Here is a 144,179-nt window from a genome sequence, read left to right on the forward strand (position 1 = left end):
ATATATCATTCCATAGACTGTTATTTCTGGTGCGTGTATTTCAACCATGGATACTGTATTCTGGATTTTATATTGATTACAAGTCCCTATGTTGTTGATATACTGTTATAATAGTTGGGATGTCAGCATTGCTGATATTGTACTCTAGATTCTGTATATTGAATATGAGTGTACATTCTGTATATACACTGTTTAATAGCAGCCATTTTTGTGCTTATGGTACATTTTATATAAACAGATTTGCTTATATATCTTTCATGATTGTTGAGTATCCAACATGATGTCTAATTATGTACATGAGAATGTTTATGTTTTTTTCTTACATTCTGTACCTAGACCTGTTTAAAGGAAAATGCCTTTTCCCTTCTGTAGTTTTTTCTGATAATCTTTGAACTTGGCTTTTCTCTGGCCATTCTTTACCTTTCTTTTCATAAAATCGTGACATTTTACAGCTGTCCCTTGGCGTGCATCGAGCCGCCCAGCTGGATGCCTTGTTTTTGGGCACTATTAAGGTGGTGGTTGATTGCGCACTTTTTTAGTTTAAAATAGCGCTATTCTGCCCTTTACATTTATAGACAGATATCCCTGCCTGATTGTTAAAGTTATTACAAGAGGGCGCCACATTTTGCTTGTTGCATACTTTGTTATGCCATTGCTTTTACAATGCAGCCAGTTTTTAGTTAATGTACCTATCCCCCTCCAAGATGGTGTCTGAATACACCATTGACGGTTCCGGTTCCGGATCGTTTTTTATTTTTAGGATTGCTAAATGCGTCACACGCCAAGCACTCTTCCGTGGTGGGCCCGGATCTGTAGTGGTGTGCCTAGAAATTCCCACTGTAAGCACATTTATATATTGTGGTGATGTCCCATTTGCCCGACCACTTTAATTAAATTACAGGTCTAGTGAGAACTATCGAGTGTCTCTGACACTGCGTGATACAAGCTGCATGCGTTATGTTCTTTTTATCGTTAGGAGATGTTGTCTTTGTAGCGCCTGCTCTTAAGTTATCGGGTGCACGTTTCTGTGCTGACCTCGGTCCCTTGGACTGGCAGTGCGCTTTGTCGCATTTGAAATTGGCAATCACGCGGGGGTGACCATGCTTGGGCCAACTATTGGCTTGTGGGTATTGTCTAAATAAAAGTCGGTTGACATCGTAGACAAACCTTTTCTTGAGTAGGAGGTCGTTTTTCTAATGCCCTCCTGTGGAGGTGAAGAATTTGAGGACTAGGCAGGTAAGTTTAGGTTTCTTTATTTATATATATAACGGAGCGCCGGGAATAGCGACTGTTCGCTAGGAACGGTCGGCGCCAATGCCTGAAGATGGCCGCCTTCCGTTTCCGCTCTTCTCCTTCCTGTTCCGCCTAGCGGAACACTAGAGCGCTACTGCTAGCGCGTTACCACATATCTCCCCCCTTTGATCAACATTAATCAACAATAAGAGTTCTTACTTCCAGTCCATGTTAAAGTCCTTAAATCTTTCAGGCGCCTTCACCTCTCTCCCAACTCTGGTTCTCACTTTCGCCACTCTCTCATTGCTTTCCTGTTCTCTTCTAGCCGCCTGCTCTTCCACTCTTTCACTCTCTTTGTGTGTCACCTCCTCGTTCCTCTCTTCATTGCATCTAATTCTCTGCCCTTCTCTCTCGTTTGCTCCATCTTCATCCTCTTCTACCTCCGGCATGCCTTCTTCCACGTTCTCGTTCCTCCTTCTGCTACTTCCTTCTTCTCCATCTTCTACGACATTCTCTGATCCTTCTTCCACTTCACTTTCCCATTTAATGATCTTGCTGCATTTGGCCATTCTGTCCTGTGACCACACCTTCCCATGGCTCAGCAGGGCCGATCGGGCGTATGGCTCTAGGACTTGTAAAGGCGGTGAGAACTTGCTTTCACCTTTCCTCTTGAGGACCGCTAGTTTTACTCGCACCCAGTCCCCTTTCTCCAATTCTGCTCTCTTCACACTATAATTCCTGTTGAAGTGTGTCGTGTAGACCTCTTGTGCTCTCTCCAGGTTTCTCTTCACCACCGCTGGAGACCACTTGCTCTGTATCACCAGCTTCCTCCACGCCAGGTTATCCTTGGTGAATGCTTCTCTTCCTCTCAAAATCTTAAAGGGGCTATATCCAGTGCTTCCCGGTGTGATCCTGTATGCCCAGATCATCCTTTCCAGTTCCTTCTCCCAGTCCAAACCATCGTTGATGGCTGCTTGGATTGTTCCCATAATAACGCGGTTAAACCGCTCCACTTGACCATTTCCTGAGGGATGATAAATTGGTGTGTGCTTCACTTCAATTCCGTTTCTCTCTGTGAAAGCCATCCACTTTGCCGAGGTGAACTGAGGCCCATTGTCGCTGATGATGACTTTCGGGATTCCTTCTCTTATGAAAGTGGTCTGCAGGAAGTTCACTACAGCCTCCGTGTCCATGTCCTCTCTTATTTCTATTTCAGGCCATTTGGAGAATTTGTCTACAAGGGCTACTACATATTTCTGTGTACCTGCTTTATTTAGGACGGGACCCAGAATGTCCACTGACAGCATCTCCCAGGGTCCATCAGGTATTGGGAATTTTCCCAGAGGAGGTCTGATTAGGCTTTGCGATTTGTCTGCTTTGGCACAAGATTCGCACTGCCTCACATGTCTTTCGACCTGCACATCGATGGCCGGCCACCAGTAAGCTTGCCTGGCAAGGGCCTTGGTCTTGGTGATGCCCTGGTGCCCTTCGTGTAGTAAAACCATTAAGCGTCCCAGTATGCCCTGGGGTGGTACCACTTTATCCCCTCTCAACAGGAAGATGGGATCCTCGGCCAGCGATAGTTCCTCTCTCACTTCCCAGTATCTCCGGAGTTCCTCCTTTAGGTGTCTCTTCTCAGGCCATCCATGGATGACATATCCCTTGATGGCTTCCAGATCAACATCCTCCTTGTATGCTTCCTCCCACTCTTGCAGGCTTATCACTTTTTCAGCTTCTTGAATCGTGGCAACAACATACCCTTCCCACTTCTGTTCTTCTTGGCCACTCTTATCCTCCATAGCTGCCGCTCTGCTAAGAAAATCTGCCACCTTGTTTTGTGGTCCAGGGATGTGTTCCACATCGTACACAAAGTCCAACAGGCGCAGAGTCATTTTTGCAATCCTGGGTGTGGCATGCGCATGGCCACTCGATGTTAGCACTCGGACCAAGGGCTTGTGGTCCGTCTTTACTAGGAACCTTGCTCCCCACAAGTATTGGCGGAATCTCTCCATGGCCCACACAACTGCCAGCATCTCCTTCTCGATCACGCTAAACTTTTCTTCGTTGGGGGCTAGTGATCTGGATGCGAAGCTGACAGTCTGCATTTCGCCCATCTCTGACCTCTGCATTAGGACCGCCCCTAGACCCCGGTCACTGGCATCCGTCGTGAGTATCGACTCTGCGCTGGGGTCAAATCCTTTTAAGGGAATGGTGGCACTCATCTCTTTCTTCAGTGACTCGAACTCCGCTTGCTCCTCCTGGCCCCATAGGAATTTGTTCTTCTCCTTGAGCAACTGGCGTAGGTGATGCGTCTTGGAAGCAAAGTGGGGCACAAACTTGCTGTAGTATTCGGCCATTCCCAAGAATGACCGAACATCTTCCTTCTTGCTTGGGGTGGGGGCATCTTGAATGGCTTTCATGTTTGCAGTTTTGGGTTTGATCCCTTCTTCACTTACTTCGTGGCCCAGATACGTGACTGACTGTACTCCCAACTTGCACTTCGACCATTCTGCTGTCAACCCGTTGTCCTGCAAAATCTTGAGTACCTTGTGAAGTTTTTCATTGTGGTTGTGCATGGACTTTCCCATCACCAAGATGTCATCTTGAAAGAACTGGACGTCATCCACGCCTTTCAGCAACTTATGCATCATCTTCTTGAAAACCGCGGCTGCAGATGCTAGGCCAAACGGCATTCGTACGAATTCATAACAGCCGAACGGTGTGATGAACGACGTGAGGTGGGTGCATGAGGGGTGTAACTTTACTTGGTGATAGGCTGATGATAGGTCCACTGTTGAGAACCACTTGATGTTCTTTGTCTTGGACAACATTTCGTTTATGCGTGGTAGGGGAAACTTGTCAATGATTATATTTTTGTTTAACTCCCTCAGGTCCACGCACAACCGAACCTTGCCGTTCGGCTTCTGAGCCACCACCAGCCATAGAAAGCCACTCCGCACTTTCTATGGCTCTGATTACTCCTTCCTTTTCAAGTCTGTCCAGCTCCTGTTGTACCGCTTCTCTGCTCCTGAATGGAATGTTTCTCACCTTGTGCACCACCGGAGTCGCTCCTTCCTTCAACTTGATAAGGTGCTTGTATCTGGTCAGCTCCCCTATTTGGCCATTGAATACTCTTGGGTATGCCCGTTTCCATGAGTCGATGTCATCTCTCTTATCCATGTCCATAAGGAGGATCTTCTCGATCCCCCCCGGGTTGAGTTGGATCCCTAAGGCACCCTGGTCTTTCCAACTTAATACTGAGGGGCCTTTCTCCGCAATGTATAGTTTGCAATTTGCTTGGCGGCCTCTAAACTCAAATGATAGAGGGCAAAACCCCAACATTGGGATTTTCTGTCCAGTGTATGTGACTGGACGCAAGTCCATGGGGTGTAGGTTCTCTCCATGCATTGACATGAACTTGTCTTCCCACACCTTCCTTTGAATTATGGAGATGGGAGCACCGCTGTCCGCTATCATTTCCAATGGTATTCCTCCGATGTGCATGTCCAATCGGGGCTTGTCGGCTCCTGACCCTTCCATCTCCAGTACCTGGACGTCTATGTACAGGATTTCTTCCAATTCCTCCGTCTCTTCCGATTCGGTGGTGTCGCCCGGCTGTTCTTGGTCCACGTACTTGACCGCCGTACCTTTAGGTTTCCTGCGGCACACCTTTTCGTAATGACCAAATATTCCGCAATATGAACATTTCGCCCGGAACGCGGGGCACACTTTATCGTTCCCGAGATGCGTAGCACTCCCACACCTGTAGCAGCTTTGACGTCCTCCTTTGTTCGCCCTTTGATCTGCTGAATTGTTGGATTTGGGGCGCCTGCTGTCCTGATTTCTCTGCGGGTCTCTTTGCTTGGGACGTTCTCCTCTTGCTTTCGTCATTATCTTGCACACTGTCTGCGTACCTCCGGTTTCCTTTTTGGCGGCTTGCGCGCAGCGTTTGGATAGTTCGACCTTCTTTACCATCGCCCAAATTTCTTTGAGAGGTGCATCTCCATTCACCCATAGCTTCTCCTGGACATGGGTGCTCGAAGTGTGCATGATTATCTGGTCCCTGATTAGGTCATCGTGTAGTTGTCCAAACTTGCATGTGAGGGCCAGTTTTTGCAATGCCACCACGTATTCATCTACAGTCTCATTGCTCTTCTGTTTCCTTTGGAAGAAATTGTAGCGGTCAATGGCAACACATACAACAGGCCTGAAGTGTGCGTCTAGGTCGGCAATGGCGTGGCCGAATACATCATTGTCTGTGCCATCTCTTTCCGCTTTCACGATGGTGTCGTAGACTCTAATCCCTTCCGGGCCCAGATTATGTAGTAAGATCTTTTTCCATCTTGCGCTGGAGTATGGCGCTCCTGCCTCTTCCTCCAACGCGTCGAGGTAGTTGAGGAAATATCTCTTCCAGTCCTCCCATCGCCTCTCTGGTTCCCCTGGATTGGTTAGGAAAGGCACGAGCTGTGTGAGGGATGACGCTTGTACCACCATGTTGCCAGCTCTACGTCTGGTGGGCTGGATGGGGATAGCTCTCCCTGGGGGGCTGCCTGGTGCGTTCTGCCCGGCCGGGCCCCTTGACTCAAGGTCAGTATCACTGTCTTCCCCTTGTGATGTGATTCCAGGAGCAGGTAGTGTCAGTGTACCTTCCTCCCCTTCTGCCTGCGAGTCTGCTGCCTCTTCAGGGCGAGTGTTGGATGGCTCCCCTCTGCCCCCTCTTTGTTCCGCCAGCTTGCCTATCCAGGCTTCACCTCCAGGGCCGATGGTCCCTCCAGCCCCTGGCCTGCCCCCTTATTGCTCGGGCACTATCGCTATGCTCGCCTGTGTTTTGGCCAGTGAGCCGGTGACTGGGTTAATTGCTCCGTGGGACGCGGTGACTGGGGCGCCTGCAGGCCTACCTCCGCTCACTGAGCCTCCCTTGAGCTCTGCTGACTGAGGGGGCACGCAGTGTAGCGCTCGGCGATGTCCTCTGCCATGCTCCGTTTTGTCTCCCAACACCTCCGTCACTTATTAGTGTCCCAGAAAGCGCAGCCTCTGCTGACAGCGCTCAGTAGGCGCTGCACGCGTCTGGTGGGCCGGCGTCACGCCTGAACCCTCGTCGCCATTGTGGAGGTGAAGAATTTGAGGACTAGGCAGGTAAGTTTAGGTTTCTTTATTTATATATATAACGGAGCGCCGGGAATAGCGACTGTTCGCTAGGAACGGTCGGCGCCAATGCCTGAAGATGGCCGCCTTCCGTTTCCGCTCTTCTCCTTCCTGTTCCGCCTAGCGGAACACTAGAGCGCTACTGCTAGCGCGTTACCACACCTCCGTGTATGACATTTTCATTTTGATATAATGTGGGTGTGTTTAGATCTTGGTACCCACCTTTGATTCTTGGCTGGTGATTAAAAACACCAAATTTCTTTCTCTGTTTTCAGCCGATATGTTGGGGGTATTATTTGGTGGATTATGGACATCAATTATTGATTGAATTGCAATACTTGGACACGGTGTGCCCTTTTTGAATTTTGTCTTTTGCAGTAAGTTAATTGCCATTTCTTGCTTTCTAATCCAATTTCGCCTAATTGAGTTGAGACACCTGATTAATTTCAATCTTTGTTTCTATTTAGAGCTGAAACTATTTTGACAGCCATCTATTATTGTTTGGTTGGTCTACTATTTTTTTTTAAAAAAGGTGATTTTATAGATTACCTTTGTTGGTTGGTGGAATCACTATCGGTGTGGTGGTAGCCTTTTCTCCCCCCTCTCATGTTTCAAACTCTTTCCGTCCTCTCGGCACTTGGTGAAATTCTTTTTCTGTAATTTTTTTCTGCCTTTTCCTTTGAAGAAGCCTACATCAATTAATGTGACCTTTTAATTTGTATTGTACAGCTTGTCCTGATGATGACCGTACAGTCACACAGCGGTCAAAACGCCGTCGACGCTTTTTGTGGCCATAATTTTTGAAGGACACATTATTTCTGTTTGTGTTGTGTCTTTACACATGTAATGTTTTCTGTCAAGCCACTTGTTTGGTTTATGATATATTTTTTTTATACCAACATTCTGTCTTGAGCGTAACTGTTCTTTTTAACCTTTCGAAATATGTAATAAATTACAATGTCTTTTGAAATTTGAACACATTATTTTTGAATTTATTATCCTAGAGACTTCTCCCTCCTTATCCCTCTTTTTCCTGTTTTAATTGTACACGTTAAGTTGCACAATTTATGTGACTTTGCCTCCTGAACCTTTTGTTAGGTGTATTGATTATCTGTCCCTGGTAAATGCCCTTTGTGAATACCGAAAGTCATAAAGGTAGGCTTTCATCTAATTTTACCTTTACGAATCGGGCCCTTTGTACCTGGCAATGTGTCCTGATTGTCTCTGGTGCTTCACAGTCCACTAAGTTTACAATTTTCTGCCAACCTACATCTTTGCTGTTTTCGTCTGGCTTTCCTTCCTTGTCCCCTGTCTGCTTCAGCTTCAGTTGCTGGAGATGCTTGTGGTTGGGCACTCTCTAGTCTTTAGCATCTCCTGTCTGCGCTGGTTCTTGTCTTTCCTTCAATAAACGATTTCCCCAGCTGCAGGGTAAGAGTCCTGGTTCTCCCTGCTGGATTATCATCTATATTGTCACAATGGGAACCTGTAAGGTATTTTGTCTTTAACAGCATGCGCACTAGCGGTTTTCCCGCAAATTACCGCGTTACATGACGAGCTCAGCTCATCATCAGTGCACAACAGGTTACGCTCATGACGAGCTGAGCTCGTCATCAGCCCCGACGGGGTTAATGTAGATTATAACATGTCTGAAATCAGTGTTGTCTTATGAACATTGTTTTTTTACATTATAGAGCTTCTGTGGGGGTGTGAGTATACCTGCCTGTGATTATCTGAGTATATAAAGGAGCCATTACCCAATGCTTGGCCAGGCTTAAGGAGGGATTTGGCTGCTTTGCTCTGTTTCCTTCTCTCTTTCTTAACCCTCCCCTATTTTTCCCTATGTTCTGGACAGGAGATTGAAGAAGGTATGGCCTAATGTTGCCATCCAGAATGGTGAAACTAGCAGTTGATTATAGCCAAGCTTTCCTGATTTCAATTTCTATTTTTGGTACATTTTGGTGGGGTTTTTCAGTGTTATCCAGTGATTTTAATATTTTAAAAAACTGTGGTTATCAGTGGTTATACATTTTCACACTATTAAAAACAACAGAAACAATGTTTTCCAGTGTTTATGGAACGTTTCGCTTTTATTATTGCTTGCATTCTGCACTGATAGAGCATGGGATATAGACAGTGTACGTCCAGTGTATATGATGTCCAAATACATTTTTATTAATCATACTTATTGTAGTACACCATGCATACTTCAGTGAGTCTTTGGTCATGCGTGCTCGCTCTTTCCTTCCCATGTAAACCTTTTTCTGTGAAAATGCCCTCTCAACATTGGCACTTGAATCGGGCACTGCCAAAACAGCCAGTACACAATTTTCTAACTCAGGTCACTAGCATAACTTTTCATACAGCTCTGGTGCACATGAAGATTGCAGTTCTCCGGGACAGGTTCTGCAAAATATGCAATAAACTGGGTGCATATGCCCTCAGAGTTATTGAAGAGGTCAAAAAATTAAGCAGTACTTTAAGAGAACATTCCCCTTTTTGGAAGGAATCTAGAACTTGTGCAGAGTACCACAGTGAGGCTTCATTGACTTCAAATGCCATGGTTGGCGAGTGGACATTTCTATGCATCATTGCAAGCCATTTCTCACACATTGTAAAATAAAATTTCCTATATTGCTCCTCAACATTTCTTTGCTTACCAAGTGGCAAGCATTCTAACATGGAACATATCTACATATTTTTGATTATGTCCACTGCCTTTAAAAAAATCTTAGACTTCAGTAGAGAGTACTTTTTTTTACATCACTATCAATATACAAGCGAAGACCCTCACATTTCTTGCCTTTGGCATCATCACTAAGCAATCATTTTGTAAACGGGCGCCCAAGGATAGTATATCATTCATGTCCTAGGACTGAGAACCACCAGCTAAAAACACAGTTGGGATGACTCTTTCTTTGATGTCACAGTATCTGAAATGTCAGCCGTGGCAGCGGTCTTGTGGCGTTGTCACAGTACATATCATAATCGGGTGGTTGGACAGCAGAGGAGTCGGTGGTCAGACTGCCAAAAACTGGACAGCAGTCCCAAGAACAGCGTCATCGTGTCAGGCCCATAATGTCATACGCTAATTTGCTGAAATAATTTCATTTGATTAGTTCTTGACCAAGAATACAGTGTTACAGTTAATTTACATTTTTAAGTGCAGTTCATTATAAAAAAACTAGAAAAAAAGGTAGAATTGTTTTCTTTTGTCATCCATTTATTGCTCTTTGCTTCATGATGATATATTGAGAGGAGGTTTATGGCATGCTTTGTACAAGCATGGTAGAAGAACAGGGTACAAGATGGCACTCTACCTTTGGAGTTAAAACTTTTAAATTGTAGTACTGAGAGGATCTGTGGATTAAATCTTAACCACTGGTTACATTCTTCTTTCTGTCTGTAAAAATGTATAATCTCACAATATAACTCTCAAATGCAGGACACTATTTCTTTCAAGAAAGCCAAATTAAAGAAACAAAATAGTTACTTTCCTAGCTCTGCATTCTTATCACTGTCACAACTTAATTTTGATTTTTCTCAAACTCGCAGATCCACTATGTATGACAATTTAAGTTAACACTCTTCCAGATATTGAAATAGACTATGACGCCACTGCTTGCACCTTTTCACAGTTCATCTGTAAACCTTCAGCTGAAATAGTGTACCCCAGAACAGAGACTGTTGTCCTTAACTTTCCCCAGCTTACAATACAGATGGTATTGACATAGACAATATAGGGCTTCTTGGGCATGTTAATGATAACCAAGTGCCGTGGTACAGTAGGTAAGGATGCCATCTAAGTGCATAATTGTTTAATAGATCTAAAAAAATATTGTAGATCAAATGATGATGTGTTGCACAACCCAAATGGTATTATATACCTGAAGAGAGCATATTCATATTGAAAGCAGATTTCCATTTGCTGCTTCTTTAATTCAGATCAAATTGTAGGCCCCTCACAGGTCTGTGTAAGTAAACCATCCCAATATGCATAACTGATTCATAAAGTCTGAAATTATAGGTAATACATATCTGTGTCTGGATTTCATCAAGGGAAAGACAGGAAAGGAGGCATAAGTGCGAGACTGTTCGACTTTGTCTGAGAGATAAATGAAAAACAGGGGAAGAATGGAGTCTAAGGAGAGCAGGCTCTTGACTGCTGACCCACACGAAGACATCGTGTCATGAGCACACAGTTCCAGGCTAGGACCTGCAGAGGGAGCATTTGTTGTTTTGTTCCCTTCCCAGTTCGTGTTTACCCTGGTTCCTTGTTGCCTAACCTGGTTAGAGTCCTGCACTTGATGATCTTTGTCCAATTGGCTCGGTTCCTACAGCCGCTTTGTTTGATGGTCCTTAAGGTGCTTCTGGCCCTCCTTGCGTTTCGCTGGGCCTTTTAGGATCTTTTTATCTGAAGTACCCAGTGTGTCTAAATTGCAGTCTCTTCTTGTGTATTCCTTCATGTGTGTTGCCTATCTATGTCGATTGTCAATGTACCGCTTGTTATTATAGGGTCATCAGCCCTGACTCTGAGGTCGCTCATTACAAAAGCCATCCAGTCCAGGCATGCAGAAGCATTCTTTTGTGATGTGTACTTTCTGATGTAGTGTGTTTCTCACTCATATTCCTTCACCCCTCTTTCCTTGTTCTGGACTGATCCTGGAGTGTGGTATAACATCACATCTCACTGGAATCCCTTACGAGAAAATTAGTTGGTTATTATCTGAGCCCAGAGCCTGGCTTTCCCTCACATGAATGGATGCATTCCTGACAATCTGTTCTTGATGGTAATTGTGTTTAAATCATGGCATTTATTAAATTGTTGTATCTCTGTTGATCCATGAGACTTAGGACCAAAAACAATTGGAACATCTACTGGGCATGTAGAATGCCTGATAGACTTTCATATGAGTTTCCATAATATATTTTTCATCTCTGTTTTCTCTCTCTTTGTTAATGTCTAGATCCTGATGTGAGGTATCTTGGCTCTTGTTATCAGGTCAATCCCACACTCATACAGTCTTTTGGGTGGAAGCTGATCAGCTCCATTTTTCACAGAAGATATTGAAAAAGACGATAATCATATAGTCAGGATCAAGTCCTTGATGTATAATAGATTCCATAGTACTGTCCATAGTACTGTTGGATGTGCTTTGGGCTGAGAAGCAATGTTCTTGGCATCTCTTAGAAGAAAAGTCAAGAATATTTTTAATCCAGTCTATCAAAGGATATTGTTTCCTCAAGCATGGTTCCTAGTAGCAAGGGAAAGGCAGGAGCATCTATGACACTGAACTGCAATGTTTCTACATGATAGGTGACCGTGGCTCAACAAACTGTGTAGATTGTGTAACATTCCCTGAAGCCAATGAAGTTCCACCCAACTCTAATATCTTCTCTGGTTTTCTCTTTTGTAATCAATGGCATTCCATTGGTTTCTACAAATTGTGAACCTGCAGATATAGCTACAGAATCCGATAAAATATACATAAAAAAGATAAAACCTTAGGGATGTAGAAGTAAGGACAAATGACAGTGTGTTCTAACAGAGAAGAAGTTCTCTCATTCATACTGCTCGAGTGCAGTATTTCTGGACTTTTCCTCACATAGTAGCCAGTGGTTCCATAGTATAAGCACAGATTGCTCCTGCGCAGGTTGGCATTCATGTCTCCAACCTGCTCCCTGCCAATACCTGTAGCCATCATCTGGAAAACGACAAGTCCCAGGTACCACGCACTCGTGGTCCACAGATCCGCACTTCCGCAGCGGGCAGTTCCACAACCGGGTAGGCTATATTATATCCAAAAACACAGAGTGGTGCCCCATACGGAAAAGCCTCTCAGGTGGATTCAAAGTCCTGTAATGAAGGTGCAGCAAGCACATCAGCAACAGGATACCTTATAAATGACAGCCAGACGCTTTTCTGGCTTGCACCTTCTTGTTCACAGGCTAGGTACAGAGTCAACAGTGAGAACTGCAGTCACATGTTTATATTTTAAAGATGCCCCAGCCCCAATGGGCCTCCGAGCATTATGGTGTTTGTAGTCCTGCAAAATATAATAAAACTCCAGTGGCTCTCGATGTTGCTCGCAGTCTCATGCACAAAATATTACCACAGTGGGTTAGCATTCATGTCTCCAACCTGCTCCCTGCCAATACCTGTAGCCTTCATCAGGAAATCCACAAGTACCAGGTACCACGCACGTGTGGACCATAGACCCGTACTTCCGCGGTGGGCAGTTCCACGACCGGGCCGGCCGTATTATATCCAAAAACACAGCGTGGTGCCCCATTCGGAAAAGCCTCTCAGGTCAATTTAAATTCATTTAATGAATGTGCAGCAATTACAGCAGCAACAGGATACCTTATAAATGACAGCCAGAGGTTTTTCGGGCTTCCACGCCCTTGTTCCCAGGCTAGGCACAAAGTCAACAGCTAGGACTGCAGTCACCTGTTTATATTTCAAAGATGCCCCAGCCCCAATGGGCCTCCGAACATTATGGTGTTTGTAGTGCTGCAAAATATAATAAAACCCCAGCCGCTCTCGATGTTTCTCACAGTCTCATGCACACATTATTACCAAAGTGGGTTGGGATTCATGCCTCCAACCTGCTCCCTGCCAATGCCTGTAGCTTTTATCAGGAAAACCACAAGTTCCAGGTACCACGCACTCGTGGTCCACAGATCTGTGCTTCTGCGGCGGGCAGTTCCACGACCGGGCCGGCCGTATTATATCCAAAAACACAGCATGGTGCCCCATACGGAAAAGCCTCTCAGGTGAATTCAAATTCCTTTAATGAAGGTGCACTGAGCACAGCAGTGACAGGATACCTTATAAATACCAGCCAGATGTGATTCGGACTTCCACACCCTTGTTCACAGGCTAGGCACAGAGTCAACAGCGAGGACTGCAGCCATGTGTTTATATTTCAAAGGTGCCCCACCCCATCCGGCCTCCGAGCATTATGGTGTTTGTAGCGCTACAAAATAAAATAAAACCCCAGTGGGTCTCGATGTTGCTCGCAGTGTCATGCACAAATTATTACCACAGTGGGTTGGCATTTATGTCTCCAACCTGCTCCCTGCCAATACCTGTAGACTTCATCATGAAAACCACAAGTCCCTGTTACCAATTACTCGTGGTACACAGATCCGCACTACCGCGGTAGGCAGTTCAACGACTGGGCCGGACGTATTATATCCAAAAACACAGACGGGTGCCCCATACGGAAAAACCTCTCAGGTGGATTCAAATTCCTTTAATGAAGGTGTAGCGAGCACAGCAGCGACAGGATACATTATAAATGATAGCCAGATGCTTTTTTGGGCTTCCACGCCCTTGTTCACAGGCAAGGCACAGAGGCAACAGCAAGGACTGCAGTCACATGTTTATATTTCAAAGATGCCCGCCCCAAGTGGGTAAAGGGATTAGATGGTAAGGGTGTTGTTAGTGTTTTGGGGTTTGTAAGGGTGTAGGGTGATGGGTAGTTTTTAGACTTTGTGTGGCTAAGGCAATAGAATGGTAAGGTTACAAAATGGGGAGGTTTGGAGGGTCTCCACCAAATAAAAAAAAAAGTAATCTGTTTCTATCCGTACAAATGTACATATATCTATTTTCACTGAAAAAAACATAGGTTTCAGGCATGTTATAGTTAGAAATTAGCATTTAAAGAACCTTAGAAATTCACTGAAAAAAACACAGGTTTCAGGGACATTATAGTTAGTTGGACATTTCTCTCGTATAAAACCATAGAAATTCCCCCGCTATAGTTAGTTCACCTAACTATAACTCGTTCCCCCGCAATGCACTACTGAGTACGTCACATATTACATCATTCATGACATGGTCAGTGACATCACTGAAGACATCACTGATGACATCTCGAATGGACAAGTAATGCATAAGCGAGAAACCCCTAATTCTAGATCCCTACTATACTTCTAGGTTCTGTAACTCTTATACTGCTTCCATGTTATCGATTCCCTTCGGACATTTCTCGCGATTATGCAGGAATTATTCTTCCATTGGTGATTTTAACAAGCACTCACAAAATGAAAAAACAGAGGTTATCCAAGGAGATTAATAAACCAGTCCTATAAAAGAGTGAAATATTATGATCAGGAATATATGCTTGATCAAAGCAGGGTGAGAAAAGAGGACCAGAAGATGTAGAACATTATTTTTGTAAGCCAGTTCAGTGCAAGGAGTGATCAGATAAAGAATATCCTAAATAAAAATTGGAAAATTCTCAATGATGGGCAAAATCTGTAACTAGAAGAGCCACTCTTTGCCTACAGGAAGAATAAAAACATTAGAACTAGCTTAGTTAAAACGTATATGAACTGTAACAGAGAGGTGCAGGGCACATTACAGGGTACAAAGACGATTTGGTAACCACAAGTGTGGTACATGTTCAAATTGCGAGAACTGTATAGTCGCAAAAAATATCACATTCAATGGCCAGGAGATAAAGTGCAGTAGCTTGAGTAACTGCCGAAGTAAGAACATAGTCTACTTATTAATCTGCCCGTGCAGTTTCGGTTATGTAGGCGAAACAAGCAGAGAACTCAGGTTCAGGGTACAAGCACATAAACCAGCACTGAGAACAGGCAAAGAAAATGACCCCCTAACGGAGCACTTCTCGAATCTAGGCCACAGCTGCAATGATTTGCAGTGGTTTATCCTCGAAAAGATATCTGGGAACATGAGAGGTAGAGACCTGAACAAAAAAAGAAAACTTAGAGAACAATGGTTTATTTGGAAACTTAAAACTGTTGAAAATGGTCTAAATTGTCGGGAACACTCGATGTTGATAGTTTGTTGAGCATATCGCTAACATGGAATCAAGAGCAGTATAAGAGTTACCTAACCTAGAAGTATATTAGGGATCTAGAATAAGGGTTTCTCGCTTATGCATTACTTGTCCATTCAAATGTAATGATGGGAACACCAATATAAACATGCAGTATTTTTGTGAAGTATAGGACTAATATGGACGATGCATTGATAGGTTTATGTATCACCCTGAATTATCAGGATTGTAGTGGTAAGGAGATACTTCTTATAGTCTACTATAAATATATGAGGGTCTGAGAAATAGGGAGATAAGCGATATTAATTTAAGAAAAGATAAGCAGAGATCGAATCGTCATGTTGAACTATTGGAATATATACCACATTTACAAGTAGAATTGAAATTTGCCTAGCTATGTAATGGTAAGTTTCAATTCTATTAAGGACACAGGGGCGAGGATTATGCTGTATCTTTCTTCACTTTATTCTAACAATTTCTCCACAGCAGCGAAAAAAATCAACACACGATATTTCCTTTTTCATGGAACATATTCAAATGGAAACAGATCAAAAGTTCAAATACGCTTAACGGACTACAACTCCCATGAGTCCATCACGTAACACCAGTCCATAGTCCTTCTTTAGTGCCAATACATCCTAGAAAGGTCCTTCACCCTGGTTGTCCCTCCTCTTTCTTCGCGCGAACGCCTCGGAGTCACTGGTCCTGTTTGGCACCATCATGTCCTAAAACACAAGACACCGGTGTAAAGTTCCTGAGAGACAAAACCTCCATCAATCAATATTAGTCACGTAGGCAAGCATTCATGTACCCACTATACAGATGTAAAGGAAAAATGTTACTTACCGCCGTACGGGCGGGTTCGCACTACAGTGCCGTGGGAGGGATAATCCTCGCCTCCGTGTCCTTAATAGAATTGAAACTTATCGTTACATAGCTAGGCAAATTTTGATTCTATGTCAGGACCGAAGGCTCCGATTATGCTAGTTCAAAGCTTACTCACCACTAAATGTGCAACATCCATCCCTGGTTTGAAGTGGAACCGTTTAAAAGTGGACTCTGAGGACCAATCTGCTGCTCGCATAAGATCTCACGGGCGACCGCCTAGAGAAAACAAATTCGAGGCCATGGCACCCCTGGCAGAATGAGCTCCAAACTTTTTTGTGTCAATACCCACCTCCTGCATGACCCAGCGCACCCACTTTGCAATGGTGGGGGAAGAGACTGCCTTGTGCGGTTTCTTTAAAGCGATCAGGAGCTGCCGTTCGCCCGGAGGGCGGAGATCTAGGGTTAAGTCCTCGTAGGCTTTGAGACACTGCACCACACAGAGTTTGGGCATTTCCGCAAAGGTTGGATAGGAAACCGTCCCAGAAGCAGACTTTGTACACCGAACAATCGTAAAGGCCACTCCATCCAGGGAAAAAACACATGCCGAAACGTCGAGAGCCCGCACATCCAACACCCTGCGGCAGGAAACCAGACACAACAACATGGCCAGTTTAGCTGACAGCTCTTTCAAGGAGAGGTATCTGTTAGGCTGCCAGGAGTCGAATAAATTGAGGACAACATTCACATCCAACAGGACTGAGTACCTCGGTTCCGGGGGTAAGGACAAACAAATACCCCAAAAAAGCCGGCACACAAAAGGAGGTTCTCCAACCGGAGTTCAATCAATCGGTTCATGACCCGCCGAAATAGCGGAACGCAAAGTGTTGATAGTGCGGTACGCCCGACCGTCCGTTGCTAATTCAGCCAAGAAATTCAAGATGGGAACGATTCCTGCGACCACGGGATCCAAGTCCCATTGAAGACACCAACGTAGCCATTTCGTCCAGGCGGACTGATAACGCTTCGAGTGCTGGCTGCCCATGCTTTCGACAAAAGAGATTCAGCTGGTCCGAAAGGCCTGGGAGCAACCAACGTTGCCGGAAAGGCGCCATGCCATGAGAAGAAGAGAGTCCTGAGCAATCAGGTGATGCTGTTCTCCTTCCAGACTCCGAAGAAGAAGAGGAAATAGGGGGAGTAGGATTGAGGAATCTCAAGAAAGTTCCAGAAGAACTGTAAACCACACTTGGTACTTCCAAAGCGGCGTAACCAACACCACCTGTGCCTTCTGGCGATGGACCTGAGCCGCCAGGCGGATAATCCTGGAGAACGGTGGAAATGTTAAACCCTTCTCCTGACTCCACTCCTGCAGAAAGGCGTCCGTCGCTTGTGCCAGCGGATCCGGCCTCCAACTGTAGAACCTTAGGAGTTGGTGGTCCAAGCGCGACATGAAGAGATCCACTGAGAAAGGACCCCAAAGGTCAGACAGCCACTGAAAGACCTGAATATCCAGCTTCCATTGGCCGGAGTCTTTCAGATGCCAGGAGCGCCAGTCTGCTACCTGATTGGCTTAACCTGGCAAGTATTCTGCCTTCACCGACACGTGATTGGCTAAGCAAAACCCCCAGAATTCCTTTGCCAAGTTCACCAGGGTTTTTGACCGGGAGCCCCTTAGGTTGTTGATGTAACACACCGCGGAGATGTTGTTGTCCATCTTTAACAGGACGCACGAGCGAATCCTGTCCCTCGTCCAGCATCGGACCGTGAAAGAGCCTGCCAACAACTCCAGGCAATTGATGTGTAGCTGCTGCTCGTCCATGCGCCTCCGGTAGAGAAATCGCTGCAGCCTGACCTGCTGCCATCCGATTCTATGACGATGTCGGGGGCGCCCCAAAATGGCCCTGCCATTCCAGGTGTCCATGTGGGCAAGCCACCACAACATTTTCTCCTTGATCTCGGCAGACAGGGGGACCAACTGGTCATAAGACAATCCCCATTGGAGATGGTACGATTTTAAGCGTTGCAGCACAGGATAGTGCAGGGGCCCCGGGAAGATTGCCTGGATGGATGACGACAGCAGTCCTCCCACGCGGGCAATCTGGCGGAGGGAAATGTGAGTCCTGGACATGGTCTGACAAAGGAGATGCCGGATCTTGGTCATCTTGCGTGGGGGAAGACTTATGGATTCGTGGACCAAGTCCACCACAAAGCCCAGGAAGAAAATGGATCGCGTCGGGGAGAGGACTGATTTGTCCCCGTTGATAACAAATCCCAGGCTCTGCAAAAGAGAACCCGTCTGCCGCACCTGACCGTACAAAGTCCGAGGGGACTGGGCCATCAGAAGGATGTCGTCCAAATAAACGAGCATACGAATCCCCTGGCCCCGCCGGAACTCCACTGCCGGGTGGAGGACCTTTGCGAAGCACCAGGGTGCCGAGGACAGGCTGAACAGGAGGGCGGTCAACTCATAAATCTGCTGCCACCATTGGAACTGCAGAAAACGGCAATGAGGTGGATGGATTGGTATTACCAGATAAGGATCCTTGAGATCTAGTCGTGCCATCCAGTCACCCGGCAGGAGAACATCCCGGAGGAGATGAATCCCCTCCATTTTGAAATGTCGGTACACCAACCATCCGTTGAATTCCTTCAAGTTGATCACCGGACGCCACCCCCCGTCGGTCTTCTCCACGAGGAAGATATTGCTAAAAGAAACCTGGGATGCAGAACCGACCAACAGATGGCCCCTTTGCGCAGCGGAGACCTCCTCGTCAACCAGATGGGCGTCCACCTCTGAGAATGAGATAGGCCGAGGAAGACCCCGTTGGTAGGGCGAATCGTAAAACTCAATGTGAAACCCCCGGATTGTTTGCAAGACCCAGGCATCTCTTGTGAGAGCCCGCCATGCCTCCTGAAAGGACGCTAGCCGACCCCCAATACACGGGAGAATGAGGAATCACACTTACTGGCGTTTGCAGGTCCGCCTGCGTTGTTCCAGTATCCTCCACGGCCACGGAACTTCTGTCCCCTGGTCGGATAAAAGTTGGTATAGTTGGCAGAAGTACTGTACTGCCCCCGCCCGGAGCCTTGTCCCCTACCGGGATTGGATTGCTGCCCACGGCCGTTCGCGCAGCTCCTGCCAGGATCGGCCCCGGTGTAAAAACAGATCTAGAAGACCCTTTTGATGTTGGACTGGGCCTTGGCCAAACTCGTGAAGGTGGCTACGAACTTTCTCAGCTCTTTCACAAAGGGATCTCCGAAGAGGCCCCCTTGCGCAACCGCACCGGCCTCTGAAGAAGCCAGGTCGCCTAACTTGGGGCCCAGCTTAATGAGGAGTGAGCGCCTCCGTTCAGTCGAGAGGGCACAGTTGGCATTACCTAAGAAGATAATCGCCAGCTGTGCCCAATTCGAGAGGACGTCCGGGGATATGACGGAGCCTGACACCTTCGCCTCCTCCGCCAGATTCAATATTTTCGTCATGGGCCCCACTGCGTCAAGGAGCTTGTCCTGGCAGGATCGCCAGGACCGATCTATACCCTTGCGGGGATCCTTTATATACTTGGCCAGGAAGGTGGCCATCTTGGAGTCAAGCTCCGGTGTGCAGGCCACCTTCTCCTCCAAGGTGGGTTGAGGACACTCAGCCCGCAAACAACCCTTGCTTCCTTCTCCAAAGTCTTGCAGAGGCGACCCGCCACGAACTTGGCCACCTTGTCCCCAGGTACCCAAGCAGCAGACCTCGGGTGAACTATGTCATCCGGGTTAAGCATGCTTGAGGAGTCCTGGGGCAAGTCGGCCGCCGAACTGGACGGCCACCAATACCACGAAGACCCATCCTCGTCGTCCGAGTCTGCTTGGGAACCCCCATCCAGTGATGGTGAGGGTGGCACAATGGACTCTGTGGGAGTCGGGCCAGAGAAGGCACCAGGGGCAGACTGGACGACTTAGCAGTAAAGGCATCCCTGAGGAGGTCGAAAGCATCCAAATCCACCCCCTGGGACCCCCCGGGCCCTCCTCCACACGTCCCTTCCTAGGTAACGGGGGCCCCTCCCCTTGGGGTAAGGCAGGGACAGGACTAGGGGAGTCCAAGCGGGCCTGGGCCAACTTGGCGCATTCTGCAATGATGCGGTTTGTTAGACGCTCCTCCATGGGCGCCACCACATCATTTACACATTTAGATATGGACTCATCGACAGCCTGAAGAAACTGGTCATCCAAAGGAATGTACTGCTGTTTCTCCTCATAGTACTCCTCTGCACTCATACTGGCTAGTTGCTCCCTGCAGGAGAACACACCCCACAGCTCAAAATAAATTTGATTTAACACCCCTTTCCTCAGCTACAACCACTGAGGTCAGGCCCTTGCCTACACACCCAGGGCTCACTTCCCTAAAAAACACTGGAAATGGGGCACAAGTGGTTAAACCCTTATTACTGTTGGCAGACAGTAAGTCTGCAAAATGAAAGGGGCGGGGTGAAACCCCAACGTGTGGGTTGTCCAAGCCCCAAACGCGCGCGTTCTCAGGCAGAGCCTGACAGGACACCAGCCGCAACCCGGCGCGCTACAAACTCACTCAGGACACAAATACGTGCCCGAAAGCGATTCACGTAGCGCTGCCTCAATACGGACCCCCACCGGGGCGTTTCAATATAAATGCGGGAATTACGGACCCCCCCTGGGGCGTTACGGTTTGGCGGCAGGGGGACAAGGCTCCTCGGGCATGTGTCTCGCGACGCGTCTCTCTCGCCGCGGAGACCAACGAGACCCGGGAGCTCCCTCTAGTGGTCAGCAGAGAAGACCGCACTCACTGGCGATAGCTGCGAAAGGAGCGGAGCGCTCCCGCCGCCTGGGAATCTGTAGAAAAAACAGCTCAAAGTCAGCAGAATCCTCAACAAGGCGAGGCAGTGACCAGCCAAACACCACAGAAACAATTGTGAAGCACTCAAGCAACAATATGAGGATAAACACAGCCCAAAGCTAGCATAACAAAAAAAAGGTGACTTAGCTGTTGCTGTGGAGCAGCGAAGAAAGAGGAGGGACAACCAGGGTGAAGGACCTTTCTAGGATGTATTGGCACTAAGGAAGGACTATGGCCTGGTGTTATGTGATGAACTCATGGGAGTTGTAGTTCGTTATGCGCATTTGAACTTTTGATCTGTTGCCATTTGAATAAGTTCCATGAAAAAGGAAATAGTGTGTGTTGATTTTTTTCGCTGCTGTGGAGAAATTGTTAGAAGAAAGTGAAGAAAGATACAGCATTATCGGAGACTCCGGTCCTGACATAGAATCATCGTGAAAGGACATGCAGAGACACAATTGTCACGTTAGAGTATTGAGCTACATCCTCAGGTAGATGTAGAAATATCTGGAGGTGATTTATCATCACAGTGGTGGGTGTTTTAGACAAGTATAAGTCGAATTGGAAATAAGCGGGTTAGTAGCAGACATAATAGTAGATATTAAAGAAAGAGAAGAGCTAATGTGGCTAAATGAGCTCTCTTTCCTGTTATTTTTGCCAATAAAGTTTTACTTGTTGCCATATAACAACTTATTATGTTATGTTATGTTACTGGGGGTTTTGTAAAGCGCTCAGCTGCTCCGGAGAGCGTCCGGCGCTGTAGATCATTACACAAATACCAGCAACTAACAAGACAGCCAAAGCGGCACTAAAAATCCACAAGAACAACTTACAGGGCAAAAAGGTGAGTTTTAAGTCCCTTTCTAAAGGTAGACAAATTGGAGCACGTTCGCAACGCCAGGGGCAGAGTGTTCCAGAGACGGGGGGCCAGGTAACTAAAAGAGCGACCTCCACAACGAACACGTCTCACTGCCGGCACGATTGCATTGGCCTGGGCAGCCGACCTCAAGGGTCTAGATGGAAGATAGAAGTTGACCCTTCGCTGCAGATAGCCAGCGCCGAAATTGTGTAGCGCCTTAAAAGCTGTGGTTAAGGTCTTAAAGGAGATGCGCTTACGAATCGGCAGCCAATGCAGAGCAACAAGGAGGTTGCTCGCCCTGGCTCTTCTGGTAAGACCAAAGATTGCCCTGGCTGCCGAATTTTGGACTACCTGCAGGCGGGTCAACAGATATTCAGGAAGACCCAAATAAAGGATGTTGGCATAGTCTAGTCGTGAGCCTATCAAGGCCTGCACCGTTATCTTCTTGTGCTCCAAAGATAGGTACGGCAGAAACTTTCTCAACATCCTTAGGATGGCGAAGCACTTCCCCGTCAGGCCAGCTACCTGGGCCTTGAAGGAGAGGGTGTTATCAACCAGCATGCCCAGATTCTTAGCTGTAACAGAATCGCTGGCAGGGGGGAACATGGCCGAAGGCCACCAGTGCTTCCATCTCGGGTCGGCAGGACAACCAAAAAACAATATCTCGGATTTGTCTGAGTTGCATTTGAGGCCGCTTTTCCCGAACCAATCAAACACAAACTCCAGACACTTCCGGATGGCCGCTCCATCGAAGTCACAGCCCCTGTCACAAGTGAACAGGAGCTGTGTATCATCCGCATAGGAGACGATCTGAGCCCCTAGCTCCTCTACTCGCGCCGCTAAAGGTGTCATGAATATGTTAAAAAGAGAGGGGCTGAGTATGGAGCCCTGCGGGACCCCCACCTCAAGCTGCGGCATAGGGGCGGAGAAGGGGGAGCCCAGATCGTTTGTCTGCGGTCGGCCAAGAAAGATTGAAACCATTCGAATACCGTTCCCCTCAGGCCAATCTCCCAGAGTCTTGTCAGGAGAAGGTCGTGGGGAACAGTGTCGAAGGCCGCCGACAGATCAAGCATGATGAGCAAGGCCTTTCCACCCCTGTCCAAAGTTTCCTTCACAGCCTCGGTCACCTCGAGTAGAGCGGTTTCTGTACTCAGGTTAGATCTAAACCCGGACTGTGACTGATGTAACAAGGAATTGACCTCTAGAAAGTTGGCTAGGGTGGTGTGTACATGCTTTTCCGCTATTTTGGCCAAAGCGGGCAGCAACGAGATTGGCCTGTAGTTGGAATGCAATTTGGCATCTGCATTCGGCTTTTTAATAAGGGGAAGGACTAGGGCCTGCTTCCAAGATGAGGGGACTTTGCCCGAGCTCAGAGAAGAGTTAATAATAGGGTGGATGATAGAGTTAAGAGCAGGAGCCAAGGTCGCAAGACACTTGGCGGGGCAAGGGTCAAGTGGAGAGCCAGATTTCAAGTTGGACAAGAGGTCAAGCGAGGCATGAAGCTCTAAAACAGGAAAGCAGTCAAGAGTAGGATCCGAGGTATCCGTGTCCAATGCAGAAGAGTGTAACCAGGGATTAAGAGAGCCGTCGGCCACAGAGCCGGAATCCGAGATGTTATGAGCTCCTTGCAAGGCTGACTGGATGGTACGAATTTTATTAGTGAAAAATGCTGCCAGCTCCGTAATCCATGGTTCCGTGAAGACAGACGTGGGAGTACAGCAGGAGGGAGAGATAAACTCTTTAACAATCTTAAAGATCTCTTTGCAGGAGTTATCTGCTTCCACAATCCTTTTAGCTAAAAAGGATTTTTTTCTCTGCTGTGATCTCCCGATGATATTCCCTCACTGCTTCTCTATAAGACTGCTAAGCAGATGTATCATACTGCCTCCGCCAAATTCTCTCCAGCCTCTTGCAGTGCCTTCTCTTACCAGCCAAGGCAGCAGAAAACCACGGGGCCGACGCTCTTGCCAGTTCTGATCTAGCCAGGCGGGGTGGTGCCAAGGCTTCCAAACGTGCAGTGAGCCAGTTCTGAAAACACACTACATCGTCCTCCAACCTGCCTGTGAGAACACAAGGATAGGTTTCTAAGGCCCGAGTAAGCATGGCTGGGGTGACTTTGTGAAAGGCTCTAGGCATACGTGCTATTTGCCGCTGCACATTGCGAGCGGACGCTAAATGATGTACTATCACAAAGTCTGCTAGGAAATGGTCCGACCAGAGGACTAGGGCAAGGGAGGAGAGGGACACCGGAACGGTCGAGAAGATTTGATCTAAAATGTGCCCTTTCTCGTGTGTAGGTGCCTGCAAGTACATATGAAATCCCACCGAAGATGTCATATCCAGGAATTTTTGCACTTCAGGATCCTAAACCTTATCCATGTGGATGTTAAAATCCCCTAGGATTAGGCAGTGTTTTGCCCTAAACTGAGTGTGAGTGTGGAAATAATCGAGAACAAATCCTCGGTAAAAGAGCCGAGAGGGCCAGGAGGTCTATAAAGCAAGAGCCCAAAGCAGGATTGATGGGAGGAGAGGGACAAGGAGAAGGCTAGGGTCTCACAGCCTGGTAGGTCATCCACAGGCTGGATAGTACATGGAATGTGCCTCTTAATAATGAGCGCCACTCCGCCTGCCCTGCCCTTACTTCTGTCTCGACGGAAAACAGCATGCGTAGGAGGGATGGCGATGGCCAAATCAGGTTCCGATCCCTCACCGAGCCATGTCTCTGTGAGAAAGAGACAATCCGTTTCATCGTGTGTTAGAAGATTATGGATGTCAAGAGCATGTTGGGGAAGGGACCTGGTGTTTAATAATGCACACTTGCTGCCTAAAGGGGGGAGCTTGCACGGAGGGGTTTCGGTGAAACAAGGAATCCACCCGCACATGAAACATTTAGTAATAGCCCCTGCGGAATAGGGGATGACTCGCTGACATGGAGCAGTATGTGTATTATAGGACAAAAGTTCCTCTTTAGTGTACATCCTACTAAGTGCTAAATGAGACCCACCAGACTCGCACCCCGAGCGCCTCCAGGACGATGACGGGCGCAGACGGGCTGACTCAGGCGAGACTCCGGCGCAGGGACGGCGCTCCCGCAAACGCGACCGCTAGCGCGGGAGACAACGTTTCCTTTTATGTGGGACACTAGAGCGCTCACACCGCTCTAGCCCACACTCAAGATGGCCGCCGTGGGAGGAAATCCCTGACCCCGGTCTGAAGCCCTTACGGCAGCTAGAGCCGTGAAAAAGTGGCGATAATGCGTGCAAGTGGCCTAAGAGTATGCTGTATGCAATACAGAGTGGAAATAAACAGTTTCTAAAAGTACAATAAAAACGAGCAGAATTACTCGCACAGCTCATGAATAAAGGTAGCGTGCTCAGCGCTTCACAGGTAGCTTTTCTAGCTGATATCTGAGATAAGATTTCTCGAACGCTGTCCCTGGGCTCCTTTTATGTGGGACACTAGAGCGCTCACACCGCTCTAGCCCACACTCAAGATGGCCGCCGTGGGAGGAAATCCCTGACCCCGGTCTGAAGCCCTAACGGCAGCTAGAGCCGTGAAAAAGTGGCGATAATGCGTGCAAGTGGCCTAAGAGTATGCTGTATGAAATACAGAGTGGAAATAAACAGTTTTTAAAAGTACAATAAAAACGAGCAGAATTACTCGCACAGCTCATGAATAAAGGTAGCGTGCTCAGCGCTTCACAGGTAGCGTTTCTAGCTGATATCTGAGATAAGATCTCGCGAACGCTGTCCCTGGGCTCCTTTTATGTGGGACACTAGAGCGCTCACACCGCTCTAGCCCACACTCAAGATGGCCGCCGTGGGAGGAAATCCCTGACCCCGGTCTGAAGCCCTAACGGCAGCTAGAGCCGTGAAAAAGTGGCGATAATGCGTGCAAGTGGCCTAAGAGTATGCTGTATGCAATACAGAGTGGAAATAAACAGTTTTTAAAAGTACAATAAATACGAGCAGAATTACTCGCACAGCTCATGAATAAAGGTAGCGTGCTCAGCGCTTCACAGGTAGCGTTTCTAGCTGATATCTGAGATAAGATCTGAGATAAGAAGAGGGACAGAGGAAATGCAGGTGCATTGCTCTGGTAACATTGACATTCCATCACGTTGAGGTGAGAAGGGCACGTCACCCACGTGCTTGAACCACGCCAAAACAAACATTTAAACCTTGCATGACTGGCATTACCGACTCGCTGCTGGCTGTTCTGGATATTAGAAAGGTGAGAAGGCAAGAGCAAGAGAGATCCTTTTTGTTTAAAGCAGGGGGCCTTTACTAAGTGACATTTTGCCAGTTCGGCACCTGCGAGGTGGCGAGTCAGACTTAAAATTGTTAGTAGACCCTTGGTACATCCTTTGGGAAGTATAACTAATAGGAAGTGTTTATTTATGTAGACCTCTATTTTTCATTTCAGAGCCAGAGATATTTAAAGGCTCCTCGTCAGGAACGAAACGTATACAAAACGGTCTCTTATTGTGTGCCCGCAAAGAGTAAAGAATATTCATACAAGAGACCACGAGATATGTTTTTTTAAAATAAGGTATGCACGAATACATATGTAATAAATTAAACTCATCCACAATAAAGTTATAAGTATAATTAAAATTACAAATCTTATTCATGCAGCTAAATATCTGGATCGACGTGGCTGCAGGGATTACTGAATTAAGGCTAGTCCATTGCTACGAACTAGACGCCCACTTCCGTAAAGATTTGACAAAGTAAGTCGTAAGGAATAATCCCCAATATAGATCTATCACGATAAGAAGGGGTAGTGCAATAGAATATACCAAGTAGATAATGGAAATAGAATTTTTTTTCTTTCTGTGCGTTCCTAGTTCAGGAATCAAGAAACGGGGACGTCTTCATAAGAAGTATCTCAGGGATTTTGTCCGTATGAATCTGGGGCAGACTGGGTTTACATCGCTTAAAGTAAGTTACACTACAACTTTTTCGATAACCTGTGAATTGAATATATAGACATGTGAGTATTAAATAACAAGAATCAAGAAGTCTATGAAGGGGTACAGAGTATCTTATAAGCCCAGGAATAAATAAGGGTAAATAAAATATTTATGGAATGTGTATGAAACTGAAGACGTGATTGGAATGTGTTAGGGTTCACTATATTGGTATAAAATATTTATCCTGTACACATATATGTATATATGTACATGTGGTTTCTAGCGAATGAAATGTAGTATAGAGATGGTTGTTAATTAGATGAGGACATTGTGTCATATTTTAATGTATTCATTTGTGTTTATAGATTTTAAAATAACGGGAGTAACAATACTACCATCTTGAAAAAGAAGGTGTTATGTGAACATACCTTCGAAACTCGTCAACACTCTTATAGTAGCCACAAATCTATTTGTCTGAATATTACCTTAGATGCATATAACGTGTAAGGCAACAAGGTGTATATGTTAAAATTCAGATTTTCTCTGATTGTGGCAATTGATGACAAAGGTTATTGTCTGTTTTAAACTCTCGTGCAATATATATGCTTCTGTATATTTTTTATATTTTTTAACCAGGACCAAATAGGTTTTATATTGAATGTATTGCAATTGTCTTATTGTGATTTTCTTGATTAAATGGTTTTTATTACGTAATGTTCTGAAAAACATATTGCTTTAATACATTTCAATGCTTTGGATGTGGTAGGTATGATTGAATTTGTAAGTCTGTGATCTAGATCAGGAGTGTGAATTTAAAGTTTAGAGATACAAAAAACATTTCACCCAGAGGACGTTTTTGCTAGAAAGATCTTGTTTGAACCCTAGTGCTTTGGGTTACCAAGGGTCTCTCTCTTTTTTACATATAACAGTCAACTCCGCTGACCGCTGTCTCCGGTCTACACTGCGGTTCAGCAGGGCTCACAATTCAAATTCAGTCTTGATTCATTAATTTCAGAGTCCAATAGGCAACTAACTGTAACGTCCCTGAAACCTACATATTTCGATAATGTATTCCATACATATTTAATCTTTTGTTCCATACGCCTACACTGCGGTCAGCAGGGCTCCCAATTCTAATTCAGTCTTGATTTATTAATTGCAGAGTCCAGTAGGCAACAGAATTTGCATCCACTGCAGCCTGCCCGCACGACGCATCGTCGCTGGCTGCGCACACGCTGAGTGCTTCAGGTGTCACTAATGCTGTGCAGCTCAAGTCAAACCCACATGGCTGTGGGCCCTTGCTGACTGCTGCCTCCGGCCTACACCGTAGTCAGCAGGGCTCAAAATTCAGATTGAGTCGCGATTGCAGATGACGCAGTGCAGTAGGCAAAATACATTGCTCCCAGTGCGGCTAGCTCAGACCATGCATCATCGTTGGCTGCACGTATACTGAGTGCTTCAGGTGCCACTAACTTGGTGAACCACAAGATACCGTCATGTGGCCTTATTGAGGCAGAATTCATTAGGCAAGAGTACACCCCTTTCAGGCTATTGTTTGTATGGAGCCTAAAACAGGTAAGCTGCCTCCATCAGATTTACAAAGAGGCTTAAAAGGAAGAGTTGTGTATTTACCTTTGGATTTTGAAAAAACCTTGAAACTATTGCTGTAGAGAAATAGGAAACTGAACCTGTAGTTATTCTAGTTAATGGTGGTCCTACGAAGAGTCGAAAAATATGGCAAGAATTAGCAAAAGGCTAGGTTATATGGTTCAGAAAATAATGTTTCCTACAAAAATGTGTTTGTGGAAGAAGAAGAAATCAATTGAGTAGATGATAGCAACATTTTAAGTGACCAAATTGAAAAAGTGGACATCTCCAAAAGTGAAGAAAATTATGAACATTATAGTGTACATCCTTTACATTCAAAGGAAGTGATTGGAAATACTATTGAATCATTCAAAATGAAGAAAGCGAAGGAAACTCCCATGAGTGTTTGGGAAAAGAAGCTTGGAAGCTCGTTGCTTTCCACAGATCTTTCCATCTGGAAAAGGTGGACGATATGACAAACGACCAGTACAGATTCCAGCATCAGAATATCGTAAAACAGATTGTAATCAGAAGATCAAATATTTCGACAATGTATTCCATATTTATTTAATCTTAGTTCCATATGCCTACACTGCATTCAGCAGGGCTCACAATTCAAATTCAGTCTTGATTCATTAATTGCAGAGTCGCTGCCTGAGCACAAGCTGAGTGCTTCAGGTGCCACTAACTCTGTGTAGCTGAAGTCAATGCCATGTGGCTGTGTACCCGTGCGAACCAATGCCTCTCGCCCAGCCGCAGTCGGTAGTGGGAGTACCTGCAGAGTGGTGACGTGGGGAGGGGGAGGGGCAGGGGCAGGGCAGGGGGTAGTAATCTATAGATTACGGAGCTTTACAGGTAAGTAAACATATAAATAAATAAAACGAATTACGTTGTACGCACTGCATCGCATTTGGGGATGCAGTGCACACAACAAAATTTGTTTTATTTATTTATATGTTTACTTACCTGTAAAGCTCTGTAATCCATACATTACTGCCCCCCACCCTGCCCCTCCCCCTCCCCAAGTCACCGCCCTGCAGGTACTCCCACTACCGACCACGGCTGCTCCGGCCTACACTGCGGTCAGCAGGGCACAAACTTAAAATTGAGTCTTCATTTATTAATTGCAGAGTCCAGTAGGCAACAGACATTGCATCCAGTGCGGCCCGCCGGGACAACACATCATCACTGGCTGCGCACACGCTGAGCTTTTCAGGTGCCACTAACTCTGTGCATTACAACTCATGGACCCTTTATGATTGACTTTCGTGCTGTAGACACCGGATGCAACAATGTCACCTCAGTCAGCAGGAATATCCCGAAGGGACATTAAAAATGTCTTCACATGAGCACGCTCCTCTATGGTGCCCATACCTCAGTGCACCACAAGTCAAGGACCCTTTATGATTGAATCTCTGTGTGTGATCCAATGATCACTGTTGTAGTTGTTGCCAGCACCAACCATTCCCTGAGGGCTGTCTTACACTCACCGCACACACATCCAGCACATGTGTCACTGGACATGTGACCCTGGTAATAAAAAGGGGCCGGAGGCACGTGCCCATAGCCAGTTTCACTATCTATCTAACTGTGTCCGTGTGTTCTTTATGTATGCATGATGGCCCTGGTCCCTACCACATTACATTGTGCTGTTGACTGCGCATGCCACCATGTTACCTCTGGCAGTGGGGAAGACCTCGGTTATGTAATGTTGTCTGAGTCATTTTATGAGTACATGGATAGAGACTGGATGATTAAAGTACTGCAAGGAGAGTGTATGGTGAATTTTTAAGTGCTTGGCGATTGGCGGAGTGATTGGATAAGTACATATGTTGGCAGTGCCTAACCCGCGAGCACAAGCTTGGTTCTAATTGTCTGCCAACTAGTGGCAACCCCAGAGGAGCATCAGGATTGCAAACCAAGCCTCGGGAGAGCGGATACTATGCACGGAGTGTGAGTAGTCACAATGCCGGTTCCTGAAGCACCCACCTTCTTTGCTACGGGATCCCCACAGTCTTTGCTCTAGTACCCTGGGTTCCCGCCCACTAAAATCTGGGCCACTGGCTAGCGGGAATACCACATGGATGCCTGGAAAACTGAGTCCAGGAGCTTGGAATCCTCATTGTTGTCTACTGCATTCTCATTCAGTGGATACCTCCCAGGTCAATGATCTCTGGATCAAGGAATTCTGACTGTTGGATCCCCGGGGTCTCTTCCACTAGATCCCCTAAAGCAAGCTGCTGGGTCCGTGGAGCACCAGTAATAAAAGTCCCAAAATCCTGTCTGCAAAATATTCCTAGCCCCACAGCGGGATCATTGACATACCGCGGATGGAATCTACAGGATTCTGTAAGTGTAAGCGGAGTCGACAGAGCCGGCGTACGCCAGTCAGGGGCGCAACTAGAGCCAAATTTCGGGGGAGGCTGATAAAAATGTTGGGGGGTGGCTAATTCTTCCAGTCATAGGCAGAGTGGAGATGCAGGGGCTCTAACAAGGGGTGAAAACACAACAAAGCCTCATTCACAGTTAAAGGGTATTAAGTACTCGGGTGCCGCGCTGAGAGCCATGCACCTGGCACGTTCACACTAGGGGGCCGTGCTGAGAGCCACACACCCAGCATGTTCACACTAGAGGGTCGTGCTGAGAGCCGCGCACCCAGGGCATTCACACTAGGGGGCCGTGCTGAGTGCCACGTTAGGATCGCCACTCCAAATTTTTCTAAAAAAAAACGGTCCACTTCCATTAATTTATATTCGCCTCGAGGACCCTATGCCAAGGGCAAGCACAATTTATTTTATTAATCATTAGGAAGGGGGGGCCGCGTGGTCCCCCTTCCCTTGTCCAGTTCTGGCCCCGGGGCTTGGCCTCTTCGTTGGGGACCGTGGGGGTAACACCAATGACCCCACAGTCCCGCCCACGAAAAAAACAAAATTGCCGCCCGGGAAACAGCATTGCTTTAGGGCAAGGGGAGCTGCTAACATGCAGCTTCCCTTGCCCAAAAGCAATCCTGCTTTGCTTCATTGAAGCGAGATCAGGTTTTCCTGCTCTCGCTATAATGAAGCAAAGCAGGGTTTGCTTTGACAGGAAGGGAGATGTGCTCTCACCCTGTCATAGCAAACAACAATGTCCCGGGGTGGGCTCCCTGGGTCATTGCAGGAGCAGGAGCCGGTCCTGGGGGGTGGTGGTCCCCAGGGCCATCAAGGTCTCCAGGAGGGGGGCCGCACCCCCCCCCTCTATTTTCAAAGCCCCTGGGAGGTGGTTGTCCCTGGGGCTTGGAGGGGCCCATGAGGCCACCCCTACATATTTAATTAAAGCCCCAGGGGTGCCAATCCCCGGGGTTTGGGGGCCTCGGAGGCTGTTCCCAGGGCTGTGGAAGGGCAGTGTGCCCTCCCGCCCCTAATTTACATAGCCCCGGGGAGGTGGATGTCCCCGGGGCTGCGGAGGCCCCGCAGGCCCCTGCAATATAATTATATGATTGCCCTGGGAACCTGGCCCACACAGGGGCTCATGTAAATGGAGAGGGGGAGCCCCCGCTTCATTTTAAAAATTTGTTTTCAGCCGGATTCGTGCGCCCAGTGTGCATTCGGATGTTTTACAAAAAATATTTTTTGAGGGGGCCTGGGGGTCCTCGTGGGACCCCCTAAGCAGGACTAGGGGGTCAGTGTGTTTCTACCCTGCCCCCTTTTCTTGTTTTTTAATCTTTTTTTGACTTTTTTCTTGTGGCTCGGTTCTACCGAGTCACAAGATGGCTACCAACACTTCCTGGTTTGGAGTGTTGGCAGCCAATCACAGTGAAGCTCGTGGTCGTGGCAGGCAATCACAGTGAAGCTCGTGGTCGGGAGGGTGCGCGAACCTACTGCTGCCCCATATATCGAAACTTTTATTTTTTTTATTTTCTCACCAACTACTGAACGAATCTACACCATTTAAAAAAAAAGTCGCTTTCTGCATCAAGCACTACCTTTTTGCCAAATTTGGTGTAATTCCGTTCAGCAGTTCGGGCTGTAGCTGTGACTAAAGTTTCCTATGGGAAATTGATTATTTCACTTTTAATTTTTGAATTTCTCAACAACTACTAAACGGATTTACACCATTTTAAAAAAAAGGTCGCTTTCTGAACCAAGCCCTACCATTTTGCCAAATTTGGTGTAATTACGTTCAGCTGTTCGGGCTGTAGCCTTTAATACTATGGAAATTAACATGGAGAAAGCACTTTTGGTACCCCTTTTTTCTTAGCCTCTGCTTGACGAATCACCCCCAAACTTTCAGGATAGGAGCTGACCTGGACAGACCTTTTTTTGGGAGAATTTTGCGAACATTCGTCAAACTACGCCAAAGTTATTAGCAAATCAAAAAATGATTTTCCTGTGGAAACTAGGTTCTAATTATAACTACCTATTGGCAACCGCCAGTAGGATATATGCATGTATAAATGCACTCCATATATATATGTGTATATATATATATATATATATATATATATATATATATATTGACCACCAAACGCCCAAGAGTATGTTTTTAAGAAAGATGGAATGCCCGCAAGATCTACTAAAGATGTAATATTGTTCTTTTACAGACTACGAGCCCCAGCGTGCAACAAGAAAGGGAAATACATCGCACTGAGCAAGAGGCCCACCGAGGGCGGGACAATCAATTAATCTTGCAGTACTTAAGGCTAAACTGGAACTGCTTGTGAGATAGCCATTTGTCAAGAGACCTTTGAAAAAGAGACAGCAGTCTTGAAACGCGTTAGGTCTGAATAACAATTACCGAAAAGCAGTTGTGCAAGCTTACTCCCTTGGAACAGAAAAACTGGCTGGTTTAATTTACTGTGAGTGCGCCCCCAGAAGCTCTTGGGCGTTTGGTAGTCAATAAATATATATATATATTTATAAATATATGGATTTTAAAAAGTAGGGGTGTCACTTCCCTTAAATTGTAATACCTTGTGCTGTAAAAGCATACGTTGTAAAGGCAAATGCATGGTAAAGGCTGGTGTGGTAAAGGCAGTGCGTAGTGAACAAGGTGTGGTGGTAAAGGCATGCATTGTAAATGCATGTGTTATTATGTCGTACAACCATGTGAGAAATGCAAAGATGTTTTAGGGTGCCATAATGGCTGCTCCTGTCAAGGTTTGAAAGGTTTGCTGGACGCCCACCAAACTCTTACAAACTTTTTGTTTTTAAAAAAAAGAAACTCTCAAAATGTGCTATTTAAAAAGAAAACAATGACTCCTGCACCTAGGGAGTTTTTTCCTTGGTCTTGAAATCATTTTTTGTTTTTTTCTGTCCCTCAATGCCAGGTTTTACCTTGAGTGGACAGACAGGGAAAAAAAGGACATCACAGGCTATATCATGCCTGTTAGTCATGAGCATAATGATTGGATGGTCTAGGAGCCTGCACATTGTGGAGTGAAACCTGGCATTTCTTGAATACCTAACATATTTTAACCAAAATACAGGGGCTATGGTCTTTTAAATGTGCCATTTGAACCCCTTAAAGTGTCTAGTTTGGTCACTGATCAACGACTTAGACGCAGAAAGGACTACACATTTTAAAGTTCCCTGCCTGCCACATTAACATGTCACGCTACCAGCCAACCAATTTACTACACCACCAAAATGACACACTTAATAACATGCTGTTCTGATTAATGGTGTGATATGACATGCCGAGAAGTCTAATAAATGCAAAGGTGAATATTCAAAACCCATTTCCGCAAGGGGTAATAGTAGTAAACCTATAATGGCTTTGTGTTTATCGTTAATGCGTACTCCTTTGCATTTAGTCGAACTTGTTTTCCATTCCATTAGCTTTTTAAGGTTAAAAAAAACAAACTAAAAAGGAGTCCAAAATGAGTAAAGAAATAGATATATTAAACAAAACATTAATTATTTTTGTGTTTCTTAAATAGTACAGCCATATTGGGAAAGGAAACGGTGCACACAATCTAGACTATTCGACGGTTATAGAGATTGGGGTACCTACCTTCTGACTGCCCCTAATTTCCTTGGGGAATACTCTCATCACCCACATTCAGCAGCATAGCCTGCTGTGGCATCAGAGCGACCTGCCTGCGGGGAGTACATTATTACTGCCTTGGCGCCATTAGGACTTGACTACAATAGGCTGATATGGCACTTTTCATGCAAATCAAATGAACTGAGGCTTTATTTCAGCCTTGTGAAGCGACTGGAGCCAGGCAGCAATCAGTGCACACGAACATAACATACAGATAACACACACTCGTAATAGTTAACGACCATGTAGCTCGTTAGCGCGGATGAGCCCTGAGAGAACTATCATCATTTGCATGAGGCGGGCAGTTCATCGCATGAAATTACTTCATATGCTAATATGACTCTCTAATTAAATATGGGTTCGATTCTTGCCTGTAACACGCTACAAAACGAGATAATGTTTTTTAAAATATTTCTAATAGTTGCGCAAACTTACATGCAGAAATTAATGTCAAATTGTTTTAATGAACTGCACTTTTGTTCGTCTTTCATTTATAACATTTAGTTACATTTTCTATTGGTTTTCCGCTTTTTATATAGCACTAAACTTGTCTTGCGGATAGTTCAGTGTGCTTTGTTCTGCCAGACCAGTCGATTGAGGATTTATTTCAGTGTAGCAGTAAAGGGACTGAGGAGCATATTATCAAGGGGGTTTATCTCTCTTTTTTGGCTTTAAAAGTCAAGAAAGCGGAGATAAAATTATCTCCCTATTACCTAGCTGTCGCTAACACCAGTCAGCGACAGCTAGTAGGAGATAGCGACCATCTTGGGCCCCGCTTTGCATGTCAGTGATATTTATCACTAATGGCATGCAAAGTGGGCGTGCCAAGATGTTAGCGACTGGAAACAGTCGCTAACATCGCTATCTCCTATTACCAACTTATGGAGATATTCGCGCTAAGCGCAAATATCTCCAAAAGCTAACACCTGCCATGAGCAGTTCTTAGCCATGTTATCCAATGGGAGGTGGATAACATGGCTAAGAGCATTAGCTCGATAATGCATGAATATCGCTGACTTTTCAGCAATATTCATGCATTGCGGCCGATTTTTATCGCATTTGCGATAAACCTTGGTAATACCAAGGTTTATTTGCGATAAAAATCGCCGCAGCTCAGGGGTAAATTTTTGTCTCTAACCAAGCAATAGCGATAATTATGCCCCTGACTTCCTTAGAGAAATTGGCGTTTCAGCTTTACTGTGCCACGTTAGCAAGGTAGGCGAAGGCTATCGGTTCTTCGCTCTCATGGACATTCTAATAGAGAGTGCAGATCGCAAATCCATTAAATTACTAGAAGAAATTGCGATCCTTGAAAAAGAAATCACAGACCTCAATCTACCAGAACCCACGGTGAAAAACTACACCATCTTAGATGAGTTTCTAGCTAAACATCAGGATGAAATAAAAGAAAGAAAAGCCAGACAAATAAAGAGAGACGATGCAGACTACCGCAATGGTAGAATTTTCACCTATGATCGCAAATACGATGCAATGATTCGATCTACTAACCCCAAAAGATCGGGCGATAAGGCATCTGCCCCTAGCTCTGTCTCGTCCAGCAACACCTCCCTCAACACTGCCAGTACTAGTGAACCAGAACCAGAAACAGGTGACACCCTAGATGCTAACAGTATTCCTTTTTTAGTAGAAATGGAGCGCATTCGGAAAGGATACAGGGCGCTACCCCAAAGAGGAATACAAAATCAAAGACCCACAGAGGTAGCAGGGGCGGCAAACGAAGACTATCGCAAAAAACTAAGATCAGGAACAACAAAGAAACAATAGACGAAAATAATGAGGTCCAAGTAATAAACCTCTCCTCTTTTCCACTAACTCCTGATATGATTAATCTTCTCTCTAAAGGCCTCAATTTCAACCCTTACTCAACAGGTGACATCTGTCAAATGAAAATAGATCTCTTTAAATTTGTTCGGAGTCTTAAACTCAAAAAACATTTTGCAGGAAAAACACCTAGCGATAAGAATGTAAAAAATATTCCTGATGTCTTATCTAACGATGAACTGACAATAAAAGATGTTCAAGCAATTCATTTACTGTTGTCTATTACTGAACGGGAGGATAGTCCCATGGAAATGGGACAACTTCTAGAGGAAATGAATATTGACACAGACTTGGGTGTTGTAAGTGGTCTAAAAAACAAATCTACATGGACACCAACATTACCAGGTGGTAACAGTATAGACACATTTTATAGACAAGTTCTAGAAGACCTAAATAAAATCAACACAAAAAAACAGAATGACATCTTTACGTTTAAAGACAATTTAACAAAAGGAGAGCGTCAGGCCCTTAGCACACTCACGCTAACTCCCTCCATCATCATTCGCGAAGCAGACAAAGGAGGAAATATTGTGGTTATGAACACAGATGATTACAATAATGAAATATTGAATCAGCTAGCAGACCAGTCGTGTTATGAACGCATCACAAACAACCCTATGGGTGCTTTGACAATAACCATCAATGACCATCTACGCAAATGGAAAGAAGATGGTCTTCTAAATGACGATGAATATTTGTATCTCAAAGTACTCAAACCCACATACCCATGGCTTTACACCCTTCCGAAAATCCACAAAGATCTCCCCTTTCCTCCAGGCAGACCTATTGTCTCGGGAATCGGAGGTCCCACCGAGAGACTTGCAGAATACGTGGATATGTTCCTAAACCCACTTGTAAAAAACCTGCCTTCTTACATACAGGATTCGAAGCATATACTTAGCGTTTTAGGCGATTTAGAATGGCAACCTAACACTACCCTTGTCACAATGGACGTTGTCGCACTCTATACTAGCATCAATCCTACTCTAGGCATGAAAGCATTAACCCGTATTCTTTCCAACCGACCGGCTTCTCTCTGGGCACATACACAAATGCTAATCTCGATGATGAATTTAATTTTAACCAACAATTTTTTCATCTTCCACAAACAATGGTACCAACAGAAACGTGGCGTAGCCATGGGCTCAAAATTTTCACCGTCTTTCGCCAATCTTTTTATGGGTGCTTTTGAGGACGACCATATCTGGGGCAACAAAGGCAGTCTATATACTGACTCCATTTTATTCTGGGGTCGCTATATAGATGACTGCATTTTACTTTGGACAGGCTCAGATGAACTACTACAAAGCTTTTACGAGCATCTCAATCGCAATGATTGGGAACTAAACTTTACCATGAAATCTAGCAAAACACACATAGAATTCTTAGACCTTGAATTCTATGTGAAGGGTAACAAATTAGAAAGTGAATTGTACAGAAAGCCAACCTCTTGCAATGCTATCTTGAGAGCCGACAGTTTCCATCCCTTCCACCAAATCAAGTCAATACCCTTTGGAGAATTCCTCCGCGCCAGGCGGAATTGTAGTGAAGACAAGAATCTTGAAGAAACCATACAAGACATGGAAACGAGGTTTGAGAAACGGGGTTATCCTAAAGCCATCCTTTCTCAAGCAAAAAAGAAACTCTCCAAAATAAAGAGAAGTGATACGCTGAAACCCAAAGACTCACTTCTGGCGAAAGACTCAACAGTGAGAATGATCACTGAATACAATGCACTTCATCGATCACTCAAACACAGTATGACCAAACACTGGGGTCTGCTAAGAGAAGATTCAACACTGAAAGAAATAATACCCTTAACTCCACAAATCACTTTCAGCAAAGGGAAAACCTTGAGGAATAGACTCAGTCCTACAGTTCCACGAAGTGATATGACCCCCAACTGGCTAACACAACGCAGTAATGGATTTTTCAAATGTGGTTTTTGCACCATGTGTAAATGGGCAAAACACAAAACAAAACACTTCAGCGGACCAAACAAAGAGACATACGACAAAAGAGTGAACATTAACTGTGTCACAAAATATGTGGTATACATAATAGAATGCCGATGTGGCAAACAATACATCGGAAGTACTATCAGAGCACTGAAAGAAAGAATTTCCGAGCACATGAGAGCCATACAAAAGCAAGATCCGAAATACCCAGTGGCCTTACATGTGGCCACATGCCAAACTGATACAGAGGACTTCTCGGTATCTTTCTTCGGAATTGAGACTGTACCCATGCATGTAAGAGGTGGTAATAGAGAGTTGGCACTCAGACGTAAAGAAGCGACTTGGATTATGCGTCTTCAAAGTATTGAACATGGTTTAAATTATGACCCTGAGATGCAATTCTTTCTAGGAAACTAATCACGTTGTTAATCTTACTGCATTATGTTTTTCTCATGCAATGTGTTTTTTTGATCTAGTACTGTTGTTAGCCAGGTCTGACATATAATTTTTAATGAGATGAGACGTTTTGAGTAGAGTGATATTTACCAAATCAAATGAATTTTTCCTTCTCAAACCATGTCTCGAATTGTTTCGATATAGAATATATAATCATCTGTGTTCTATGGTCAGCAATACACTTACAGAGTAAAATCCCGAGATTTTAGATACTAAGTGAATATGAGGTAGTAATCTTAAAAAGTGGAATTACACAAATTGACCATAATATCTATGACCCCAGATTATTGGATCCTATCCGGATGTCTGACATTAGTAATTTACCTTATAATGAGATATACATAGGCTCGATACCTGACATACATGTCACATACGTGGACATTCCGGTACAGAATTAATCACAGACACTAATCTCCGAAAAAATAATTGTTCTTAAATATCGACTAATGATAGCTAATAATTTGATGTATACTAACCTTACAAACTAATTGCTCTTATATATCGGCTAAATAAACCGAATAATTTGACATATATCAATCTCATTAAATAAATGCTCATAATATCTTCTCTAGGAACCGAGTATCAACTACATATTGAATTTGAGGCGAACCGCTTCAAAAATATGAACTCCCGTTAAGAAACGAGGTCAAACGATAGAATTTCACATAACTTGTGATTTTCGACCAACACTTAACATACGGGTGTCTGGCCATAGTATCTCTTCTTATTCTGGCCGGTTAATCGACAGACTCCTTGTCTGTTGACGGTCTAGTCGTTTCCAGTAATGGAAGGACCTCACCGGTACATATTCCGGCTGAGTATCCGGTCACGTGACCGTCCTTGGAAAACGGCGCCGGGAAACACAAGAGGGAGTTCGACTAAGAGGAGGTAAGCTATTTCTGTGCTTGGTTTTTGTTTTAATAACAAACACCGGACGCTTATCACCACGTCCCAACAGATCCTCTCCAATATATTTTTCTGTTTCCTTCCTCATTACTTATCGTTTTAGGTGTACCCGCCTTGCCTCTTATGAAAACAGCGTTGCGACTACTGTGCAAACTGTTTTTTTCTCCTCCCGGTTGAAACAACACTTTATTAAAAACGAGGTAGGTTCTTCTCATAGTTTCGACGGTTCCTTTGGTCTACAAGTAGACCATCAAAATAATGAGACTCTTATATAAAATCTGAATTCATTTACATTCTTTGTAGACTCATCAGGTCTTATGAAGTTTCTTCATTACATATAGTGCTGAGAAAGTCAGGAAACATGACTACATAATACGGCTAAACCGATGTGTTTATGCCCCTCACCCATGAGGGTGAGTTCACTTATTTTTTCATTTTCATTTTCTTGGACTTTGTTTCTTTCCACCGTTTATTATTATTTTTATTTATATTATTAGTTTTCCATCCCCTAAGCCTGGATGTAAATGCCGATGCTACCTCTTTTCTGGAATTTTCTACCCTTAAGGACCTCTCTTGTGAATAGTAGTACTAATTTTCTCATAGAGTCTGTATATGCTTTAATTTTGAGACTCATCATAATGTAGACAAAATAGAAATTAGATCCATTGGTCAACAAAATTATAACAACTGTTAACACGATCTCGCCCTCTTTTGGAGGCCACACTACAAACGGGTGATAAACAACAAATATATGACTATCTTGTAAACTGTGTTAATGATAGCTATGCATAGAATAGTTTCGGTTTTATCCCCCAAGACAAGTCAACTATAAGAATATATATGCAAAAACACTGTCATACAGATACAAACCGTCTTAATTTTTCGCCGAATGTTTATGCTTAAATATCATCAAAAAATTGTTTCAGTATACACTATATTAGTCACTTGGGATTTCGAATTCTGTCTATACACTTCACTTTCTTTACACGTCACCAGTAGCATTTCTTACGGCCTTAATTTGTCCTTTGTCTACAGGTAGAAACAAAATAGTCAGACAGAACTTAAGTTCATGAATGTCACTAAACCAATGTTCTCGATGCACTTTGCCACATAGGCACATAATGGCATGCTTTTTCCACAATGGGTGACACCTTCAAGTCACCTTCTTATACAACTACATCACAAACATGATCACAAATGTAAGCCTTATGTTTTTATTCAGCCCTGAAGATTCGCAGTCTGTTTCCCTGCGATGAAACACGTGTTGGCCCATATGTAGGAACAATAAACCGAATTATCACACCAACAACGGAACGCATTGACACCTCAATTTTGTCCAACTTGTTCACTGAATGTTGAAAGTGTCTACTAATTTTGGTGGTGCTCTAATGTTTGTTTGACTGACAAAACTAAGAACCGTTTAATCATATATCCATTTGTTTAGTGCAGGGGCATTGTTGTTTTTTTCATGTTCCGTATGGGCCAATCTTGGTCCATCCCTGAACGGTTGTGAGGATTTACCGTTCGCCTCATTGCCTATACCCACTACTTTGAGAATTTACTCACTTACTCTACGGATACTCTGGCTGTGCGCCTGGCAATTCTGGATACTCTAAATAGCCTCATAGTTGCATATTATCTTCCACTCGGAGGTGACGATGCTACAAAAAAGGCGTTGGACCAGCTGCCCAGTTTATTGCCGTTGGCCAATCAACATTTCATCACTTTTAGAGGGGCCGTCTCTCTGGAAGACATCAATGTAAATCATGTAATGAAAAGCCCTGCCATCATCAATATCACATTTATTTATGTATTTAATAAGGGTTTTCTAGAGCGCTGCATGTCTCCTTTAAGTTACTTCTGAGGATTGATAAGTCTTGAAACGTATTTAATATTTGTTAACAGTTTTATATAACACAGAGAAGACCCTATGGGTTCAGAGCGCTTTACGTGAAGAGTATCATACTGCATACAAGCATCTAACATTCGAATAGTTTGAAGGAGTATCACAATAATAAGTAATAAACAATCAGATCCATTTGACACAGATTCACTATAACTCAAGTACGGTTCATTATTACGTGAGGCATCTTTCCTTACTAAAGATGGCTGCCACCGTTCCTACAAGGTAATTTCTTTGTAGCCCTCTCAGAGTGCGGACTAGACTTTTAATTAGAGGGACAAGTCATCATAGTGACTGGGTCCAGCACTTTCTGATTCATCGTCACCAGTACTCACTGCAGCACATAAACTGAGCCGCACTCTTTTCCTGAAAACTGCAGAGGTCTTGCTGCCAGCCTGTGTCAGGTTTGTTTCTTGGAGATGGTGGCGACAGTTGCCACTTTCGAGGCAGCTCCAGATTATGTAGGTTCGATTTTTATCTTTATTAAAACATCTCCCTAGCCAGGAATAGAGCTCATTTGATCTTGATGACACTCTCCTTTTGACCTGCACCCAGAGGCCTGTATGGTACCAGGGGTAAATGATGATGCCCTCCAACTGGGCCCCCCCCCACCCCCCCCCCGGCTTCAGAAGTACTGCAGTTCCAGCACTGGGTCTCACACCAGCCCACAGAATGTTATCAGGCCACCGCCGTCCATGCTGTGGAAGGCAGAGCAATGGCTAACAGTGGCGTTAAGAAACTTGAGGATGCCCCCCTGCAAAGTACATGGAAGTGTCCCCCCATTGTCTGAATCCAGTCAGGAGGTCTCAGTCCAGGGACCCACCACCCATGCACACTGTCGGAGCAGGCCACTTCGAGGTAGGGGCCCCCCTCACAGCAGGGGATGCGGGGACTATTGTTATTCCACTGCAGCCACACATAGCCGGAATGGGAATATGCAACCTGTCAGTGTCCCATTGTGCAGAAAAGCCTCATGGGCGTGTAAAGATATAAATTGAATTCAGGAAATAATTTTCAAATTGTCCAGATTATATGGTTGTGGGCCCAGTGGATAGAAATGATCAGAGCTTCCGCTGCAAAATCATCAACACTTTCCTTGCAAAGCAGTTGAGCTTCTAGTGCTGCAACAAAAACAGCGCGGCATCAGCTACTGCAACATTTTTTAAACAAAATTGCTCAAAATCACACTCGTTTTGCAAGCTTTGACATCTGATAGTGCTTGAGTTGTGCTGGTTTTTGGTACTGATACTTTGTAAACACCAGCACTTATTTATAAAGTCTGTCCCATTTTGGTGCTGTCTGTATATTTTTGAGCACAGCTCATCAACAACGTTTTCCATATACTTTAAAAATAGAAAAGATGTGGGTCCTGGCCATATTTACAGAGTTAGGTGGCCGGGAATAGCATTTTGAAGTGCTGGCAGGCTTAGCAAGTGGCAGCAACCACAGTGGCTTCTTTAGTAATACCTTGGTCCCTGGCACTTTTTTTTACAAACTAAGCACTGGGTTCTGTCAATTAGTTTCTTTGGGAACCATTGATAGATATCATTATAATAGTCAAAGCATGCCATGATCACTCAAGATCTTTGTAATTCCCTGAATGTTTTCTTTCTGGACAAAATCTCTTCCATTAAAGCTGGCCTCCACAACACCATCAACTGGGAACCATTTGATGATATTTCAAAAAATCACTGCATATTATATATCCTCCAACCCATCTGTCCTAAAATACTATCAGAACTTATGATCCGTGTCAAATCGGGATCAACTGATGACTGTTGTCCCCCACACGTCTCAAAAGAGATATTCACCGCCTTGCCTCAGAGCGTGCTCCCTCTTCTTAATGCGGTACCTGCAAACACAACAATGATGGACAGAATGTGGATCAATGTCACACATTCACCCCAGTCCAAAGATCTGGGCCCAAATCCATCGTTTTTCCACTCCACACCACCCTGGGTTAGACAATGGCGATATGCAAATCAGCGCTGACCCTGTGCCCCATGGGAACAGTCCAGTCCGAACTACAAAAGCCATGTCCTTCCCAGAACGGAAACAAGCATCCGAGGACCGGCCCGGTTTCGAGGTAACACCTCTCATCAGCCCGGCTAGCTTGATTCCAGTGGTGTGGAGTGCCTGGGACTCACGTCTGAGCATCCCCAGTACACTTAGAGTGGTACCTGAAAACACAACAATGATGGACAGAATGTGGATCAATGTCACACATTCACCCCAGTCCAAAGATCTGGGCCCAAATCCATCGTTTTTCCACTCCACACCACCCTGGGTTAGACAATGGCGATATGCAAATCAGTGCTGACCCTGTGCCCCATGGGAACAGTCCAGTCCGAACTACAAAAGCCATGTCCTTCCCAGAACGGAAACAAGCATCCGAGGACCGGCCCGGTTTCGAGGTAACACCTCTCATCAGCCCGGCTAGCTTGATTCCAGTGGTGTGGAGTGCCTGGGACTCACGTCTGAGCATCCCCAGTACACTTAGAGCGGTACCTGCAAACACAACAATGATGGACAGAATGTGGATCAATGTCACACATTCACCCCAGTCCAAAGATCTGGGCCCAAATCCATTGTTTTTCCACTCCACACCACCCGGGGTTAGACAATGGCGATATGCAAATCAGCGCTGACCCTGTGCCCCATGGGAACAGTCCAGTCCGAACTAGAAAAGCCATGTCCTTCCCAGAACGGAAACAAGCATCCGAGGACCGGCCCGGTTTCGAGGTAACACCTCATCAGCCCGGCTAGCTTGATTCCAGTGGTGTGGAGTGCCTGGGACTCACGTCTGAGCATCCCCAGTACACTTAGAGCGGTACCTGCAAACACAACAATGATGGACAGAATGTGGATCAATGTCACACATTCACCCCAGTCCAAAGATCTGGGCCCAAATCCATCGTTTTTCCACTCCACACCACCCTGGGTTAGACAATGGCGATATGCAAATCAGCGCTGACCCTGTGCCCCATGGGAACAGTCCAGTCCGAACTACAAAAGCCATGTCCTTCCCAGAACGGAAACAAGCATCCGAGGACCGGCCCGGTTTCGAGGTAACACCTCTCATCAGCCCGGCTAGCTTGATTCCAGTGGTGTGGAGTGCCTGGGACTCACGTCTGAGCATCCCCAGTACACTTAGAGCGGTACCTGCAAACACAACAATGATGGACAGAATGTGGATCAATGTCACACATTCACCCCAGTCCAAAGATCTGGGCCCAAATCCATCGTTGTTCCACTCCACACCACCCTGGGTTAGACAATGGCGATATGCAAATCAGCGCTGACCCTGTGCCCCATGGGAACAGTCCAGTTCGAACTACAAAAGCCATGTCCTTCCCAGAACGGAAACAAGCATCCGAGGACCGGCCCGGTTTCGAGGTAACACCTCTCATCAGCCCGGCTAGCTTGATTCCAGTGGTGTGGAGTGCCTGGGACTCACGTCTGAGCATCCCCAGTACACTTAGAGCAGTACCTGCAAACACAACAATGATGGACAGAATGTGGATCAATGTCACACATTCACCCCAGTCCAAAGATCTGGGCCCAAATCCATCGTTTTTCCACTCCACACCACCCTGGGTTAGACAATGGCGATATGCAAATCAGCGCTGACCCTGTGCCCCATGGGAACAGTCCAGTCCGAACTACAAGAGCCATGTCCTTCCCAGAACGGAAACAAGCATCCGAGGACCGGCCCGGTTTCGAGGTAACACCTCTCATCAGCCCGGCTAGCTTGATTCCAGTGGTGTGGAGTGCCTGGGACTCACGTCTGAGCATCCCCAGTACACTTAGAGCGGTACCTGCAAACACAACAATGATGGACAGAATGTGGATCAATGTCACACATTCACCCCAGTCCAAAGATCTGGGCCCAAATCCATTGTTTTTCCACTCCACACCACCCTGGGTTAGACAATGGCGATATGCAAATCAGCGCTGACCCTGTGCCCCATGGGAACAGTCCAGTCCGAACTACAAAAGCCATGTCCTTCCCAGAACGGAAACAAGCATCCGAGGACCGGCCCGGTTTCGAGGTAACACCTCTCATCAGCCCGGCTAGCTTGATTCCAGTGGTGTGGAGTGCCTGGGACTCACGTCTGAGCATCCCCAGTACACTTAGAGCGGTACCTGCAAACACAACAATGATGGACAGAATGTGTATCAATGTCACACATTCACCCCAGTCCAAAGATCTGGGCCCAAATCCATCGTTTTTCCACTCCACACCACCCTGGGTTAGACAATGGCGATATGCAAATCAGCGCTGACCCTGTGCCCCATGGGAACAGTCCAGTCCGAACTACAAAAGCCATGTCCTTCCCAGAACGGAAACAAGCATCCGAGGACCGGCCCGATTTCGAGGTAACACCTCTCATCAGCCCGGCTAGCTTGATTCCAGTGGTGTGGAGTGCCTGGGACTCACGTCTGAGCATCCCCAGTACACTTAGAGCGGTACCTGCAAACACAACAATGATGGACAGAATGTGGATCAATGTCACACATTCACCCCAGTCCAAAGATCTGGGCCCAAATCCATCGTTTTTCCACTCCACACCACCCTGGGTTAGACAATGGCGATATGCAAATCAGCGCTGACCCTGTGCCCCATGGGAACAGTCCAGTCCGAACTACAAAAGCCATGTCCTTCCCAGAACGGAAACAAGCATTCGAGGACCGGCCCGGTTTCGAGGTAACACCTCTCATCAGCCCGGCTAGCTTGATTCCAGTGGTGTGGAGTGCCTGGGACTCACGTCTGAGCATCCCCAGTACACTTAGAGCGGTACCTGCAAACACAACAATGATGGACAGAATGTGGATCAATGTCACACATTCACCCCAGTCCAAAGATCTGGGCCCAAATCCATCGTTTTTCCACTCCACACCACCCTGGGTTAGACAATGGCGATATGCAAATCAGCGCTGACCCTGTGCCCCATGGGAACAGTCCAGTCCGAACTACAAAAGCCATGTCCTTCCCAGAACGGAAACAAGCATCCGAGGACCGGCCCGGTTTCGAGGTAACACCTCTCATCAGCCCGGCTAGCTTGATTCCAGTGGTGTGGAGTGCCTGGGACTCACGTCTGAGCATCCCCAGTACACTTAGAGCGGTACCTGCAAACACAACAATGATGGACAGAATGTGTATCAATGTCACACATTCACCCCAGTCCAAAGATCTGGGCCCAAATCCATCGTTTTTCCACTCCACACCACCCTGGGTTAGACAATGGCGATATGCAAATCAGCGCTGACCCTGTGCCCCATGGGAACAGTCCAGTCCGAACTACAAAAGCCATGTCCTTCCCAGAACGGAAACAAGCATCCGAGGACCGGCCCGATTTCGAGGTAACACCTCTCATCAGCCCGGCTAGCTTGATTCCAGTGGTGTGGAGTGCCTGGGACTCACGTCTGAGCATCCCCAGTACACTTAGAGCGGTACCTGCAAACACAACAATGATGGACAGAATGTGGATCAATGTCACACATTCACCCCAGTCCAAAGATCTGGGCCCAAATCCATCGTTTTTCCACTCCACACCACCCTGGGTTAGACAATGGCGATATGCAAATCAGCGCTGACCCTGTGCCCCATGGGAACAGTCCAGTCCGAACTACAAAAGCCATGTCCTTCCCAGAACGGAAACAAGCATTCGAGGACCGGCCCGGTTTCGAGGTAACACCTCTCATCAGCCCGGCTAGCTTGATTCCAGTGGTGTGGAGTGCCTGGGACTCACGTCTGAGCATCCCCAGTACACTTAGAGCGGTACCTGCAAACACAACAATGATGGACAGAATGTGGATCAATGTCACACATTCACCCCAGTCCAAAGATCTGGGCCCAAATCCATCGTTTTTCCACTCCACACCACCCTGGGTTAGACAATGGCGATATGCAAATCAGCGCTGACCCTGTGCCCCATGGGAACAGTCCAGTCCGAACTACAAAAGCCATGTCCTTCCCAGAACGGAAACAAGCATCCGAGGACCGGCCCGGTTTCGAGGTAACACCTCTCATCAGCCCGGCTAGCTTGATTCCAGTGGTGTGGAGTGCCTGGGACTCACGTCTGAGCATCCCCAGTACACTTAGAGCGGTACCTGCAAACACAACAATGATGGACAGAATGTGGATCAATGTCACACATTCACCCCAGTCCAAAGATCTGGGCCCAAATCCATCGTTTTTCCACTCCACACCACCCTGGGTTAGACAATGGCGATATGCAAATCAGCGCTGACCCTGTGCCCCATGGGAACAGTCCAGTCCGAACTACAAAAGCCATGTCCTTCCCAGAACGGAAACAAGCATCCGAGGACCGGCCCGGTTTCGAGGTAACACCTCTCATCAGCCCGGCTAGCTTGATTCCAGTGGTGTGGAGTGCCTGGGACTCACGTCTGAGCATCCCCAGTACACTTAGAGTGGTACCTGCAAACACAACAATGATGGACAGAATGTGGATCAATGTCACACATTCACCCCAGTCCAAAGATCTGGGCCCAAATCCATCGTTTTTCCACTCCACACCACCCTGGGTTAGACAATGGCGATATGCAAATCAGCGCTGACCCTGTGCCCCATGGGAACAGTCCAGTCCGAACTACAAAAGCCATGTCCTTCCCAGAACGGAAACAAGCATCCGAGGACCGGCCCGGTTTCGAGGTAACACCTCTCATCAGCCCGGCTAGCTTGATTCCAGTGGTGTGAAGTGCCTGGGACTCACGTCTGAGCATCCCCAGTACACTTAGAGCGGTACCTGCAAACACAACAATGATGGACAGAATGTGGATCAATGTCACACATTCACCCCAGTCCAAAGATCTGGGCCCAAATCCATCGTTTTTCCACTCCACACCACCCTGGGTTAGACAATGGCGATATGCAAATCAGCGCTGACCCTGTGCCCCATGGGAACAGTCCAGTCCGAACTACAAAAGCCATGTCCTTCCCAGAACGGAAACAAGCATCCGAGGACCGGCCCGGTTTCGAGGTAACACCTCTCATCAGCCCGGCTAGCTTGATTCCAGTGGTGTGGAGTGCCTGGGACTCACGTCTGAGCATCCCCAGTACACTTAGAGCGGTACCTGCAAACACAACAATGATGGACAGAATGTGGATCAATGTCACACATTCACCCCAGTCCAAAGATATGGGCCCAAATCCATCGTTTTTCCACTCCACACCACCCTGGGTTAGACAATGGCGATATGCAAATCAGCGCTGACCCTGTGCCCCATGGCAACAGTCCAGTCCGAACTACAAAAGCCATGTCCTTCCCAGAACGGAAACAAGCATCCGAGGAACGGCCCGGTTTCGAGGTAACACCTCTCATCAGCCCGGCTAGCTTGATTCCAGTGGTGTGGAGTGCCTGGGACTCACGTCTGAGCATCCCCAGTACACTTAGAGCGGTACCTGCAAACACAACAATGATGGACAGAATGTGGATCAATGTCACACATTCACCCCAGTCCAAAGATCTGGGCCCAAATCCATCGTTTTTCCACTCCACACCACCCTGCGTTAGACAATGGCGATATGCAAATCAGCGCTGACCCTGTGCCCCATGGGAACAGTCCAGTCCGAACTACAAATGCCATGTCCTTCCCAGAACGGAAACAAGCATCCGAGGACCGGCCCGGTTTCGAGGTAACACCTCTCATCAGCCCGGCTAGCTTGATTCCAGTGGTGTGGAGTGCCTGGGACTCACGTCTGAGCATCCCCAGTACACTTAGAGCGGTACCTGCAAACACAACAATGATGGACAGAATGTGGTTCAATGTCACACATTCACCCCAGTCCAAAGATATGGGCCCAAATCCATCGTTTTTCCACTCCATACCACCCTGGGTTAGACAATGGTGATATGCAAATCAGCGCTGACCCTGTGCCCCATGGGAACAGTCCAGTCCGAACTACAAAAGCCATGTCCTTCCCAGAACGGAAACAAGCATCCGAGGACCGGCCCGGTTTCGAGGTAACACCTCTCATCAGCCCGGCTAGCTTGATTCCAGTGGTGTGGAGTGCCTGGGACTCACGTCTGAGCATCCCCAGTACACTTAGAGCGGTACCTGCAAACACAACAATGATGGACAGAATGTGGATCAATGTCACACATTCACCCCAGTCCAAAGATCTGGGCCCAAATCCATCGTTTTTCCACTCCACACCACCCTGGGTTAGACAATGGCGATATGCAAATCAGCGCTGACCCTGTGCCCCATGGGAACAGTCCAGTCCGAACTACAAAAGCCATGTCCTTCCGAGAACGGAAACAAGCATCCGAGGACCGGCCCGGTTTCGAGGTAACACCTCTCATCAGCCCGGCTAGCTTGATTCCAGTGGTGTGGAGTGCCTGGGACTCACGTCTGAGCATCCCCAGTACACTTAGAGCGGTACCTGCAAACACAACAATGATGGACAGAATGTGGATCAATGTCACACATTCACCCCAGTCCAAAGATCTGGGCCCAAATCCATCGTTTTTCCACTCCACACCACCCTGGGTTAGACAATGGCGATATGCAAATCAGCGCTGACCCTGTGCCCCATGGGAACAGTCCAGTCCGAACTACAAAAGCCATGTCCTTCCCAGAACGGAAACAAGCATCCGAGGAACGGCCCGGTTTCGAGGTAACACCTCTCATCAGCCCGGCTAGCTTGATTCCAGTGGTGTGGAGTGCCTGGGACTCACGTCTGAGCATCCCCAGTACACTTAGAGCGGTACCTGCAAACACAACAATGATGGACAGAATGTGGATCAATGTCACACATTCACCCCAGTCCAAAGATCTGGGCCCAAATCCATCGTTTTTCCACTCCACACCACCCTGGGTTAGACAATGGCGATATGCAAATCAGCGCTGACCCTGTGCCCCATGGGAACAGTCCAGTCCGAACTACAAAAGCCATGTCCTTCCCAGAACGGAAACAAGCATCCGAGGACCGGCCCGGTTTCGAGGTAACACCTCTCATCAGCCCGGCTAGCTTGATTCCAGTGGTGTGGAGTGCCTGGGACTCACGTCTGAGCATCCCCAGTACACTTAGAGCGGTACCTGCAAACACAACAATGATGGACAGAATGTGGATCAATGTCACACATTCACCCCAGTCCAAAGATATGGGCCCAAATCCATCGTTTTTCCACTCCACACCACCCTGGGTTAGACAATGGCGATATGCAAATCAGCGCTGACCCTGTGCCCCATGGGAACAGTCCAGTCCGAACTACAAAAGCCATGTCCTTCCCAGAACGGAAACAAGCATCCGAGGACCGGCCCGGTTTCGAGGTAACACCTCTCATCAGCCCGGCTAGCTTGATTCCAGTGGTGTGGAGTGCCTGGGACTCACGTCTGAGCATCCCCAGTACACTTAGAGCGGTACCTGCAAACACAACAATGATGGACAGAATGTGGATCAATGTCACACATTCACCCCAGACCAAAGATCTGGGCCCAAATCCATCGTTTTTCCACTCCACACCACCCTGGGTTAGACAATGGCGATATGCAAATCAGCGCTGACCCTGTGCCCCATGGGAACAGTCCAGTCCGAACTACAAAAGCCATGTCCTTCCCAGAACGGAAACAAGCATCCGAGGACCGGCCCGGTTTCGAGGTAACACCTCTCATCAGCCCGGCTAGCTTGATTCCAGTGGTGTGGAGTGCCTGGGACTCACGTCTGAGCATCCCCAGTACACTTAGAGCGGTACCTGCAAACACAACAATGATGGACAGAATGTGGATCAATGTCACACATTCACCCCAGTCCAAAGATCTGGGCCCAAATCCATCGTTTTTCCACTCCACACCACCCTGGGTTAGACAATGGCGATATGCAAATCAGCGCTGACCCTGTGCCCCATGGGAACATGCCAGTTCGAACTACAAAAGCCATGTCCTTCCCAGAACGGAAACAAGCATCCGAGGACCGGCCCGGTTTCGAGGTAACACCTCTCATCAGCCCGGCTAGCTTGATTCCAGTGGTGTGGAGTGCCTGGGACTCACGTCTGAGCATCCCCAGTACACCACACCACACCACCCTGGGTTAGACAATGGCGATATGCAAATCAGCACTGACCCTGTGCCCCATGGGAACAGTCCAGTCCGAACTACAAAAGCCATGTCCTTCCTAGAACGGAAACAAGCATCCGAGGACCGGCCCGGTTTCGAGGTAACACCTCTCATCAGCCCGGCTAGCTTGATTCCAGTGGTGTGGAGTGCCTGGGACTCACGTCTGAGCATCCCCAGTACACTTAGAGCGGTACCTGCAAACACAACAATGATGGACAGAATGTGGATCAATGTCACACATTCACCCCAGTCCAAAGATCTGGGCCCAAATCCATCGTTTTTCCACTCCACACCACCCTGGGTTAGACAATGGCGATATGCAAATCAGCGCTGACCCTGTGCCCCATGGGAACAGTCCAGTCCGAACTACAAAAGCCATGTCCTTCCCAGAACGGAAACAAGCATCCGAGGACCGGCCCGGTTTCGAGGTAACACCTCTCATCAGCCCGGCTAGCTTGATTCCAGTGGTGTGGAGTGCCTGGGACTCACGTCTGAGCATCCCCAGTACACTTAGAGCGGTACCTGCAAACACAACAATGATGGACAGAATGTGGATCAATGTCACACATTCATCCCAGTCCAAAGATCTGGGCCCAAATCCATCGTTTTTCCACTCCACACCACCCTGGGTTAGACAATGGCGATATGCAAATCAGCGCTGACCCTGTGCCCCATGGGAACAGTCCAGTCCAAACTACAAAAGCCATGTCCTTCCCAGAATGGAAACAAGCATCCGAGGACCGGCCCGGTTTCGAGGTAACACCTCTCATCAGCCCGGCTAGCTTGATTCCAGTGGTGTGGAGTGCCTGGGACTCACGTCTGAGCATCCCCAGTACACTTAGAGCGGTACCTGCAAACACAACAATGATGGACAGAATGTGGATCAATGTCACACATTCACCCCAGTCCAAAGATCTGGGCCCAAATCCATCGTTTTTCCACTCCACACCACCCTGGGTTAGACAATGGCGATATGCAAATCAGCGCTGACCCTGTGCCCCATGGGAACAGTCCAGTCCGAACTACAAAAGCCATGTCCTTCCCAGAACGGAAACAAGCATCCGAGGACCGGCCCGGTTTCGAGGTAACACCTCTCATCAGCCCGGCTAGCTTGATTCCAGTGGTGTGGAGTGCCTGGGACTCACGTCTGAGCATCCCCAGTACACTTAGAGCGGTACCTGCAAACACAACAATGATGGACAGAATGTGGATCAATGTCACACATTCACCCCAGTCCAAAGATCTGGGCCCAAATCCATCGTTTTTCCACTCCACACCACCCTGGGTTAGACAATGGCGATATGCAAATCAGCGCTGACCCTGTGCCCCATGGGAACAGTCCAGTCCGAACTACAAAAGCCATGTCCTTCCCAGAACGGAAACAAGCATCCGAGGACCGGCCCGGTTTCGAGGTAACACCTCTCATCAGCCCGGCTAGCTTGATTCCAGTGGTGTGGAGTGCCTGGGACTCACGTCTGAGCATCCCCAGTACACTTAGAGCGGTACCTGCAAACACAACAATGATGGACAGAATGTGGATCAATGTCACACATTCACCCCAGTCCAAAGATCTGGGCCCAAATCCATCGTTTTTCCACTCCACACCACCCTGGGTTAGACAATGGCGATATGCAAATCAGCGCTGACCCTGTGCCCCAAGGGAACAGTCCAGTCCAAACTACAAAAGCCATGTCCTTCCCAGAACGGAAACAAGCATCCGAGGACCGGCCCGGTTTCGAGGTAACACCTCTCATCAGCCCGGCTAGCTTGATTCCAGTGGTGTGGAGTGCCTGGGACTCACGTCTGAGCATCCCCAGTACACTTAGAGCGGTACCTGCAAACACAACAATGATGGACAGAATGTGGATCAATGTCACACATTCACCCCAGTCCAAAGATCTAGGCCCAAATCCATCGTTTTTCCACTCCACACCACTCTGGGTTAGACAATGGCGATATGCAAATCAGCGCTGACCCTGTGCCCCATGGGAACAGTCCAGTCCGAACTACAAAAGCCATGTCCTTCCCAGAACGGAAACAAGCATCCGAGGACCGGCCCGGTTTTGAGGTAACACCTCTCATCAGCCCGGCTAGCTTGATTCCCGTGGTGTGGAGTGCCTGGGACTCACGTCTGAGCATCCCCAGTACACTTAGAGCGGTACCTGCAAACACAACAATGATGGACAGAATGTGGATCAATGTCACACATTCACCCCAGTCCAAAGATCTGGGCCCAAATCCATCGTTTTTCCACTCCACACCACCCTGGGTTAGACAATGGCGATATGCAAATCAGCGCTGACCCTGTGCCCCATGGGAACAGTCCAGTCCGAACTACAAAAGCCATGTCCTTCCCAGAACGGAAACAAGCATCCGAGGACCGGCCCGGTTTCGAGGTAACACCTCTCATCAGCCCGGCTAGCTTGATTCCAGTGGTGTGGAGTGCCTGGGACTCACGTCTGAGCATCCCCAGTACACTTAGAGCGGTACCTGCAAACACAACAATGATGGACAGAATGTGGATCAATATCACACATTCACCCCAGTCCAAAGATCTGGGCCCAAATCCATTGTTTTTCCACTCCACACCACCCTGGGTTAGACAATGGCGATATGCAAATCAGCGCTGACCCTGTGCCCCATGGGAACAGTCCAGTCCGAACTACAAAAGCCATTTATTTTTATTTTATTGAATTTGTATTGCGCTCAGCTACCCGTAGAGGGTTTCCCGGCGCCAGGGACAGCCTAAAGAAGAAAGATAGGTAATTGCTGAAACAGGAGAAGCAGAGAACATTTGACCAACTAAAACAGAAAAGTTTTTAGTTTTTTGCGAAAGGCCAGAAGATTGGTCTCCATTTTAAGCGTCAGCGGAAGAGCATTCCACATCTTCGGCCCCAAATGGGCAAAAGAGCGGCCTCCCATTTTTGTCAAGCGAATTCTAGGAATTACAAAATTGGCTTGATTTGATGACCTAAGGGAGCGATTTGGCTGGTATGGCCGGACAAGATTGTGCAAGTATGTGGGAGCAGAACCCTGACGGATTTTGAACATAAGGCACAAAGTTTTAAAAGCTACACGGTCAGCAATTTTTAACCAATGAAGGTCACATAGGGCTTGTGTTGCAGACATTCTGCGTGGGACATTGCACAGAAGGCGGGCAGCTGAGTTCTGCACAACCTGGAGTATATTCATTGTAGCTCTATCAGCTCCCAGATAGAGCACATTGCCGTAGTCGATACGGGATATTACAAGAGCCTGGACAACAGTTCGACGAGTAGACTCAGGCAGCATCCATAGGATCTTCTGCAACCAGCGTAGAGTGTTAAAGCAGATTGCAGCGACCTTAGTTGCCTGTTGACGCATCGAGAGTTTCTCGTCGATTAGAAAGCCGAGGTTACGAACAACTGGCACGGGGGTAGGCAGTGGACCCATGTCACTAGGCCAGTGTCTCGAACCCCACAGATCTTTATGTTTGCCAAGTACGATAACCTCGGTCTTTTCACCATTGAGTTTTAGCAGGTTGACCTGCATCCAGGCTGCAACCCGAGAAAGGCCGATTTTAAGGGCAGAGGTGTCCTGAGACCTACTGTCAGACAGGGAGAACACGATCTGCGTATCATCTGCATAGGAGTAAATAGACAGACCGGCGTCCTCTACTATCGTGGCAAGGGGTCTGATGTAAATATTGAACAATAAAGGGCTCAATATAGACCCCTGCGGAACGCCATAAGCAGATGAGCAGATCGCCGATTCAGCTTTGGTTGCAAATACCTGAAAGGTGCGCTCATTAAGAAATGAAGCCACCCAGGCAAGCGCAGATCCTGCAACACCAAGGGAGCGAAGGGACTCTAGGAGAATGGAATGCGACACGGTATCAAAAGCCGCGCTTAAATCCAATAGTATAAGCGCAAAGGTCTCACCACTATCAATACCGTGTCGGAGTCGCTCAGTCACCCCCAGGAGTGCGGATTCGGTGGAATAATTGGCGCGAAAGCCTGATTGGGATGGATGGAGATATCCCGTATTTTCAACAAATTCGTTTAGCTGAAAGTTGACATGGCGTTCTAGTATCTTAGAACAAGCTGGCAGCAGGGATATAGGCCTAAAATTGGCCAGGTTAGTAATGTCCATACCAGATTTCTTCTGTAGGGGAACGACCATGGCGTGTTTCCATTCCTGTTCCACCCGAGATTCACTAAGAGAGATGTTAAGTAACCTCATTAGGAATCTACGTGGTTCAAGGTCAAGTTGTTTCAATATCCTCATAGGGACAGGGTCCCGAGGGGATCCTGACTTAATGCTTTTTAGGCACGACAGGAAGGAAACATCATCAAATAATTTCCAGTTGTGCAGAAACTCAGAAGGAGGGACAGAGACATTACAGCAAGAGCCAAGTAGGAAGGGATCAGTAGGGGGCGGAAGGGAAGCTAAGGATTGGTGAATGTCCTGAACCTTCGAAATAAAAAAGTCCGCAATAGCATTACAATGTTTACCATCCAGAGCCGGCAACACAGGAACAGTGTCAGCACCTGTGAGTTTATTAACAGTAGCAAAAAGAGTCCGAGGACAATTTTGCACTGAAGTAATAGTAGAGGTAATGTAAACTGCCTTGGCCCGTTTACAGTTGGCATGATAGGCTTTTAGCTCATCCTTGTAAATCAGTTTAGAGGGAATGGAATAGAATCTCCTCCACTTCCTCTCCAAGGCTTTACATTTAGCACGTTGGATTTTTAACTCATCCGAGTACCAAGGTGCTGGGGGACGCAAAGATCGAAATTTACTGCCCGAACAGGGGGCATGCACAGATACTGCATCCGTAAGCCACCTAATAATAGGGGCATTCAAATTCTGCTCAGTATTATTGAGAGACGGAATAGTCTTCGTCAGATGCAGATTAAAAGTGGCTATATCGATTTTGTCCCATCGATAAGAGGGTTTTGTTTCCTCTACGTAAACATTGGTTGTGTAAAGACCGGGCGGTAACACAAAGTGTACGGCATAATGATCGGACCACACCAGCGGACGTGCCAGATGAGAGCACTCAAATGGAAGAGTGGAAATAACTGGGTCCAAAAGGTGACCGGCAATATGAGTAGCTCCAGTATTACAAAGTGTGAGATTAAAAACCTCTAAATCAGAAAGAAGAGATTTTGTAAGGGGATTGTTAACATCATCTAAATGAATGTTTAAATCACCAAGTATGGTGAAGTTATTTGATTTCAGGAGTATTGCTGATAGACAATCAACAAGTAAGGGAATCCAAGAAGCAGCATTCCCCGGGGGCCGATAGATTAACAGACCCGAAAGTGTCAAACGGGGATTAATCGTGAGTTTAAACAATGCAGCTTCACTACCTGGGAGATGTAGTGCCTCCAGTTTACATTGGTAGGTGGATTTAAAGATGATAGCATGTCCTTCCCAGAACGGAAACAAGCATCCGAGGACCGGCCCGGTTTCGAGGTAACACCTCTCATCAGCCCGGCTAGCTTGATTCCAGTGGTGTGGAGTGCCTGGGACTCACGTCTGAGCAGGGTGGTGTGGAGTGGAAAAACGATGGATTTGGGCCCAGATCTTTTGACTGGGGTGAATGTGTGACATTGATCCACATTCTGTCCATCACTGTTGTGTTTGCAATTACCGCTCTAAGTGTACTGGGGATGCTCAGACGTGAGTCCCAGGCACTCCACACCACTGGAGTCAAGCTAGCCGGGCTGATGAGAGGTGTTACCTCGGAACCGGGCCGGTCCTCGGATGCTTGTTTCCGTTCTGGAAAGGACATGGCTTTTGTAGTTCGGACTGGACTGTTACCATGGGGCACAGGGTCAGCGCTGATTTGCATATCGCCATTGTCTAACCCAGGGTGGTGTGGAGTGGAAAAACGATAGATTTGGGCCCAGATCTTTTGACTGGGGTGAATGTGTGACATTGATCCACATTCTGTCCATCACTGTTGTGTTTGCAATTACCGCTCTAAGTGTACTGGGGATGCTCAGACGTGAGTCCCAGGCACTCCACACCACTGGAGTCAAGCTAGCCGGGCTGATGAGAGGTGTTACTTTGAAACCGGGCCGGTCCTCGGATGCTTGTTTCCGTTCTGGGAAGGACATGGCTTTTGTAGTTCGGACTGGACTGTTCCCATGGGGCACAGGGTCAGCGCTGATTTGCATATCGCCATTGTCTAACCCAGGGTGGTGTGGAGTGGAAAAACGATGGATTTGGGCCCAGATCTTTTGACTGGGGTGAATGTGTGACATTGATCCACATTCTGTCCATCACTGTTGTGTTTGCAATTACCGCTCTAAGTGTACTGGATGCTCAGACGTGAGTCCCAGGCACTCCACACCACTGGAGTCAAGCTAGCCGGGCTGATGAGAGGTGTTACCTCGAAACCGGGCCGGTCCTCGGATGCTTGTTTCCGTTCTGGGAAGGACATGGATTTTGTAGTTCGGACTGGACTGTTCCCATGGGGCACAGGGTCAGCGCTGATTTGCATATCGCCATTGTCTAACCCAGGGTGGTGTGGAGTGGAAAAACGATGGATTTGGGCCCAGATCTTTTGACTGGGGTGAATGTGTGACATTGATCCACATTCTGTCCATCACTGTTGTGTTTGCAATTACCGCTCTAAGTGTACTGGGGATGCTCAGACGTGAGTCCCAGGCACTCCACACCACTGGAGCCAAGCTAGCCAGGCTGATGAGAGGTGTTACCTCGAAACCGGGCCGGTCCTCGGATGCTTGTTTCCGTTTTGGGAAGGACATGGCTTTTATAGTTCGGACTGGACTGTTCCAATGGGGTACAGGGTCAGCGCTGATTTGCATATCGCCATTGTCTAACCCAGGGTGGTGTGGAGTGGAAAAACGATGGATTTGGGCCCAGATCTTTTGACTGGGGTGAATGTGTGACATTGATCCACATTCTGTCCATCACTGTTGTGTTTGCAATTACCGCTCTAAGTGTACTGGGGATGCTCAGACGTGAGTCCCAGGCACTCCACACCACTGGAGTCAAGCTAGCCGGGCTGATGAGAGGTGTTACCTCGAAACCGGGCCGGTCCTCGGATGCTTGTTTCCGTTCTGGGAAGGACATGGCTTTTGTAGTTCGGACTGGACTGTTCCCATGGGGCACAGGGTCAGCGCAGATTTGCATATCGCCATTGTCTAACCCAGGGTGGTGTGGAGTGGAAAAACGATGGATTTGGGCCCAGATGTTTTGACTGGGGTGAATGTGTGACATTGATCCACATTCTGTCCATCACTGTTGTGTTTGCAATTACCCCTCTTCTTAATGAATCCCTTGCACAAGGGGTCCCACAGGGCTCTTCCTTGTCCCGCTGCTTTTTAATTTATATCTGAGACCGCTGATTCACTCACTTAAAAACAGAAACATCACTGTCGTGGAGAAGTGTGGCTCAATGGTTAGAGCGGCAGACCCTGATGCAGAGGTCTGGCCTGGGACCAGGGTTCAATTCCTGCCTCGGCGGGTCTTGGGCTCAATTTCCTCTGACCTGATAATTCTCGCCTCGGTGCCTATTCTAATCATGGATCCCACTCTGCAACTCTGGGCAATAGCTTGCTTAATCTCCACAATGGCCCCAACAGCGCTGGGATGCCTGGCTTCACCTTGGGGTTGCCCAGGAGTGGGCATTTCACAGGGGAAAGCCAGGAAGGGTTCCACAGCAGTATGTGTACAGCGCAAAGACCTCAGGGTATAAGTGCACTATACAAGTACGAATTCATTCGATTAATTTAACTATTCCGACGATCTCCAGATCATATTTCCACTTGGCTCCCCCAATGCCGTAATTGAGTTCCAATCTACCATGCTTCACATCCAGCATTGGATGGATGTGAACCATTTGAAACTCAACCCGGGCAAGACACAGCTGGTGTTACCTGGGATCAGCAAGAACAGCTGGGGCACGCACTTTTGCCATTAGAACTTGGGCCTCCCCCACCCCCTCTCCCTCCGTGAAAAGCCTAGGGGTCATAATCAACACTGACCCCTCGCTTCGTGGACAGGTGGGTGCCGTGATCTCCTCCAGTGTCCACCAACTTCGTAAAATCAGGAAAATCACACACCTGCTGACCTATTCAGCTTTAATACACGTGGTGCTAGCCCTCATTCTCTCACGGCTTAACTTCTCTAACTCTATCTATCTCGGTCTACCTGTCGGGCTACAAAAAAGACTTCAAATGGTCAAAAATCAGGCAGTCAGACTGATTCGTAAACAACCCAAGTGGCTGTCAGCCAGACCTGGCCTGGCCCAACTCCACTGGCTCCCGATATCCCAACGAGTAGCCTTTAAGACCTGCTGCCTAGCCTTTAAGGCTTTGCACGGCAAAAGCCCCAGATTCATCAGCAGAATGATTACCAAATATACTCCTCGGCGCAGCCTCCGCTCAGCCCACCACTTCCTGCTTACTATTTCGTATTTCAGATGGGAACGACAGGGAGGCTGCAGCTTTTCTCACTTGGCCCCCAGACTCTAGAACTCTCTTCCCTTGGCGCTCAGAAGCTGTGATAACCTTCTCAGCTTCAGGAAGGCTTTAAAAACATGGCTATTTGAGCAAGCCTATGTCTAGTATCTCAGCTGCAATAGTCTTCAGTTTTAGCGCCATGAAACCTTAGGGTGTACAAACGCTCTTCAAGTGCTTGCTAACATAACATAACATAACAGCAGCACCCTCATGAGCACTGCACAGTGATCGACTTGGAAAAGAGAGCACTTCTCCAAGTTCCTTGCAATGTGAATATTGAACATTTGGGAATACAGTTACATTTTCAAAATTCTTTAGTGGTGTCAGAGTTTTCACACTTGGACTCTCCTGATTTAAAGCAAAATAGCCCTTCTCCATGATATGCATGAATGATAGGTGGGACCATCCTTTGCTGGCAGATGGAAAATTCACTCTTTAGCTTAAAAGTCAGGCAAAGAGGCTGCTATCTGGTATATTTATGATTTGACATTTCAAATTCAAATGGAATTAGAAATGCAGATAAGTTTAACTTTTGAGTAGTGCATGCATAAAGAGACATGCACCATTCAAATACACTTTTACAGATACACACATGCACAGAGACATTTTGACTAAGTCCAATATAAACTGACACTAACCAGAAAGGCCAACGACCACACAGACCAACAGTGATGTATAACTGTAGGAGTGTGCTTCTTTTTGCATAGCTATCCTACACTTTTTGCCTGATGTAATTTTGAACCATGGGATCCCCGTGCCAGATCTCTATCCCCAAAATTGTACCATGATTGGCACAACTTCAGTTATCCCTATAAGTCGCTAGTAAATGGTATCCCTGGTACCTAGGGCATGGGAACTGCAGAGGGTCTTCTTGGGCTGCTGCCCTGATTGCGCTACCACAGGTACCCCTCACCAAGGCTATGCACCCTGCCACTGCAGGATGCATGCCTTGGGGCAGGAAAATCTGAAGAATTGGCATGGCACACAGCTCTGTGTACCATGCCTCCCATGCACTGCATAAGGTATATGTGAGCCACCCCTATAGTATTTATTTATTATTGAAACGTATATAGCGCATACATATGCCCGTAGGCGTCTTGGCGCTAAGATTACTGTTAGTATCTCTGGAGGTGGCCGCACAGTGGCAAAAAGGACTCATTACTGGTTAAACAACCACGTCTTCAGCAATTTTCTGAACTGGAGGAGGGAATGACATGATCTGATTGTTAGCGGAAGCGAGTTCCAGAGTCTAGCTGCTGTCACTGTGAAGCGCTTGTCTCCCCAGGTGGCTGTCCTGGTGCGGGGTACTGCCAGTAGGTGCTGTGACATAGATCTCAGTTGTCTAGATGGACAGTAGGCAGTAAGCTGTTCTCGCAGGAACATTGGGCCTTGGTTGTGGATGGCTTTAAATGTCAGACAGAGGGATTTGAATTTGATTCGGTTCCTGATTGTTAACCAGTGGTAGTTTCTGATGGTATGACTGATAGATTTGAATTTAGGGGTTCTAGATAGTCCTCTTGCTGCCGCATTTTGAATCAGTTGTAGCTTGGAGAGTACCCGGTTTTGTGCGTTGGCAAATAGGCCGTTACAGTAGTCTAAAGCGGAAAGCACGAGGGTGCTAACCACGGTTTTGCCAGCGCTTTCAGAAAGAAGTGGGATGATTTTGCGGATAAGCCTAAGTTTGTGATGGGCAGTTGCAGCCGTTTGGTTGGCATGTGCCACGAAGTTGAGCTTCTCGTCGAAAACTATTCCCAGGTTTCTGACCCTAGCTACAGGAACTGGTACGGCTCCCAAAGATGAGGGCCACCAATCTGCAGACCAAATGAGGGAAATTTTGCCGAAGACCATTACCTCCGTCTTTTCGGAGTTCAGCCTAAGGCAGTTGGTGTTCATCCAGTCTTTAATTGCTGACATGCCATCCTGAAAGCGTGCTGCCACCTGTTCTCCATTATTATTTATGGCAAGCACCAGCTGGGTGTCATCAGCATAGGAGGTAAGGCTCATCTGGTATGATTTAATAACCCTAGCTAAGTCCGCTACATAAATATTGAATAGTGTCGGACTTAGAGATGAGCCTTGAGGAACACCACATGGCAAGGCCAGTTCTGGTGACTTAAAAGGTCCCAGCGTCACTGCTTGTGTCCGGCTAGACAAAAATGAGGCCAGCAGATCTTTGGCTTTGGCATCAATGCCCAGTTTTCCGACATGGTCAATCAAAACGGAATGATTGACCGTGTCGAATGCTGCTGAGAGGTCCAACATTATGAGGACAGCAGTCCCTCCAAGGTCTCTAATGGTTCTGATATCATCAGCCGCCTTAATTAAGGCAGTCTCGGTTCCGTGAAGTTTCCGGAAACCGAACTGCGTGTCATCAAGCAGGTTGTTTTCCTCCAGATAATCTGACAGCTGGCCGTTTATTGCCTTCTCGACCACTTTGGCCAGAAAAGGTAGACTGGCAATGGGTCTGTAGTTCTTCAACTGCTCTTTATCTAGACCTGGTTTTTTAAGAAGTGGTTTTATAAGGGTATTTTTTTTTTTTTAACTTTTATTAATAGGAAGGAATAGTGGTCAATCAGTTACATACATGTTTATGGTATTTGTCACAGTGTGTACATTTTAACTTTTTCGTATGCGACAAGAAACGTCATTGCAGCAAGGACTGTGTTGCAGTAAACCTTAGGAGACTTGTAGATACATTAATCAATGGTCCTTTTGCTTGTACTGCATTCCTCTATTTCCCCTTCCCTCGTATATGAATCAATGAGAACATCACTTTTTTATAGTACAGAAATAACAAACTTCCCATCCCCCCCCCCAACCATGTGTCATCATAGCCATTGTGTCTCCACCCACATCCCGTACCAGCATTTGACTTAGCTTGCACTTCGGTATAGAGCCAGGTCAGAGCCAATAATGTCGTATTGTGTTGTTACTGAGGTGACTACCCCCTAGCCGTTCTGTTACTCCTCTTCCCCCTCCGAGTCAAGGTCGTCTCCCTCTGGTAAGGGGTCACAGATTTCTCCTCTGTAGACATTCCATGCCGCCCATACTTTGTTCCATTTGCGGGGCGCTGCACGTAGTACGTACACTGCCCTTTCTGTCACCATTAGGATGTCCATGTTCTCAGCCCATCTACTTGCGGTGGGTAGTTCTGGTGCGCCCCACTTCTGTGCTATATCCCGCTTAACCACTGTCATAGCCAGAGTCGCCCAAATCAGTTCGTATCTACTCAGGTCATTGGGGTCCCAGATGTTCAAAAGGCACTTACGTGGTTCAGGTAGTATAGAGATTTTAAGGGCTTGGGAGATTGAGCGCAGTATTTGTCTCCAGAATTCACGTATTTGTGGGCATTCCCATAGTGTGTGCAGCAGTGTCCCCTCCTCCCCGCAGCCTCTCAAACAAAAGGGATGTGGTGCTCTCAGTATTTTATGCAATAGCGTCCTTGTATAGTAGACGCGGTGCAGGATTTTAAGTTGCACCAGTCGGAGTTTACTTGAGATTCCAACCTCCTTCGGGGAGGCCAACGCCTCATTCCATTCAAATTCATCTGTCTCACCTAGTTCCCCCTCCCATTTTTCTTTTAGTTTCAGCGTTGGGTCTTTGAGATTATTGATCAGTTTTTTATATGTCAGGGAGGTGGCGCTTTGGACCATGAATTCCGTTAGCAGTCTATCTTCTAACGGGGAGGAGTCTGGTAGAGTGGTGCCTGCAGGAATCGCCTGTAGTAATGCGTGTCTGATTTGAACATATCTGAATGTTTCTGTGGGTCCAAGGTTATACTGCTGTTGCAGGTGTGGAAATGGCACTACTGTGCCATTGTCCCAGAGGTCCCCTACCGTAGAAATGCCTATGGAGTCCCACCGCTCAAATCCCTTACAGCCTCTGAGGTTCCCCAATGTCTTCATGTCCCACAACGGTGTCATTTTGGTGATTCGACCCACCCATCCCAGTCGGGCCTGCGCCATGTGCCACAGGGCCGCCGTACGTTTGGTCGGGCCAAGTAGGGTTTTAAGTTGTGACTTGTTATAGAGCACAGACAGCATGCAGTCCGTTCCAAGTTGTGACCAATCTGCCCGATAGGCAGGGTCCTCTTTCGGGGCGTGGATCCAGTAGTTGATAATTTTCAGTTGGGCCGCCCAGTAATATAGTTGAATATTGGGGAGCGCTATTCCCCCCTCGTACCAGCTTTTAACTAGCTTGTCGTAAGCTATACGTGCCGGGCCAGTATTCCAGAGCAATGTATTGACCAGCGCCACGATCTGCTTGAAGTATCGTGGTGGCACCAGGTGCGGAGTATTTTCTAGACCATAGAGGAGTCTCGGGAGGGCCATCATCTTATATAATGCTGCCCTACCCAGTAGGGTCAGGGGCAGGGCCGCCCAATGCTTAACGTCCGCCCGTAGGCGATCTATGGGTGGCTTCAAGTTGCTGGCAAAAAAGTCTGCTTCCTTACTTGTGATGACAATACCTAAGTATTTGAAGGAGGCCGTCGTCGTAAGCAGAGGACAGCTCTCCTGCAATCTCGGCGCCGGGCCTTTTAATGTATATATGGTAGATTTCGACCAATTTAGGGTGTAGCCCGACGTGCGCCCGTGAGTGTTACAGAGGTCTAGCAGGGCCGGGATGCCGGCATCAGGTGCAGTCATGTAGATGAGCATGTCGTCTGCGTATAATGATACTTTGTCCTCCCACCTAATGCCTGCGAATAAGGGCGTAGACCTGATCTGAACTGCCAGGGGCTCAAGCACCAGTGCGAAGAGCAAGGGGGACAAGGGGCAACCCTGTCTAGTCCCCCTGCCTAATAGGAACCTCGGCGATATGTGGCCATTGGCTACTGCCTGTGCGACGGGCTTCGTATAAAGCAGCCGTATCCATGCTATAAATTTCGGCCCAAATCCCATACGGTCTAGTACCATGAAGAGATACTCCCACTCCACAAGGTCGAATGCCATTTTAGCGTCGAGAGAGAGAATCACAGCCTGTTCTGGGAGGAGGTGCGCACAGGCCATCACACCATGAACTCTTCGGAGATTCATCGCAGTGCTCCGGTGGGGCATGAAGCCCGACTGGTCAGGGTGGATCAAGGTGCTGAGGTGGGGCATCAAGCGGGTGGCTAGAAGTTTAGCTAATATCTTGGCCTCAACATTCAGTAACGATATCGGGCGATATGAGGTACATTTAGTCGGGGGTTTCCCCGGTTTGGGTATCGCTATAATCGTGGCCGTGCGTTGATCCAGCGGCAGCTCTGCTCTATCCCTGCTTTCTAAATACATGGCTAGTAATGGGGCACTGAGTTCTGGAGCCACGGACTTGTACCACTCTATCGGTATCCCATTCGGCCCCAGTGCTTTACCAGACTGTAACGCCTGGATCGCCAGCTGGATTTCTTCCTCCGTCGGGTCTATTTCCAGGGTATCCCTATCTTCCTGTGCAATGCTGGGGACGGCAATATCCGCTAATGTTACTGCTGCCATCTGCTGTGTGACCCTTCGGTCTGGTGTGTAGATTGTTTGATAATGTTGTGCCAATGCGCAAACTATGTCTTCTGGGTGCGTCAGTGTCCGCCCGTCCTCTGTGTGTAGTCTCTGAATACCTTTCGCTCCATTCCCTCTCTTATCTAGCCATGCCAGCATGCGACCTGCTTTGTCTCCTATATCGTATATTCTATGTTTAGTGTTTGCGATGTACCCCCGTTCTGTCGTTTTAAGGTGAGCTAGGTATTGTTGCTGCCGAACCACGAGGGTGTGTGCCGTGGACGGGGAGGGGTCTGCCATGTGTGCATTGTTAGCCGTGTTGAGTGCAAGTTCCAATTCTGTGAGTTCTTTTTGGGAATCCCGTTTGTGCCCAGTTATTGTTGCAATGGCCGCCCCCCTGAGGACTGTCTTGTATGCCTCCCACAGGGTGGATGGTGATCCCACTGTGCCTGTATTTTCAGCAAAATACTGCGTTGTCACAAGTTTGAGTTTTTTCCGAATCTTGGGGATTTTCAAAAAGTTGGGGTAAATTGGGTAGATCCGTGCGCAACTTTTCCCCCCGGTGGTAAGCGACAGGACAATTGGAGAATGATCGGAGATACCCCTGGGCAGTATGTCCACCTTGTCCACCATGTCCAGCCCCAACCCCAGTGCCATGAAATAGTCTATACGGGATAAGCTATTATGTACAGCTGAGTAATAAGTGTATTGAGTGGCCTCGGTATGCAGTTGTCGCCAGACGTCTACAAGACCTAGGGCGTCTACAAAATCCGATAGATGCGCAGTACCTCGTGGTCGGGTCCTAGAGGGAAAGGTGTCCTTAAGTGGATCCATGATTGCATTAAAGTCCCCCCCAACAATCGTGTCGCCATCAGGGAGATCAAGGAGGAACCTTCCTAGTGCAGGCAGGGCTACAGAGTGTAGTGCTGGGGGGATATAAACCGATATCACATTCAGAGATCTGCCCTCCCATTGCCCATGGACTGCAGCAAACCGACCCTGGTCGTCCGCCACACGGCGTGTTATAATAAAGGGGGACGACTTTTTCACCAGTATACCCGTTCCCCTGGAGCCTGCAGTGAATTCTGCGTGTACCGCCATTGTATAGCCACGCCTATCAAGTGCTTTGCAGGTGGACCCTGTGAGGTGGATTTCTTGTAGGAGTACCAAATCCGGACTGTGTCGTTTTACGGCCTGAAGGACCAAGCCTCTCTTAATTTTGTCACCCAGGCCTCTGACATTCCACGTTAGCATGCGCAGTGGGGGTATCCCTCTAGTCACAGGGGAGCCCTCAGCGGGCGTGTGATTAAGTGGCCTGGCCATTAAGTCGGTGAGGGAGCATTGCATACAACGTGCCCTTCGGACTGGCGCATGTGCCGTTTCGTGTCATGCTGTGTAGGAGACATATAAATGTCAGGGTGGTAAGACAATGTAAGTGCTGAATGATGACTATAAACAAAAACATGAGTTCTAACAAGAAAACTTCAGTCCTATCCCCCCTCCCTGCTACCCTGCTCCACGGACCAACCCTCGCCCGTTTCCCCAACTGTGCAGAGTGCTCTAGTCCTTCCCCAGTCATCTTACTTGCTTGTGGGGTTGGTAAGGTCCCCACAGGCACTGCCTGTGCCCACCTTACTCAGCCGCGTCAGATCCAGGGCGTCTGCGGCACACTCAGTCTTATACCAGTATAGTCCGGCTTCAAACCGGTGCCAATTGTCCAGAGTCCAGCGGGTCCCTCCCCAGATCTGATTCCGTTTCTTCCGCGCCTTCCTGACGGGGCGATTGGGAGGTCTGACTGTAAATGTAAATGTAAATGTAAATGTACAGGAATTTATATAGCGCAAATCACCAAGCGGTTTCTAAGCGCTTGCTTAGGGAACCCGTCCTGGTATTCCCCTGTGAGATAACCCCAGCAGGGTATCCGCAAGGTGAAAGCCAGGCATCCCGCCACGAGGGGCCGTTGTGGAGATTAAGCAAGCTATTGCCCAGAGTCGCAGAGTGTGAACCCGTGAATCAAGTAGGCACCGAGCGAGAATTGTCGAGTCCATGGACATTTTAGGACTCAAGACCCCGCCGAGCCGGGAATTGAACCCTGGTCCCTGGCTGACCTCTGCTTCCTGGTCTGCCTCCTCTAACCAGTGAGCCACACTTCTCCACCACTGTGCGTTGTCTTGTTGGTACGATGTTGCGGCCAGTCTCGATGCGGGCGGTGTCGCTGTCCCGCCGGTCTCCAGCCCTCCAGCCATTCCTGTGCCACCTCCGGCGTGTCAAAAAACCAAGTTTTCCCCTCGGCCACAATTCTCAGTTTAGCGGGGAATAGCATAGAATACGGCAGTTCCCTGTCCCGTAGTGCTTTTTTAACCTCCGTGAAGGACTTACGGCGCCTGGCCACCTCAGCCGTGTAGTCTGGGAAGAAGGCCAAAGTTGCATTCTGAATTCGCACCGGCGGTGAGGTCCTTGCCGCCTGTAGGATCGCATCCCTGTCCCTAAAATTGAAGAGCCGGGCTAGCACAGGTCTTGGTGCTGCTCCCGTCTTGGGCGGGCCCCCCGGGACTCTGTGTGCCCTCTCCACCGAGAAGAAGTGAGACAGTCCTTTGGGCTGCAGTTTGTTTTTGATGAGATCTTCTACATAGAGGTCCATGGCCCCCTTCCCCTCCGTCTCTGGAAGCCCAAGGATGCGCACGTTATTGCGTCGCGAACGCCCTTCCTGGTCGTCCAGCTTGTCGTGTAGGAGCTTGGTCACTTTCTGCATTTTTTCCATGGCCACTTGGAGTTCCGAGGTGTCTTCCACAAGTGACTTCGTGACCACCTCTACTTGCGACACCCTCTCCGCCATTTTATGAAAGTCCGCTCGCAGCAAGGAGACTTCAGAGGAGATGGCGCCCACTGTAGTTTTTACCTCTGAGAGTGTTTTCATGATGTCTTCCAGCGTTACTTTTGTCGGTCCTTCTGTGTCATGGGTATGGGTATGGCCAGCGGAGGATCGCCCTGTTTTTGCTGTTGCCCTTGTTGTCCGTAAGCAAATTTGTCTAATTTGGCCTGTGTGGATCCACTCCTAAGGCCTTTGCCCGCCATGGTGCCGGGGCTCGTGAAATTCGGAGTCTTGCCCAGCTTAAGCGCAATCTGCACCACGTCTGATTCCGCCGTCTATAGGCACCAGCTAGGGAGTAGTGGGTCGATGGGTGTCGTACAGAGTTTCGCCCTCCGTTTTCTGTGCAGGTCTCACTGGTCGTGGCGGTGATTTAGGACAGTCGCGGCGGTGGCTGTGCGGGTTTCTGGTGAGTCGCTGTACTCCGCGTCCCGAGTACCACGCTCTCGCCCTCCGATATTCTCACCGTGAGCTGGAACGGCCCCCGCGGCCTCCAATTATGTTCTTCCGAGTTGGCCCACTACCCTCGGGCACACCGGATGGCGCAGGTCCCGATCTCGGGCAGCCGCCTTCCCCCAGGCCAGGCAAGCCTCAGTGTACAGGGTCTATGTCCTCACCAGGTCAGGGCTGCTGTTGTCATCAGGTAACATGCGGGCCCTGAGGCTCCCCCTCGAGCTCCGCGTTAAACCACAGTGTGACGCCGTCCCCCGGGGCACCGATGTCCCTCACCCCTGTTCGGAGCTGGTATGTCCGTCAACTGTGGCCCCACGGTCAAGCGGGGCTCAAAGATCGCCTCAGTCGTTGTCTGCAGCCCGCCAAGCCCCCAGGGGGGGGGGGGTGTCGAGATTTCAGCGCTGTTCAGCGCGGCCAAGGCTGGATTTGCTCTTTCCTGTGTGCTGCGCCGGTCCCGCGTGGACGAATTATCGGATGATGCCACCAGGAGTTTCAGGCCGGTTGCGCGCTGTTAGGCGGGTACCGGGATGTGTCCACCCCTCTCGGCCGGCTCGGTTGCACTTCCGCCGGGGCTTGGGTGTTACGCAAGGCCGGTGCTGCTCCTCCGGCGGTAGGCCCAGACTTGCCACTTGGAGTACGTTAGGCTCCGGTCCTCCGATTTATCCGAAAGTCGGACCGGTGACACCGCTTCGGCCCCGGACCCGAACGCCGCCGCTTCAGGCGGGCGGGGTAGCGGATAAGTGCGTCGGATTTGCTGTAAGGCTACAGTGCCCTTAGGAGCTCACACGCTATGCGGCCGCCATGCTTGGCTGCTAGCCACGCCCCCTATAAGGGTATTTTCAAGGGTATTTGGATAAATCCCTGACCTAAGTATCGTGTTACAGAGCAGCGTGGTAGCTGGGCTGATGGTATCTATAATTGGTAGGTAAACCTTGGGTGGGCAAGGGTCCAGGGCGGAACCTGTTTTTATTGATTGAATGATGTTCCTGATTTGTTCCTCCTCAAGATCCTCAAACTGGGTGAGCGAGCAAGTGGGAGGACAGGTGTGTATGGTAGTTGAAACTGGTGGGTCGCTGGTCCAAAACTCTAAGTAAATGTCATTAACTTTGGAGAAGAAGAAGTTTGCCAGCGAATTACAAAGAGCCTGTGATGGAATAGGTGCTATGTCGGCAGGCTTCCCGACCAGTTGTTTCACTACCTCGAATAGCTGTTTGCTGGAGTTTTTGGCATTATTAATTTGTTCTCCAAATAACTTTTTTTTTTTTTTTTTTGGCCTCTAAAATCATTTTTTTGTAACAAAGCTGCGTCTCCTTATAGCGGAGTTTGCAGACTTGATCGTAGGACTTTCTCCAGTATCTTTCTTGTTTTCTGCATTCTTGTTTTTGTCTCCTAAGTTCTTCTGAGAACCATGGAGCTGAAGGCAGCTTTCGGTTTCTAGAGAAGATCTTAGAGGGAACCAGTAGGTCCATAGCATTTCTTATCCATTCTGTAAATTGTTTAACGGCTTCTTTAGGATCCGGGGGTGTGGTGGGACGAGTTTTATTCAGGAGGTCTGTGAGAGCTCCATTATCAATATCTTTCCATACTTTGAAGGGCTCTTGGTTTAAGTGAGTCAATCTGGTGAGGGGGCGTCCAGAAGTGGGGAGGGTGCAGAGTATGGCATGATGATCAGACCATGTAAGGGGAAGAATATCATGGACTGTTATTCCTTCTATGTTGGAGAAGATGCCATCTAAAGTATGGCCAGCCTCATGAGTGGGGGCATTAACCAGTTGGTGCAATCCCAGGCTTTCTAGGTCCTCCATTAGAGCTTGGGAGTCAACATCCTCCTTTTTCTCTAAGTGAAAGTTCATGTCCCCTAGAACCATCGTGGAGTCCTCCGTCACCAAGGATTCGATCACTGAGTTAAGGTGGGTCAGAAAAGCTGCGCGCGGGCCAGGTGGTCTATACATAAGATTTCCTTTAAAAGTATATGAAGGGGTTACCTCAATGGCAAATTGAAGGGCTTCACAGCAGTTGGATGGAATCGGGAAGGTTCTGACAGAGAAGTTGTCACGAGAGATAATTGCTAGACCTCCTCCTTTTTTTCTCTGTCTGTCTAGTCGATAAATCGTGTAACCCTGCGGTACAGCAACCACTATATCTGGGCCTGACTCTGCATCCATCCAGGTTTCAGTTATAAATAACACATCTATGTTTTTATCGAGAATCAGCTCTTGAATCTCCTGACAATGTTTTCCAAGAGATCTGGCGTTAATGAGTGCAGTTGTGATAGATCTGGCTTTTGATTTGGTACTAGGTTTAGCACCTATTTTGCTGGTGGTAAAAGGTAGAAGTAAGGTGCAGTGAGGACAGTTGTAAGTTTCCTTCGTACCGAAGTGCTTAAGGTCGAGTAAAGGGCATGTGTTAGATTGTGCTGATCTTAGCTGAAAAAGGTCATCAGCCGAGTAGCGAACAGGCACACCTGTGTCCGATGGACTATGGATAGTGGCCCTAGGCCCGGTCCTGGCGCGGACGGGCGCAGACGGGCTTGCCTTTGGCGTGCCGTCGGCGCGCCCGCTGCGTCCGCCCGTTGCGCTCGCCCTCTGCGCCGTCGGGTATTGGTCCACATTTTCAAGGAAGAGAGGAAGGGAGGGTGGGAGGCAGCGGCGACTAGCGCGTTAGCCCTTCCTCACCCAAAATGGCGTCCACCCACGGTCCCAACAGCATCCAAATCGGCTGTGCAGGGAGCGAGTGCGGGTCGGGCAGTATCTTTCAGAGCAAGTAGGTGTATTACTAAAAACACGATCAAGTAAACACACAAATACAATATTAAAAGAGCGTGTGCAAGTTGCTCAAAGAGAAAGAGAAATATGATTTTTAAAAAGCGCCTTCAGCCCTAAGGCAGGGTACACTATATCCTGACTGGCTCTATCTGCATGAGCAGATAGGCCCCTACAATGTCCAATCCGTTCTGTAATGTTGTAAGTGAACAGAGAAGCCATAAAGAGGACACGCGCTGGATACTCGTCAGCACGAGTTTCCTAGGTCTGTGGTGGCTTCATTATTTCTAAGGTGTTTGGTACCAAACACCTTGTCTTAATAAATCCTCAATGATGCCAGTATTAATACATTCACTCAGGACACCCTTTTAGAGGGTCTCTTGAAAACCAACTAAACACTAGTTGGGTCTCTGGCCGGTTTTCACCAGCCTGCCACCATCAGACATGTTTCTGACCTCATGGGTGAGAATCAGCACTCCCAGAGGACAGGCATAATACCTGCTCTGGGCAAGGGTGTGTCACAACTCTTCCAGAACAGGATGGTCTTCCCAGTTTGGAAGCTTCAAAGGCAATGCCGTGTTTAAAATCCAACCCAGGAATGTCCAGATAGTGGCGAGGCCAAGCCCCCTTTCCTGCTCCTCCTTGTGCGGGAGGAAAGGCTGGAAAATTAGTTAGATGAGGCGGAGCGTCCCTCTCTGCCTATACCAACCCTAGAGCGGGGAAGGCAAGGTGAACCCCTCTTCTGAAATTTCACCATCTTGAGATGGTGAGATAAATTCCAATCAGAACTAGAGTAGTGCCTCTTCCCACACGAAGTAGTCACTAGAGGAGGTAGGCACCGTAGAGGTAAGTAGCCAATTGGCAGCTACCTGTCTCCCCATAACACCCCTAAATTCAGTATTTAGATGGCTCCCCGAAACCTTGATTTCAGATTCCATGGACCAAAAAAGACAAAGGAAGAAGACGTGTTGCTGAACCAGGAACTGAGCCGTGCTGCAGAAGAAACCGGTGCCAAATACTGTCAACTGTGAAAGAATTCAACAACTGTGGTCTGCCACCACTAACTGATAACTGTGTAGCCTCCAAGAACCCCGTAGCCCTGCCAGCCTTCACCAATTGCCTGGGATCTCCCTTTGGACTAGTCCCCAGCCCACCGCCAAAGACCGCCACGAGGTGAAGGCCGACATGGGCATCATCCAAAAGTTGCAGCAGCCAAGGCCTGTTGGTCACCAGTCCCTTAACCGACCCCTACAATGCATTCACCAGCCAGAGAGATCCTAACAGTACCTGTGACTAATGCTGGAAACAGTCTCACTGCTGTGAGTCTGTACCCACTTTCAGGTGCGCTGACTGTGTGAAAGCAGCAACTTGGGCACAACCACAATGGACTACCCTCACTGCACCTGTAGCTAAACGCTGCCAGTGAAGAACCAATTCTGCACCCTAAGACCCCACGGCACCTCCGATCCAGGTAACCTAGAACTGCCTGCTGTGCATGAGCCCTGGGACTTCCAAAACTCTGACTCTCCTGGAGTAGAACTTCCCCTGAACTCTGGGTGACTGTTACCCTCCAAAACTCCTTGGCATAGTGTTGCTCCCATCAACTGCGATGGTAAATGTGCTGGAGGTACTCCGCTATCTAACCCTATGCTTTGCTTCCCCTTGACCATGATGGTCTCTGCCTGACGATATTGAACGCTATAGCTGAAAACTTGTAAGTATTTGTGTCTTGAACTACATTTTTTTTAAAGTCAACATACAAAACATTTATTAGCTGTTGGACGAAGTTCTTGGTTTCTAAAAATATATGTGAAGATACAATTTTATTTTTCCTAATTGTTCTTGGATTTATTCCTGAGTCTGTGTCTTATTTATTGCCTCTTTGTGTCACATAAAATGCTTAGCATTACCCTCTGAAAAGCGTGACTGCCCTCCCACAATACCACAAAAAGAGCATTCAAATGATCTACTTTTTCCTCTACACACCTATTGAGGATCCACTGCACTCTCTGCACAGTGGACTTCATTTTACTGCACTATATAGAGAGCCAGCGTCTTACGATAACCCAGTGCAGCAGAAGGTATAGGGTGATGTTTATGAACAGAGTGATGGTCAGCAATGGAACCATGAATATGCACTGATGGAAGCACCGGGTATGTACAGCAGAGGAGCACAGGGAGTATAGGCACAAGGAGAACATGAGAGGTGCACCTCAGGGGAGACCTGGGTGATGTACAGTGCAGGTGCATTCAGGTTATGAGTACACAAGGAGATGTACAACAGGAGCACTCAATGATGTACAATAAAGGGGTACACCTCGAGGTGAAGTGGGGCTGCACTAAGAGATAGTAGAGAGGTCTCATGTTGCCGCTATGAGGGGTGAGCAGCTCATCTAATCCTTGTTCTATTCTTTGCTTTCTGGTGATTGTAGTATTTTATGCATTATTATGTAGCACTGCGAGCACCAGAAAGATAAGAAAAATATTGGAGCAGGAAAAGCTGTGCTTGCCTGACATTTTGGAAGAAAAAGATCATCCTCAGCCTTTCCTTCTAGTGCATTTGAATGATTTGTTTAAAGGTCTGGGAGCTATTTCCAGGCAGATTGCCTGTTTAAAATGACTGATTTTGTGCACGCGCTGGTGAACACAGATAATGCCAAAGAAGCCAACATATAGGAGCACATGAACACCTGCAAAGCTGCAAAGGCCTCATATGACATGTGACACCTCCAACTCGTTTAAGCTTTTGAACAGCAATATTTACCATGCTGTGATTTTAAGCATACATTTATAATAGTGGAAGAAAAAACACACCTACCAGGATGGAATTTAATATAGGTGAAAAGCCAGAATGTGCAGAGTGTGTTGTCACCCATGACATCGTTTTCTTGGTAGCTTGTGGACGAATAGGTGGAAAGTTACCGGAAGCATAGGATTACTTTCTCTGAAACATGAAAATAGGGCTTGTTTTTGTTTTACTCCTTCAGGTTGTTCTCTGCTTTTTCAGTGTTGGCATTCTGAACAAAAGAAGCGTCTTCAGTAGTAAATCTAATTAGTTTCATTTTCCCTTCTCTCAAACAGGCTCACTGAACATTGGTCAGGAAATGCATTGCCTGACTTAAGCGATTTGTTTTAACACATTCCTTAGGGAGATCGCCCTAAATAATTAATCCTCTATTCCTCTGTGTTGTTTTTATCTATGTTTGAACTGCCTTGCTTCTGCACTCAAAAGGTAAAACAAACCGAAAGCAATGAACTGAGTCAATAACATCGTGCAAATCATCTAAAAACAGACACATGCGCATACAACTCAGAGGACAATCTGCATTTAAGGGGAATCTCTTGTGGATTTGATGATTGGCGGAGTAAGCGTTAAGACCACGCGGGAGGTCCCTCCGCCTATTATGAGTGAAGCTCCCTTCATTCTTGAGGTATGATGCTGGCAGACCAGCCAATAGTGGAGACAATTCTGCTTCTCACTTCACACGTTACCTCCATATAAAAATGCCTACAAAGAGGAGGTTGTGCCATTGTTAGATCTCGCCTGGCGAAAGCAGCGCATGCTTTGCACTCGCCATTGCGAATACATTTTGGAATCAATTCTGCTGAGGGCTTTCATGCACCCGTCTGCATGGACAAAGATGGCTGCTCTCACCATTTCTCCATACGAAACAGCATGCGCGTGTCCTTAGGGACTGTGGACAGTCCCACATCATTTTGTTGCCATAGCAACGAAAATGCTGCTTCGCCTGTGGCTTTCTCGTGATCGTTTTCACTTTCGCGGCCAACAAACCTCCCAGAGGCTCGGAAACGGAAACCGGAATTACTGCTGTTCGAAAAAGTTTTGAAAACATGCCTTTCCTGACCTGTCTTAAATGCTATACTGCCCGAGATGCTTTTGTGTTTATTTATTTTTGTTGGTGATTATAGCGCATTATAAGTTTGGAATCTGACGATTGAATGGCATCTTACATCCGGCTGACGCTTCTTTCTAGGTGCACGGGGAAAGTGGAACCAGCGTCTCCGAGGCCTCTCGTGATCACAGGCCAATCACTCATTCTATGGCAGGACGGAGGCTCCGATTATGCTTTCTCTATTTCTTCACTGAAAAAAACAGCAGCCAATCAGTACACAGTAAAGAAGAAAACTACAACACCCATGAGTACACAAACAGTATAAATAGGGTCACAGAGGTCATAACTTCCTCTTTCTTTGCTGCTTCGCAGCCAGTTAATCACATTTATTTTTATTACTTGTATTTGCCTTAGCGCTCTTGTTGTGACTTTGTTACCGCTTTGTGCGCTTCTTCAATTGCTTATTAAGCTTTGTTCCTTGTTGTATTCGGCACTTCTGGTGCCGCTTCTCAGCTGTGCTCGGCTTCCCCACGGTTTTTCCGTGTTCGCGTCGGCTTCCCAGCCGCTGTGTTGTGAGAGCGTGTGGCACCTCTCTGTTGAGACGTACTGTGTCGGCGTCTTTGTTTTTGGTGGAGCGGGAGATTCAGGGGCTGGAGAGACGCGCGTGTGTCGCGCGTCCCTCCTATCGGCAGGTCGCTGTTCGCGCATGCGCGACAGCGTTTGTTTACCTTTGGTGACGACGCGCATTCCGAAAGGCGCTCGTCTCACATGGAGGTATTTGAAGAATTTCCTGTGACGTGCCCAGTCGCTGCCTGCCGTTTGAGCCCCATTTATGCCCTTTTCACGAGTAAATTGAAAGGGTTGTATAAATTGTTGCATAGGCTCTGCCTAGAGTGGCATAAACTTTATTCACTGCAAGCCCTCCCTCCACATTTATTTTTTCTTGTTTGTCAGGTTTTTCCTGCATAATTGGCTTGCTTTAGGGGTACCACTCCCCCAATTTCGGCTTTGGCCATTTAAAACCTTTGAAATTCTTTGGATTTTCTTTGGATTTCTTCCTGTGGGCACTGCTGGACTGACTTTGTCGCCATGGCTGACTATTATGATGAAGAAGGGTATGACTATTATAATGAGGAGGAGCCCTCTGCATCCATGGATGAATTCATGGGTCAGGCATTATTCCAGGCGATTGCACCTTTGAAGCGGCATTTATCGGAATATGCTGCTCAACAGGGTTGGTTACCTCCTTCCTCTGGGCGCAGTAAGAAGTCGCCCAAGAACCCACATCATTCCGACTTTGCGAACTTAGCAAAGACTTTATCTTCTACACCTGCAGCTAAAAAACGTCCAGCTCCAGTTCATACTACTCCTTCTGATTCAGACAACGGATCATCTTCATCCACTTCTTCTTCAGAGCCTGCGAGTCTGCCTCCTTTCAAGAAGGCTAGAAAGGAACATTTTGTGGATGTTCCCTCCACGCCACAAGTATTGACATTTGACCCGTCGGATATTATACATCCTAACTCATCCTCATGGTTGCCCTCTCCGGAAGTGGCAGACTACGTCCAAGACCACATTCGCACCCCTTTCGAGAAGGATGTGCGGGCGCGTTTGCGCTCTGAGTGTCCTCGCCCAGATCTCTTCAACAAACTTGCCGTCACCCCTGAGGTGGATCCGACCACGATCACCTATATGAAGAAATATTCAAAGGATCCCACTAAAGGTTTGGATCGCTCTTGGCGCTCATGTCAAGATAAGCTTTTGGATTTCTTGGGGCCTCTCACGAAGATTCTCGATATAGCCTACAGGGCCAAAGAGTCTGGAGCTATGATTGACCCCGACGAACTGGTGGGGTGGTCCCAACGTGCAGTGTGCATCCTGGGGAATGTGAACTGCACTTTGTCTTCAGAACATCGTCGTTCTATTCTGAGGAAGCTGGATCCTAGGCTGACTGATTTGGCGACTTCAGAATCAGGATCCCACGCACAGGGCTTGCTTTTTGGGGCTCCTTTTCTTAAAGAGTTGACCAAGTTTGGGTCCACTTTCAGGGGGTTGGATAAGGATCAGACCAATCTACGTAGAGCCTTTCGACCACTTTTTGGCAGGGCCGGACGAAGGGGACGTTCGTCCGGCTGTGGCGCAGATCAAGCCTCACAGCGAGGCAACAAGTCCCAGAGAGGAAATCAAACTTACTCCAACAACAAGTCAAGTTTCTACCCCTCCAAGAAGGGCAGAGGTACTTACGGCAAAGGTGGTAACAAAACGGTAACCAAGGAGGTCGACAGCCTCAGGTGAGCTTGATTCTCGCTTCCAATGTGGTGTTGGGGGGCAGAGTGCAATCTTTTCTCCACAATTGGCGTTTGCTCTCGAACGATGCCTGGGTGCTGGAGACGGTAGAGGGGTACAAGATAGAGTTTTACACTCGCCCTCACCAGCATCTTTGGCATCAGCCTCTTGTTTTTTCCCAACAAGATCAGAGGGTTATCTCCACAGAGATCGCCTCCCTTCTGGCCAAGGGAGCCATCGTGTCCACGACTCCTCATCCCCGCGGCTTCGTCAGTAATGTTTTTCTCGTAGAGAAAAAAGGGGGTGGGTCTCGTTTGGTCCTCAATTTAAAAGACTTCAACGGCGGAGTGGTATACCGCCATTTCAAGATGGAGGGCATCCATCTTCTTCGGGACCTACTTCAGGAGGGCGACTGGATGGTTCGTCTAGATCTCAAGGATGCCTATCTCTCGGTGCCAATTTATGCCCCTCATCGCCGTTATCTTCAATTTCAATGGCTCGGTAGTTGGTACGAGTACAAGGTCCTTCCTTTCGGCCTCTCTTCTGCTCCGTGGTGTTTCACGAAACTTCTTCGTCCCGTGATGGAGTCTCTGAGGTCTCGCGGAGCTCGTCTGATCGTTTACTTAGACGATGTCCTTCTCTTGGCGCAGTGTCCTCTCCTTCTTCGTACTCATTTACAATGGTCCATAGATCTTTTGCAATCTTTGGGTTTCCTGGTGAATGCTCTGTAATCCGACTTTACTCCATCTCAATCAATGGATTTCCTGGGCTTTCGGATAGACTCTGTCTCCTGCCAACTCCTTCTGCCTGGGCAGAAGATCAGGTCCATAAAGAGGGACTTGTGTCTGCTTCTGGACAAACAGACTGTTTCCTTGCGCTCAGTGGCTCGCATTGTGGGCCTTCTGTCCTCTTCGATCCAAGTGATCTTTCCGGGTCCACTGCACTATTGCGCGCTTCAGCGTCACAAGATCGGACATCTTCAGAAGGGTCTGCGATATTCCGATCATGTTCCCCTGTCGGAGGATGCCCGAACGGAGAAGCTGTGGTGGCTGGACCACATGGAGTCGTGGAACGGCCGGGCGCTGTTCGGGAAGACTCCCGATGTTGTGATCGAGTCCAATGCCAGCCTCTGGGATTGGGGGGGCCGTTGCGGTTCGGTGGCGATTGGGGGTCGTTGGTCCCCGGAGGAACTATCCTTGCACATCAATTGCCTGGAACTTCTGGCGGGTTCTTTCGCAATTCGGTGTCTGTCCCCTCAACAGACGAATTGTTGCATTCTTCTCAGGATGGACAATATATCTGCAGTTCGTTATGTGAACAAACTGGGGGGTACCAGGTCCAAGCTTCTGTCAGAGATTGCAAAGGACTTTTGGCATCTGTGTCTGCAACGCAGGATCACAGTTATTGCAGAATACCTGCCGGGTTCCTGCAATCAGATTGCAGACTGGAATTCTGGCCATCTACGCAACTTCAGCGATTTGAGGCTTCATCCTCGGATCTTTCGGAGGTTGACTCACATTTGGGGGTCTTGTCAGCTCGACCTGTTTGCCTCCCGTCTCAACGCCCAACTTCCCCAATTCTACAGCAGGCGTCTGGATCCGGCGGCCCTGGCTATGGACGCGTTTCTCCAGCCTTGGCCTCCTCTCCTGTGCTATGCGTTTCCTCCATTCATAATGATTCCCCGAGTTCTGACCCGGGCACGTCAGTTCTCTTCGGAACTCGTTCTGATCACTCCTCTTTGGAGGGCTCAGGCGTGGTTTCCAGCTCTTCTGGAGATGAGCTGCTCGGCGCCGCTCCTTCTTCCACGCAAGTGGAACCTGCTTTTGGATCCTCTTCACAAGCCTCATCCTCTGGTGTTGTCGGGTCAGCTCCTGTTGGTGGCTTGGAGGATTTCGGGGGACGCTGGCAAGTCCCTGGATTATCAGGAGACGCTACCCGATAGTGAATGCTGGCTCTGCCCCCTTTTGTGTGTCTAATGACGAGCCCTCACCTGACAAAGGGTAAGAGGAGCTTGGAAAACAGAGTGCTCCAATTCCCCCCTGAACCAGTTGCATCTGGTTCCCCCATGCCCTGCACTTTAGACAAAGAGAAAGGGCTTGACCCCATGAAGGTAGTTGAGTTCTGGTGTGCTGATCCTGCTGGGGTGTGCTGATGCTGGGACACAGGGGGGTCTACCATGAGGGCTAGCGTCCCTGGGCCCTGCATTTCCCCATTGGTCTTTAGAAGAACTTGTTGCTTGGGCTTCTAGCGCCTTGCAAGCATTTTATTTCAACTTATCCCAAGGAGAAGGAGCAAGGGGAGTGTGGGCTTCAAAGCATGGTGCTGCAGCCCTTGAAGAGGGAATCCCCATCGTAGGGATTCCCCCGTAATACAGGCATCATTGCGGGTGCCCACCCCACGTTTGTAATTGCCTGTTTTGAGGAGAGCGGGTGCCCACAACGCTCTCCTGCTATTTTACCTAAGGCGAGTGCCCACCCCACTTTGTGGCTTTATTTGATATGTGGGTGCCTACACCGCTTATGCGGTATTTTGGCGGGCACCTAGGGTCGGGCGGAATTTGTGTAATCTCGTTACGCAAATTTCCACGAAACGGTAAAAAATCTCTGCGAACATGCTGAAATTCCACGAACACGCAGAATTGCTTGTTCACAATGCTTTTTTACTGTTCGTAATTGCTGTTTGCATGCTCGGGAGGAAATATCTCGCAAACGCGCATTTGTGAATGCGAACAAGCAATACATTTCACGAAGTCGCGGAAAGCAGAATTTTGGGCAATTTTGCATTGTCCGCGGAACGCTAAATTACCCAAATTCCGCAAATTCCGCGAGCGGAACGGAATTTACCACCCAGGCCTAGTGCCTACCCCGCGTCTTCACTATTTAAAATATGTGGGTGCCTACCCCGCCTTGAGTATTTAAGTGACGAGCGGGTGCCCACCCCGCATCGCTGCCAAGACCCAAATGAGGATCATCGCTGCAGCCCGGGCGAAAAGAGGAAGTCAGGCTAAGTTGTCTGGCATTGTATAACTGACTTATTAAGTGTATCTTAGTGAATACATGTATTAGCGAGTAATGTTTAAATATGTAAATATCTGTATCAGTGTCTCACTTTGTGTATAAGTGGCTGCATGGGTTGGTGAGTAGCTACATGAGTGTGTATATGAGTAATTAGTTGGTTTTCTGAGTATCAGTACGAGTGTCTGTATGGTTCGGTGGGGGATATTACTTAGCGCATAGATACATGAATGAGTGACTCACTGTATGTGTTTTGAAGACAGCATATGTGCAGAACTGTATGGGTGGATGAGTGTGTGTATGGGAGTGTTAGTGAGTGAATGCCTGTCTTTATGAGTCAGTACATATGTTTTAAACTAGTATATGTGAGTATTGATGTATATAAGTGAGTATATATGAGAGTGAGAGATTGGAAGAGTTCCTGTATAAATAAGTATGTGTTTCTATAAGTGATTGTTTAAGAGAGTAGGTATGTGTATGTTTCTGTAGAAGTAAGTGTAGTGGTGTGTGTATAGCTGTATATGCAAGTAAATGGGTGTTTAATCATTTATTTGCATGTGTGAGTATGTGTGTGAGTAACTCTATGTATGAGTGTAGGTGTGTAACAGGATGTATAGGTGTATGAGTACATATGATGAGTGAGTACATGTATGAGTGACTATATAGAACTATTGGTGAATGAGTGGATGTGTATGTAGATTTTGGTATTACTGAATAGGTTGTTCTAACTGGCATTGGTATCTCTATTGTTTTGAAAAATGTAGTTTCTATTTTTCAATGTGTGTATCAAATGTTATATTAGGATGAGAGGAGGTCTGCCACTCTTTCACAAGGATGATGCCATCAGTGTGTCATTTGAGATGTCATCAGTGATGTTATGAGTGAGGTCACTGACCATGTCATGAGTGATGTAACATGTGACGTCATCAGCAGTGCATTGCGGATGCGCAAGTTATAGTTAGCTGAACTAACTATAACAGGGGAATTTCAATGGTTTTGTTTGAGTGAAATGTCCAGCTAACTATAACGCCCCTGAAACCTATGGTTTTTTCACTGAATTTCTAAGGTTTTTTAAATGCTAATTCCTAACTATAACTTGCCTGAAACCTATGTTTTTTCAGTGAATTTTAAAGGTTTTTTAAATGCTAATTCCTAACTATAACTTCTCTGAATCCTATGTTTTTTTAGTGAATTTCAAAGGTTTTTTAAATGCTAATTCCTAACTATAACATGTCTGAAACCTATGGTTTTTTCAGTGAATTTCAAAGGTTTTGTAAATGACAATTTTTAAATGTATTATTTGTTTTTTTATTTTTATATACTGATTTTCTACATTTTTTATAAAATGTATTTTTAGATATTTTATTTTTTTAAATTACATTATAATTATATTATACATTACATTACAAAATATACTTTCTAAGAATTAATTACTTTAGTTTTATTACTTTGCAAATAGGCAATAATCCTCGAAGGATAGTAGTTACAGTTGTTGTTTCAGACACAATGCAACATTGAGGTCAATGTGAATTTCTAGTTAAATGCAATCAGTTACTTTTTGGATTACTTTTCTAACCACAGGACTGGATCCTATATTCAGTCCTGGGACATCTCCTTTAAACAGTTGAGTAAAAGCATTTTGGTTACAGTAGTGATTTTTAAGGAATATTATTGTATTTTAAAGGTTGACACTTAAAAACTTTTTCACATAGAATCACCAATGTTATCCTAATTCATTTAGCAGGTAAGTAGTGTTATCGTTACTTTTCTTACTCAGTGGTGGATCCTGGATCCAGAGCTTGTGCATCTCCTGTAAACAGTTAAAAGAATGCGTTTCAGTCATACAGGCGACTTTTAAGGAATATTTTTATTTTGTACAAATAGACACTTTGAAACTTTTCTCGTGAAAACCATACAATGGATTACTATGTAAGGAAATACAAGTTACTGGTAAGTATGGTTAGAATTACTTTTCAGGGTCAGTGCTGGGCTAAAAGAAGCAGCACTGAGGTCACTTCTGATAACAGGTGAGTAAATCGGAATTGGTAGTTCGGCTGATTTTAGAGGAATATTTGTACGTTTCAAAAATCAACACTTGGAAACTTTTCTGTTGAAAACCACACAATGGATTCCTATGGAAGGAAATACAAGTTACTGGTAAGTACGGTTAGAATTCCTTTTCAGGATCAGTACTGGGTGCAAAGATGCAGCACTGAGGTCTCTCTTGATAACAGGTGAGTAATTCGGAATTCGTTGTTCGGCTGATTTTAGGTGAATATTTTAAAGTTGCAAAACTCCACACACAGAAGAATTTCCAAGTGAAACCAGTCAATGTTAGAAGAATTTCCAAGTGAAACCAGTCAATGTTAGCCTATGGAAGGAAGTTCAAGTTACTGGTAAGTATGGTTAGAATTACTTTTCAGGATCAGTACTGGGCACAAAGATGCAGCACCGAGGTCTCTCCTGATACCAGGTGAGTAAATCGGAATTCGTTGTTCGGCTGATTTTAGGTGAATATTTTAAAGTTCCAAAACTCCACACATAGAAGAATTTCCATGTGAAACCAGTCATGTTAGAAGAATTTCCAAGTGAAATCAGTCAATGTTAGCCTATGGAAGGAAATTCAAGTTACTGGTAAGTATTGTTAGAATTACTTTTTAGGATCAGTACTGGGCTCAAAGATGCAGCACTGAGGTCTCTCCTGATAACAGGTGAGTAAATTGGATTTCGTTTTTCGGCTGATTTTAGGTGAATATTTTAAAGTTTGAAAACTCCACACAGAAGAATTTCCAAGGGAAACCACTCAATGTTACCCTATGGAAGGAAATTCACTTAGCAGGTAAGTAGTGTTATCGTTACTTTTTTTTACTCATTGGTGGATCCTGGATCCAGAGCTGGTGTATCTCATGTAAACTGTTGTAAGAATGCGTTTAAGTCATACAGGCGAGTTTTAAGGAATATATTTAGTTTGTAAAAATAGACACTTTGAAACTTTTCTGGTGAAAACCAGACAATGGATTCCTATGGAAGGAAATACAAGTTACTGGTAAGTATGGTTAGAATTACTTTTCAGGGTCAGTGCTGGGCTAAAAGAAGCAGCACTGAGGTTACTCCTGATAACAGGTCAGTAAATCGGAATTGGTAGTTCGGCTAATTTTAGAGGAATATTTGTACGTTTCAAAAATCAACACTTGGAAACTTTTCTGCTGAAAACCACACAATGGATTCCTATAAAAGGAAATACAAGTTACTGGTAAGTACGGTTAGAATTACTTTTCAGGATCAGTATTGGACGTAAAGAAGCAGCACTGAGGTCACTCCTTATAACAGGTGAGTAAATCGAAATTCGTACTCCTGCTGATTTTATAGGAATTTTATAAAGTTAAAAAACTCCACACTTAGAAGAATTTCCAAGTGAAACCAGTCAATATTAGCCTATGGAAGGAAGTTCAAGTTACTGGTGAATATGGTTAGAATTACTTTTCAGGATCAGTACTGGGCACAAAGATGCAGCACTGAGGTCTCTCCTGATAACAGGTGAGTAAGTCGGAATTCGTTGTTCGGCTGATTTTAGGTGAATATTTTAAAGTTCCAAAACTCCACACATAGAAGAATTTCCAAGTGAAACCAGTCAATGTTAGAAGAATTTCCAAGTGAAACCAGTCAATGTTAGCCTATGGAAGGAAGTTCAAGTTACTGGTAAGTATGGTTAGAATTACTTTTCAGGATCAGTACTGGGCACAAAGATGCAGCACCGAGGTCTCTCCTGATACCAGGTGAGTAAATCGGAATTCGTTGTTCGGCTGATTTTAGGTGAATATTTTAAAGTTCCAAAACTCCACACATAGAAGAATTTCCATGTGAAACCAGTCATGTTAGAAGAATTTCCAAGTGAAATCAGTCAATGTTAGCCTATGGAAGGAAATTCAAGTTACTGGTAAGTATTGTTAGAATTACTTTTCAGGATCAGTACTGGGTTTAAAGATGCAGCCCTGAGATCTCTCCTGATAACAGGTGAGTAAATCGGAATTCGTTGTTCGGCTGATTTTAGGTGAATATTTTAAAGTTCGAAAACTCCACACACAGAAGAATTTCCAAGGGAAACCACTCAATGTTACCCTATGGAAGGAAATTCACTTAGCAGGTAAGTAGTGTTATTGTTACTTTTTTTTACTCAGTGGTGGATCCTGGATCCAGAGCTGGTGTATCTCATGTAAACAGTTGAAAGAATGCGTTTAAGTCATATAGGCGATTTTTAAGGAATATTTTTAGTTTGTAAAAATAGACACTGAAACGTTTTTGGTGAAAACCAGACAATGGATTCCTATGGAAGGAAATGCAAGTTACTGGTAAGTATGGTTAGAATTACTTTTCAGGGTCAGTGCTGGGCTAAAAGAAGCAGCACTGAGGTCACTCCTGATAACAGGTGAGTAAATCGGAATTGGTAGTTCGGCTGATTTTAGAGGAATATTTGTATGTTTCAAAAATCAACACATGGAAACTTTTCTGCTGAAAACAACACAATGGATTCCTATAGCAGGAAATACAAGTTACTGGTAAGTACGGTTAGAATTACTTTTCAGAATCAGTACTGGGCTCAAATAAGCAGCACTGAGGTCACTCCTTATAACGGGTGAGTAAATCGGAATTCGTTCTTCTGCTGATTTTATAGGAATTTTATAAATGTAAAAAACTCCACACTTAGAAGAATTTCCAAGTGAAACCAGTCAATTTTAGCCTATGGAAGGAAATTCAAGTTACTGGTAAGTATGGTTAGAATTACTTTTCAGGATCAGTACTGGGCACAAAGATGCAGCACTGAGGTCTCTCCTGATAACAGGTGAGTAATTCGGAATTCGTTGTTCGGCTGATTTTAGGTGAATATTTTAAAGTTGCAAAACTCCACACACAGAAGAATTTCCAAGTGAAACCAGTCAATGTTAGAAGAATTTCCAAGTGAAACCAGTCAATGTTAGCCTATGGAAGGAAATTCAAGTTGCTGGTAAGTACCGTTAAAATTACTTTTCAGGATCAGTACAGGGCTGAAAGATGCAGCACTAAGGTCTCTCCTGATAACAGGTGAGTAAATCGGAATTCGTAGTTCGGCTGATTTTAGAGGAATATTTTGAAGTACCAAAACTCCACACTTAGAAAAATTTCCAAGTTAAACCAGTTAATGTTAGCCTATGGAAGGAAATTCAAGTTAATGTAAGTATTGTTAGAATTACTTTTCAGGATCAGTAGTGGCCTGAAAGATGCAGCACTGAGGTCTCTCCTGATAACAGGTGAGTAAATCGGAATTCATAGTTCGGCTGATTTAATAGGAATATTTTAAAGTTCCAAAACTCCACACTTAGAAGAATTTCCAAGTGAAACCATTCAATGTTAGACTATGGAAGGACATTCAAGTTACTGTAAGTATGGGTAGAATTTCTTTTCAGGATCAGTGGTGGCCTGAAAGATGCAGCACTGAGGTCTCTCCTGATAACAGGTGAGTAAATCGGAATTCATAGTTCGGCTGATTTAATAGGAATATTTTAAAGTTCCAAAACTCCACACTTCGAAGAATTTCCAAGTGAAACCATTCAATGTTAGACTATGGAAGGACATTCAAGTTACTGTAAGTATGGGTAGAATTTCTTTTCAGGATCAGTGGTGGGCTGAAACATGCAGCACTGAGGTCTCTCCTGATAACAGGAGAGTAAATCGGAATTCGTAGTTCGGCTGATTTTAGAGGAATATTTTAAAGTTCCAAAACTCCACACTTAGGCGTCGATTCCGATCCGGTAAAATATTCCTCCGTACGATTCGCATTCGTATCCGAATCCATACGAATGGGAACTTTCCGTCCGACCTGCGAATTTCGATCCGTTCCCATCGAATGCCGTACGAATATCATCGAACCGTACGAATCACAGTCTATGATCCGTACGAATATGCAATGGGAATCCTACCTTACGAATCGTAGCCAGGCCGTACAAACACACTAGTACGATCCTGTACGAGAAGCCTGACAGCGATTCGTACGGAACAAAGTTGTCGCACTCGAATCATGATTCGTACGGCAATATTCGGCTCGCATCAAGCAGCGTCAACACATACCACATGTGTACCCCTCGCTCAAGCACAAGTACGACATGCACACCCCCCCAACAAGCCCACGCGAACCCCCCCACCTGCCAACGTCCCGTACAAGTCGATCACACGCACAAGTATGACACGCACACCCCCCCAACAAGCCCACAAGAACACCCCCACCCCCCACCCGCCAACGGCCCGTACAAGTAGATCGCAGGCACAAGTACGACACGCACACCACCCTACGCGAATACCCCCACCCGCCAACGGCCCGTACCAGTCAATCGCACGTACAAGTACGACACGCACACCCCCCTTCGCGAACACCCCCACCCGCCAATGGCCGGTACAAGTAGATCGCACGCACAAGTACGACACGCACACCCCCCTACGCGAACACCCCCACCCGCCAACGGCCCGTACAAGTCGATCACACACACAAGTACGACACGCACCCCCCAACAAGCCCACGCGAACACCCCCACCCGCCAACGGCCCGTACCAGTAAATCGCATGCACACGTACGACACGCACACCCCCCCAACAAGCCCACATGAACCCCCCCACTCGCCAACGGCCCGTACAAGTCGATTGCACGCACAAGTACGACACGCACCCCCCCAACAAGCCCACGCGAACACCCCCACCCGCCAATGGCCCGTACAAGTCGATCGCACGCACAAGTACAACACGCACACCCCCTACGCGAACACGCCCACCCGCCAACGGCCCGTACAAGTCGATCCCACGCACAAGTACGACAAGCACACCCCCCAACAAGCCCACACGAACACCCCCACCCACCAACGGCCCGTACAAGTAGATCGCACGCACAAGTATGACACGCACACCCCCCAACAAGCCCACGCGAACCCCCCCACCCGCCAACGGCCCGTACCAGTCAATCGCACGCACAAGTACAAAACGCACACATAACGCCAACACCCAAACCAGCACAAGGACTTTGTAAACAAGTCGCACAACAACACTGAACATGTCTCCTGTGTACACACCATTGAGAATCAATGTCCTGGTCACAGCCAAACAGGCAAACAGAGGTCAACACTAACACCCACCCCATATAACACACACACAACCAATTCAAATTAAGCCACACCCACTATTTGACCAATAAAAGGGTCCACACATACAACCCATCATCCTTTGCAACATACCCATTATTGCGAAGAAACAGAGAGCACACCAACAATTGCAGCCACATACCTTCACACATACACCCTATCACATCTACACCCACACCACCCCCTTCACAATCACAACCACACACCCTCATCCATACACACCATCACACCCTCAATCACATACACCCCATACCATGACCACACCCAAGAATCCAAAGTTCACTAACCCGGAGAATGAGATACTTACAGATGAAGTCATCAGAGTCGTGCCACAGCTGTCGCATTGGTCAGACAGACCAGCCTGGCAGAAAAAACACGCCTGTGGGAGAGGATCGTAGACCGTGTCAATGCTGTTGCACCCATCAGGCGCACCAGGGGGGAATGCCAGTCCAGGTGGTATGAGCTGCGGAGGATGGTGAAGAAGAAAATGGACCAGGACTACGCCTCTGCACACCACACTGGAGGTGGTGGTCTCCGCAGACCTCCTGTATACCATCCCTGGGAGGAGAGAGTCATGGCCCTGCTGCCACCGGTGGGAGTACATGGAATAGAAGGAGCCGTTGAGTCTGGTGAGTGTACAAAAAAAACATGTTACATGGGTGGACTTACAACAGTGCCCAGCAGCATGGGGTGGGTGGCCATGTGTCCCAGCAGGACACAACAAAATGTGGTTTGTTGCAAGTGGGAGCCACAAAGGGTGGAAGGTGGAGGGTAGGAGGCTGCTCCCATCCCATATGTCCCAGGGCCTCACCCAAGCACCATGCCCAATGTACAGGGATAGGGAAATATCACACAAGATAGTAGACCACAGCTCCAAAACAATTTCATGTTGTGGACACACCTTCCAGAGATGCAATATTTTGTGACACCGTAAGGCAGTGTAACAAGCGAGCAAGCACAAACAACCTGTCCCCATCCCTGTCTCCCTCTCCCTCTGTCTCCCTCTCCCTCTGTCGCCCTCTCCCACTCTTGCACACTCCCTCTGTCGCCCTCTCCCACTGTTGCAATCTCCCTCTGTCGCCCTCTCCCACTGTTGCACTCTCCCTCTGTCGCCCTCTCCCACTGTTGCACTCTCCCACTGTTGCACTCTCCCTCTGTCGCCCTCTCCCTCTGTCGCCTTCTCTCTCTGTGGCCCTCTCCCTCTGTGGCCCTCTCCGCCCTCTCCCTCTGTGGCCCTCTCCCTCTGTCACCCTCTCCCACTGTTGCACTCTCCCTCTGTCGCCCTCTCCCACTGTTGCACTCTCCCACTGTTGCACTCTCCCTCTGTCGCACTCTCCCTCTGTCGCCCTCTCCCTCTGTGGCCCTCTCCCTCTGTGGCCCTCTCCCTGTTGCCCTCTCCCTCTGTGGCCCTCTCCCAGTGTTACTCTCTCCCTCTGTGGCCCTCTCCCTCTGTCGCCCTCTCCCACTGTTGCACTCTCCCTCTGTCGCCCTCTCCCTCTGTCGCCCTCTCCCTCTGTGGCCCTCTCCCTCTGTCGCCCTCTCACACTGTCGCCCTCTCCCTCTGTGGCCCTCTCCCTCTGTGGCCCTCTCCCTCTGTCGCCCTCTCCCACTGTCGGCCTCTCCCTCTGTCTGCCTGCCTCCCTCTGTCTGCCTGCCTCCCTCTGTATCCATCCTTCAGTGTTCCTCCCTCTGTCACCTCACCGCAGCTCCCTGGGCACACACACAGTTGCACCCAAGCACTGCACAGGCCTTACAAACACCATAGAGCAGAATGTTTAGGGATGTCTCCTAATTACCAGCAGTCATCTACTAAGTGCCTGCAACACACCCACCATTTGCAGGCAACACTGTACTGTGTCAGGACACACATCTCGGAAAGCTCTGTAGTACACAATGGGCACAGGTGTAGGCAGCACAAGTCCCTCCTGTGATCACTGCAAACACAAACACCAGGACAAGGTCACACATCCTGTGCATGAACACAAAACCACGAATATGCCAGCATGCTACATCAGGGGGCAGCCAAATCATGAACGATGGACGCTTGCAATTCACACGCAAACTACTAGCATGGCCTGTCATACACCCCCCTTACAGAAACTCGTCCCCTGGGTACAGGCATTGGAGTGCAACACTGTCCCAATTGTCATGTACCACAACAAAACACTCACGCATATGAATACGCATACAACTCATACATGCACATTGCAGATGCTCCAGTCCATTGTGCCTCTCAAACAATGCACGTGCCCCATCTCATGAACGTTGTGGATGCACTTAAGTACCAACATGGACATGGGTATTGACAAGGTGATGTGTCTTTGAGAAGTGCCAAGTTCAAAAGCCATGATCTATAACTGTGTGTGTACAGGTCCAGGGGTGTTGGCATTGTTTGGCCATCACGGAACAGCAAAAGACATCCAAAGTAGTAGATGTCATGCAAATTAATGATGCTCTGTCTCTTACATCAACATGCTGCATCTAAACTCTGTGCATGCTTGACGCAGACATAAGGATTTACACCGTATCCTGGATGTTGCGTGAACCTGAGCAATGCTTTACATGTGTTGTGCCGGCAAGACAAGACACAGCAATGGCTGTGTCAGTCATTGTCAAGAGAATGGAAGAATGTATATACCCCAGAGTACATGTCAATTTACTACCACTACATACACAACTGAACAATGTCAACAATGTAAAGCTTGTGGAACTGTGATGCTGATAATGGATAACTAAACAAGATGTCACTTGATAGTGCCTTAACAGTGTCTGTCTCTCCCACACACAGGGGAACGTGTGGAGCCCCCACCCAACCAGGGGGGAGAAGGATCCCAGTCCCAGGCTCAGCAGGACCCAGACCCCACCGACAGCAACGCCCCTCAACGCACTGTGGATGACCCCAACCAACCTGGCTCCTCTGGATCCCAAACCCCTGCAGCAACTGTACCAGCTATATCTCAGCCAACCACCGGACCCATTCCCACCACATCCCAGCAGACAGGTCAGAGCCCTGCCCATGATCCACAAGAGAGCCAGTCTGAAAATGAGGGCCACCCTTTGTCGGGCGCCCCTGAGGTTGCAGACAACCTCCAGCCTGCCAGCACTCAGGGGGCCCGTCGATTGGGTGTGCCCACAAGCGCAGGCCGTGCTCATGTGGGTCAGGGTGGTGGGAGTGGCGCAAGGCGGAGGCGAGATTCTGGCCAGTCAGCTGCAGCTCCCGGTAGGCCTGAACTCGCTAACATCCTGGAGGCATACCGGCGGGACACCAGGGAGGTAAGCCAGCTTGCGGAGGCCCTCAACCAGGTGAAACAACAGCAGGCAGAGCAAATAGCCAGGCAAGACCTACATTATGGACGGGTGGAGGCAAGTCTGGCTCAGCTCTTGATGGTGCATCGGGAAATAAGCCAATCGCTACGTCAGATAGCTGCCAACATGCAGCACCCTCCCTGTGTCACAAGGCCAGCAACATCATGGCAAAGTGCGACACCAGCCACAGGGAGGGAGGAGGAGGAGGAGGAACTCTCTGACGTAGCGTCCCATGCATCGTCCATGCCTGCACGTGAGGGTCCCCCAAGGAAGGTGGGTCGTCCACGGCTAAGACGTTGAGGGGCAGTGGGCCATGCACATCTCCCAGGACACTGGACCGGGCATATTTCCCCTGGGTGCAACAGCATCCCCTATGAGACTCTCCCACATGGTCTTGCTGGTCACAGTCTGCCCAATGACGCCAAGCACTGTGGCCTGGACTCTGTTGACTGAAACTGTAAGGCATCTCATCTCCAGCAGTGAACTTTGGATTCCACCCCTTTCTGTACAGCACCTATTCACGTTTCCTGCACAAGATCACCCAATAAATATTCTAAACCTCATACGCATTTGGTGAGTTATCTTTGAACCACAGCATACATTGAAATGTGTGTGCAAATGTATAAAATGCAAGGGTATCCAACAAACAGCAGCCATCCACACACTTGGATCAGAATCTGAGTGAGGACACACATCGGACAGAAATTCCTAACAACTAGATACATGGATGGAAAGACACACTTGTGTGGGATAGTAAATGCTGGATGTGGGTTGGATCCCAAAACTGCTATCACAGGCAGGCCCAGGAGAGTCACTTTGAGGTGTACAGATCAGTGTGACAAAACTAGTAGTCCACATAGGGAGTACCTACAACTGTGTCCTCAGGTATGTGAACTATCATCAGCATGATGCAGTACTGTGGATGTGATGACTGGCGCACATGACAAGGGTGACAGGACAGACTGTGGGCAATGGGCTGTAGCACTCTACACAAGCACACCTGAATAGGTGACCTATCCCTATGTAGCTACAAGTACTATACTACTGTTATGGAAGCAACGCATACAGAACAACTACACCCGTTCAAATTAAGCCACACCCACTATTTGACCAATAAAAGGGTCCACACATACAACCCATCATCCTTTGCAACATACCCATTATTGCGAAGAAACAGAGAGCACACCAACAATTGCAGCCACATACCTTCACACATACACCCTATCACATCTACACCCACACCACCCCCTTCACAATCACAACCACACACCCTCATCCATACACACCATCACACCCTCAATCACATACACCCCATACCATGACCACACCCAAGAATCCAAAGTTCACTAACCCGGAGAATGAGATACTTACAGATGAAGTCATCAGAGTCGTGCCACAGCTGTCGCATTGGTCAGACAGACCAGCCTGGCAGAAAAAACACGTCTGTGGGAGAGGATCGTAGACCGTGTCAATGCTGTTGCACCCATCAGGCGCACCAGGGGGGAATGCCAGTCCAGGTGGTATGAGCTGCAGAGGATGGTGAAGAAGAAAATGGACCAGGACTACGCCTCTGCACACCACACTGGAGGTGGTGGTCTCCGCAGACCTCCTGTATACCATCCCTGGGAGGAGAGAGTCATGGCCCTGCTGCCACCGGTGGGAGTACATGGAATAGAAGGAGCCGTTGAGTCTGGTGAGTGTACAAAAAAAACATGTTACATGGGTGGACTTACAACAGTGCCCAGCAGCATGGGGTGGGTGGCCATGTGTCCCAGCAGGACACAACAAAATGTGGTTTGTTGCAAGTGGGAGCCACAAAGGGTGGAAGGTGGAGGGTAGGAGGCTGCTCTCATCCCATATGTCCCAGGGCCTCACCCACGCACCATGCCCAATGTACAGGGATAGGGAAATATCACACAAGATAGTAGACCACAGCTCCAAAACAATTTCATGTTGTGGACACACCTTCCAGAGATGCAATATTTTGTGACACCGTAAGGCAGTGTAACAAGCGAGCAAGCACAAACAACCTGTCTCCATCCCTGTCTCCCTCTCCCTCTGTCTCCCTCTCCCTCTGTCGCCCTCTCCCACTCTTGCACTCTCCCTCTGTCGCCCTCTCCCACTGTTGCAATCTCCCTCTGTCGCCCTCTCCCACTGTTGCACTCTCCCTCTGTCGCCCTCTCCCACTGTTGCACTCTCCCACTGTTGCACTCTCCCTCTGTCGCCCTCTCCCTCTGTCGCCTTCTCTCTCTGTGGCCCTCTCCCTCTGTGGCCCTCTCCCTCTGTGGCCCTCTCCCTCTGTCACCCTCTCTCACTGTTGCACTCTCCCTCTGTCACCCTCTCCCACTGTTGCACTCTCCCACTGTTGCACTCTCCCTCTGTGGCCCTCTCCCTCTGTGGCCCTCTCCCTCTGTGGCCCTCTCCCTCTGTGGCCCTCTCCCTGTTGCCCTCTCCCTCTGTGGCCCTCTCCCAGTGTTACTCTCTCCCTCTGTGGCCCTCTCCCTCTGTCGCCCTCTCCCACTGTTGCACTCTCCCTCTGTCGCCCTCTCCCTCTGTCGCCCTCTCCCTCTGTGGCCCTCTCCCTCTGTCACCCTCTCACACTGTCGCCCTCTCCCTCTGTGGCCCTCTCCCTCTGTCGCCCTCTCCCTCTGTCGCCCTCTCCCACTGTCGGCCTCTCCCTCTGTCTGCCTGCCTCCCTCTGTATCCATCCTTCAGTGTTCCTCCCTCTGTCACCTCACCGCAGCTCCCTGGGCACACACACAGTTGCACCCAAGCACTGCACAGGCCTTACAAACACCATAGAGCAGAATGTTTAGGGATGTCTCCTAATTACCAGCAGTCATCTACTAAGTGCCTGCAACACACCCACCATTTGCAGGCAACACTGTACTGTGTCAGGCCACACATCTCGGAAAGCTCTGTAGTACACAATGGGCACAGGTGTAGGCAGCACAAGTCCCTCCTGTGATCTCTGCAAACACAAACACCAGGACAAGGTCACACATCCTGTGCATGAACACAAAACCACGAATATGCCAGCATGCTACATCAGGGGGCAGCCAAATCATGAACGATGGACGCTTGCAATTCGCACGCAAACTACTAGCATGGCCTGTCATACACCCCCCTTACAGAAACTCGTCCCCTGGGTACAGGCATTGGAGTGCAACACTGTCCCAATTGTCATGTACCACAACAAAACACTCACGCATATGAATACGCATACAACTCATACATGCACATTGCAGATGCTCCAGTCCATTGTGCCTCTCAAACAATGCACGTGCCCCATCTCATGAACGTTGTGGATGCACTTAAGTACCAACATGGACATGGGTATTGACAAGGGGATGTGTCTTTGAGAAGTGCCAAGTTCAAAAGCCATGATCTATAACTGTGTGTGTACAGGTCCAGGGGTGTTGGCATTGTTTGGCCATCACGGAACAGCAAAAGACATCCAAAGTAGTAGATGTCATGCAAATTAATGATGCTCTGTCTCTTACATCAACATGCTGCATCTAAACTCTGTGCATGCTTGACGCAGACATAAGGATTTACACCGTATCCTGGATGTTGCGTGAACCTGAGCAATGCTTTACATGTGTTGTGCCGGCAAGACAAGACACAGCAATGGCTGTGTCAGTCATTGTCAAGAGAATGGAAGAATGTATATACCCCAGAGTACATGTCAATTTACTACCACTACATACACAACTGAACAATGTAAACAATGTAAAGCTTGTGGAACTGTGATGCTGATAATGGATAACTAAACAAGATGTCACTTGATAGTGCCTTAACAGTGTCTGTCTCTCCCACACACAGGGGAACGTGTGGAGCCCCCACCCAACCAGGGGGGAGAAGGATCCCAGTCCCAGGCTCAGCAGGACCCAGACCCCACCGACAGCAACGCCCCTCAATGCACTGTGGATGACCCCAACCAACCTGGCTCCTCTGGATCCCAAACCCCTGCAGCAACTGTACCAGCTATATCTCAGCCAACCACCGGACCCATTCCCACCACATCCCAGCAGACAGGTCAGAGCCCTGCCCATGATCCACAAGAGAGCCAGTCTGAAAATGAGGGCCACCCTTTGTCGGGCGCCCCTGAGGTTGCAGACAACCTCCAGCCTGCCAGCACTCGGGGGGCCCGTCGATCGGGTGTGCCCACAAGCGCAGGCCGTGCTCATGTGGGTCAGGGTGGTGGGAGTGGCGCAAGGCGGAGGCGAGATTCTGGCCAGTCAGCTGCAGCTCCCGGTAGGCCTGAACTCGCTAACATCCTGGAGGCATACCGGCGGGACACCAGGGAGGTAAGCCAGCTTGCGGAGGCCCTCAACCAGGTGAAACAACAGCAGGCAGAGCAAATAGCCAGGCAAGACCTACATTATGGACGGGTGGAGGCAAGTCGGGCTCAGCTCTTGATGGTGCATCGGGAAATAAGCCAATCGCTACGTCAGATAGCTGCCAACATGCAGCACCCTCCCTGTGTCACAAGGCCAGTAACATCATGGCAAAGTGCGACACCAGCCACAGGGAGGGAGGAGGAGGAGGAGGAGGAACTCTCTGATGTAGCGTCCCATGCATCGTCCATGCCTGCACGTGAGGGTCCCCCAAGGAAGGTGGGTCGTCCATGGCTAAGACGTTGAGGGGCAGTGGTCCATGCACATCTCCCAGGACACTGGACCGGGCATATTGCCCCTGGGTGCAACAGCATCCCCTATGAGACTCTCCCACATGGTCTTGCTGGTCACAGTCTGCCCAATGATGCCAAGCACTGTGGCCTGGACTCTGTTGACTGAAACTGTAAGGCATCTCATCTCCAGCAGTGAACTTTGGATTCCACCCCTTTCTGTACAGCACCTATTCACGTTTCCTGCACAAGATCACCCAATAAATATTCTAAACCTCATACGCATTTGGTGAGTTATCTTTGAACCACAGCATACATTGAAATGTGTGTGCAAATGTATAAAATGCAAGGGTATCCAACAAACAGCAGCCATCCACACACTTGGATCAGAATCTGAGTGAGGACACACATCGGACAGAAATTCCTAACAACTAGATACATGGATGGAAAGACACACCTGTGTGGGATAGTAAATGCTGGAGGTGGGTTTGGATCCCAAAACTGCTATCACAGGCAGGCCCAGGAGAGTCACTTTGAGGTGTACAGATCAGTGTGACAAAACTAGTAGTCCACATAGGGAGTACCTACAACTGTGTCCTCAGGTATGTGAACTATCATCAGCATGATGCAGTACTGTGGATGTGATGAATGGCGCACATGACAAGGGTGACAGGACAGACTGTGGGCAATGGGCTGTAGCACTCTACACAAGCACACCTGAATAGGTGACCTATCCCTATGTAGCTACAAGTACTATACTACTGTTATGGAAGCAACGCATACAGAACAACTACACACGTCTGACAAATACCTATACCAGAACGGGGAAATCACACCACACCCAAGAGACGTGGTCATGGTGTGTGTCCCATGTTGCTACTTGACTGACTGTGACAGCTATGTTGAAGTGGTGTGAGCAGATTGTGTACTGCCAGATGACTGTAAGCAAGCAGATTTTTGCTGTTGTGGTGTTGACAAGGTAACACTGTACAATATTGTACCTATGGAAGGTGTGTGTGTGCTGTACACGGCACATGACCTGGTGGTACGTAGACCCAATGTCATGTGAATCTGCATAGTCGTGCCAGTATGTGTTGCACACACAGGCATAGAAGCTGCAATGGCTGAGTTTGAAGCATTGTGATACCAGGAGGGTGATTGTCTGATGTTGTCTGTGTGTAGGGTGGCAGGAGCATGCTCTACAAATGGATGGAAGGAGGGTCATCCTGTAGGTCTCTGTGTTCCTGGATAGTGTGCGCTGCATGGTGGCTGTGTATGCAGCTGCAGCAATGAGTGAAGACATGACGGCAGTAGGGTTGTGACAACTTGCAAAACAAGCACATACCACAAGGGCATTGGCAAGCCACAAAGTGACATGTGTATGTGAAGGCAGGAGTGTCTGCCTCACTCAGGGTCACTGCAAATAAAATGGCACAGTAATCACCAAAGATCACAGTCACTGGATCAGGGACCTTACGGACAAGTGGGGCACAGGACACACAGCGTCAGCAGGTGTAGACTACAGCTAGTGTGTTCAAAGCTAAACAGCAGCTACAAAGCCATCAACCTCACACACAACATAGTGTTCTAGCCTTCCCCAAAACCATGCGTGTGGTCACTGTACACGTAAACACATAACAAGAATAAGCTTACTTCATGCCAAATAGTATACATGCACATTAGAAGGACATGTGAGTTGACATCAAGGTGGCACAATATTCTGTAGAAGTCAGACGTCATGCACAACATGATTATTTACATTGTGAGTCCATGGAGCATTATCAAACATACATGTGCTTTGGCAAGAAGTCCAAATAACACTATTAATGATGTCACCTGTAATGCAGCAGTACTATTAGCTACAAGCCTGTCAAGGACTGGCCGTACCTTTCTTCATCAGAGTGGTGTGATGCTCAAAGGGTTCCACCTCCAAATAGCCCCTTGGTCTGAGTACAAACGACAGACACAAAAGGGTGATCAGGCGAGGGAAGGAGAGGATGGGAACTGCTGAGAGGGAGACCTGAAACAGAGGCAAATAACCATTAGGAGTACATTCTCATGTCACTGACACTACAAAAACCTCATTTGATACACTGTACCAGTCACACCTGTGAAGTGTACTGACTGGAGACAATTTTAGATTATTAATCATGCTATCACATAAGATCCGATGCTATGACACGGACACATAAAACCTAGGCCAGTCTGTCATCCATTAGAGTCTTGTGTAACGCTCACAAGTGAGCTACCATGCAATGACATCTATGTTGTTAAAAACTCATTCACTGGCTCAGATGAGGTGGACCTTACAAACAAATTAAAACATATGGCAATGCTACTTACGCAAACTGTAATATCTGTATTTGATTATGGGTACCCATAAGGGCCATGTAGGCAAACTTGACTTCACCCACAACAGCTGTAAGAATCACATATGATGAGGAAGCTAATGACCTACATGCAATGAAGGCACTCTGTAGCCAGTCTTTTGATCTGTCAAGTTTGCATTACTATGCTAAACATGATATGCAGGTAGAAGAAATATCAACTGCAAGTGATGTTGATCCAAGCCACATAATGAGACCCTACCATTGCACAGAAATGCTGCACGGGACTAGAGATTCATGTGAATGACCGCACTCCACTGGTGCAACACAATAAATCACATATGCATCATCCCAACATTTTCATTTCTCATGCAAAACATACATGGCATCATGTGAATCAAAACAGAACTGCTACTCACTGTGAAGGCTGGCGTAGCAGTATTTTCAACCTGCACTGAGGTAACGACATAACAGTGACATGATATACTGCAACAAGGGGCAATGCATCCATGTAAACAGAATCACAGGACAGTTGTCTTAACATGTGGAACATACACTGGGCCACACCTACACGACATGGTTTAATGGTAATCAAACTGGACTGGCCCACAAGGTGAAGGTGAGGATCCAGTCACATTCTAATGCACACAGTGAGGCTGCAATCCCCCACAGAGTCCGTGATTGTGACCTCTGACACAATGTCAAGCCATGGTATATACAATGTTGCAGTGTCAATGTCTACACACATTGATGCATTCACCAGAGTCTCAAACTACAACAGAGGACAGTCAGATGGGGTGACTATCCTGTCATGGGAGTGGGCATACATGTAATAAGTAACATAATGTTGTTGCATGTATGCATGGTCTCACTACATGCACATGAACATGTACCACACGTTTCAAAACATACCAACGCTAAACAGCCTCATATGAGTCCTTACCCAAATTGACTTCTCCACATGTCCATGCATGCTCCGTTGATTCGGCTGACGTTGTAATCATAATGAGCAATAGCAGGATGACCACGATGACCCCCACGGACAACAGGCAGGGCGAGCTGTGGATGAGAGTGGCACACAAGGGGGCAAGTTCTGTATAATGTCATTTTGACAAGGTCCTGTTGAATATCCACTGTTGTAGTACACCTGTACATTCCAAGTACACACATAGCACGTATGTGTGTTGCATTACATCTGCACCTGTGTGACACTGCACAACAAACATCCAAGTGACCTTGCATACAGTCTGTTGCATACACAGCATGCTACCCATGCAACTCTATAGTACATGTTTTACATAAAAGCTGCTATGACTCACCATTATGAAAAGAAGTTGCGGATGAGGTGACTCCGGATATCATCTTCATCCTCCTCGTCACTGGCATCCTGGGCATGACCTTAATCCTCAACGGGCGGATGTTCCAGCTCATCAGGATCAAGGCAGAGTGGCACGGCCTTCTCCACTGCCATGTTGTGTAGCATGCAGCACACGGTGAAGATGTCACACACCTTGCGTGGGCTGTATTGGAGGGCTCCGCATGTCTTGTCCAGGCACCTGAACCGGCTCTTCAGGAGTCCAAATGTTCGCTCGATCTCCCGCCTGGTCTTCCCATGAGCATCGTTGTACCGCTGGTCTGAAGCTGTCCTGGGGTTGCGTAGCGGAGTCATTAGCCACGGGATGTTTGGATATCCAGCGTCTCCTGCAAATTGACCATGGAAATGAGTGTGTAATATGATGCAGATCATGAAGTTGTGACATACTGAAATACGTAGCTGACAGGGTATACTCACCAACAAGACATGCCCGCTGGTTGTGCAGCTGCAGCATCATCTGTGGTACCCTGCTACACCTCATGATGAAAGCATCGTGGCACGATCCTGGAAAACGTGCACAAACATGTGAGATAATCATGTTGGGAAGACACACCACCAGGGCATTTATCGAGTGGTAGTGTTTCCTGTTGCGATACGCTTGCTCCTGAGCCTGTGGTGGCACCAGAGTAACATGTGTACCATCAATTGCACCAATTACATGTGGCATGCGTCCCAGGGCATAGAATTCCCCCTTGACATCTGTCAACTGTTCTGGAGTAGGGAATGTGATGAATTCATCAAGGTGGAGCAACATAGCAGACAATACATCCGTCAATACACGGCTGAACATTGTCTGAGACATCCCTCCCACATCAGCTATGGTAAATTGGAACGTACCTGTGGCAAAGAAATGGAGGGCTGCCATCACCTTTACCTTGGGTGTCAGCGCAGTTGGATACCTGTGGCGTGGTTGTAGGCGAGCCTCCAGCCTGTCCGTCAGGTCCTTGATCAACTGTCTGTTGAAGCGATAACGACGGATGCAATTGCGTTCCCTCATGGCTTCCAAGTCAGGCAACGGCCTTTCCAGAGGGGGTGCACTGCAATACACAATTTATCGAAAATGTCTTCAACTGTCTGACTAAGACAATAACAATGTACATGGCACAAGCAACACTGCTTCAAATAATCTAGACAATTTTGAGTGTGGCGTGGGATACACACGGATGTAACATGTGCCAGCTCCCAGCCACTCCTCCGTGAAAAGTATAAGACCTGTGGTGTGTGGAATGGATATGACATGCATATAAATGATCTGATGGAAAGGTCTTAGTGAGCATGACAATGTATCATGTCAGTGACACACCTCATGTGAATGTCAGTAGGAGGTTGTCTGCACATACAGACAGCTGACAGCAATACACACACACACACCACATGTGCCATCATTTACACAGTTCTGACATAGTCATGTTGCGGTGTGAAATTTCCCTAACTATTACATGACCATCATCATACAGCATAAATGTTTGATTTGTCACAAATGGTCTGTGATGCCATCACACATATGTGCGGTTCATTAATACAAGTGGCATGGTGTGCGTACATTAGAAACCCGGTCATCACGCCAAGGACACAACATAGATGCTCCTACAGCAGATGTACTGAACTGTGTGAACTAGTTACTTACCTTTTGTAACAAAATATCAGTAAGGAACAGTAGTTAGTAGCATATCCCCGACTTTGAATACATACCAAGCTTTTGACAAATTTGCCTCCCTGGATGCCATCGATCTGCCCAGTGAGTAGGGGCTATCCAGCCCACACCGGATATAATACGGTGTCGCTGATTGGCATCCTACAAGGGCGTGGCCAAGTATTGCCTGTACCTACAACGCACACTCTGCCAGCAGTTACACAACCATGTCCCACAGAGAGTGTGGGTAGCGGACAAAGAGGCATGTGATGTTGGAAGACCTCAGTCCCAGGCTCAGGGAGGATGATGACATCTTTCCGTAGTGCTCATACCTCTTGGATACCCTCTACAGCGGAGCTAACGGGAATGTGGTCTGTGATTTGGAGGCCTGGATGCCCATGCTCTCTGGGGTGGGGTGGGAGGACAGGGAACATGGTCAGTCCGGGGAGCGGTGTGGGCGTCTGACAACATGCCTATCTACAGCCAAACATGCTGCGTGCCTGTACATGCTGGCCAGTATAGATACAGTATATTCCTCAAGATAGGCCTGCAGAGGCTCAGCGGAGCGTGGCTGGAGTTTAAGGACCTCAGTGAGGAGGTTGGTCCTCACGGCGGCACCGGGGAGATGAAGGGGCAAGGCTCCAGCCGCCCACGTAAACACAACACTGTACGTTGCCCGCTCATCCAAAAACACGTTTGGAGTAGAGACATCACCAGTGTCTGGCTAGGTGTCCAGACCACTCGCATCCCCCAGTCCACCTGTCCGGTCATCTTGGGACTGACACTCACGTGTCAGTGGGTCTTCATGACCCTCCCAATACTCATTAACACTCATTCCCTGATATTCAGGGTCGTCATGAGCTGTGCCCGGCTTGTTGAAGATTAACTCCCCATGCAGCATTAATTGCGGTGTTCTGCCGCACAGTTCCCACGCCGGAGCCGAACAGTGTGTGGTATCGGGGACAGCACCACTCGAGAACGGCGCCAAGGCTGACACCTGGGGGACAGTTGCCAGTGAGGTTGTGAGGTGAACCAGCGAGGACCAGGATGAACATTCAGATCCTGTCTGTCCCAGAGGTTCCGGGATGTATGCGCCGCCTGCGTCAGGGACAAAGCAAGTGATGGCGTCAGGGGCAAATCACCAGACGCGCTAGTGCCCCCAGACGGGTCAGCTGGGCCAGAAGCCGCCGCATAGGCCGTTGTTGGGGTGAGGGACATCATGGACATGAGGAAGTGCACTTAGTCCTCCTGCGTCACATGCAGGGCAGGGACCGGAGGTCGTGGTGCAGGCTACGACGGCAGCAAATCTGACGGAGCCGCGTGGGCGATGTCACCCGAATCCCATGCAGCATTGCACGTGCATTGTGGTAATTTGGAAGTGCGATTACATGTCTTTGACTTATTTGGGTTACCTGACGACTTAGCCCTGGAGGACTGATGTCAAATTCAGGGGCTCTGATGTCTCAACACCCACGCCCAGGCACTCGTCCTACGTACAGACCATGAGCTATTGTGGTGCAGGGCCAACTGCGAGAGTCTGAGCGGCTTGTGGGACCAATCACACCTGGATTCATATGTCTGGTCCCGGCAGTCGGAGCAGCTCTTGTTGTTGTGCTTGACGTGAAAACAGTGGAGTCACCGACGGTGAGGGTCAGTCACCAACATGAGTCGTTCGCATTCCTCACAGGCTTTGAAACGGACATCCCTATTGGCACCGTCCTGAGTCACACAATCCAAGTGAAATGGTCAGAAGTGATCATACTATGATTTTGGAGCAAACATGAGTAAGGTTACACTTATACGGGACCAGCGCTGGTGTTGTGAAAAAAGAGGACCTGACGTGTGCACGCAGAGGTGACGTATGACTACTCAGACAACGTCATCGTTTCCCTATTGCATTTCAGCCATACGCGAGCCAAGCGTACCCCAATGGTACGTGCCTGTGTACGCCTTGTTTGCCTATTGCATTTCAGCCATACGCGAGCAAAGCGTACCCCAATGGTACATGCGTGTGTAGGCCTCGTTTGCCTATTGCATTTCAGCCATACGCGAGCAAAGCGTACCCCAATGGTACGTGCGTGTGTAGGCCTCATTTCCCTATTGCATTTCAGCCATACGCGAGCAAAGCGTACCCCAATGGTACGTGCGTGTGTACGCCTCGTTACACCATTGAATGGGTTGCATTAGCAACGGCAATGTCACCGTACTTGTGTGGGTATTTGAATAAATACATAGGGAACATCTAGGGGAACAGTGTACTGATCAAAATGCAACCAGGTTGTCATGGATACTGAGTTTTTTGAGCCTCATACAGGTGTTCTAGAAAGTTCAGTTTGGCAACAGTATACAATGTTGCAAAAGTTGTTGTTCAGCTCAGGCTCAGTTTTCAAACCATGCATATGTGTGTAATGGCCTTATGTGTGATGTGATTGGATGGAACATAGGATGCTAACTATGGTGGCCTATCACACACTACTCCTTGGACTCACATACCCTCTGCAGCACAGATATAAGGCAGCATGTGGCTGTGGGAGGGCACTTGCTTACACAACATTGGTGTGGTAACCACAGCTGCTGTCTCTGAATCCTCTGGACCCTGATTAGCTGAGCATGGAGAGGGCACCTGCATTCACTGATGGTGAGAACAAGGCCCTGCTGGATGCCCTCCTGCCCAACTACAGCAAGCTGTATGGGAGACCAGAGGATCAGGTGAGTGATGTGTGCAATACCTTGGAGTGTGCACCTGTTGTGTGTGTGACATTATAGCCACTGTGTATGTATAGTGTATAGATGCAATATTGTTGGGAGTGAGTGCCAGGGTGTACAGTGTTGTTTCAAGAGGGTTCTTTGTTGTAGTGGGGTGTGTGACAGCGTGTCACGTGCTGCAGTGCACCCAGATGTAGCATACATTGCTCTGTGAGTGTCATGCTCTAAGAGTGTTTAGCACCCGTCATGTCATCTGTAGCCTTTCAATGGCATGTAATGCAGTAGTGTTTGCTCACAGGCCACATACTCCTGGGCAATGATGCAAATGTGTGGAGCCTACGATGCCCTGTGGTCATCAAGTATTTTGTGCACATATGTGTGTCTTTGGAACATGGACCAGGTGTACTGATGCTCTTTTACTTTACATTTGTGACAGGTATCTGCCTATGAGAAGGGTGAAATTTGGGTGGACATCGCCAGGGCTGTCAGGAGTGAGGGGGGCCTCGCAGGAGGCTCAGAAACATCAAGAAGAGGTGGCAGGACATCCGGTGCTGGACCCGCCGCATCGCCAAAGTACAGCTGAAGCTGGAAGCTCCACGCCGGCATGGCGGCACCCGCCACCTCACCCCCCATATGCTCCTGGTCCTGGAAGTGGTGTTCCCAGACCTCCATAGGCAGTTGCAGGAGGGACAGCAGCAAGTAGGGGGTAGGAACATGTCTGTTTGTTGTCATGTGTGTCACATGCTCCCTGCAGTGCTCCAAGGCATGGTAACACTCCCATAGTTTGAGTGGTGTGGCCAGAAAGGCACTCCATGCATTGGCATTAGAATGTCCCAGTTTCTGCAGCTGCTTCTTTACATGCCTGGCCCTACTCCACATTTGCCCTGCGCTTTGGCTGATGTTTGTTTTTCACATGTACTCCCATGGTGCAATATCTCAGTATGCATCTCCCTTTGCACATCATCATGTTGGAGGGGGGTCTGTGACACCTGTTGGTACATTACATGTAGCACCACATGTGCACTGTGTCTGCCATTCTTCATATTTTGGCACTGATCTTGAATCTCAACATGTGTTTTCTGCACGAGTCAGCCTCAGGGGCCTTTGTCCATGGTACTCTTTCGAATTGTTATGTGTTGGCTACAGGTGCACAATGTACATGTGCAATATTTTGGCCTTATGCATACTCACACTGGGCAGTGCGTGTGTGCATATTCGCCAAATAAGTACAATGTTGTTTGTAACTAATAATGATGGTCAGCCACACAATGAGGTTTTGGGTGTCAACAGCTGTGATGCCAATGTGAGGTGATGTTACACTTGGTTCAGGTCCCAGGATGGCATCACATTTCAGTTCAGGCAGGACTTTTCCCATGTGGCACAAGGTCTAAGCAAATCAAACATGTCCAGGTCTGGGTTTGGGTGACAGGGTGGGTAAATGAGCTGTGATGCATCATCAGCTATCCTGTTGTCAGGCAGTGGATCATCATTGTGTCTCCCATACAAGTTTTTGCCTTGCCTGTTGCTTGTATCCTACTGTACATTGAGTGTTGTGTCTCTCACAATTGGCCACAACTAGACTTATCATTGTGCAGAGTTCAGTGTCATGTGACTCATGATGCATGCCATGTTTAGAAATGAGCCCAAATGATTTGTAGCTGATATGTCTGATGTGTACAGGTGAATGATATTTTTTTATTCTTCTCCTTGCCCACAGCGTCATCATCTGAATCTGGAGGAGACACAGGTGCGGACCAGGCAGAGGGACCCAGCGACAGTGCTACCTGCTTTGATGAGTCAGAGGGAGGCAGTGGCACGTAGGGTGAGGAGAGTCTGCAGGCCGGACGACATGTGACTGACACATCTTACCATGCTGACAACTCCGAGTCAGACTCTCAGGAGGAGGGGGAATATGCAGCAATGGTCACTTCTTCATCTTTGGATGGCCTCCCCTCCTCCAGTACCATCGCCACCCTCCCAGTCGTTAGTGTCCCTAGGGTCCGTGCTAGCCCCGTGTCTCCTTTGTTCCCGGCACCGCAGCCCCTGCCCCTGTGTCCCCTGCTGCCCTCATTGCTGAGACTGTGGACCTACTCCGGCAGATTGCAGTAGGTCAGACATCCATGCTGACTGTCCTCCATGGACATACACAACTGATTACACAGTTGGTGTCGTTCATGGAGGGCATGTCATCGGCCATGTCTGATCTACGTCGGAGTGTGGCTGCCATAGAGTCAACACTGACGGCAGCTCTGTACACCCAGCAGCATCTGTCCCCCCATCCTTCAGACCCATCCACCTCTGCCTCTCACATACCTACACAGCATACACGCACATGCCACAGGTCAGACATACCCAGCACACACACACAGCATAAGAAGCTCAAAGCTCCACGCACCCAATCTCAAGGGGATGTAGGCACACCCACGGGGAGAGGGGAGACACCTCACACACGCATCCACACACCCAGGAGAACAGACTCACAGCCCTCTACCTCCGCCCCCAATGTGTCCCCGGGTTCAGGTGGTAGTTTTTCTGCACTGGCTGAGGTGTGCAGCCAGGTTTTTGAAGCTACTTTCGGCGATGCACCAACCAGTGTGGATGAATCCACTACACCTGCAACCACTCCACCTGTCCTTCCCTCTCCTGTCCATGCGGTGCCGGAGGATTCCACAGATGGTGCCCCCGTAGTTTCCACAGCGGATTAAACGCCATGTGCAGGCAAGTTTGGGTGTGATCACACCCATGGAGGCAAAACCTTTGCTCAGACTTTTTTGGACTGGCCATTGGCCTTTCGTGAGCAAGGACTCTTATTTGTATTTCTATTTTGAACCAGCTGAATAAAGCAATTCTTTTCATTTTCTGAACTTTAGATTGTGTGATAATGTCTGTGACTGCTGTGTGCCTGGGAGCTGGTGTGATGTTCAAATATAGGTATGTTGACATGTGTCAATCTCATGATGGTAATGTGGTTAACAATGGTATGTTTTTGATGTAAAGGCTGGGCACTGGTGGGCAGTGGTGGGGGTGTTATCCACACACACACTCTGATGCTGGGCAGTAGTGGGCAGTGGTGGGGGTCTCAGCCACACACACACTCTGATGCTGGGCACTGGTGGGCAGTGGTGGGGGTCTCAGCCACACACACACTCTGATGCTGGGCAGTGGTGGGCAGTGGTGGGGGTGTTATCCACACACACACTCTGATGCTGGGTACTGGTGGGCAGTGGTGGGGGTCTCAGCCACACACACACTCTGATGCTGGGCAGTGGTGGGCAGTGGTAGGGGTCTCAGCCACACACACACTCTGATGCTGGGCACTGGTGGGCAGTGGTGGGGGTCTCAGCCACACACACACTCTGATGCTGGGCAGTGGTGGGCAGTGGTGGGGGTGTTATCCACACACACACTCTGATGCTGGGTACTGGTGGGCAGTGGTGGGGGTCTCAGCCACACACACACTCTGATGCTGGGCACTGGTGGGCAGTGGTGGGGGTGTTATCCACACACACACTCTGATGCTGGGTACTGGTGGGCAGTGGTGGAGGTGTTATCCACACACACACTTTGATGCTGGGTACTGGTGGGCAGTGGTGGGGGTCTCAGACACACACCCACTCTGATGCTGGGCAGTGGTGGGCAGTGGTGGGGGTCTCAGCCACACACACTCTGCTGCTGGGCACTGGTTGGCAGTGGTGGGGGTCTCAGCCACACACACACTCTGATGCTGGGCACTGGTGGGCAGTGGTGGGGGTGTTATCCACACACACACTCTGATGCTGGGTACTGGTGGGCAGTGGTGGGGGTCTCAGCCACACACACACTCTGATGCTGGGCAGTGGTGGGCAGTGGTGGGGGTGTTATCCACACACACACTCTGATGCTGGGTACTGGTGGGGGTGTTATCCACTCACACACTCTGATCCTGGGTACTGGTGGGCAGTGGTGGGGGTGTTATCCACACACACACTCTGATGCTGGGTACTGGTGGGCAGTGGTGGGGGTCTCAGACACACACACACTCTGATGCTGGGCAGTGGTGGGGGTCTCAGCTACACACACACTCTGCTGCTGGGCACTGGTGGGCAGTGGTGGGGGTCTCAGCCACACACACACTCTGATGCTGGGCACTGGTGGGCAGTGGTGGGGGTGTTATCCACACACACACTCTGATGCTGGGTACTGGTGGGCAGTGGCGGGGGTCTCAGCCACACACACACTCTGATGCTGGGCAGTGGTGGGCAGTGGTGGACAGTGGTGGGGGTCTCAGCCACACACACACTCTGATGCTGGGCACTGGTGGGGGTGTTATCCACACACATACTCTGATGCTGGGTACTGGTGGGCAGTGGTGGGGGTGTTATCCACACACACACTCTGATTTTGGGCACTAGTGGGAAGTGGTGGGGGTGTTATCCACACACAGACTCTGATGTTGGGTACTGGTGGGCAGTGGTGGGGGTCTCAGCCACACACACACTCTGATGCTGGGCACTGGTGGGCAGTGGTGGGGGTCTCAGCCACACACACACTCTGATGCTGGGCACTGGTGGGCACTGGTGGGGGTGTTTTCCACACACACACTCTGATGCTGGGCAGTGGTGGGCAGTGGTGGGGGTCTCAGCCACACACACACTCTGATGCTGGGCACTGGTGGGCAGTGGTGGGGGTGTTATCCACACACACACTCTGATGCTGGGTACTGGTGGGCACTGGTGGGGGTCTCAGCCACACACACACTCTGATGCTGGGCACTGGTGGGCAGTGGTGGGGGTGTTATCCACACACACACTCTGATGCTGGATACTGGTGGGCAGTGGTGGGGGTTTTATCCACACACACACTCTGATGCTGGGCACTGGTGGGCAGTGGTGGGGGTGTTGTCCACACACACACTCTGATGCTGGGTACTGGAGGGCAGTGGTGGGGGTGTTATCCACACACACACTCTGATGCTGGGCACTGGTGGGCAGTGGTGGGGGTCTCAGCCACACACACACTCTGATGCTGGGCACTGGTGGGCAGTGGTGGGGGTGTTATCCACACACACACTCTGATGCTGGGTACTGGTGGGCAGTGGTGGGGGTCTCAGCCACACACACACTCTGATGCTGGGCAGTAGTGGGCAGTGGTGGGGGTCTCAGCCACACACACACTCTGATGCTGGGCACTGGTGGGCAGTGGTGGGGTCTTAGCCACACACACACTCTGATGCTGGGCAGTGGTGGGCAGTGATGGGGGTGTTATCCACACACACACTCTGAATCTGGGTACTGGTGGGCAGTGGTGAGGGTCTCAGCCACACACACACTCTGATGCTGGGCAGTGGTGGGCAGTGGTGGGGGTCTCAGCCACACACACACTCTGATGCTGGGCACTGGTGGGGGTGTTATCCACACACATACTCTGATGCTGGGTACTGGTGGGCAGTGGTGGGGTGTTATCCACACACACACTCTGATTTTGGGCACTAGTGGGAAGTGGTGGGGTGTTATCCACACACAGACTCTGATGTTGGGTACTGGTGGGCAGTGGTGGGGGTCTCAGCCACACACACACTCTGATGCTGGGCACTGGTGGGCAGTGGTGGGGGTCTCAGCCACACACACACTCTGATGCTGGGCACTGGTGGGCACTGGTGGGGGTGTTTTCCACACACACACTCTGATGCTGGGCAGTGGTGGGCAGTGGTGGGGGTCTCAGCCACACACACACTCTGATGCTGGGCACTGGTGGGCAGTGGTGGGGGTGTTATCCACACACACACTCTGATGCTGGGTACTGGTGGGCACTGGTGGGGGTCTCAGCCACACACACACTCTGATGCTGGGCACTGGTGGGCAGTGGTGAGGGTGTTATCCACACACACACTCTGATGCTGGATACTGGTGGGCAGTGGTGGGGGTTTTATCCACACACACACTCTGATGCTGGGCACTGGTGGGCAGTGGTGGGGGTGTTGTCCACACACACACTCTGATGCTGGGTACTGGAGGGCAGTGGTGGGGGTGTTATCCACACACACACTCTGATGCTGGGCACTGGTGGGCAGTGGTGGGGGTCTCAGCCACACACACACTCTGATGCTGGGCACTGGTGGGCAGTGGTGGGGGTGTTATCCACACACACACTCTGATGCTGGGTACTGGTGGGCAGTGGTGGGGGTCTCAGCCACACACACACTCTGATGCTGGGCAGTGGTGGGCAGTGGTGGGGGTCTCAGCCACACACACACTCTGATGCTGGGCACTGGTGGGCAGTGGTGGGGTCTTAGCCACACACACACTCTGATGCTGGGCAGTGGTGGGCAGTGGTGGGGGTGTTGTCCACACACACACTCTGATGCTGGGCACTGGTGGGTGTGTTTTCTACACACCACTTACACTTACACTGACATAGCAGACGTATGTCCCACACGTCTATTACACTGGTGAAGTGCGGTGACGTACTTCGATGACGTAGGTGCGGCACGTCTCCGTATTACACTGGTGTTGTGCGGTGATGTACCGTACCCCGAGCTCGATGACATACATGCGGCACGTCTCTGTATTACACTGGTGTAGTGCGGTGACGTACCGTACCTCGAGGTCGATGACGTAGGTGCGGTACGTCTCCGTATTACACTGGTGGAGTGCGGTGATGTACCGTACCCCGAGCTCGATGACGTACATGCGGCACGTCTCCGTATTACACTGGTGGAGTGCGGTGACTTACCATACCCCGAGCTCGATGACGTACATGCGGCACGTATTACACTGGTGGAGTGCCGTGACGTACCGTACCCCGAGGTCGATGACGTAGGAGCGGCACATCTCCGTATTACACTGGTGAAGTGCGGGAGTGTGTGGCGCAACGTACCCAGACATTTCAGTCGTGCAATGGAAATGTGCGCCTGTGGCAACACGTATAGGTATGTTGGACTTCGTTGTACTCACCTTCTGCGCCGTCGTCGGTTTCTAAGTACGAGGTGGTGGCCGTACAGGATAGGGATGAGACGGACGATGGCGTTCATGTCCTGCTTGTCGCGTAGCGGGGTGCGGTTCGTGCCGGAGTGTGGTTTTACGGTAGTTTTGAGCTCTCGTAGAAAAAGAGCCGTCAGAGTGTGTTCTACACGGATCGTACTTCCTGGTTCGGAAGACGCGGTCTTTTTACTTTCGGACGTAGCGTGGAGCGTCAGCCGAATGCAATTCGTATGGACTTTCGATTCGTACCGCATTTTTTACGCGGCGTACTGAGTGACGCTTTAGATTGTGATCGTACTTGCAGATTCGTACGGGGACACCTACGGGTACGATTCGTATGGGGAAAAACGCTCCGAACCGCAATTCGTAGAGCTTTTTACTGGATCGGAATCGGCACCTTAGAAGAATTTTCAAGTGAAACCAGTCAATGTTTGCCTATGGAAGGAAATTCAAGTTACAGTAAGTATGGTTAGAATTACTTTTCAGGATCAGTACTGGGCTTTTTGGCCCTCAGGGACCATCAGTATTGGAAGAAAAAATTAATTCCCCAACTTAAAACATGCCACGGGGCGCGTTTGCACAGTGGTGAAGGAAAGGGGCGTGGCCTGAGGTGACATGTCTGCAAACATGCCCTGTGGCCGTTTTAAGTTGGGGAATTAATTCCTCCTCAATCCTGAGGATCCGAATGGACAGAATATAGACATCAAAAATATCGTTTTTAAGGTAAGTAATATAATATCGAATGTTAAAAATTTAGACAGTTAAAATTTCGAAGTATAATATAGGTTATAAAAATTATCGAATTTTTAATAATATCAAATTTTTTATAGTGTTTTTCACGTTATATGTTTGAAAAGTGTGTATTTATGTTATAATTTATTTTAATTAATGATTTTTGTTTTTTTAATTTTTGCGTAATTTAATTCTGTAGCTGGTTGTGGGTTTATAGGGGAATAGGGTGGGAAGTAATTTAATTATAATTAATTAAATATGTAAATGTATTTATTGGTATTCATTTTTAATTCATTGTTAATTAATTTATATTTGGTGATTAATGACATTTTAATTGGCAATTAATTTTAATTAATTGATTCATTGTTAATTATGTTAATTTTACTAATTTCTTTTCTGTAGCGGGTTGTGGGTGTATAGGGGAATAGGGTGGGAAGTAATTTAATTATAATTAATTAAATATGTAAATTTATTTATTGGTATTCATTTTTAATTAATTGATAATTAATTTATATTTGGTAATTAATTAAATTTTAATTGCAATTAATTTTAATTAATTGATTAATTGCTAATTATGTTATTTTACTAATTTATTTTCTGTAGCGGGTTGTGGGTTTATAGGGGAATTGGGTGGGAAGCAATTTATTTATAATTAATTAAATATGCAAAATTATTTATTGGTATTTATTTAGAATTAATTGTTAATTAATTTTTTATGGGTAATTAATTAAATTTGAATTGCCAATTAATTTTATTTAATTGATTAATTGCTAATTATGTTAATTTTACTAATTTATTTTCAGTAGTGGGTTGTGGGTTTATAGGGGAATAGGGTGGGAAGTAATTTATTAATAATTATTTAAATACATCAATTTATTTAAATGTATTTAATTTGAATTAATTGTTAATTAATTTTTAAATGTTAAATTATTAATTGTTAATTTGTAATTAATTTGTATTAACAGGTATATAATTGTAATAATTAATTTTAATTTGTAATTTTAATTGATTAATTATTATATTATATTAAATTGGTAATTACTTTTAATTAATTTTTTAGAGATATTAATTTATATTAATTGAAATAATATATGAAGTATTTAATGTCCCTACTGTTGCACTCTCTGGAGTGGGAATAGTAATTTTTACCCCTACGCTATCCAACGCTTTCTCTACTGTTGCACTCTTTGGAGTGGTAATATTAATTGTAACCCCTACGCTATCCAACGCTTTCCCTACTGTTGCACTCTTTGGAGTGGGAATAGTAATTTTTACCTCTACCCTATCCAACTCTTTCCCTACTGTTGCACTCACTGGAGTGGGAATAGTAATTTTTACCTCTACGCTATCCAACGCTTTCCCTACTGTTGCACTATTTGGAGTGGGAATAGTAATTTTTACCCCTACACTATCCAACGCTTTCCCTATTGTTGCACTCTTTGGAGTTGGAATATTAATTTTTACCCCTACGCTATCCAATGCTTTCCCTACTGTTGCACCCACTGGAGTGGGAATAGTAATGTTTACCCCTACGCTATCCAACGCTTTCCCTACTGTTGCACTCACTGGAGTGGGAATAGTAATTTGTACCCCTACTCTATCCAACGCTTTCCCTACTGTTGCACTCTTTGGAGTGGGAATAGTAATTTTAACCCCTACGCTATCCAACGCTTTCCCTACTGTTGCACTATTTGGAGTGGGAATAGTAATTTTTACCCCTACGCTATCCAACGCTTTCCCTACTGTTGCAGTCTTTGGAGTTGGAATAGTAATTTTTACACCAACGCTATCCAATGCTTTCCCTACTGTTGCACCCACTGGAGTGGGAATACTAATTTTTACCCCTATGCTATCCAACGCTTTCCCTACTGTTGCACTCACTGGAGTGGGAATAGTAATTTTAACCCCAACGCTATCCAACGCTTTCCCTACTGTTGCACTATTTGGAGTGGGAATAGTAATTGTTACCCCTATGCTATCCAACGCTTTCCCTACTATTGCACTCTTTGGAGTTGGAATAGTAATTTTTACCTCTACGCTATCCAACTCTTTCCCTACTGTTGCACTCACTGGAGAGAGAAAAGTAATTTTTACCCCTACGCTATCCAACGCTTTCCCTACTGTTGCACTCTCTGGAGTGGGAATAGTATTTTTTCCACTTCTGCTATCGTACGGTAATAATATTGGATATTATTTAATTATATTATGTTACTATATATATATGTTTTAACAAATATGATTGTTAAATTTTTTTTATAACTTTCATTAATTATTTAATTATTATAAGTTAATTTAAGTATTTGTAAGTATATTTTAGTAATTAATTGTTTATATTAATTTAATTTAACACTGTTTTTAATAAAGTCGATATTTTTATAAACGATGTTTTTGTAAACGATATTTTTAACTTGATATTTTTGTACTTACCTGTTTGTAGATACAAACTCGATATTCTGTCTGTCGATATTTTGTCAGCGATATTTTTGCTAGTCGATATTCTGTCCCTCGATATTATGTCAGTGATCCACCTCCAGTATGCGCCAGGGGCTGTTTTGCAGAGACATGTTCAGAGGTCACGCCCCTTTTTACAACACTCTGCAACGCAACTCCGTGGTGCTTACTGGAGGTACCTGTTGGGCTAGTTGGCCCCCAGGGAACCTCAGGATTGACAAGGAATTAATTGCCCAACTTAAACCATGCCACAGAGTGTGTTTGCACACATGTGAACTCAGGCCCCGCCCCCTCCCTTCACCACTGTGCAAACACGCCCCGTGGGGTGTTTTAAGTTGGGGATTAACTCCCCTTGAATCCTTAGGGTGTCCGGGGCGTAACTAGCCCCCCAGCTACCTCTAGTAAGTGCCACAGAGCTGCGTTGCAGAGTGTTGTAAAAAGGGGCATGGCCTCAGAACACCACTCTGCAACGCAGCCCCCTGGCACATACTGGAGGTTCCTAGTGGACTAGTTGGCCCCCAGGGACCCCCAGTATTCAAGGGGAATTCATTCCCCTTCTGCAAACGCGCCAGGGGGAGCATTTGCAGAGAGCTGCATGAAGGAGGTGTGGCTTCCGTCGCGATGCTGGTGTTTTCCTTTTTTTTAAGAAGGGGGCTGTGTAGCCCCCCTTCTGCCCCCCAATTTTTTTTTATATAAAAAAATTGGGAGGTGGGCTGCGTGACCCCCCTCCTGATACTTCTTTTAGCCCCAGAGACCCATCCCCCGGGGCTCTGCCTCATTTTTTAAAAAACATTTGTAGTGTAGGGGGGCCTTGGGCCCCCTCCCGGGCCACTTATGGCCCCGGGGACCCCATCCCCGGGGCCGGCCTTTGTTTTTTACATTTTATTTTATGTTTTTTTCAATTTGGGGAGGGGGCCATGTGGGCCCCCTCCCGGGCCACTTCTGGCCCCGGGTAACCCATCCTCCGGGGCTTGGCCTCTCGTTGGGGACCGTGGGAGGTCCCCAATCCCCCCACAGTCCCTGCCGGCATTGCTTTTCTAAATGGGGGCTGCTATCATGCTGCTCCCCATGTAGAAAACCAAAGCAGTTTGCTATGGTAGGGCAGGAGCCGCAAGGCTCCCGCCCTACCATATCAAACTACAGTGTCTCGGGGGTGGGCACCCGGGACACTGCAGGAGCCGGCACTGGGGGATGGCGGTGCCCAGGTATACCACAAGGCTCCAGGAGGGGGCCACGTGGCCCCCCTCCTAATAATTAAAAGCCCCGGGGGTGGTTGTCCCCGGGGCTGCGGGGTTCGTCACTGACCCCAACTTAAAAATGTAGTGCCCCCGTGGTGGTCCCCGGGGCATGTGGGGAGCTGTGAGCCCCACGCATGCATCATTTTAAAGGCCCGGGGATAGCGGTCCCCGGGGCCCCCCACAAAGGGTTTTTAATGTAATTTTTTTTTTTAAAGAAGCCCCAGGGGGTGGCGGTCCCCGGGGCTCCAGGGAGCTGTGAGCCCCACGCATACATAATGTTAAAGCCCCGGGGATGGCGGTCCCTGGGCTGGGGAGCCCCTCTGGGCCCCCATTATTATTATAAAAAAAAAGAAGCCATGAGCCCCCACATACGTAACATTAAAGCCCCGGGGGTGGCGGTCCCCGGGGCCCCTCTGGACCCCCATTATATAGTTAAATACATTGCCCCCGGGATTTGGCCCCAGGCTAATTTCAAATAAAGCAGGCTTCGTTTTTTTTTTCACGGGATACGCATATCCTACGCGCATCCCGCGATTTAAAAAAATAAATGTATTTGGGCCTTGGCGGTCCTTGTGGGACCCACTGAGCAGGCCTAGGCGGTCAGGGTGTCTCTTCCAGGCCCCCTTTGCATCTTTTGAGCACTTGTTTTTCAGTGTTCTTGTGCCTCGGTTCTGCTGAGACACAAGATGGCTGCCAACACTTCCTGGTTTGGAGTGTTGACAGACAGTTGACAGCCAATTAGCCTGCAGCTCGTGCTCGTAAGGCTACGCGCATGATCCTTGGAGGATATGCATACCCTACTTCGTCCATAGATATATCTATGATTTTACTTTTGATTTTCTCAGGAACTACTGCACGGATTTACACCATTTAACAAAAAGCGTGATCTGTGAACCAAACTCTACCTTTTTGCCAAATTTGGTGTAATTCTGTTCAGCAGTTCGGGTTGTAGTCGTGTCTAAAGGTCCCTATGGAAAATTGCATAGGGAAAACATGTTTTGGGACCCCCTATTTTCTCGGCCCCCGCTTGACGAATCACCCAGAAATGTTCAGGATAGGAGCGGAGCTGAGTGCCCCATCTTCTTGGAGAATTTCGTGAAGATTCGTAAACCGGGGCCAAAGTAATTCCAAACAGAATGTTGCGGATTTCCTATGGAAACTAGGTCCTAACTATAACTACCTACTGGCGATATATATATATATATTCACTAAAAAAAACATAGGTTTCACAATCGTTATAGTTAGGAATTAGCATTTAAAAAACCTTTGAAATTCACTGAAAAAAACCATAGGTTTCACACTGGTTGTAGTTAGGAATTAGCATTTAAAAAACCTTTGAAATTCACTGAAAAAACCATAGGTTTCACACCAGTTATAGTTAGCTGAACATTTTACTCATACAAAACCATTGAAATTCCCACGTTATAGTTAGTTGGACTCATTATAACTCGCGCACCCGCAATCCACTGCTGATGATGCCACATATTACATCATTCATAACATGGTCAGTGACATCATTGATGACATCACTGATGACATCTCAAATGACATCACTCAGGACATCATTGATTACATCTCAAATGACATCACTTCACGAATCCCCCCGAAACTTCCAGGGAAGGAGCGGAGCGGAGCTGGCCAAAATTTTGGAAAATTACACACAAATTCCTCAACCGACGCCAGAGTTATTCCCAATAGAATGTTACGGATTTCCTATGGTAGCCAATCCTAACTATAACTACCTACTGGCAACCGCCAGTAGGTAATATATAAATATATATATGTGTGTAGATATATATATATATATATATATATATATATGTGTGTGTATATATATGTATATATGCCACAACATCGCTTCCTCCATTCATGGAACCGGCTTCCAAAAGACTGCACTCTGGAGCCATAGAAGTTATCTACTTATTTATTTTATTATTTCTGCAATTATTATGGACAAACGCGTATCAACGTTCTTGCCTTCGTCAGTGTCAATAAGTCAATGGTATGTTCAGTTCTTAAAATTTTTTTTTTTTTTAAAAACCTTTATTGAAATACGCGTATCAGTACAAGCGCAGGCCTACAACTACAGGGGCCGGCCGCAAAATCAGGAGAGCCAAAAAGGAGCAACAGCAATGTGTACGGCAAAATGAATACAGTATAGACGTGGAATAAAGTCGCTACACAATAAGCGCCAGGATAAGAAAGGTTCCATTTTATGCTTTATAGAGGAGGCAGTAGCCATATCTACCAGGGCGTCATGCAACATACACAGAAAAAAGGGGGGGGGGACGGGAGGAATATAGCCCCCCACGCAATCAGGTAACCATAGTAGGGCAAGGCCCAACGACATCCCATGCCCATCAAAGGGTCAAAAATAAAGGACAAGCCATAGCAGACAATTGAATAGGACGCCACATAGACAGCCCACCCGCCCCGAAAAAGGAGAAAGTGCAGACACTTACGAATCGAAGGAGAAAGAACAAAGGGACATAGCCCACCCCCTAGAAAGGAAGCAAAAAGGGACCATAGAACAAAACAAGCTAAAATAACAAACACCCCCCCACCCTACATCACTGTAATGGCTATGGCCTACCCCACTAAACAGCGTGCCTGTCGCCCCAGAGTCACCCGAAATATAGAAGAAAAGAGAAAGGAAGAAATAACGGAGAGAGAAAAAGGTGAAAAAGAGAGAAGAAGAGGAAAAAGGAGAGAGAGAGGAGAGGAGCCGGCGATCGAAATACAGAACACCTCCCCACCCGCAACAAAGGATCAATAATCGAGGTCAAAGAGGATACTGGGAAAAGCCTACACAGAGGATGGAAACAGGAACTGTTCAAATAACGAAGCCCGGAGATGCCATTAACAAAACGAAAGTCCCGCAGGCACCCAGGCACAATCACCCCTGTCCACTTCTACGAGGAGCAGAACTGCCAGACCCCGGCATGGCCAAGAAACAGTACGTTATAGTGGGGTCATACCAGTCAGGGAAAGCAAGTGGAATCTTCGCGGAACACCATCCCGGCCACCATGAAGCAACCAGGAAAACTCGGCAGCAGTCAGAATGCAAAAGTACACCAAATATCCATGTGGCCAAGCACAAAATCTGGGCTGTCCAGCACGAAGCAAAGAAATCAGGATGTAGGAAACACTGCAGCATCGGCACCGGGTCCACTTGATCCCATAGAATCGAACACCCATCTGTAGATCCCAGCACAGCAGCTGGAGGAGTCTCAACAATACCAACTCGGGGAGACGACACAGCGTCACAAAATGGCGGGGCAACCATGGCGGCGATCCGCAACTCCAAGGCCCGGCATTTCAAGGACAGGTCGATCCGCAGAGCAGCCAGGGCAAACGAGACATCACTTCGTGTAGGGGCCGCCCAAAGCAAACGAGGTCCGGGGAGAGCAAATGCAGCAATGTCCCTGTCTCCAGCAGGAAGACACTCCGAGGGGCCATCCGCCATCTTGAACAAATCGCCCGCCGCCATTGTCTCGCCCGCCTCCAAGTCCACCACGAGTGCCGGAGGCCCCAAGACACACCGCCGATCCGCGGCGGACGGCGCCTGGCGGAGAAAGGAGAGTCACCAGAAGAACAGGCGTGCTCCCCACAACTCTCGGGGAGCCCTGCACCGGATCCCAGGCGGGACAATCAACAGGAGTGGGCGTCTCACCCGAGGGGTGCCGGACAACGCGGCTTCTCTCTCCGGTCCGGCAAGCAATCGGGCATGTGGGGCGGCCCGCTATCGGGGGTGGGTCCGCTCCAGTGCCACCGGCTCGCGGCTCTCAGGCTCCCACCATCGGATCTCTCCACCGGTTCCGGACCGTCGGCACTCCGAACACCTCCGGGCAGGCACTGCACTCGAGGCACCGGCGCCAGGGCCGGGAAAGCCGGCAAGACAACAAGGGTAGAACTCAGAAACCACTGCACGCCGGAGCCCCGGCAACAGACGGTAAGTAAAGGCTCTTCCTTAGTAACCGAAATCGGAACGCCCCGAACAGGATTAAAGACAGGATAGGTGGCGGGGAGGAAGGGATCACGGAGCGAGGCGTTTATGCGACCGTTCCGATCGCCTTTTATTTTATTTTTAATTAAGTTTTATTAGAACTTAAGAGTACAACATACAGTACACCTCTACAAAAACATATGCATATCACCGCCATGGTACATTTGGAAATCCGTACATTGTAAATGGCACAGTTCGTCAGTTCATAGCGTATACAGTCGTTGCCAGATTGCTGAAATAAACACCCAACTTTCCCCCCCCAACTCCCCCCACCCACTTCCCACCTACCAGGTTGTACCAATATTGCAAAGCCTTCTCCGCGAGGCAATTCCGTCCGTACTTGCGCCTTTCGATAGGTATAGCGTACATTGAGCAGTATCATATTGACAGCACAGTATAGCACTCATAGCTGACAATGCAGTATGACTGTAATTTGTGATACATCCAGAACAGTGTTCACATCGACCTATGTGTCTAGCCGCCCCCCCCCCCCCATCAAGCAGGTCTGGGTGTGCAATCATGTATGTCGTCAATGAGCTCCAGAAGTCCTTTGGGCAGGAAGCCTCAGGCAGCTCCTCCCCGTAAGCTAGCAGTTGGTCCCTACAGTATGACAGGTCAGTAAGCCACAATTTGACTGTGGGAGCTGAACGTGCACCCCACCACTTTGCCACAGCATGCTTTGCTAGCAAAATGGCAACCGCCACTAGGCGGCGGTTAGCGGACTTTAGCCCATTAACATAGCTTAGTAGGCACAATTCAGGAGTACATTCAACTCGTTCCAGTACCACTTCCGATAAGATGCGAGCCACCGCAGCCCAGAACTTCGCCACCTTCTCACACAGCCAAGCCACATGAAGGAAATCCGCATCCTCTACTCCACATCTCACACACCTTGCAGACTCACGCAAACCATACCGATGGAGCTGTAGTGGGGTATAATATATTTGATGCAGAAACTTAAAGTGGATAATCCTAATATTACAATTGGCAGTCAAGCGCCTTGTGAGTTGACAACAAGCCGACCATGTTTCCATCGGAAGTGGGGTGCCCAGTGCCGTCTGCCATCGTCGACGTGACGGATGGTCATCAAACTCCATTTCTCTCTGATAGGCATGATAAAGGCGAGTTATGAGCCCCTAAGACTCGTGCCCGTCAGCAACACCTGCAAGGCCCTGAGGGTTACAGGCTCCTTCGGGAATTTTTTTTTAAGATATTGCTAATCGTTGATCTTTGCATGATTACTTTCATTATAACATTAATATCCTATATTTAAGAATAGAATTTTACCTATTTATGCTTTGATGAAATCTTATCTGTATTGTATCTGAAAATGGGTCCAAGTTATTACAATTATCCTGCAGTAGACAATATACAATGTGATTCGATAAAATCTGTGGACTACGCTAAAACCTTACAGGTAACCACAATTCGAATGTATTTTTCTTGCTGATAATCTTTAAGCAAAGACAGTTTTTATATTGAATTAAGACATGATATATACGCATATGGACTAAAGTCTTCTCTATGAATAGTAGGCTCCTTCTCTTAACTATATTCATGTTATCAAGCAAAGTAAACAGTTAAAATGAACTATTAAAAACTGTTTAAAACTGTCTGAGGGTATTTGAAGCACCAGGATATGTCCGATAAAAACCAGATGTAATGTTTATTAGATGCCTGTGTAAACATCATTACTATTAAATACAAGAGAGTTTTGAGCTTTCCAAATGAGTATATGACTTGCAATATTTATACCAATGGCACCATTGAAGAAGATTTTTTCTATAAAAAGTAGAGACAGTCGAATTAATGTAAATGATTATGATATGAATGTGTTTATAACTGAAACCGTTGTTTATATATATGGAGAATTTATTATGTAAATGTTTTATGGCATTCTGCTTTTGGTATATAATGTTAATGTTTGCATTTTATGCACTTTTTTATTAACAGTCATTCTTGTGGCTTTTCCTGAAGAAGGCGTGTAAAACGCCGAAACGCACGTCGAAAGAATATTGAAAATAATTTTTGCCACTTTTAAAGTATAATTTTCTAGATGAACCTGTATGAGATGGGTATCTCTTTTATGTGATGTTTATTGATTTATGTATTATGTATATCCTATTCTGAGGATTTTTAAACAAACCATTAAAAACTGTAACCTTTTAACAAACATTTCTCTACGTATTTATACTTTTCTGCTATTTTGCTTTTTAATTGTGTATTCCTTCTTCATATATTATGTGTGGTGCAACATACTAATGTTTAGACTGTAGATTGCCTAGGAATGATAATAATCAAATGTAATACAGGGCTATGAAAGCTTTAGGATGCAGTTTTTGGCACATGAAGGGCAGCTAATATATAGGTATGTGGCCTTTCAGGTACACTGTCGAACTTGGTGCTGGAAATCAGTGTTCGAGCCTCTGAGTCGCGTCCACATCCTGTTATTAAGGAGAAATGACGTAATCTACGCCTGCCTGAAAATGTACTGTAAATACGGTGCTCATGTAAATTGCCGATATCGTTTTAGGTCGACATCTCGCTATATAAATATTCACACACTCCCTTTTTTCTCCGCAAACACTATTTTCTATTCAAATCTTTTTTAACGTGTTGCCCCAAATTCTTATTAATATAAGAGGGCATGATTTACTTTCAGAGAAAGTAGAATAGAAGTGCTACTACAAACACTCCCTCACTACTTCATCTTTCTTTTTTGTTTTTTGTACATTTCTTTTCAATTACTCTTTATGAAAACATTGTGACTGTTAAAAAGGATTATTTTATTGTTTGGTAATTGACATTAATATTTTTTTCCATGTTTATTGCTTGCAATGATAAGCCTCCAGTTCTTCATGAGTGAAAATATGTTGCAGTACTACACAATATACATATTGATAAACCCATTTTCACTCTAGAAGAAAAAGAGAATTACTTAATCATTTTTTTTGATTTGTACATATTTCAAACCTTCTTTTTTCTGCGTCTTTGTAGTATTTTCAATTCACGATGATAATACATGAACTTTTCTTACGTAATTTTGTATAAATATATATATATATGTGTGTGTATATTTAAATAAATATATATATGTATATATAAATATATATGTTGAAAAAACAAATGTTAAATTGATATTATAGTTAGGGTGATTGCGAAGATCTTAACTTGTATTAAAAAGAAAAAGAGAAATTAATTGAAAAAGAATTATTACAATTGTGTTATGTTTAGGTGGGGGAATGTGAATTAATGATAATGTAGAAAAATCCCCCACAACACTGAAATATTCCACTTATAATTTGAGAACTAACTATTACTAGTGCCTTCATCATCTATAACTTATGAGCTCACATATTACATCACTTCTGGTATGGTAAACAACCTCATTGATGACATCACTCATGAAATTTCATTCATAACCTTCGACCAGATCCTGTATTTAATCAGCCTCTTGACTTGGACTCAGTTCCTGCCGTGGCAAGGCCCTACACCCAACCCTCTCTAACCATCAAACCTTTACTACACCTGTTCTTTAGCATTCGTAAGACAAGTTTGACATAGTACTTTGCCTGTGGCCAGGGTCTGTACCCACTCCTCCTAAGCTGCCAAACCTCACTCTGCACAGATACTGGACATATACAGTGGAGGTTGTCTGCAAGACCTGGTGCATACCCGACCCGCACCTAACATACAATAGGGGTTGGGCGATAGGCCATAACCTGACCATGCGCCAAACCTTCAACATTTGGCAAACCTACACAGAACATCACCTTTGGCTGTGTGTAACAGGGCTTGCTGAATGGTTTTGCCTGCAGCCAGGCCCCGTACCCATGTCTCCATGACCACCTAACACCCTACTTGCTTGGCCTTCAGCTCTTCACAGCGAAGGTTAACCAAATGATCTATTGTTTAATGATGTACAGGGGCCAGCTCTCCACAAGTTACCTATAGTGCAACCATCCTTTGGGTGAAAACAAGTACAACAACAATGGCATTTATAAAAAAATTTGCACTTTTGAAATATCCAAACAACATAGCATCTTTTGAAATCTGACAGACCAGCTGATAAGAGCCTAATCAATCATTTGGTTTGTTGTATTACTCCTCATTCATAAAGCTTTTAGCACACTGTCAGAATCATTGGCTGACCTCATTAGTAATTTCAACAGTGCTGTTATTTAAATATAAGTGATTTTGTCAATGATGTCATTTAATATGTCATGAATGATATAATATGTGAGGTCATAAGCAGTGCATGATAGCGTGCAAGTAAACGTTGGTTTTGTTAGTTCACTCAATTAATATTGTTTTTTTACATTAGCTTGTGTCTCCTTCCAACATTTAACTATAATGTGTATAAATAACTTAACTTATAATTGATAAAATGATTGTTTAGAAAACAAAATGGAAAGGAAGCTGAAAGGATATGTTCTGACAACAGCCTTCTCAAATCTTATAATTGCATCATTGTCCGAGCAAAAGCTTCTTATTTCTTAACTATAAACTATAATTATCTTCTAACACCTCTGGAGATTAATTTTTGATTATTGAGGATTTGTTAAATCCCAGGGCTTCTAACAGTGGACATGCTATGTTAATTGAAAAATGTATCAGTTATCTCTAGCTGTATTCATTTTCCCACAGACAATCTAAAATTTGTGCTCCTATTCAGAAGTCCCCCCTCCCCCAAAAATTACTTGCAGTTTAAAAAGAAAAAAGATTATGTTAACCGGTACTGTAATAGTTATTGACAGGAACAAAAGAAGCACTCATTGAATGAACCCACTTCTTGAAAACATTTTCCGCTGCTCCTCTTCAGGAGTATAAGGGGATACATCAAATATGAATACATATTGTTACTATGGCCTCAGGTGTTTCACCTACCTCTCTTATTAACTTTGGTAACACCATATTTAATAAAATCACTCTTGACTCCAATAAATGAGAGTGTATCATGTCTTTTCAAATGACACCTCTTAAGGAAAATATTTTGGAATGACGTAACTCTTTAGTTACAAAAACATAGGGATTCATTTACATGAAATGGCGCAGCGCCGCAGGCCATTTTACTGTGCCGAGTTGCATCATTTTAAAAGCACAGGGATGTGTCATGCTTTTGCTTTTCCCTGTGCTGGTGCACAATTGACTGCCATGCACCTATGCAGGCACCCTTGCACCATGGTACAATAATGCCTGCATTGTGGGGATGATTGTTTTTGTGCAGGAAGGGACACCTTCCGGCCGAAAAACAATCAAAGATGGTGTTTTCCTCTTTCTATGTGTGCTGCAGAATGCTGCACGCATGAAAAAAGAGGAAAAAAAAGGAAAAATAAAAGTATTTCTTCTCGTTACGCCTCGTTACGCCTCCCCTCGGAAGGGATACGATTCTGGTGACTTCCCAGTTTTATAAAACATTGTAAATCTATGAATCCGGATGAATCCATGGGTGTTGCATGGGAATCTTGAAAAAATGGGCCAGCACAATGTGCTGGCCGTACGCCAAGAAAGGTGACGCACCGGTGGTGCAAGGGGTTTGTAAATAAGCTTCATAGTGTCTTTCCTATGGAATTCTGGTGTACTTGATAACAAATGGCTAATTTTCTTTTTTGCACAAAACCACTGACCCACCACTGCCTGACCTCTTTGTATGGCAATGGGGTAGCATGAAATGCTCCCAAGACCTCTACCTTCACACCCACATGTGGAGAGGCCCTGATCCCATTTATCATCTATCATCTACTCAGAGCAGGTGGTAAATAATAATGTAAAACCACTTGGAATATGGAATACTATGCGGAATTCTGCAATTCAATTCCTTGCCCGAGGGCGCTAAATCATAATAGATGGGATTCCATGTATAGATACTGCCCCATAACTATCATTCCAGCCACCAGAAATCTCATCATGAAGTTCTGACCTACTTGCAATTGGGACACAGTTCTCCACAGTAGGATTTCCCTTCTTGCTCTGGTTTGTCTATAAATCACTCTTTTGGGGTCTAATATAGGCCTGCTGCCTCTCAGGCAGAACATCATACGGCACTGGCTGATATTGGAAAGGTGGAGCCCTTTGAGAACCAGGAATGTTTGAGCCATATATAATCTTGAATTCTCTTACTTAAGTATAATGGAACATTGACATGTATGACTGCTGCAGCCTAGTTTCTCCAAGTGAACCAAGAGAGCGCGATCCTGTCTAAAAAACTCCTACAAATGCTTTTCATGAACGTTAGAAGCTATTTGGTGCCTGCATTACCAAACATCTTAGGGAATTGGATGCTGGACGTGGTGGGTCTTTATGGGGTTTTATTTTCATTATATAGTCTTTATTGTGCACTTTCCACCTTTTTACAATAAACCAAAACCCAGTCCCCACCCACCCACACCTCCGGTCATGGAAGAAATATCATTAAAAACAAAACCGTACATAATCATCATCAATGTACCAATGAGAAATTGGGGTAAAACCAACAGTAGTAAGATGCAGATGCAAACAACAGACCATTATTTAACTGCTTCTCTGTGGCCAGAATTCCCCCCCTGTGCTGAAGAATTCCATGCATGCGCGGTTTGGATGGCCCCGGGCCATCCTCTGCACACGCCCACCATGCCATCAGACAGCCCGATGCATGGAAACAGTTAAAGAGCAAAGTGCAGAATAATAATAAAGATGGAGCTAGATGTAAATAAATATTAACAAAGTTTCCTGCCTTAACACATTCCAACAACTTCATTACAGTAATAGTATAGGTAAGAACCTGGACTAAAACCATTGGGGATAAACCTTGAGTAAAACATTTGTCGGCATATCAAGCACGATAAAAATAAAAAAATATCAGACTGTAATTTAAAGTGCAGAGTGCAGAAATAAGAGAAGCCGGGGCAATCCATCCTGTCTGTGCAGACCCCATCAATGTTTTTATCTAGATAAAGGTGCCCATATTAACTGTCCTTTTTTCCTTGTCTTAATGCCCTTTCTGCCATAAATCACTTTCTCCATATTGGAGATGGCTAATAGACGGTTAGCCAGTGTTGAAACTGAGGGGGCTGTGGATCAAGCCACGCTGTAGCAATTAAAAGTCTCAAAATCGTCATAGCAACAACAAGAAAATAATCTATATCGGGAATAGATTTCTCGTCTATAACCCCTAGTAAGATTACCTTTGGACTCACTGAGACTCTACTATCTATTTTAGTAAGGAAAAAAATTAGTATTTCATTCTTGAGAGAATTCAAAGATAGACAATTTGTGAAGATATGAACAATGTTGGTGCTAATAGTGGAGCAACGCAGGCACTTGGTTCCTTGATCCGAGTTCCACTTTGCAATTTTTGCTGGTTAATAATAATGCATAAAACAGGTTTGTAAAAACTGCATTTGTAGTTTGGCCAACAATAACACTGTTTGGGGTCAGCTGACAGCCTTCGCAAATTTATTTTTGGTAATCATCACCTAATCCTGCCATTTAACACAATGTTTATCAAGATCATCTTTCATTTCGCTGTTCAAAATCTGATAAATTGACCGGAAGCGGATTGAGTTCTCTGTTATTAACCTATCCACCAGAACATTCGTATCAGAGCGGCTGGGGCTCCTTACTTTCAGCTGAAGGTTGTCCCTTACTTGCAGGTATTTAAAAAACTCTCTGTTGCTAATACCAAACTTTACCTTTATCTCATCAAACGAGACAAAGCCAACCGGGGAAAGGAAAGCACCCAGTTTCTCTATGCCTTCCGAGTACCATACCTGCATATAGCCGTCTTTAAAAATTCTAGGTAGGTTTGGAATTTTCAAGATCAGAGTATAAAAATTCAATCTCCCCAAACCCAGCAGCTTCCGTATTGCAACCCAAGCCTTCCCCGCACCCACAAGGCACTTCAATCGTTCTTTTTTGTAAAAACGTATATACCACCTGCCTCAGAAAACATCCCCAAGCCTCTTCCTCTAGCAATAATTCAAATATGGAAGATGTAGCATTTGGCGAGGCCACTTGTGGAGGTTCCATTAGTAAAATCTGGCTATATTGTAATACTGACGCCCAATAATGCAATTTGGGTGAGACCACCCTCCTCTTTCTTTGGAAGTGAGAGGTACCTCAGTGCTCTTCTTGGCTTAGAAGAGGACCATAAAAATCTGGTACATGCTGCCTCAAAAGCTTTAAAACATTCTTTAGGGAAATCTAAAGGCATTGATTTAAAAAAGTATAAAATCTTTGGGAAATAAATCATCTTTATCAGATTACAACGGCCTATAATTGTAAGGTGCAAATTATTTAACCTTGTCAGCCTTTTCTTGGTTCTATCTGCCAGAGGTTCTAAATTTATATTACCAATAGACTCCACTTTTGAAGAGATTTAGACACCTAAATATAATGCTTTTTTGACTACTCTTTTATCTCCCAGGGCAATCTTTTCATTGATAACAATGTGTGTCTTTTCTTTGTTTAGCGAGAAACCAGAGATGCTCCCAAACACAGATGCTTCTGTCTCTATTACCTTAATAGCAGCTTCGGGATTAGGTGTCAAAACTGCCACATCATCTGCATATGCCAAGATCTTGGTTTCATAGCCATTCAGAATTATTGGTGAGATAGCAGTGTTTTGTGCAATTTTGTTAAAAATGGATCAATATAGAGCGTGAACAGGAGTGAAGAACAAGATCACCCCTGTCGAGTTTCACAAGTGATTGTTACTGATCCTGTCATGCTTTCCAAAATGCATACTTTAGTCGTAGGTTTACAAAACAAGGCCTTAATTGCTTGCACAAATCCTGGGCCAAAGTCCCTTGAGTGCATTGCCTATCAAAAAACTGCCAGGAGACCCTGTCAATTTTTTTTTGGCATCTAAAAAAATCAAAGCCATAGGGTCTCCTGACACTTCTGCAGCATGAAATTGTGATATCACCAAATGTGATAGGTAGTGTCCCTTCCTGCAATAAAACCATGCTGTTGGCGAATTACCAATCTTTTGATGACCTGAGCTAAGTGCACTGCTAAAACCTTAGAATAAATATTTCAATCACCATTTATTAATGTAATTGGCCGATATGAGCCAAATTCGACCGATGGTTTATCCTTCTTTAAAAAAACATTATTTTAGCCACCGTCCAAGAGTCAGGTGGTGTGGTTCTATTAAAAATATGATTAAAAAGTGCCAGCATCTGTTCTTTCAGCTGAGGGGCAAACATTTTAACGAATTCTGAGGGGATTGCATCCACACCAGCAGCTTTACCCGGAGGGAGTCTAGAGATTGTAAGTAATATCTCATCCCATGATAGCTCTTCTTCTACGGTTTCTCGTTCCTCTATGGATAATTTAATGCTAGGCACTGCTTCCAAGAACTCTTCAATTTGCCTAGGGCAAACCCAGTTTCCCTCTGCATGCAAGTTTTGATAAAACACTTGAAATGCCGCTCTGATTTTATTTACGTTGGTAACAACCCAAAGAACAGGGTCATGGATCTCACTATTTGTACATCTCTGCCTTGCTCTTACTGTCAGATGGTGTTCAACCTGCTCGCTACGCTCGTAAGTTCTTTCTTTCCAAGCAATATAATTTGCTGCTGCCCTATTTGCAAAAATCACCTCCAAGTCTGCCCTTGTGAGTGTTACCTTTATTTGTGCTTCCCTTACATCCCCTGCTTGTTGTATAGTATTTACTACATTTTCCTCAGCTATTACTAGGTTATCTTGCTTGGCTTGAAACAGCTGTCTGTCCTGCTTTCCCTTTTTCAGTAAAAATTTTAGGGTCTCCCCCTTAGGCAGACCTTAAATTAATTCCATACCGTACTCACAGAAGCCCATCCACCTATTGATGTGCTTACAGTACTCCTCATTGGTAAGGAATGCACAGTCAAAGCTCCTTGAACTAACTGGTTTCCCCCCCTATTCCTTGAAGCTCTTATACAAAGGGATTGTGGTCTGAGAGGAACCGGGGTTTCGCTTGATTTGGCAGGTCATAATAAATTTGTTAGACGCAAAAAATATTTGAGGTAGGCATGTGTGCAGTGCTGGGCTGAAAAATACGTGCACCCATCCGCCATCAGATTCTTTTTATGCCACATGTCTACCAGACCGTGATCTTTGCATATCCCTTTAAGGGTTTGATACACCTTAGGCTTGCTCCCGGAATACAATAACAGGCCTCCTATATTGAAACTGCCTGGGAGATTGATGTTAAAATCCCAACATAAAACTATAGGTGGAGGGCGGTGCATTAGCTTTTTAGATACCTGATTTAATATAAAAGAGTCATCAAGTATACCACCGTAAACTGAGTACAGCGTGAATTTACCTCCACAGGGAGAATGACAGACTACTGCTATCCATCCCGCCCTAGTACCAGACCCTACTTGAGAGAATTTTAACAAGCTACCTCGGGCTAGAACTGCTCCGCCCCTGAACGAACCACTTGTGAGGTACCAGCTACAAGGCTATAGCCCAGGGAGTTTAGAATATCCCTCTGCAAAACTTCAGTATGTGTCTTCTGGAGGCAGACAATGTCTGCCCTCCGGAGCTTTAAGCCTAGGGAGATTCTAGCTCTATTTTAGGGTCATTTAAGCCACATATATTAATAGATGCAACATGGATTACCTGCCTGTCATTCATTGGTCAATTTTACCCTGCATCCTAAACACCAACCCTTCAGAATTATAATGTCAGAATAACACCCTCTGTAATCCACCACCCAAACTCTAAGTTTCTTTCCAATCTCGCCTTGATCATGTCGGTTTTCGAACCCCTTCCCCAGCCTCCCCCCCTGAATGCCACCCTTTTCCCCGTACACCCCCACCCAGACCGCTCCATTGAGTAAGTGGGCCTAGCCTGTATGACGCTGTCTAACATGGCAAAACTCCCGAGCCCCCACCACCTAACCCTTAACAAAACACCCTGTTCTAACGACCTTTTCAGCCACATTCCTTGATTTCGATTTTGATCATCATTGAAAAACATTTTTAGCATTTCTCCCAAGGCATCAGACCCCGCCCTGTAACTCCACCAGTAATTCTTGGGCCTGAATCTCCCCAAAAAAGGTACAGGTGCAGCCTTTACATACTTCTTTCAATTTTGTGGGGTTTTGTAGGTACACTTCGGCACCTAACTTCTGAAGGGGAGCAAACATCTGTCTTAGATGCCATCCTCGCTCTACCATAGCAAGGGCGCAGTCTGGCCCTGCAAAGAAGGAGATTCCCTCAAATTCTCTTCTAGCATTAGGGTATGCTAGATCAAAAATAGTTTGTCTTAAAAGAACATTTCCAAAATAAACCAAAATTGCCCTGGGGTATGCGTTACTGTCTACCTGTTGTTTTTTGAGAGTTAGGGAGAATCGGTGTGCCCTCTGTATTTCCCTTTCCCAATCCCACCCTGTAAGTTCTGGGAATGCACCCTTTAGAAGTTTAACCATGTAATCCCTGGGATTCCCTCCCGCTCTCCCTTCTGGAATACCCAGTAGTCTCAGATTGTTTCTTCTTTGTCTATTCTCATATTCCTGTATCTTTCACATCATCTCTGTGAGCTTATGGTCTTGGGAGGAGCTGAATGTCTTTAGCTCAGCAACCTCTTTTTCGAGAGTATCGGTTCGTGCCTCTATGCTGGTTATCCGGTCGGAGATCTCGGTACAAGTTTTGCTTATTTTCCTGACCGTTCCCTGTATTTTCTTAGAGGCCTGCTGCGCCCTTCGATTGTCCGTCTATAGTTCTGTCTGCATCTGTTTAATCATGGCCAAAATCAAAGAGGGCGGGGGTTCCAGTGCTGTTGTAGTTCCCGCGGTGGCATCCTCCAAACTCTGAGTTGGATTGTCTAGAAGTTGAACAGCTGAATTGTCCCACCTGAGCCTAGGGGTCCCTTTCTTAGATGACTCTTCCTGGTCCATGTCATTTGAAAGCTGCTTCTTTTTCGAGCTTGAAGCCTTTTTCTTGCTTCTTGATCCTCCTGATCTCTTTTTTCAGCTAGCTGAAATAACAGATCCATCTGGTAAGCTACTACTAGATGACATGGATGGCAAAGAAGTTGACGAGACTAGGTCAGGTATTGAAGAATCCGGATTCTTGGTTAGAGAGAAAAATTTCTCCCCACTCCGTCCTGTCGTGTGAGGCCAACAGTCCCCAAAGAGTCACAGCCAAATGAGATGAGGTCTGCCTCGATCGGGGGCAAGGGAGGGGGGATCAGGCCCCCCCAAGATCAACAGACTAATTCTCAATAGTTCCATCTCTGAACAGGTTCTGCTCGGTCTGCCACTTCCCCCCTGCATCCACCGTGGGAGTGGCTGCACCAGTCTCCTCCTCACCTGTATTAGAACTTCTGGTGGCATATGTATGCGCAGTGGACTCAGGCACTGTCGCAGGGATTCCGTTCTCATACAGAACTGTGCATAGAGACTTGGAACCTCAGTGAATTAGGGTGTTCCAAAACTCACCTTAGTACCCAAAATCCCCTACCAGACTAGCAACAGTGTCTCATTGGTTCTTACAAACTCCCAATGTTTAGACAAACCAGAACATGGACTTAGAACACCTCAGGTAACGTGGAACACATGAACACTCCTTTCGTTATACAATCATTTCAATCCAGAACAAGGAGTAAATGAGGATGCGTGCACATTTGAAATGTTTATTTTCTAATGCAGTGTTCTCAAGCGCAGTATCTTAGCTAATACAAGCAAACATATTATAAGAAACAAAGTAATCAGCATAGTTACTAGTCTATAGAATACAAAGGGTGAAAGCATGTTAAAATGATAGAGGGAAGAAGACTAAAAGACACCTAATTCTCACCCTCCCTTTCTAGTATATTTATATTATATCTAAGAAGGTCTCTTTGGGTTTTAGCAGGGCGTCCCCATACCTCAGATCCTAGTGGTAAGGGATCACATCATCTTCCACCAGCTCTCTGCATGCGAGGCACCATCAAGTGTGTGTGTGTATGCTCTGCACAGTGCAATTTAAAATGCGCCTAAAGCCAGAATTTGGCCGCAGCTGCATGTATGTTATATCAAGAACGTGCGAAGATCAACCCTCTTAACAACCACTGTGTTGAACTAACCTTGAAGCCTTCGGCACTCAATGTACAGACATAGCTTACCAAGCAAGGCTGATATTTAAACAACAATTCTATTTCCAGTGTAGAGGTGTAGCAATGGGGGCTACCTATGCTCCCAGTTTGGCAAACATCTATATGGACAATTACGAAGACGAGCACTTGTATTCTCTTAACAACCCCGTTATTGACTGCATTGCAGTCTGGAAGCGTTATATTGATGACGTCATTATGATCTGGTCTGGCTCAGAAGAACAACTAAGGGAATTTTTCTCATGGCTCAATCAAAGAAGCACAGACATCCAATTCACCATGAACTTCAGCAATAAGACAATCGATTTTCTTGACATTACTTTCAAAGTGAGTGATGGCCTCATATACTTCGATTTGTTCAGGAAACCAACAGAACGAAACACATTATTAAAATATGAATCACACGATCCACGCAACTTACGTGACAACTTACCATATGGCCATTATTTACGACTCAAAAGGAACTGTACAAGCAGAGAGGACTTTTTCACACAGACTGATGTGCTAACTAAAAGGCTACGGGAGCTGGGCTACCCACTAGGCCTCTTAAAGCGTGCTAGAAAAAGAGCATGGTATTGTCCAACGGACCAACTCCCGCAACCCAAAACCAAAGAAACAGGATTGGACAATATTGTGTGTGTCACGACATTCCACTCGAAAAGCAATGACATAAAAAAGATTGTCAAAAAATATTGGAACTTAGTAGCCCCTGAAATCAACACTGAACAAGCTCCCTTGTTTGCTTTCAAAAGAGGGAGGAACTTGAAAGACAATGTGGTAAAGGCCTTCCTCGAACCTGAGAAAACTCCCGACCTACGGGATCTACTGGGCTTCCCTCCACTGCTTGGACATTTCAAATGTGGCACTTGCAACGCCTGTCCCACATGCATTGACGGGCCTGCATTGGCGCATAACAACAAAAATTACAAGTTACCCGCCCTAACCAACTGTAACAGCACTAATATCATTTATATCATTATCTGCCCCTGCAATACACCTTATATTGGACAGACTACGCAAAAGGCTAAATCAAGGATCCTGCAGCACCAGAGTCACATAAGGTGCAAAGTCCAGGGTGCTCCCCTGGTGGAACATTTTGTCACCATGAATCATCCACCAGAAAGCATCAAGTGGAGAGTGGTTGAGAAAATCAACAACAACCCCAGGGGTGGCTCTATCTCTTCAGCTCTTAACCTTAAGGAATGCAAGTGGATACATGCACTCAACTCAGTCAGTGAGGGACTCAATGAGCAAGAGGAAATAGCGAAGCAGATGGAACTGCTATGAGACTACTATTAGCCACTCCCGTTGTGTAGAGCTACATATCTCTAACCACTATTGCAACACATAGAGGGCAGGTAGCTCAGGGTTATTCGTTAATGAGTACTCTCTGTTCACCTCTTTTTCCATGCTGTATTGTAAGTTCAACCCAATCGAAATATGACATACCATTGCCCTGAAAACTGTTTGACTTGATGTATTCTCATATTTAATTCTGCTTTCCATTATTGAGATGCATTTCCCTACATTGAACTCCTCTTTTTAATTGTTTACTGCCCACGACTTCACGTTATCAATTGAGCGTGTAATGATATAACACCATCTTTTCATGTTGTACTGCATGTTTAACGTGATTGAAATATGACATATCTTTATTTTAACATGATTAATTCTGTTTATTCAATTTCAATTTGTTGAATGTCCTCATGTTAGCGACTAAGCGTGCATTGATGGAATACTATCGTCTTTTACTGGACTAAATTAAAGACCCCTGTAATGAGCGGATGGAGGCTGTGGAAGTTTAAATTAGGATTTATTTAAGTTAAATTCAAGGACCCACTGGAGCACAAACCAAAGCGTCTAGATCAGATCACCTCCAACTGCTTCTCTGATCTAGAACTCAGGTTCACAACAACATTCTGTATTACATGTAAAACATTTTACAGTACCAATGACAATTCCATTAGTGACATCAATAACAATAATGGAAAGAAAAGAAGGATATTACCACATGTATCTTTTCCATAAATAAAACAAAATAAAATAACAAAACAAACAAAAGAAAGATAAAACAAAACAAAGAAAGATTAATCGAGAACATAATCATCTAATTTCTTTGGCTACTTCACACATCTTTTATGAGAAACATGTGACTCAAGAGCAGATGAACTAGTACCAGTATCACAATCAGAAACAGAAGAATCCAGAATAGGATCAGACTCTGAACGAAGAGTAGAACCAAGACCATCACTGGAACAAGCAAACTGTTCCTTCTGTAATGGAGCAGAAAAGGGATTATCAAACCATACATCTTCACCATCTTCCCTTTGGAAGTTACAGGAAGACACCGTCAACAGCTCTCATCAAACTGCACCAGAAAAGGATTGCACCGTAGGTCCGTTTCTTTTAAAATAGAAATCGATGAAATCAAAAGACGCTCAGCAACACAGTGGGTCCATAAATTATTAAATAAACCTCGTCGCTATTGTAATGAGCGGATGGAGGCTGTAGAAGTTTAAATTAGGATTTATTTAAGTTAAATTCAAGGACCCACTGGAGCACAAACCAAAGCGTCTAGATCAGATCAGCTCCAACCGCTTCTCTGATCTAGAACTCAGGTTCACAACAACATTCTGTATTACATGTAAAACATTCTACAGTGCCAATGACAATTCCATTAGTGACATCAATAACATTAATAGAAAGAAAAGAAGGATATTACCACAACCCCCTTCCTTATGAAGTGCCTGACCTCATTAATGTCCGCACTGGACACAGGATTCTGTGTCATTGCCCGACACTTATAAAGTTTTTCAATTCAAATACTTTCGTCATCTCATGCTCCTTGCGTGTTACAGGACAACTAGCCACGGCGCCTTGGTCGCCTAGCAACGCCCCTGACGTTCGTTGCGTACACGAGGCAGGCTCTCGCGTCTCTTACACTATTTCTGCAGGGCACTCCCGCAGTCGTGTTCTGACTTATACCAGACGGGAGATGGTACTTCGGCCTGTTCTCCCGCCCCCTTTTGAAGCAATACCACGGAATACAGGTGAGCCTTTACACGCCGTTCCTTACATCAGGCCCGGTTCTAGAGGGTTTGCCGGGTGGGCCAGGCCCACCCAAACATGAGCCTGGCCCACCCAAACATGATCCTTGGCCCGAACAGTAAATCTGCCACCGTTCTACAACATCAATAAAAACTGTTCCGATAACTGGTGATTTACGATCCTGCTGCAGAGCAACCATTTGTCTGTCGGTTGTTCTTAAATGCAGATAAACTGAATTTTATGGGAATAGCTCAGTGGGTTACTACCTCTGTCACAGATATCCTTGTGTTACTTGCAGCTCAGTAGTTACTATCCTAACATAGGACAGTGACCTATGAACTGTCATCAAAGAGCTGCATACAAACTTCACTTTTTTGTGTTGTGATATAGTTAGAACTTCTCCATTCTTTCAACATTCTAATTTTACTAAAAAGAGTTTGTTTGGGCAGTTATACCTTTTTATCAGTAAAGTCAACCCCCAATCACTGGAGTACTTTTTAAATCCTGAGTGTGTGCTTCTCCAGACCAAACCTTCGTAAAATATACTGCCCACCAGTGTGGATGACGTGATTTCTACACCTTGTAATCCTCATTGGCTTATGTGACATTCCCTGTAGACCGATTTATTGTCTCTGTTTAAAGTGTGCTGTGATGTAAAGTACAGTGACACCCTACACCAGCAGTCTTCAATCTGTGGGGGGGTCGTGGAGTCCTGGGAAGTGGGTCACAGATTCTGCAGAGTGCAGTTCCTGGCATTGGGCTGATCGAGGGTGCTCATGGCGAGGCCTAATTCACACCGAGGTGTGAAAAACATCAACGCCTCATTAACAAGTAAAAGGTCTGGTGTTGCGAGGCAAGATGGCCGCCGGCAGTCCGTAGGGGACAGCAGCCTCATTCCACTCTCCCTATGCTGTCTGGATTGTATGGTAAAATGGATGACTAATGCTGTCTAAGATCAAGGAAAGGTCGGAGAGGATGGAGAGTAGCTGGAATACGTATTCTACATAACAGTGAGTGCATGGCGATGTTTGAGGATCTGCACATCTCAGTGTCTACTCACATGTGGATGCACACAGAAGGACGCTTGTTGAGGAAGCAGAGCAGCCTTTGGGAGACAGCAGCAACGATAATAAAGGAAGCAGTGGCACACCTCCTTGTGAGTTGGGAGGTGATTAGACGGATCATGGCCCCGAAGGCGCAAAAGTTACTGAAAGAACAGATTGAGCATAGGCGGAGAGAAGAAGAGCCTGGGACACAGTGAGCCAGACACTCCTGCGGCGAACCTAAGGGCGAAGGCTCGTCAAAGGGCTCAGACACGGAGGGAGGCTGCGAAAAAGCGTGAGCAAGAACGCTTTGAGGCGAACGAGAAAAGAAGAGAAGATCATCGCTGCGACTTACTTGTGAACCCTGCTGCAGAAGCTGTGAGGGACGCGGTACTCCGGCAGCCCTTGATATTCGAGTCGTTTTCACCACGCTTGGAGCGGGCGATCCCAGCGCCGGCGGGCAGACTCGAGGGTACGACTGAGCAGGGTGCTGAGAAGCGTGAAGCCGTGATTCAAAACCCGATGGCACAGCTCATTTTGCAGGACTATGGAGCGCTGTCTGCGGCAGGGGAAGCGGCAATGGAAGCAACGATTGCAGATGGTGCAGGCGTCGCAGCAGATCCAGCCTTGGAGAGCGCGCTGTTGGATCGGGCTGATGTGTTGACGGGAGCAGTGGGGGCTGCAGGAGCTGGTGCAGCGGAGTCAGGCAGAGATGGAGCGCCGGCGGAGGAGACTGTGGAGACTGTGGAGACTATGGAGCGCTCTGAGCGGTCTGAACCTGCCGAAGTTACAGAGCAGGTGATTGGACCTGTTTTTATGGGCGGAGATAGTGAAAAAACTATTGAAGGATGGACTTGTGATCTTGTTATCAGCGCAGAGCATAAATTGAAGTTGACCGATCAGCAGCAACTTGTGGAGTCGCAGTTGAATGCACAGCGGATGGTGGAGGCAGCTGTACAATCGACTGTACAATTGGTAGAGCAATCAAGTGATGCACATGAATATAGCAGCGTGCAGGAAGTGCTTAAAGAAAGGGGGGCAGATTTATCTTCAGAGATGGAAAATCTTGATTTATTATTGCCACAATTGCCACAATTTCAAAGTATCCGAATTAATTCTATCTCTGATTCCACGTCGCCCGAACAAGGCTCGATGCAACAGGTAAGCCCGGATGCCCGATTACCCGAAGCAACTGTATATCCAGTACAATTAATTAAACAAACTGATTTGACAGATTTGAAAGGAGAGGATGAATTACTCTCGAGACGACTAGAGGCAGAAGCAGAGCCCACATACGAAAGTGGTAATGGAGTTGCCCATAATGCACAGCAAGGTCGTATATCAACACAGCAAGGGGGAGGTACCTGTGCTTCAACAAGTACACTGTCTGAGATAAGTAAAAGAGATACAGCAGTGGTAAAAATTGTGATCAATCCAACCAGTGGTGCTATCCCTAAAACAAATATGAAATCAACAACTATGAAATCAAAGCCTCATAGATTGGTTGGCCCTCCAAAGTCTACTAGTTCAAACGACCACACGTTACAAGATTGTAGAAAATTTGAAAAGGAGGGGGGCAGCGGCATTAGACGCCTCTCTGCTCAAGGACAACATAGGGATGAGCGTACCCTAACATATAACAATGATAAAGAAGGGGAGGAATTTACTGAAACAGACTTGAGCTCTACCTCGTCTTGTGATTCATTAAGTAGTTCACAGGAATCAGATGACTATCTCTCGTTATCCGAGTTGGAGCAGGAAGGAACTATCAAAAATCATAAACATATGGGGGGATCACACCCAAGAGCTAGTAGACAATCGGCTTCGGCACAGAGAGGTCGGTCTATAAAGCTAAATCGGGATAAATTAGCTTCACCACAAAAACAGCAGGATGGAGTAAGACGAGGCGATCCACAAGAAACGAAGGTGATTAAGGAACAGGAGCGGGGGCAAGTGCAGGGTCATGATCAACAACAAGACTCTCCAGATCCAGATACAGACATAGATAGATTTGACCTCTTATTCTCTACGCTTAAACAAATGCAAGAAGAAGCCCGATCTGAAAGTAAAAGAGCAAAACGAGCAAATAGGAGAATACAGAGATCTCTTCATAAAGTAAATGAACTGTACACGGAATTTTCTGGTAGACTGACGGAGGTGGAACAGAGAACTGGTAAAGTAGAAGACGAGGTGGCAAAGTTTCAGGAATTCAGACAAGGGCAGGATAAAACTGAGTCTGATATACTGTGGAAACTTGAAGACTTTGAGAACAGGCAGAGGCGAAATAACATAAGACTGCTTGGGGTGGAGGAAGGGAAAGAGGGTGGAGACGTAAGAGCATACGTGGTGGAGCTGTTGAAAGGAGCCTTTCCTGAGATGAATAACTGGGACTGGGACAAAGAGGTCCAACGAGCACACCGATTTCCCCTGTCACAAAAAAAGGGTAATGCGAGTCCAAGAGCAAGAGCTATTCTCGTTTATCTTGGGAACTATTTGCTAAGAGAGGAACTAATAACTAAGGCTAAACCGTACAAAAAACGTACATATAAGGACATAACCTTTTTTGCTCTCCCAGACTTCTGTCACACAACAGTTGAGAGAAGATGGCGCATGAGGCAACATATAGTACCTTTCCAAAATCTAGGGTGCGAGGTTTATCTGCTGTTTCCATCTCGTCTCAAAGTAGGTTGCAATGGTCAGTTTAGAGTTTTCTTCTCTGAAATAGTAGCACAGGAGTATCTGTCCTATCTCAGGGAAGAGAAAACACATAGGGAACACTCCAATCGGGTTGAAGATACAAGACAAGTAGTTACCATAAAAAAGAAATAAAAACGTTATTGGGATTGCTTAACTGATCACTATTTGAATAATAGTTATACAATAGGGGAACACGGGAGAGAGTGGATGAGGGAAAGCCCCCTGGGGGCTCGGCTGTCACATATAGGTCAGGATTGACCTATTTGCCAGTAAGGGAGGGGGGGGAGGGACCTGGGGGGAAGCTAGGGGGGGAGACAGGATATGGCACGGCATATAAAAGAGAAAAGTACTTCAGTGAATGAAAAAACTGAACTGAGAGAATGGTAAGGGAAACGAAAATATGAAAAGAGAAAGAATAGAAATAATGATGATACAGTACTTATAGGGTGTTGGATAACTAAGATAGACAGGAGTTTAAAACAAAGGAAAGAAGGAAAACATTTATTTGGTGAGGGGGATAAATATGAGGAAACGGGAAATAAGGTAAAAGGAAACAAATTGTATAATATGTATAATATGTATAACGTGAATCTGTATGGTAACAAAAAAATGAATTTTCCATGGGGACTAGATATGTAACGTGGAACGTGTGCGGGCTAAATGATACTCAAAAAAGGTTAAAAATGTCAATGTTATTAAGACAGATGAATGTGGACTTTATCTTTTTACAAGAGACACACGTCATGACTTCACAAGAATTCTATTTAAAACAATTGGGCTATCAGGTACTAGTAAGTTCACAACAGGGTGTCAAAAAGAGGGGAGTAGCTATACTATCTAGAAATAAAAACCTGCTTCAAAGAAAAAAAGCATCTGATCAATGGGGGAGGTGGGCAATGGTTGAATGTATGATAGATGGGGAATGGACTACGCTGGTAACTGTATATGGATCAACTGAGGATGACCCGGAGATTCTTCAATTTTTAGATGTGGAACTAGCGACTTGGGCATCCAGAATTATTATGGCAGGGGACCCGAATATTAATGGGGCTGATGGTCTAGGCTTAGGTTCATTCGGTAAATACTCTGGGAGAAAGAGGCGTGTTTGCCAAGCCTTGCAGGGATTAGTGGCAAATAATACTTTATCTGATGTTTGGGGGAAAAAAATGCTGGAAATAAGGGCTATACATATTATTCGGCCCCACATAAAATCTGCGTAAGATTGGATTATTTTTTTATATCAGATGTACTTATATCAGAATCAACAATAGAAAGACTCCCACGGATCCTGAGTGATCACAATCCCCTAATCCTTACACTACCAAAATCGGCAAATATTCGAGAGCAAATACAATGGACCTTTGAAAGAGGATTATTGCAGGAAGAAAAATACGTGAATCACATGAAAGTATGGATTAAAGAGTTTTTTGAGATTAACAGAGATAGCTCTTCTGTAGGGGTAGTATGGGATACTTTTAAAGCGGGGGTCCGGGGAGAAACCTTGAGCTTTAACTCTTATAAGAGAAAACAGGAGCTGATGAGAAATATTGAACTTGCAAAGGCAGTGCTTAAGGCTGAAGAGAAACTAGAGGAATGTATAGCAGGCGGTATCCCTGTAGATAACGTAATCTTGGAACTTGTAAAAGCGAAAGGGGATGCAGAGGGAGAAATTGCTAGAAAGGCTGCAAAATTATATACTGCAAAAAGAGAAAAATGTCATGAATGCAGTGAAACAGTGGGTAGAACTTTAGCTGTCCGAACAAGGCAGCAAGAAGCGTTAGGAACAGTAAGGGAGATTAGGGATACCTCTGGTAGGATTCATACAGAGCCGGGGGAAATAAGGGAAGTGTTTAGAAACTTTTATGAGAAGTTATATGAGGAATCAATAAGGGGAGATGCTACTAAAATTAGAGATTATCTACAGGAAATCCCAGTGACTAGATTTTCGGATGAAGAGGCAGATACTTTAAAGGAAGTCTTTCAGGGTGAAGAAATTAAAAACGCTATTTTGCACCTCCCCTCTGGAAAAGCTGCAGGCCCAGACCAGATCCCAATAGAGTTCTATAAAGTATTCTGGGACATCTTAGAAGCTGACATGGTTAGGACGCTACAACAGGCACAAAGTGGAGATTCAATACCTAGGTCATGGGGGGGGGGCTGAAATAGTGATAATTTTAAAGAAAGGGAAACCTCCGGAAGAACCGGGGTCATATAGGCCCATTACTTTGATGAACACGGATACTAAAATCTTCTCTAAAGTATTAGCAACAAGATATGCTAAAATAATAGATAGAGTAGTGAGTAATAACCAACATGGTTTTATACCTGGAAGAGGCACCACGCACCATACACGTAAGGTAATAACCTTATTCGACGCCACAGCAGTCTCAGGGGACCCAATGGCGATTATGTTACTAGATGCGGAAAAGGCATTCGACAGGGTCTCCTGGGACTATTTGTGGCATATCCTTGAAAGATCAGGAGTAAAAAAAAAGTATATTAAAGCAATTCAGGGGCTATACGAAGATCCTGTGGCCTCTGTGCGTGTGAATGCAGGGACTACAGCACAATTCCAGATTAGAAGAGGTACGAGACAAGGTTGCCCCTGCTCTCCGCTGTTATTCGCAATGTATATGGACCCATTAATTCGGAGAATAGAGACTTGTAATACAATTGAAGCACTGCCCACTCGAATTGGTTATTGTAAAATATTAGCGTATGCTGACGACGTCGCAATAATTACACCAACACCAATGGAGGCTATTGCCCAAGTTGAAATAGAAGCTTTGAAGTTTGGGGAAATTTCGGGCTATAAACTTAACACTAATAAGACCCAGATAATCAAAAACCATAATACTATGTGCACAGATACCCGAGTTGTCCAGGCAGGCACATATCTAGGAGTATCTATCTCAGCTGATTTAGACCATTTAGTGGAAATAAATTTGGCACCCCTAACTAACAGATTAGATAATCTACATTTATCAATAGTGGGACGAACAAATGTAGTAAAGATGTTGATCTTACCTAAGTTCCTTTATCTTTTTAGAGCAATACCTTTATTATTTGAAGTTAAATTGTTTAAGAAGATAGAAGATATGATAAACAGATTTATATGGGCAAAGGGGAAAACCAGGAGAGCACTTAGATTTATGACACTTCCACGGGAGAGGGGGGGGGTGGGCACTGCCAGACTTAAAGTTTTATTACTGGGCAGCAGCCCTGCAAAATATGGGTGGGTTAACAGGGGGTGGAGAATCTGATGGGTGGAATGAGTTGGGATCACTAGCAATTTATGGTTTACTGCTGGGCCCAGAAGCAGAAAATGTTTTCTTAAAATATACTGAAATGAGCTATTACAAAAGGACACGATTTAGAACGCTACTAGCGGCTTATACTGTTTGGAAAGCCTTTACTAAAAGATTTGGGTTGGGGCGGTATAATTTTTACACTAGACTGAGAGGCAATCCAAACTTACCGGCTGAAGTAGTCTCTGATACTATATTTATAGAATGGGAAAGAAAAGGAATTAGAAGGATAGGTGACTTAATGGATCAGCAAGGTGTCTGCCAGTTTTCTGAACTGCAAGCTAAGTATGCAATAGATAAAAGACAATTCTTTAAGTATTTACAAATAAGGAGCTCTTTGCATAATAAACAAGGTGGTGTGGCAGGATTTAGTAAAACTGCAATCATGGAAGTGATCGAAGCAGGCGAGGAATGCACTATTAAGAGATTCTATGCTGAGTTATTAAACTCAAAAGAGGATGATATTGAAAAATGGGCAAATAAATGGAAAGATAGTTTAGAAGTCAAGGAAGAAAGCTTCCATATGTCTTTGGAAATGGGGTATACACTGTTATGCTCAGCACCTCTCCAGGCGCAACATTACAAAACACTATACCACCAATATCATACACCGGCAAAGATAGCCCAATGGGGGGGGACAACAGGAACCAATTGCTTTAGATGTGGAAATTCAGAGGCGGATCTAATACACGTATTTGCAATATGTCCTCACCTGCAGCCACTTATAAAGAACATACAGGGGTTCTTGAACCAAGAATTAGGAATAAATATTCTCCTTACCCCCCCAATTATTCTCTTGGGGATAACGGAGGAGGAGAGACAGCATCAGGATAGATGGGAATCCTTTTTATTCTTAGCTATGGCAGTCATGAGACTTTGTATAGCATCCGCATGGCTGGATCCTTTACCACCATCATTTCACCAATGGCTGGCTAAATTACTATCAATATATAATTTAGAAATTGAGATATATGCAAGGAAAGGGAAAAAGGGTAGAAAAACGGGCAAACAAATCTGGGATCCCATTACCCGCTGGAAAGAAGGGATTATGGCCTGAAAGGTTTGAAATGCTTGTATAATATATACCTTGTCAAGATGTTTTATTTTTGTTTAAAATATATTTAGATACGCTGATGTTGACCCAACTTGGGGGAAAAAAAAAAGTTTGTAATCTTCTTTGGACCGTATGTATCAGTGCACTTACTTATTTACTTTATTTGATAGTAATATCTATTCTCTTCTTTATTTGCATTTTCTAACACTAACTATTACTTTTTTTGCCTTACCCTTCATCTCTTTTAATACATGATATGTTATGTTTTATGTAAATATTGCCGTGCCCTGTATGTATACATGCAAAAAAGAGGGGGGAAAAAAACCTTTCAATAAAAATATTAAAAAAATAAAAAAACAAGTAAAAGGTCTTTTAAAGACCTGTCAAGTACTTGGGTGTGACTGTGTGTGTCCCTGAAGCTGTTTCAGCCGGGCTCACATACACATATTAATGTGCCTTGTAAGACAAAGGAGAGAAAGGAGGGCCCAGAAGCAAGCCTGACTAGATAAATAAGTGTTAAATCGGGCCAGCAGTGGCCTACCCAAATGTACCTTTGGCCCACCCAAATAAGTATTCCTGGAGCCAGGCATGCCTTACATCGTATAACACTTCTGGGCCAGATCGTACCCTCACTTGGCTAATAATTCGCCTTTCTAACATCACGCTGACCACTATCAGCAGGGTCTCTTTCACAGCGTGGTTTCAACATTTGAATTTGTGTGATCGCTTAACCATCACACATTAGGCATCGCTCTACCAGCAGGGCCGCTTAATTCTCTTTTACAGCGTGGCTTCTGCATTTGAATTTGTGTGATCGCTTTACTCTCACGCATTTGACATCTCTGT

This window comes from Lissotriton helveticus, chromosome 2_1, assembly GCF_964261635.1.
Source record: "Lissotriton helveticus chromosome 2_1, aLisHel1.1, whole genome shotgun sequence".
Taxonomy (NCBI): domain Eukaryota; kingdom Metazoa; phylum Chordata; class Amphibia; order Caudata; family Salamandridae; genus Lissotriton; species Lissotriton helveticus.